General features: G+C 33.6%; 14 protein-coding genes, 2 long non-coding RNA genes, 1 other non-coding gene and 4 pseudogenes across 30 annotated transcripts; 14 read left to right on the forward strand and 7 right to left on the reverse strand.

Moving 5' to 3' along the window:
• Positions 1-313: 313 nt before the first annotated feature.
• LOC146924826 (aspartyl protease family protein 2-like) lies at positions 314-2,518 on the forward strand. Its single transcript, XM_085709774.1, has one exon. It carries the CDS (start codon positions 518-520, stop codon positions 2,186-2,188), a length of 1,671 nt encoding a protein of 556 aa, XP_085565900.1. The 5' UTR covers positions 314-517; the 3' UTR covers positions 2,189-2,518.
• Positions 2,519-4,600: 2,082 nt separating this feature from the next.
• Positions 4,601-6,863, forward strand: LOC146924827 (large ribosomal subunit protein eL20y-like). Its single transcript, XM_085709777.1, has 4 exons — positions 4,601-4,671; positions 4,777-4,892; positions 5,018-5,081; positions 6,284-6,863. Exons 1-4 carry the CDS (start codon positions 4,657-4,659, stop codon positions 6,623-6,625), a joined length of 537 nt encoding a protein of 178 aa, XP_085565903.1. The 5' UTR covers positions 4,601-4,656; the 3' UTR covers positions 6,626-6,863.
• Positions 6,864-9,133: 2,270 nt separating this feature from the next.
• LOC146924828 (F-box/kelch-repeat protein At3g06240-like) lies at positions 9,134-10,172 on the reverse strand (annotated as a pseudogene).
• Positions 10,173-11,421: 1,249 nt separating this feature from the next.
• Positions 11,422-12,923, reverse strand: LOC146924829 (F-box/kelch-repeat protein At3g06240-like; annotated as a pseudogene).
• An 82-nt stretch (positions 12,924-13,005) lies between these two features.
• LOC146924830 (uncharacterized) lies at positions 13,006-14,320 on the forward strand. Its single transcript, XM_085709776.1, has one exon. It carries the CDS (start codon positions 13,036-13,038, stop codon positions 14,053-14,055), a length of 1,020 nt encoding a protein of 339 aa, XP_085565902.1. The 5' UTR covers positions 13,006-13,035; the 3' UTR covers positions 14,056-14,320.
• Positions 14,321-17,796: 3,476 nt separating this feature from the next.
• On the forward strand, positions 17,797-25,438 carry LOC146924831 (ubiquitin C-terminal hydrolase 13-like). 3 transcript variants are annotated; one of them, XM_085709772.1, is made up of 15 exons: positions 17,797-17,913; positions 18,239-18,328; positions 19,067-19,217; positions 19,414-19,574; positions 20,475-20,644; positions 20,996-21,076; positions 21,181-21,300; positions 21,641-21,763; positions 22,403-22,444; positions 22,536-22,630; positions 22,722-22,830; positions 23,461-23,529; positions 23,610-23,720; positions 23,857-24,771; positions 25,320-25,438. In XM_085709772.1, the coding sequence occupies exons 2-14, from the start codon at positions 18,244-18,246 to the stop codon at positions 24,757-24,759; spliced, it is 2,220 nt and encodes a 739-aa protein (XP_085565898.1). In that variant the 5' UTR covers positions 17,797-17,913; positions 18,239-18,243; the 3' UTR covers positions 24,760-24,771; positions 25,320-25,438. The 3 variants fall into 3 exon arrangements, with proteins under 3 accessions (XP_085565898.1, XP_085565897.1, XP_085565899.1); XM_085709771.1 differs by lacking the exon at positions 25,320-25,438 and having other exon boundaries at positions 23,857-25,005; XM_085709773.1 differs by lacking the exon at positions 25,320-25,438 and having other exon boundaries at positions 19,070-19,217; positions 23,857-25,005.
• A 4,478-nt stretch (positions 25,439-29,916) lies between these two features.
• LOC146924832 (uncharacterized) lies at positions 29,917-35,208 on the reverse strand (annotated as a pseudogene).
• A 10,386-nt stretch (positions 35,209-45,594) lies between these two features.
• On the reverse strand, positions 45,595-46,239 carry LOC146924833 (large ribosomal subunit protein eL13z pseudogene; annotated as a pseudogene). The gene is made up of 2 exons (XR_015011204.1): positions 46,072-46,239; positions 45,595-45,940 (listed from the first exon to the last, which is right to left on the reverse strand). The product of XR_015011204.1 is annotated as a large ribosomal subunit protein eL13z pseudogene (transcript).
• A 32-nt stretch (positions 46,240-46,271) lies between these two features.
• LOC146924834 (uncharacterized) lies at positions 46,272-47,345 on the forward strand. The gene is made up of 3 exons (XM_085711896.1): positions 46,272-46,276; positions 46,332-47,022; positions 47,209-47,345. Exons 1-3 carry the CDS (start codon positions 46,272-46,274, stop codon positions 47,293-47,295), a joined length of 783 nt encoding a protein of 260 aa, XP_085568022.1. The 3' UTR covers positions 47,296-47,345.
• Positions 47,346-48,643: 1,298 nt separating this feature from the next.
• On the forward strand, positions 48,644-50,570 carry LOC146924835 (transcription elongation factor SPT6-like). 3 transcript variants are annotated; one of them, XM_085709778.1, is made up of 5 exons: positions 48,644-48,907; positions 48,991-49,116; positions 49,219-49,286; positions 49,493-49,606; positions 50,253-50,570. In XM_085709778.1, the coding sequence occupies exons 1-4, from the start codon at positions 48,893-48,895 to the stop codon at positions 49,521-49,523; spliced, it is 240 nt and encodes a 79-aa protein (XP_085565904.1). In that variant the 5' UTR covers positions 48,644-48,892; the 3' UTR covers positions 49,524-49,606; positions 50,253-50,570. The 3 variants fall into 3 exon arrangements, 2 of the variants coding, with proteins under 2 accessions (XP_085565904.1, XP_085565905.1); XM_085709779.1 differs by lacking the exon at positions 50,253-50,570 and adding an exon at positions 49,690-49,942; XR_015010273.1 differs by having other exon boundaries at positions 48,646-48,810; positions 49,219-49,606.
• Positions 50,571-50,636: 66 nt separating this feature from the next.
• On the forward strand, positions 50,637-52,358 carry LOC146924836 (uncharacterized). Of its 2 annotated transcripts, none has more exons than XR_015010274.1 (2): positions 50,637-51,082; positions 51,191-52,358. It is a non-coding gene; the product is annotated as an uncharacterized LOC146924836 (long non-coding RNA). The 2 variants fall into 2 exon arrangements; XR_015010275.1 differs by having other exon boundaries at positions 51,196-52,358.
• A 630-nt stretch (positions 52,359-52,988) lies between these two features.
• On the reverse strand, positions 52,989-56,746 carry LOC146924837 (uncharacterized). Of its 3 annotated transcripts, XR_015010276.1 has the most exons (10): positions 56,283-56,746; positions 56,059-56,149; positions 55,635-55,671; positions 55,404-55,441; positions 55,088-55,286; positions 54,448-54,989; positions 54,078-54,232; positions 53,922-53,993; positions 53,768-53,839; positions 52,989-53,660 (listed from the first exon to the last, which is right to left on the reverse strand). XR_015010276.1 is itself a non-coding variant. In XM_085709781.1 (5 exons), the coding sequence occupies exons 1-5, from the start codon at positions 54,534-54,536 to the stop codon at positions 53,588-53,590; spliced, it is 378 nt and encodes a 125-aa protein (XP_085565907.1). In that variant the 5' UTR covers positions 54,537-54,677; the 3' UTR covers positions 52,989-53,587. The 3 variants fall into 3 exon arrangements, 2 of the variants coding, with proteins under 2 accessions (XP_085565907.1, XP_085565906.1); XM_085709781.1 differs by lacking the exons at positions 55,088-55,286; positions 55,404-55,441; positions 55,635-55,671; positions 56,059-56,149; positions 56,283-56,746 and having other exon boundaries at positions 54,161-54,232; positions 54,448-54,677; XM_085709780.1 differs by lacking the exons at positions 55,088-55,286; positions 55,404-55,441; positions 55,635-55,671; positions 56,059-56,149; positions 56,283-56,746 and having other exon boundaries at positions 54,161-54,370; positions 54,448-54,677.
• Positions 56,747-63,593: 6,847 nt separating this feature from the next.
• LOC146924838 (DNA topoisomerase 6 subunit A-like) lies at positions 63,594-68,388 on the forward strand. Of its 2 annotated transcripts, none has more exons than XM_085709783.1 (2): positions 63,594-64,667; positions 68,172-68,388. In XM_085709783.1, exon 1 carries the CDS (start codon positions 63,681-63,683, stop codon positions 64,641-64,643), a length of 963 nt encoding a protein of 320 aa, XP_085565909.1. In that variant the 5' UTR covers positions 63,594-63,680; the 3' UTR covers positions 64,644-64,667; positions 68,172-68,388. The 2 variants fall into 2 exon arrangements, with proteins under 2 accessions (XP_085565909.1, XP_085565908.1); XM_085709782.1 differs by lacking the exon at positions 68,172-68,388 and adding an exon at positions 65,761-66,143.
• Positions 65,551-65,629, forward strand: LOC146924839 (small nucleolar RNA snoR64a). The gene has a single exon (XR_015013000.1). It is a non-coding gene; the product is annotated as a small nucleolar RNA snoR64a (small nucleolar RNA).
• Positions 68,389-68,680: 292 nt separating the features above from the next.
• Positions 68,681-71,499, reverse strand: LOC146924840 (myosin-G heavy chain-like protein). The gene is made up of 3 exons (XM_085709785.1): positions 71,254-71,499; positions 69,926-69,997; positions 68,681-69,008 (listed from the first exon to the last, which is right to left on the reverse strand). The coding sequence occupies exons 1-3, from the start codon at positions 71,435-71,437 to the stop codon at positions 68,713-68,715; spliced, it is 552 nt and encodes a 183-aa protein (XP_085565911.1). The 5' UTR covers positions 71,438-71,499; the 3' UTR covers positions 68,681-68,712.
• An 11,083-nt stretch (positions 71,500-82,582) lies between these two features.
• Positions 82,583-84,789, forward strand: LOC146924841 (GDSL esterase/lipase At4g10955-like). Its single transcript, XM_085709796.1, has 2 exons — positions 82,583-82,764; positions 83,670-84,789. Exons 1-2 carry the CDS (start codon positions 82,652-82,654, stop codon positions 84,700-84,702), a joined length of 1,146 nt encoding a protein of 381 aa, XP_085565922.1. The 5' UTR covers positions 82,583-82,651; the 3' UTR covers positions 84,703-84,789.
• Positions 84,790-84,940: 151 nt separating this feature from the next.
• Positions 84,941-95,106, forward strand: LOC146924842 (uncharacterized). 4 transcript variants are annotated; one of them, XM_085709794.1, is made up of 5 exons: positions 84,941-85,847; positions 92,494-92,643; positions 92,912-93,007; positions 93,299-93,732; positions 94,347-95,106. In XM_085709794.1, the coding sequence occupies exons 1-5, from the start codon at positions 85,781-85,783 to the stop codon at positions 94,929-94,931; spliced, it is 1,332 nt and encodes a 443-aa protein (XP_085565920.1). In that variant the 5' UTR covers positions 84,941-85,780; the 3' UTR covers positions 94,932-95,106. The 4 variants fall into 4 exon arrangements, with proteins under 4 accessions (XP_085565920.1, XP_085565918.1, XP_085565919.1 ...); XM_085709795.1 differs by lacking the exon at positions 84,941-85,847 and adding an exon at positions 89,362-89,672 and having other exon boundaries at positions 94,347-95,067; XM_085709792.1 differs by lacking the exons at positions 84,941-85,847; positions 92,912-93,007 and adding an exon at positions 89,267-89,672.
• Positions 95,107-97,325: 2,219 nt separating this feature from the next.
• On the forward strand, positions 97,326-100,735 carry LOC146924843 (protein FAR-RED IMPAIRED RESPONSE 1-like). 2 transcript variants are annotated; one of them, XM_085709791.1, is made up of 6 exons: positions 97,326-97,451; positions 98,379-99,811; positions 99,883-99,954; positions 100,056-100,151; positions 100,234-100,290; positions 100,380-100,735. In XM_085709791.1, the coding sequence occupies exons 1-6, from the start codon at positions 97,430-97,432 to the stop codon at positions 100,431-100,433; spliced, it is 1,734 nt and encodes a 577-aa protein (XP_085565917.1). In that variant the 5' UTR covers positions 97,326-97,429; the 3' UTR covers positions 100,434-100,735. The 2 variants fall into 2 exon arrangements, with proteins under 2 accessions (XP_085565917.1, XP_085565916.1); XM_085709790.1 differs by lacking the exon at positions 97,326-97,451 and having other exon boundaries at positions 97,480-99,811.
• Positions 100,736-101,172: 437 nt separating this feature from the next.
• LOC146924844 (uncharacterized) lies at positions 101,173-103,450 on the reverse strand. The gene is made up of 3 exons (XR_015010279.1): positions 102,857-103,450; positions 102,020-102,523; positions 101,173-101,888 (listed from the first exon to the last, which is right to left on the reverse strand). It is a non-coding gene; the product is annotated as an uncharacterized LOC146924844 (long non-coding RNA).
• A 283-nt stretch (positions 103,451-103,733) lies between these two features.
• Positions 103,734-105,682, forward strand: LOC146924845 (GDSL esterase/lipase At4g10955-like). Its single transcript, XM_085711898.1, has 2 exons — positions 103,734-103,810; positions 104,989-105,682. Exons 1-2 carry the CDS (start codon positions 103,734-103,736, stop codon positions 105,680-105,682), a joined length of 771 nt encoding a protein of 256 aa, XP_085568024.1.
• Positions 105,683-112,920: 7,238 nt separating this feature from the next.
• LOC146924846 (uncharacterized) lies at positions 112,921-117,437 on the forward strand. The gene is made up of 2 exons (XM_085709797.1): positions 112,921-114,173; positions 115,712-117,437. The coding sequence occupies exon 2, from the start codon at positions 115,856-115,858 to the stop codon at positions 116,948-116,950; it is 1,095 nt and encodes a 364-aa protein (XP_085565923.1). The 5' UTR covers positions 112,921-114,173; positions 115,712-115,855; the 3' UTR covers positions 116,951-117,437.
• The last annotated feature ends 2,411 nt before the right edge of the window (positions 117,438-119,848 follow it).

Consider the following 119,848-nt stretch of genomic DNA (forward strand, 5'->3'; position numbering starts at 1 on the left):
TTTGTACTTTTGCTCTTACTTTGACTTTTCAAGTTGCATTCTAGCCAGGTAACATTAAAAACCGTGACACACTACACATTCACAAACACAAATGGTTCAGGAAACTGACAGGAATCAAGACCATGTACTAAAGTTATAATTTTAATTTTTAATCATCTTATGACATTTTGCTACATTAAATAATATAAAGATAAAAACCTTTGTTATTAGTAATATTAATCAAAACCGCGTTTTTGTACTATGCTTTGACATTTGGTTACCAATTTCTCATTCATTTCTACCAATAAAATCATCATCCCACAACTCAAACTTCATTTTCATTATTCTTTCTTCCTTCTCTCACCATTTTTTTTGCTTCAAAACTTCATTTTTTTGTTGTTGCTTTCATCCTCTTAATTAAGCTCAAATTTAGATAAATATTTATTCTTTTCTTATTTGGGTCACAGATTTTTTCCATTAAATTTTATAAGGTGCTTGATTTTAGGATTTTCATTGGATCAAACAAAGTCATTAATCAATGGTTTTGAAGGTTTTTTCCTTTTTGATTCTACTTGTGATATGCTCTTTTGCTGTGGAAGCCATTAACCACAATCACAATAGTCTCAAGAAGAATGGATCTTCTCTTGCTGCAATAAAGTTTCCTCAACATCCAAGTTTCAATGTTGTTTCTTCTTCTGAAGACACTGATTGTAGTTTCTCAAATTCAGACAAATTTGGAACTACGATGAAATCAAGTGAGGAAAGTGATGATCAAGGTGAAAAAACTGAAGCTTTTATAGCTGAAAATCCACACAACCAATCTGTGAAGTTTCATTTGAAACACATCTCAATGAAGAATGAAATTGAGCCAAAAAAATCTGTGATTGATTACACAATAAGAGATTTAACAAGAATTCAAACTCTTCATACAAGAGTCATTGAAAAGAAGAATCAAAACACAATTTCAAGGCTGCAAAAATCAACAAAGAAACAATCAAATTCAAAGCAGTCCTACAAGGCAGCAGTTGCTCCGGTTGCGGCAGCTTCACCGGAATATTCAAGTCAGCTTGTGGCAACTTTGGAATCAGGAGTGAGTCTTGGCTCTGGTGAGTATTTCATGGATGTGTTTATAGGTACACCACCTAAGCATTATTCTTTGATACTTGATACTGGTAGTGATCTCAATTGGATTCAATGTGTTCCTTGCATTGCTTGTTTTGAACAAAGTGGTCCATATTATGATCCTAAAGAATCTAGTTCTTTTGAGAATATAACATGTCATGATCCTAGGTGTAAATTAGTTTCATCACCAGATCCACCTAAGCCTTGTAAAGATGAGAATCAAACTTGTCCTTATTTCTACTGGTATGGTGATAGTTCCAATACAACTGGTGATTTTGCTTTGGAAACTTTTACTGTTAATCTCACCACTCCTAATGGAAAATCAGAACTCAAACATGTGGAAAATGTTATGTTTGGTTGTGGTCATTGGAATAGAGGACTATTTCATGGTGCTGCTGGTTTGTTAGGATTAGGAAGAGGACCATTATCATTTGCTTCTCAGCTTCAATCTATCTTTGGTCATTCCTTTTCATATTGTCTTGTGGATAGAAATAGTGACACAAGTGTTAGTAGCAAGTTGATTTTTGGTGAGGATAAAGAACTTCTTAGCCACCCTAATTTGAATTTCACTTCTTTTCTTGGTGGTGAAGAGAATTCTGTTGATACATTTTACTATGTTGGGATAAAATCTATTATGGTTGATGGTGAGGTGTTGAAGATACCAGAAGAAACTTGGCATTTGTCAAAAGAAGGTGGTGGTGGTGCAATAATTGATTCTGGAACAACTTTAACTTATTTTGCTGAACCTGCTTATGAGATTATCAAAGAGGCTTTCATGAAAAAGATTAAGGGTTATGAACTTGTTGAGGGCTTTCCACCTCTTAAGCCATGTTATAATGTGTCAGGCATTGAAAAAATGGAGCTACCTGATTTTGGGATATTATTTTCTGATGGAGCAATGTGGGATTTTCCTGTGGAGAATTACTTTATACAGATTGAGCCTAATGTTGTTTGTTTGGCTATTTTGGGGACTCCTAAGTCTGCTCTTTCAATTATTGGGAACTATCAGCAGCAGAATTTTCATATACTTTATGATATGAAGAAATCAAGACTTGGTTATGCACCAATGAAGTGTTCTGATGTTTAACATTTTTTCAGGCTCGAACTTTGGACTGTCCGATTAATATCGAACGGCCAAAGATGTGCCGACTACATGCAATCCAAATGCATTTGAAAGGTGTATACTGTATATTCTCATAATTGTAAACATGGTGATTCAGAGGGTAGATTTTTGGTTTTTCATTAGATGGAAAGTTATATACATAGAAAATAAATAAGTTTAGGTTATATTTTTCAAGTGATAATAGAATTAGGCTTCAGGTAACTACTGAAAGTCTGAAATTGGGTTATGACCAAACAGAAGCTTGTTTTGTATACATTTTAACAGATTCAATTTTGAGTTTAATTGTTTATTCAATTACTGTTTATGCTGTTATGTTATTTCTCTTGCTGCAACATTTTACTTTCTCATGAACCATTTCATTTTGTACATTTTTTATTTCACACTTTGAAAATACTCCTCTTTTGAATTTTGATTAAATAAATGATCAAATAGTATAGTTTTGTTTTGAGGGAGATCAAATAGTATAGTTGTTTCCTAGATGTTGCATCAATGTATTATTCAATGGTCTTTTTCTGTTAGGCCACTCAAACTTTTTGAATATAAAAGTAATTTTGAATATAAAAGTAACAAATGCATGCCACCAAGGAATTGGTCAACTGAATTGTAAAGAGTTCTTATACCATACATTTTGCCATCTATGTCTATTGGCTTATGGAATTTTACATTTAACAGTTTTCTAACCTGATTAGTGATAATCCTTGATGTTTACTTGTTTTGTATGACTTTTATCTTTTGGTGGATTGGTATGTTTGCCAAAACATATACTAATATACTAATAAATAAAATGCAGTTTACCAACTACACTATTAATTAATTTCGTATGAGTGTGAACTATGAAAGCTAAGTTTTCCATTCAATTGGTCTTGTGTGTATAAGCTGGAAAACCTTTATTTGACTAATAGCATATGCATATTTTCCTCTTTCAAAGTCCATTCAAACTTGGGCATGATGAAGCAGAAATTATATTTTATTTGAGACCCATGTTTCACTTTGAGAATATTGACTTCCAGTTAAGTAAGCCATCAATTAGGTGAACATATATATTTCTTTTCTGCTGCCATGTGTTACTCCTAAACGTGTTTTTACAAATTTGTAAAGAGAGAAATTTTCTAACATTTTATAAAGAAAGTTCTTAAAAAAAACATTTTATAAAGAATAAAATAAAATGCAGCGACTAACTATATAGTTCATATTTCGTCAGGAAAAAAGAAAGCTATATAGTTCATCTCTCGAAAATAACTATATAGTCTTTTTGGTTGTGAAATAACTATATAGTCTATTTTTGGTGGTACCCCGGACCTTGCATATTTTATGCATTGTCCATACCAATTGAGCTAAGCTCACGACGAGGACAAATAACTATATAGTCTATAATAAGATTAAAATATCCTATCAAAATAAAATATGAAATTATAATAGTAGTTGGGAAAAATTAATTCTTGATTATTTCATTTTACTAAAGAATCCTTAGGCAAAATGCTCATTACAAACAAAAACAATGAATAGTTTCATTTTTTGATGATAAACAATGAATAGTTTCTCATTCCCTCAAAAAAAAAAAAATGAATAGTTTCTCATGATACTTTATAGAAGTATAGTATGATCAAATAATTTATTATTTTTAAAGTACTTTCTTAAAAAAAACTGTTTCTTAAAAATTGTACTACGAGCTTCTTGTCTCTCACGGAAGACTATGGTGTTGGGGTTTCTTAAAAACAGTTTCTTTCTGATGTTGTTTGTTTGTTGAATTGAACAAGCATCACATTGTTGTTTGTCACCAAGAATGAATTAGCTCCACGTCCTTCAACTCACAAGGGGATATCAAGCAAGGGGTTCACTTTGTGAGGAGCCTCATTAGATAGGTTGCTGGTTTTGCGCCTTATGAGATCAATTGTCTTGTTTTTCTTTGCTTCAATTTTTTATTTTTTTGAGTTTTTATTTTATTTATTTTCAAGAAGTTAAGTGGTTATAAATTCATTTAATAAGATGTATAAGTGAAGAATCTGAGGTTTCGACCCCTACATATTGCAACGTCATCATCAACTATGTTATGTTCATAAAGACATTTATCGAGTTTTTATACATGTGTGTGATTGATAAAAACTAAATTATTTTTTAATATGAAATTATTTATCTCTTGTAAAAAACAAAGAATTATTTATCTATTTGTTTACATAAACTTGTAAGTTTTTTAAAGAGTTAAATATGTTTTTCACTTCAATTGGGGGCCTAAAAAGATATACAGGGGGCCTAAAAAGGAATCTTCAAAATATCGTGTTTCACTTCAATTGGGCCGAACTGATTGGCCCAATAAAAGCCCACATCACATCAGGGTTTTACGTATAAACGATGATGCTTCTTCCTCATTCACCCTTTAGACAGCTACAACCAGCGGCGGCGGTTCTCAATCTGAATCTGTGTTTGTCGCAAAAATGGTTAACGCTAAGGTAAATCATACCAAGCACTACCACTAATCCTTTCATTTCCTTCCTTCCTTCATTTTTTTGTGTGTGTGTGAATCTTAACACGGTTATGAATTTTTGTTGAAACAGTTTCACCAGTACCAGGTTGTCGGAAGAGCTCTTCCCACCGAAAAGGATGAACATCCTAAGATTTATCGTATGAAGCTTTGGGCAACCAATGAGGTTCGTGCCAAATCCAAATTCTGGTAAGTCTATGTTTCATTATGAAATCGTAATGTTTTTCTTAATTTTCTATAAAGATTAACTATTTAATATGATTAATAATTGTGTTTTTAATAATGTTAATTATTAATCATATTAATTGTTGTAGGTATTTCTTAAGGAAGTTGAAGAAGGTTAAGAAAAGCAATGGACAAGTTTTGGCAATCAATGAGGTATGCACTTTGATTAATCATAGTTGTTAATTGAAATTTGATGGAAGGGTTGTAGTTAAACTAGATTTATACTTAGACTGTTAGACTTATAGCAAGCTTATTTGTACTTATCGATTCGTAGAATCACTTCTTTGGTATTTTGTGATTCTAAATAGAATAACTGATACGACATTTCAAAGATTTTAACTGATTTTGATTAGCATTACATAATATATCATATAAAAACAGATTTTATTTAGCATTTCATACACACTTCATTAAGTTGTGTAACAAACTGGCCCTTAAATCTAATGTTACGGTGAAATGGGAAAAATGATGTAAAATTCGATGAATTGAAAATATATCCATGCAAAGGGAGACTTGGCCTGTTTGTATTGACTTATCTTTGAGCTTATGCTAAGCAACTTATGCAAATAATTAAGCTTTTATGTATTATTGATCAGCTTGTCAAGGTAGATTATGAAAATAAAGCTTGTGATGATACAATTTTTGTTTTTGAGACCATATGAAGTAACATAAAAGCTTATTTACATAAGCAATTTTTTATAAGCTCAAAATAAGCCAATTCATTCGGGCCCTATGTTTGGTGCGGATTTGATTTTGGGAATTTTTATTACCGTCACTTTTTCAAAGAAGTTTTATTTTGGGACCTATGTTTTTCTGTTCTTTTTTATTTTGTATATAACATGTCTTCCCTAAACTGTGATTCATGTGAAAATGAAGTTTGATTTTCATATGTATGTTTTTATATTTATATGCCGCTGCTATAAAAGTTAAATACCATTTTGTGTTCAATTTTTATCAAGTAGTTAGTACTTTTGTTGGGGAAGGGAAGGTGTTCCTCCGATTGCAAGTAGAGCTTGTTCTGTTTGTGATTATTGCTGGGATAAAATCAAATTAGCTTTGTTAACTTGTTTTGAGAAGTCACTGGCGTAACATTCAAGTGTAAGCTGTTTTGATTTAAGACTGATTTGGAAAGGGTTTAAGCATGAAACCAGTGACTACTTTGATAGTTGAACTTGAAAATTATGCTCTTTTTTTTTTTTTTTTTTTTTCCATTGCATATTTTGTCATTTATTCTAGTAAAAGTAAGGCTAATTGAACTTGGAGTAGGATTTCCATGTGTTAGCTTTAGTTATTATTTTAACTTCAATTGCAGTTTGTTGGACATAGAGGTTTATCGTACCTTTTTTTGTTTGCAGATCTTTGAGAAAAATCCTACCAAGATTAAGAACTATGGAATTTGGTTGCGTTATCAGAGTCGTACTGGTTATCACAATATGTACAAGGAATACCGTGATACTACTCTAAACGGTGCTGTGGAGACAATGTACAACGAAATGGCATCTCGTCATAGGGTCAGGTTTCCTTGCATCCAGATCATTAAGACAGCCACCATCCCGGCTAATCTGTGCAAAAGGGAGAGCACTAAGCAGTTTCACAATTCCAAAATCAAGTTCCCTCTGGTGTACAAGAAGATTAGGCCACCAACTAGGAGCCTAAAAACAACCTACAAAGCCAAGAAGCCCAACCTGTTTATGTGATTCAGTGAATCACATTTCCCTAGTGGAGTTGCTTGATTTATCGGTTAGCACATTAAGAGCTTTTTGAAGATAATCTTGTTTTAAGAAACTTATTAGCATCAAGACATAGTTTGCGATTTTCCTAGTTTGTTATTTACTGAGGAGTTTGTTTTATCTTTGTTATGCAGTTATTTATTTTACTCTCTTTGATGTACTGTTATAAGCTCGGTTTTGAATTTAGCGATCACTTTGTTTCAAAGTAGGGTTTATAATTTTCTATTGTTTGTGCACTAATTGCTGCAAAAAAGGTAAATCCAGATGCTCGTACTGAATGAGCTAGGTTTTGCGATAGGGAATGAACAAAGCTGTGTTGGTAATTGTGTCCAGCCTTGTAGGTTGTTTATTTTGACTTCAGGCATTGCGCATTCGTTATAGTTTGGAGTTTCGACTATTGTTTTTCATGAACGTATTTTAAAATATCAGTTAGTTTTCTAAAGAATTTAATCAAGCAATGCATAGTGAGTGCTGGCAGTTTTCGATCGTATAAATGTACATATCAGTTACAATGCCGCCTAAAACATGTATGCATAGAGACAGTAATGTGCCCTAGCCTTGCTTGATTTGAAATTAGATTTTTTCAATGTCATAGTTTTACAATTTTTACAATATCAATTTTAGTTGTTAGTCCCTTGTCTCCTTTTCAATGCGATTGTGTTTTTAAATGTAACATTTATTTATTTTTGATTTAACTTTTAGCCCCCAATGGGTAGAAACATGCCGACTTGCAATACGGTCTTTATCTTTAATTTTTTTTTTATCGACACTATTATGAAGATATCTCAAAATTTGCATATTAACCAGTGGATATTAGACAGACACATTGTATGCATATTGTCCATCGTCATCCAAAAAAATGAAAATAAAAAGGTGAGTTAAAAAAAAGTAAGATAAATTCCCTAAAATAAAGATAGAGTTTGGATCCCACATTTGTCATTGTGGCGAGAATGTCACGTAACATTGCTCAACCACAACGTGACATGAACTTTATCATTTTAAAATAAAAAACTTTGTGAAAGGGAAAAAAAATAAAAAAGTTATGTCACACTGTAGTTGAACAATGTAGATGACATTTTTGCTACCATGTCACACAGGTGATATCCAATCCATGAAGAATGACTGACACACAGGTGATATCCAATTCATGAACAATGACACTATCATGCTAGATTAGATGTTGTATTAACTGTCCCCGTGAGCTTAACTTAATTGGTATGAACAATGCATAAAATATGCAAAGTCTGGGGTTTAAACCCCGGCCACCACCAAAAAGATGTTGTATTAACTAAAGTTATGTACTATTTTATTTTAAATATTTAAGATCTTTCATGTTCTATGATCAATTGGAAATATTGCTTGTCAGTGTTTATGAAAGAAGAAAAATGTTAAAATAAGGAGTTTGTTACTCTTTCAAAAAAACAAAAATAGAGACAAGAAGATTTTGTTACTTAGTTAAAAAAACAAAAATAGAGATAAAGACAGAGTTTGTGTTAAAATGTGTGGTGCATGGATCTTAATATTGTGTTGGCGGTCAATCCTTTCATCTAATTATAATCCCTCCTTCAAAAAAAAAATCTAATTATAATCCCTTTTGATTCATCCAACAAATTATAATCCTTTTTGATTCATTCGGATGTTCGCTTCTCATATTTTTTGTAACATAGTTTCGCGCCCGTGAGCAAGTTCGTTGGGTTGGTTGTACATGGGTCAGGTCTAATGCCTTCAATTTTTGTATATATTTTTTTATTTTTATTTAATATATTTCTCTTTTTTGCCCAAAAAACAAGGTATGGTGTATTTGAAATTCATTTTTTTTTCGGATATGGTTTGTATTTTATTTTGATTAGCTCTAAGTTTACCTTTTTTCTTCTTCTTTCATATATATCTTCTCTTCAATGTATTACGATATCTTAAGTTGTAGTTTGCAAAATCAATATGCAATTTCATAAGCTTCATTACTAAGCCATCAAACTAAAGAAAAATGTATAGCCTTCAGTGTTTATCAATATTTCAAGTTTCATATAGTTAACTGATTTGTAGCGTAAAAGTAAAAACCAAAGAACAAAATTAAGCACAATGGCATAATATTTCATGCAAAATGTATTGAAGTTCAAACAAACATATATAAGTTATTTTTATGCATCACTGAAGGCTATATTCAGTAAAAGGTAGAAAAGAAAACTTTCTTGCGGTTGAAATATAAAACAAATTAATTTGCAAATAGTTTGAACGTAAACCTTCAAAAAAATTAAACTGATACAGCGTAATTCATACCATCATATTCATACGACTTCTTACGATTAGCAAAAAAAAAAAAAAAAAATAACAAACCCATACGACTTCTTACTTTGTCTTATACTTAATAACAATTATAATATGTGCAATTAACAACCCACTTCAAATACTAGGTAAAATCAAATGCATGTAAAATCGTCATATATTATACATATTGGATGAAAACAAGAAAAACAATTAATTATTCATTCCTCCTATTGGAAGAAAGCCTTTTTTTGTACTTTCCTATATGAGAACCAAACCTCCATGCTTTAACACCAAGATCCTCCTCAATCATCTTAGTACTTAAATCAACCCAAGCTAGTTTGCCATCAGTTTTCTGAAAGATGGGGTACTCAATGAAAGGTATGTGTTCAACAGTAAAGACATTGGTCCATGATTCTCTAACACCGAGTTCACCTAAAATTGATATATAAAAATTATATGTCTCTAGATAAGTTGAGATCAATGCAATAGACTCATTTAAAAGCACCAAGCGTTTCGCTTCGTATTCAACACATCGAGGACTAACATCCAAGTATGAGGGTGTGGGTGTTGTAATCAACACCTCATTACTAAAGTCAAATGATACCAAACATTCTTCAAAATTATCTGAATCATCAGTTCTAGCCCACCAATGACACACTCCGTTCGTGTACAATCCGATACCTTGCTCGAACGTATACAAACAACAGTTTGGTATACAAACATCAAGCTTCCTCCAACAGTTTCTTCTTAAAGAATATATCTCCCAAAAGGTCTCATAAGATGATCTATCATTAGAATCTACAAATTGAATAACTTTATAGTCGTTTGTTACACAATCATAACCAAATCCTTGAAGAACATACCAATATGGGATCCGAGGAGGTAGGTTGGGAGGAATGACCTTGAATTCCCGAGTAGTTGGGTTCCATAGTACAAGAATGCCATTAATTCTTCTTTTGAGACAAAAAATTCCATTAATATTAACAGAACCCAAAATATAAATATGACGGTCATTCTTTTGAAATGGAGGTGGCCAATCAATTTTGACCTTATTTTTAAACCTCTCGCCAGAGAGCAAATAAAACTCACAAGGGATATGGTATTCATCTGTCGGTTCACCATGTAGGACGAGATATGTATCATCGTAATGATTATTAGATTTAGAGTTGGGCCAGTGAGAAAATGAGAGAGAAATGGAATGCAAAGCTAATGGCAAAGAGCAACCTACAAGTATCAGCAAGAATTTCATGTAAAGCATCAAGTAACATACAATATATATTATAATCCATACATGAATAGAAAAAGGGGAATTTTTTTTCATCACAGCTTGTATGTTAGTAAGCTAAAGCGACGTTTCAGAGAATCCAAGAATGATATAAGTTATTATAGGATAAATGCTTAAATGTAACTGAATTAACAGATTATTTTCTAACATTTTAATGAAGAAAAGGAAGCAATTATATTTATACTACTAAATAGATATACATAAACCTGCTACACTTCAGAATTCTGAGTATGTCTTAAGATTTCAAGATATTATAAGATGTTCCCTCATTCACATATTTTTCCTCATGTGTTGAATCCACAACTTGATAAAAGTCTATCAAGAATTTATCCAATCTATATACTCTGAATCTTCTTCCATGCTCTTATGGTCCATTGAAACAGAATCACACTTATCCATGAAAGAGAAGTCATTTGGTAAACCAGAAGAAGGACCAAATAGTCATATCAATACCATCTTGCTCTTGTGTGCACTTTGGAGTCTATTCTAAAGATTTTGCCACATATACGTCCCTCAAATCTATGCCGGCACGAGATATAGGCATATAAAATTATTCAACAGCAGCACAACATGAAATATCATTAGCAATATCAGTTGACTCAACATCAGTGATGTCCATATCCTCAAATTACTCTCTTTTGGCTTTTGAGTTCCATTCAAGGAAGCTTGCATTTTATAGTATGCAAACAAGACATAATTTGTATCCTAAAGTTTAAGGCAAACTATTTTTCAAAAGAAACTATAAACTCCTGCAAAATATTGCAACCACATACTCAATTGTTTAGCTGTCAGATTACTACACCACTAGGTAGCTGATGTGCAACTTCTGTAGCAGAAGCAATGTTTGCATTGTTGACTGAAGTGAGCAAAAGTGAACACAACTAAAATGTACATTAAAAGCTGTTTTGTAGAAGCAGAACAATTGAATAACAATGATTCTTATCAAAATAAAGGCACGTTCTTATCAAAATAAATACTAGCAGAATTCGGTCATTGGTCGCGAAAGAGCGTCTCCTAATGTCCAAAGCAAAATAAGCTCTCTAAATGGTTCTAATGATATGTGTGATCCAATGATGAAAGGAGTTGTTGGAATGGACAACATGATGAAACTCAGATTTTTCAAGTAGAATGTAATGAAATTTATAAGCTATTTCTGCATAATCGGTAAAAGAGCATTCATACAATTGAAATAGAAACCGGAACAGTTTACATATAGAAAAAGAGTAAACTTTGATTTTAAAAAAAAATAATAAAGAACAATTCATATTATCAAACAGTTTCTTAATTTGGCACACAGTTGATAGTAACTATGCTATGCGCATTTAACAAGCCACTCTACAAGGGAAAAATCTATTAGGCATAACTTGTGAGTGAAAACAGAAAACAAATCAATTCTTTATTCCTCCAATTGGAAGAATGCTTTCTTTATGGAGTACTATTTTACCATAAGAATGCCTTGTTATAACACCAATCTCCTCAATCATCTCGTTACTTAAATCAAACCAGGCTAGTTCACCGTCACTTTTCCTAAACAATATCTTGCCCTTCTTACCCGCTCCGATGGGATACTCAAGGCAAGGTAAAGGTCCAACAATGAAGAGTTAGTCCATGATTCTTTTATACCGAGTTCCCCCAAAATTGATATGTGAAATTTACATGCCCCGATATAATTTAAGATGAAAGCAATAGACCCATTTAATAGCACCAGTCGTCTCATGAGAAACCAACCAAAACTATCATCCACGTAAGAGGGTATGAGAGTTGTAATCACAGATTCATTGCTGAAGTTAAATGACACCAATTGAAAATGTTTTTCAGTTTTTACTCAACCAATGACACACACTATTCTTGTACACATCTGTATTGTCATAAGGGCGAGGCATATCGACGTCAATTTTCCTCCAAGAGTTACTATTTAAGCTATATATCTCCCAAAAACAAACAGGTTTTAACTCACGGGTTAGAAAATTCTGTAGGAGCCGAATCACCTTGTAGTCATCTTTAACACAATCATAACCAAATCGAGCGCCGCGATTATTGGCAACAACTTGCTTAATAGGGCTCAGAGGAATGGATTTGAACTCATGTGTAACTGGGTTCCAAAATGAAAGTGGGGTTCCATGGTTACAATAGAGACAAATAGTGCCATTAATACTAACGGAACCCAACATTTCAAAACGAGGTTCAGCATGCAGATATGCTAAGTATGCGTCTACAAATAATGAGTCATCATATGGTGGTAGGTCATCTTCTTGAAATGGAGGGTTTGGCCAATCTAATTTGACCATATTCTCACACCTTTCACCAGAAAGAGAATACAAAACATTTTTATAATCGTAAAAGCCAGCATTATCATCTGGCGTCGTTTGTATGAGTACAGATGCACCGTCGTAATAGGAATGATCCTTCAATAATAAATGGTTGCAGTACATAGTCATGAAATAAGAGTTATCAAACAAGAGGGACCATGATCGGGATACACATTCAAATCGCTTCAAAGATTTGAAAGGAAGTTTTGACAAAATAGAGAAGACAATATCATCAGGTACATGATTGCTAACCTGAACATGTGTAGCATTAAACCATTTCTCCATCTCCAACAACGATTTTGGATTGCAGCTGTAATCAATCAGCAAGGAACAAGGCTTCTGTTTGAAAGCTTCGCGAGCAAGTGATGTGATTCAGGGTTATTTTTGTCTGGACTCAATAATTTGCGGTTACTATTTTTAACTTTCAGATTAATAGTAATTTTTTTTAACTCAAAGGAAATTAATTAATTTTTTATAAAGTGAGTTCGGCAAAGAAATTAGGTCAAAAAGTGGAGAAGATGGAGCAAGGGTGGCGTTCTGTTGTGAAAGTTCGTCAACAACATGTTTCTCAACTTCGTACTTTCTTTCATTTGGAGCAGATCAGCGTTATGACCAATCTTCGTATCGTTGATGATGTTGAGAGAATCATATACGACGTTGATCAAGGTTTTTCTTTCTGTTTCGATATAACATCTTGTGCTTGGCGTTTTGCGAATCTTATAGGGGAAATAGTTCCTGTCAAGTCTAATTGGGCTATGATTCTTCCTCGAAGTGAAAGATACCTTTTTTCTGTTGAAATCGTCCCCATTTGCTGCGGGGATTTGATCTTTCTGCCTCCTAACGTTGCTGCTTCTATGGGTCCAAATATTGGTCCCATTGTCATATGCACTAGGGTTGCTAAAACATTTACTTTGCTTGATCCATTTACCTTGACCCACTGTTTCTTAAATGCTGATCAGTACTGGAAAGCACCATTCACACATTCATTCAATAGGACTCAGTTAGTCGAATATGTTGTTCTCGATATTGTCCTCCTCCAGGACAACAATGAGGAGGAGAAGGAGGTGGTGGAGGAGAAAAAGGAGAACAAGGATGCTGCTGCTGCTGCCGCCAAAAAATATCGTTTAGCTGATGCTGTGGTTGCTCGTGTGAAAGATACTGGAAATAATGACACAACTTTTCAATTCAGGACTCATCTCGGTCGTATCTTAAAACCCGGTGACCATGCTCTTGGTTATGACCTGTCTGGAGGAGTAGGAGAAGGAGGAGCTGACACCAACACCAATAACAACCTTCCTGCTGCCATTTTGATCAGCAAGATTAGTTATGCCGAAGAGAATGGTAGAGTTGTTGCTGTCAAGGATAAGTGGGAATCTGATTATCAACTCTTCTTCAATGATCTACAACAAGACCCTCAACTACTCTTCAAGATAACAGCACCCTACCGAAATCCAAACAACCACTACACATATGACGGGCCCTTCGTAGACCCCCCTATCAGACCTTTTGTTCCATTGGAGGACTTGCTTGACGGATGATCTAGCTAGTTACTAGCTTAAACAAAAATCACTTTTGTTGATGTTTTGTTTGTTCCAATAATAACAACAACAATCAAGGAAGATGCTTTTCATTTATTAGGTTTTTTCTATTTGCAGTTTCTGTTTCATGTTTATGTTTAGTAGACTAGAGTGGCCAAACTATATTAATGTGTGATATTTACACCTTCACCATGCTGCTGCAGAAAACTCTTCACTAGGCAGCTTGGCACCAATGTGATCATATATCTCTATTTTTGTTTCACAACTTGCAAAGGCTGCATTAAGTGATGATTTATCATGGAATCTGCAAACTCTTGCTTATGAGAAATCCAATATTAGTTTTTGACCTTAATCACGCAGTTAACAATTAAGCAAAGCACTTGTTCAAAAGAAAGATAAAAAAACTAAACAAAGCAACTAAGATACATTGGTTTGATTTTCTTGATTGCAAGTCTCCGTTTTATAAATCTAAAACAGTTTGTATAGTATTTTTTTTTTCTTTTCTGAATTCATCTGCGTGTTGGATTAAAATATTTTGTGGATTTGTTATATAATTATGGATAGTTTTAGTTTACTTAGAGAAAGCCATCTATATTGGACAACCCATCTATTAGGAGATTTCCAACTACATAGATAGTTGAAAATATATTGTGGCTGGTTGATATTTGGGGCTTACTCTTAATGGAAACTTTGCCAACTTGGTAAGCCAAGTTATCGAAAAAAACAGTATCCTTTCATTACATATGACACCATTGGAGTTTTTTTAAGATGATGTTGCTCAATCAGTCTCACGAAATAACCTTTGGTGGAAATCTTTATTGGAGTTTCTCTGTTTTTATGGTAAGCATTGAAGTTACTCTTGTAAATTTCCACTTATCTGTTTTGGACTCTTTATAAGTGTCTCGAGGATTGACCATTTTACACAATGAAAGTAAAAAAAGAGGGAAAATGCACATAATTGTAGCACGGAGCACCTATTCAATGAAAAATAAAGTGATTGGGGTTTCACGTCCTTTAACGTTTTCAAGGTATCATCATTGGTTACAAGGAAAAGTGCATGAACAATAAAGTGATTGAGTTATTTCTGCGGTAAAAAACAGACGTCATTTCACGTTTTTAAGGTATCATCATTGGTTTCACTCTTGTCAATTGAGGATTTATGTACAAATTAATCTTAATAAAGAAAAATAGGAATCAGATCTGTTCAATAGTTACATATATAGCTAAATATGCACCGAGAATATTCTATCCTAAATTGACGCCAACTGCGTATTTACAACTCTCCGTTCAAGCAATGTCAATCATTCCCTGCTTGCAAGATCTTGAAACCACTTTGTCTGAAGTCCTCCCTTAGTGAATACATTTGCGAATTGAAGTCCAAAAGACCAATACAGATGTTGGTTGTAGTTTATAAGGTCACTATCTAATTCCTCCTTGAAGAAAGGGTCAATTTATCTATATGTATTTGATTCTTTTTTTGAACAAGTATGTATTTGATTCTATCATGTTGTATTGGGTTACCTGCATTGCTAATGGAAGAAGTATTATCACAGACAGGTTAGCCTCATATGATATTTGCACTTTATTTTGAGGTCATGGACTGCACCTGATCTCTTGCAAGAAAATTGAAGGTGTTGCATGTTTTTGGGAAGATACTCATATGATCATCGTACTTTACTTTGAGGTCATGAAGTATTGAATGCCCTAAAAGACATGTTTCCCAAAAACATGCAACACCTTTAATTTTCTTACAAGAGATTTAATGCCCTAAAAGACATGTTTCCCTTCATTGTCAAAGTATTGAAATTTAAATGTCACCCGAGAGTGATTTAGAATATTGATTAATGTCATTGCAACTTCAATTTTCCCTTTGTTCAGAGAAACTTCAATTTTCCTTTGTGTGATGATTCTGGCCAGTCATTTACCCCTCATTTTTCCTTATTTTTCCTTGATGAATTGATGGTAATTTACCCCTCATGACATATACAATTCGATTTTGGACCCAACGAGATGTATATTACATCTTCACGAAGGAGATAAAGAAGTTCGAAGTTTTTAAGATGATAATTATAACTGATTGTAAGGAGAAAAAAACTATGAAGCCCGGGTACGGGTGCGGGTACGATACGATACGGGTACGCGAATACGTGATTTTTTTTTTTAAAATTTAGGATACGATACAATTATGATATGTTAACAAAAATTTTATAATAAAACTTAGGGGGCTGACTTACACCCACCTAAAAACACTAAGGTGCAAGTTAGCAACCTACACCTATTATTAAGGTGCAAGTTAGCAACCTTCACTAATTTACATCCACTTTCATCATTCCAAATATTGTTTCTTTAAAAGTTTGTCTTTATTACATGCTTTGTACCTTAAGTATGTCATTGTCTTTTTTGTTTCTTTTTTTAAGGATCTTTTTTAAGTTAGTTACAAAACTGTCATTCTATTTAAAATTAATTAGAATATAAACAAAAGGGTGTTTTAGTAAATTATAAGTGGGTGCAGCTTGCTAACTTGCACCGTAGTGTTTTTAGGTGGTGTAAGTTAACAGCCCCCTAAAACTTATATGTCATTTTATAAAAGTTTTCATTGAGTTTTTATAAGTATTGGTCTAGATGAGATATGTTTAATTAACATTTTTCTTATGTTGCGGTTTGGTTTGGTTTGGTTCGGTTGGTAAAATGAAAACCGCAAACCAAACCAAACCATGCGGTTGAGCAATAAAATGATCCGATTACATCCGAACTAAATGCGTTTTTTTGCGGTTTCAGTTTGCATTGGTTCGATTTGCGGTTTTTCTATTGGGTTGGTTCGGTTTTGAACACCCCTAATTCAATCTTCATTATTATATTACTAGCGAAAAGACGGACACTCATAGAAAAATATAATCTAATTTTTTTTTAATGACACCAATAACAATCTTTATTATAGAAAAAATTCTTTTTAAAAAAAAACTTAGACCAACAAAAAACATGAGATCTAAGTTAGCAAAAATACACATTTTCATTTAGACAAAAATACCCTTTATCATTATTGTAAATAAGTTTAAGTTAGAGGATAATTTAGTAAATTTCATTTATTTTATATTTACAAAAAGAAAAAACCATAAAACATTGAAACGGTTTCCTTATTTGCCGTAAACCATAAATAAGTTTTTGGATTACCTCATAATTTCTTTTTTGGGTAATAGATTACCTTGTAGTTATATTATAATAAGAAAATACACTTCTCAATATATAAAGGTTAAAAGCAACAATCAAACGTTACCAGCTTAATTTTTTTTGAAACATATCACCAGCTTAATTTATTTAAGGGAAATGTTGACCGGTGTCTTTAGGGTACTAGTTAAATGCTTATTTTATTTTGATAAGGAGTTAAGTGCTTATTTTAAGATTAAGTTTATTCTCATTAGTGTTGTCCTTTTTATTTTGGTTTTGTTTAATGTTTTTAATTGTCTCTTCGAGGCATAAATGTTCATAATAAAAGTGGGTCCGAGTTGTCTTATAAGTCCTAACTTAATTGTCAAAAATGCCGAAATTATTAGGCCGGACGTCATGACTGGGGTTCGAACTCCGGTACCTCCACTTTATGTATGTAAATTTATGATAGTTTTGTCGTCTCTTCTATGTACAAAAAAAAAAAAAAACTGGGTCCTAGTTGAAAATTACTAAAATAACCTCCAAGATATTAGTTTAAACAAATAAAGAATATGGTTAAATTTGTCAATTACAACTCTTGCATGGTTTCCCCTTTTCAACCCTGCTGCAGCACCCTATTGTCCAGTGGTCTACTCAAACACTGCACCATTTTCGCCACCCATTGATTCAAAACACAGCAGAGAACAAACAAAGGTACCATTTTTTTTTCTTCTTCTTCTTCTTCTTCTTCTACTTTTATTGTCACTCTATTAAGGAAGCAACTTTTGTTGATACACTGATATAGCCATTATCAGGTTTCATTAGCTTTTTTCAAAACTTTTCCCTTTTTCCATTTTATGTTAACAACAAAAAAGCTTCTACCTTTTTTACTTTCTTTTAACTTTTCATTGTAATCAAATGAAGAGTGTTGGTGTTTCATAGTTTGGGAATGTATATGTATGTTTGTTTTCAAAACTGTAATTGCATTTTGGTTCTGTGTTGGTTCTCTCTCATTTCAAAATGAATAATATCACCACAGGCTAGATGACAGATTCAGGTGTTGTGTTGGGTCTGTGTTGTGTTGGTACCTCTTTTGCAGCTCATAAGAGAAGAAAGACAACAGATTCAGGTATTCAATGTCATCATCTTTTACCCATTTGATTACTAGTAATGTCTTTTTTATTTTTATAAATAGTAGTAATGTCTTCTTTGCTATGTAAAATGATATGCTATGAAACTAGTAATGTCTTTTTTTATAAAGGAAAATGCTATTTATCTAGAAAAATAGCATCAAGAATTTTTCAAGACACATGTGGCAAGTTTTAATTGCATGATTTATTTGTCCACTTCCTATTTTTCAGCCACACCTCCTTGAATTGTGGCAAATAGTGCATTGTGATTGGTTGCTTTTTATTCTTGAAGAATTCTTGATGTTTTTTTTCTAGAGATATAGCATTGCTCTTTTATAAATAATAAATATATTTGTAGCGGTGTCGGTGTCCAATGTTTTTTGCATTTATTTAGTAGTGTCAACATGTCGGTGTCGTTCCCTCAAAAAAAAAAAACATGTCAGTGATGTGTCAGGTGTTCGTGTCGGAGTCCATGCTGCATAGGTAATATGTAACTCAAAGGGGTCCATAAGTCAATCTGGTAAACACGGATGAATGATTTACGATACGGTTATGTCGGCTTATTTTGGTATTCACGAACTCATGACATATACACCAATCATGTTCATGTACTTTTACATTGCTGGACTAAGCATCTGCGGGACTACTCTTATTTGTTTTACCTCTCCAAGTTTTCAGATAATTCAAGTCTTGATACTTACTTAATTGCTCTTTTTATTTATTTTTATGAACATTAGTAGGTCCTCAACCTGAAAATGCCACCATTGTGGATAGCCAGCCTGGCAAGGATCCTTCTCCATTTAAATTCACATGGAGAATTGAAAGATTTTCTTGGAGGAATGAGATAAAGATCTGTTCAGATGTATTTGATGTTGGGGGCTATAAATGGTATCCCCTGAATCTATTCATGATGTTTATCTTTCTATTTCAGTTGACGTGATATACAATATAATATTTTGGTTTTGTTTGACCCATGTAGATTCTATCTATTGGAGGAAGTGATTTTGTTGCAGTTGTTACATTAGTTCCTGTGTGTATTTATCATCTGTGATCCCTTCTAATGTTTTTTCTTTTATCTGATCAGGCATGTAATTATTTTCCCAGAAGGGGACAATGCGATGGACCATTTGTCCATGTATTTTGGCGTTGCAGATTCAGAAAATTTGCCCAACGGTTGGAGTATTTATGCACAGTTTAGCATGTCATTAGTTAATCAAATCAATGCTGAGGACTCTGTGACAAAAGGTACCCTATTCAGTATTCAGTTTGTTCCTTACCGTTGTTATAAAATGATCTACCATATGCATGCATGTTGAAATGAGCAATGCTGGAATTAAAAGCAAAGAATGTTGTAAAATTTTTGTTGCATTTGTTGAAAGAGAATTTTATACTTGTTGCACTGCCACTTTCTCCAAGAAGTCTGCATGATTGTGGTAGGTTGTTTTCTGATTAACCAATAATTTTTTAACCTCGCGGAAAAATGCTTTTGGTGTTGATATAAATTTCAGAATCTTGCTAAATTAGTTTCTTTCCACGTGCCTACCTCCCCATCTTCTCATTCAAATTTTACGTCATTGAACTTTTCTACTTGACTTGAAACTACCACTCGTACATTACTCTTTCCCTGATAAGATATATTTTTGGATCAAAATCTGAAAATAATTATAGTCTTTTTTTTTTTTTTTTTTTTTTTTAAATTGTCAATGTTGGTATTGTTAGTATTATATATGTTGGCAGTGGGGTTGAACCCTTAACCCCTTATCACTCCCTAGCCGACCTCCTTATCACTCCCTAGCCGCCAAGTCATCCTTATATTCTCAATCATATTACTTGTCTTCAATAGACTTTTGTTAGTATTGACATGTTGAATAAAAGAAGGGTCTAACTACCCAGTGGAAAAGTATCCTCTACCTTTACCGCGGGAAACTCACCATGACTTTTGGTAGTTTATGAGAGAAAAATGTGGGAGAGAAAGAAGAGATAACATGAGAGAGCAGCCACTTTTGTGTAGTCACCACCATGACTTCAATTCTCTTTTTTGAACTCTTTCCAATACCCGGAAGGCACCCCTTAAAAAAAAAGTGAAAATGCACATATTTTTGGGCAAAGCTGTGTTATTTTTGTAACTTTGTTTGTACTATGCAGACTTGCAGCACCGATTCAATGAACAAGAATGTGATTGGGGCGAGCCATTCTTCATACCTCTTGATGAATTATCTGATCCTTCAAGAGGGTATGTTGTGAATAATACTCTTGTAGTTGAAGTTGAGGTAACACGCAATGTGGATGAGAAAGACATCGCCGACCATGCAAGGGTAAGTAGATATTCTTACGTACTTTAGAGCCCAAAATAAATCAAGCCAGGAAGCGACCTATCATCTTTTGCAGCAAGTTTAACTTCCAAATAAGTTTAGAGCTCTAATTTATTTTATGATTGATATAAGAACGCGTGTCATATTCGACTATTGCAATCAATGACTGTTCCTGACCAAAAGTATTTCCTAAACCAATATTTAATTATTAATTTCTCATGAGATGTTCCTTATGAGTATTTCAAGACAATAAAACCAACCTATGTTTGCCACTAACTTTTAATTTCTGTTGTACTTTTTCTGTTGGTCTATTCTGTAAAATCTGCACTGGTTTTGTACAATGGGTTTATGCAGGAGAGGTTGAAGAAAGACCAGAAAGTACAAAAGCACAAAAATAAAGAAAACGCAGAGGCTCACCTCTACACTATTATAAAGGTGTTCTAAGCTTGCTTCCCTAGAAACTAGTAATGTTTGTTTCTTTAGATTCATCTTGTTAATTGCTCAATCAGATTGTATTTATGTTTATACTGATAACTTAGGTGGTACGAGATGAAGACCTTGCACAACAGATTGGAAAGGATATATATTTTGATCTTGTTGACCCTGACAAAGTGAGCAGTTTTCGTATTCCCAAGAATATGACATTTAAAGATTTCAAGGTATCATCATTAGTTAGGCAATTACCTTGTGAATAATTGCATTAACTTTTTGTACCATCTTCTCAAATATACACATAAAGAGTTATGGAAGTTGGGAAAGTTTTGTTTGTGAAGTGCCGATAGGAAAATCATTATTTTCGATGCATCCTCATAGAGAACAATTTTTTAAAAAAACTGTACTAAAATATTAAAAGCATGATGCTTTAGTTGGAAGAAGAAAAAAATTCCTCATATTAAATCCTTGTGGTTTTTACACTTTTGATTTTGTAATTTAAAATATATTTTATAATGTTTTTTTGTAAAGTTTGATTTTCTGTTTGATTGTTAATGTGATATGTAGAAATTGCTTGCTAGAGAGTTTGACATACCGGCTGGATTCCTGCGCTTTTGGTATTGGGCAAGGAGTCAAAACCATACATATCGTCCTATTCGGCCAATGAGACAAACAGAGGAAGCAAGAAGCGTAAGTTCATTTGCTATATGTTGACTCTGTTCATGACATTTTACACCAACAGTTAATTCTATGTGTTTGCTTTGTTTGTCTTTATCGTTATTTTTTCCATCCTTGGCTACCTTTAATTTTTTTTTTAATGACAAATGTTAGTAGTTAGTTTGTTATATTAATATTTACTCATTTGTTCGGGTTTGAATCCAGGACCCCCAGCTTCTTTTCACTTGGCTCAAACCCGTTGAGCCACCCAACCCCCTATCTTTGACTACCTTCTTTTTATTTCTTCAAATTGTATAATGTATACAGGGATGCATCTAATATGGGTCTCAAAAAAAGGGTCTAAATGTGGACCATACCATTTTTAGTAAATTTTTAATAAAACATTAGATCTCTTTCCTTTTTTTATATTATAAAATCAATTATATTACTAAAAACAGTAAGTGTTCATCTTTGCACCTTTTTTAATAGGTCTGTATCAATGCACAAATGTATATGCAATAAATGCAAGTGGTTTTTTGTATGATTATTTTGGATCGCATAGTTTTTTTTTCTTTCTCATATTAATTGGAGATTCATTTTCTGTGCAGCCCATCAATTTCTCTATGATCTGAAGTTTTTTCAATATTTTTCTCATTCTGATTCAAATTGCAGGTTGGACAAATTGTATTGTTTTTGGAAGTGAAGCGTGGACCGGTAACATTTAAATTGTGAAGTTGTATACTATTTTAATGTTATATAACATCATTCAAACATAGTCCTGTTGACAAACTACGTTATTATTTAGGATTTACACCCCATGGTACCAGTACCAGTCACCAAGAGAGAGCATGACATATTACTTTTTTTCAAGTTATATGATCCTGAAAAAGAAGAGCTGCGGTACTGAATAATTTTTTGTGCTGATTTTAATATTTGTTGGTGTACAAGGTGGACCTGAGTTGACATCAAATGTATTTTCCTTCTATGGCAGTTATGTTGGAAGGCTCTTTGTTAACTGTTATAGTAACCCGTCAGCAATTTTAGCAAGGTTAAATAAATTGGCTGGTTATGATCTTGATGAAGAGATTGAACTTTATGAGGTTAGTTTGTGTTGTCTGATTTAGCAAGTGTTTGCTTCTGCGGTAGGTTTTAGCCAGACGTGTTTTTTTTTTTAAGCTACCCTTTATAGCTTCTTGATTTTCACCGTAGAATGCAAGCTGGCTGGGCGTGCGACTGCGGTGGATAGATGTGGATCCAAACACGCTATTAATTTATATACACTGTCGGCGTAAAGATTTTTTTTTACGTTGTCAATCAATCATAATTGTCAGAGTATTAAAAATGTTTGACTTAAATTATTGTGATTTGCTGACATTCTAAAACTTACATTTTCTGACAATGTATAAAAATTAAACTCTTCATGATTTATCTGTTGTACAACATAAAAATTTCAAATTGTAGTGCATCCTTGCATGTGCAGAAGAAATATACTTTGTTATTTTGTTTGGGTCAAGCAGTCATGGTTTCAGTTGTTCAGTAACCAAGCTTGCGTGTGATTAATTGCAAATAAAGTGCATCATGGTCTATGGAAGTTAATCATTCTTGCATATGACTTACCAGAAGGGAAAGGGCTTTTTCTTTTGTCATCTTTAGGTGCTGGATCTTTTAATCTCTATGGGTGACTTTAATCATGTAGCGTTACTGAGTTAATTGTGTGTATTGTTGTGCAGGAAATTGAGTTTGAACCAAATGTTAAATGTGATCCTGTTGACAAGAAATTAACACTTACAGAAAGCAAGGTATAGCACATACCCAGTTGATGCTCACTAAGTTACTTTATCATTGATTTTCATATTGATTTGTTTTTCCATGAATGCAGTTGAACAATGGTGCTATTATATGCTTTCAGAAAGCTTCTGCAATGGATAACGAGAAACATTTCCGCTATCCCGATGTGCCTTCATACATGAAATATGTGCACAATTGCCAGGTATTTTCTTTTTGAGGTTTATTTAAAGGAAATTAGTTTTGTTTGATGTGATGCAAAAATGAAAGCTACTTATTTATTCTTATCCCTTTTCTAGGCTTCTCTTGAACTGAACTCAGTTTCTTGTTTCCTTGTTCAGGTTCCTATTTGTCTCTCAGACATAGAACCGAAAGATGAAGAATCTTTAGAGGAGCAAAACGAAAACCTTATAGTCGAAGAAACGATTGTTGATAAAAACATTGAAGCTCAACAGTCAAAAAGGGAAATAGAGACCACTCCTGATGAAGGTACCAGCAAATCCAACACTTCAAAATTAGTCAGCATAGACTCGGAAGAATTTGATGCTATGGTAGATGAGGATGTCATTGCTGCTATCGACAGAGTTTTATCAGAAGGGGTTACTCTTTCCTTAAAATCTCAACATTCTGTCCAAGGACAAGAATACTCAAAACGGGATCCCAATCTCCCTGAGCAACTTCTTCAGGAATTAAGGGATATTGCTTTTAAAGGAGACTTGGTTGAAAAATTGAAAGAAGGTCTCACTCCTAAAGTTAACTTCAACGCAATCAAGGAAAAAATTGACGCTAATGCTGATGCGTTTTCCTCTCTCCAATTAGAACATGTCGGTGCTGTTGTTAGCCTTCTCAACAACATTGTGAGGATGCTTGAAAAAATTGAAAATTTGAAAAAAGAGCGAGACTTAGCCAAGAAGAGCACTAACCAAGATAATGAAGCATTGAAGGAAACCAGACAGAAAATATTGAACTCAATGACTTCCTTCACAAACCACCAAACACAACTCAACTCTCTTGATGCTCAGATTGCAAAACTACAAGAAGACAGGGCCAAAATTGCTGAGATTCAAGATCAAGAGAAAGATAAGATTACATCTTTGAATAAAGATGTTAAGTCAATTTTCCAGCACCTCGTTGATGATCAAATCAAGTTGAAAAGTGTTGAAGATCAAATTCCGGAAACTCAATCTGAATTGGAAGGTTATGAGAAGCTCTTTCAAATCTTCAAGAAAATCCCTCCATTTTGATTTATGTATTTGGTTAGTCTTTTTTACCACAACATTTTTACTTCAATACCAATTTAGCTTATTAGAAAACGCATTTTCTACTGCGAATTTTCCTTCCTAATTTGAAGACTATTTCTTAGACTGTAAGGCTTCAATTATGTAGGCTAATCTTAGAATATGGTTCATGAATTTTGAAATCCATTATGCTTAATTGCATGACTAATTATTAATGTTAGTATCATGCAGTCTTTCTGCATTGTAGGACAACTCTGAATTGTTTTACACTTCCAAGTTTTCAGCTAATTTCTCTTTTCATTTACAATTACGATTCACATAGAGAATTGACAGATTTTCTCAGTTGAATCAACACATTTCTCGAATCAATGCATGATGTTCATTTTTCTATTTCAGTAGACATATATACAATATAGTAATATTTTGCTTTCGGTTGACCCCATATATATAGCTGGCTCTATCTTGTGCTTGAAGTGATTTTTTTTTTTTTTTTTTTTTGTTGTTAGTTCCTATGTGTATTTATCTGCGGTGATCCCTTTTGATGTTATTTTTTTCACTCTGATCAGTCGTGCATTGATTTTCCTAAATGGGAACAATGTGCACTGATTTTCTCCAAGTATTTGGATGTTGCAGATTCAGATAGTTTGCCCAATGGTTGGAGTAGATATGCACAGTTTAATTTGACAGTAGTTGATCAATGCCATAATAACTGTGAGAAAAGGTAGCCTGTTCAGTTTGTTCCTTAGAATTGTTACAAGTTGAATTACCATCCATGCATGTTGAAAAGATCAATGCTGGAATTAAAAGCAAAGAACAATTTAGATGTTTGTTGCATTTAATAAGAGAATTTTATACAATCTAATTTGCTCAGCCATTTTCTTGGAGAAGCCTGCATAATTGTGGCAAAATGTTTTCTGGTTACGATTAATTTCTACACCTCGTGAGAAAAAGCTTTGAAAATGTTTACTAAATTTTCCTTTTTTAGGAAAAATCTCTACTAAACTTTTCCTTTTTAGGAAAAATTTCTACTAAAACTTGAGACTACTGCTTGCACATACATTCTTTCCCTTATGATACACGATAAGATGGGATTGGTGATGTTAGCATTTGAGTGAGTTGAGATATCACCTATTGTAGAAAACAAGGTTGAACTCGACCTATATATGGTTTGAGCATGTGGAGGATACCTATAAATTTCATAGTAAGAAGAATACATTAGATTGAAGGCGCACATAACACAATTGCTAAATGCAAAAGAAGACCAAGAAAAACTTTAGTAGAAACTACTATTTCTTCTGTTTTTTGTTTTTATTTTATCTTTTGATGTTTAAGGACTTCAACTTTATTTTATTCTAAAATATTTGATGTTTTAGTATGTTTAATATTCTTTCCCCAAGTTTGTCCTTGATGAAAAACACATCATAAGATTACTAAAAAGAGTTATGACTTTTAACTTATCACATGTGAATTTAACCACGGTACAAGTACTGAAGTTCACTAAACTACCCAATGCCATATTTGCAACTATGCAAATATATAACCCACATGCTCAATATAAAAAGACAACATAGGCACAACTAATTAATTCCCACTTTAAATCCAAAATGGAAATTTTAATAATTAATCCCAATATAGTAAACAAAGAGCTATGGAGTAAAATTTTCCACGGTAGCCAAAATAAAAAATAAGGACATTTTAGTTCAAAAAATACAAATATTTTTATACTTTAATTACTCCTTAATACTTGTACCAATAGTTAAAACATAAAAAGATACAAAATGGAAAGAGTATCAAGTAAGACCTAGAAGTCAATGGTTTATATAAAAATATGATGTATGATATAGAATTATGACGTTGTTTTTATCAATTTAATTGACCCCATCTTATGGGATAACTATTGGTTGATGATGTTGTAGTTGTCTTGAATGAACTTATTAAACAAAACAAGGGTCCAACTAATGGGTGGAAATGGTTTCTCTACTTTTAGTTCCTAATGCATTTTATGAGAGACCCTTCAAAAAAATCAAGGCATGTATAATAAACAAAAGTATTTAATGCATTGAGAGCATATATCCATTTTCCAATTTTTACTAAAGTTTGTCCTAGAGTTCTCCCATTTGTAACAATTGTCCTACTGAAGCAGGGACGGATGCATGTTGGAGCTATATGGGACTATAGCTCCACATGCTTTTCCCTATTTTTTTTTTTAATAGATAAAACACATATAGCACACACGCACGGTAGCAACTGCAAGTGTTGACTGTTGAACGTGTTTTTTTAGCTATGAAAGTTGGGAAGAGTAACCTATGTAATAAAATGGGTAATCAGTGGCTAAGAGATATTCTATTAACAATTAACAATGATGTCATTTTATCTCATTTTCAACAAATGGATAGGTGATGATTTTCATTGTAATGTATTGTATCAAACAATAAGGTAATAATATTTGTGGATTAAAAAAAATAGTTTGTATTACTCCATCCGTCCCGTATTAACTGAGCCAAAAGCTCATTTCACATGTATTAAGAAAAATGTATAAATGAAGGAGAGAGAAAAATAGTTTTAAGTGCACTTATTAAATATTGGTGTATTTTCCACTATCATAAATGTAAAGTGGAATATACTCCCTCGGTCCCATATTATAAGCAACAAAAAAATCACACTTATTAAGAAAACTAAAACATACTCCCTCCGTTTCAAAATGAGTGTCGCTTTAGCCAATTGCACACAAATTAAGGAATGGAATAAAGTAGTCAAATGTCATAGCAATTTTACCAAATTGTCCTAATCAACTATTGGTTTGTTTTTCATTAAAGAAAAAATAATCCTTTGGAAGTAGTGTAACATAGTATTAATTGAAGGGTACAATTGAAAAGAAAAAGTTATTATTGCATTGGAAAATGAAAGCGACATTCATTTTGAAACAAATTTTTTTGGCTAAAACGACACTCATTTTGAAACGGAGGGAGTAGTAGTTTGTAACATAGTTTTTTTGTGTTATCTTTGAAATAAGTTTTATAGGAAGGTGTAAAAACAATTTTCATTGGTAGTTGATTATAGAGAAAACGAAAAAGAGAGCAAATTGAATGCACTTTGCATTTAATTTTTCCTTGGAAAAGATAATGTTTTGAAAAAACATAATTAAATATGATAAAAGTTGATCTTTTTTCTTATAATTTGGGACAAAAAAATGAGTTTTTTTTGCTTATAATTTAGGACGGAGGGAGTATTGAATTAGAATGATGAAAGTAATATTAATTAGAGTTATAAAGGGAAAAAAGAAATCAATATTGTATTGAAAAATGAAATGACTCAGTTATTTTGGGACTTTTTTTTTTGCAAATGGTTCAGTTATTATGGGACGGAGGGAGTATTATTTATTTGAAATTTTAGCTCCACATGCTCCTAAAGTCTGGATCCGTCCCTGTACTGAAGTCAGGCCCCCAACAATAATTTTTATTTTATTTTTATAATTTATATGCGTGGAACCTATTAAATGTAAGTAGTGTAAATGAGGTAAATTGTGGGATCCAAGAGCATCCCCTGCATTTACCATTATACGAAATGAAAGTAAAAAACAAGGAAAACTATGAACATAATTTTTCGAGCTATTTATGTAGACACGAGCACCTCCTATTCAATGAACAATAAAGTGATTGGGGTTTCACGTCCTTCACACTTCTTGTTCAATTGCTTCATCATCGAAGAGGGTATCTAATGAATGATATTCTTGTAGTTGAAGCTACATGCAACGTGGATGAGAAAAACACTCCTGAGCATTTAAGGGTAAGTAGATATTCGTATGTACTTTAAAGGTATCTTATAAACGTGTTCTAAGCTTGTTTCTCTAGAAATTTGTTTTGTTGTGTCTTTATAAACATATTGTTGTTAATTCCTCCTTGAGGAAGTGTCGATATCTATCATGTTGAAATGAGTTGCATGCAATTCTAATGATAGAAGTATTATCACACATATTAGCCTCATATGATCTTCTTACTTTACTTTGAGATCATTAAGCACGATATTCATCCATAACACCTCCTAGACCCTATGAGCCATATAGCTAGTTTTTTTTTCCTCTACACTTGATCTTGCGACTACATTCAGCTTTTACTCCTCCAAGAGATTTAATGCCCTATAAGACATTTTTCATAGAACAAGGTGGATATACCAATAGAACAAGGTGGATTGCTCTGAAGAAACTTGTGCAAAAACAGTTAAAACAGAAAACTGTGTAAGCTTGGGTTTATGAGATTTGAGAGAGAGAGAGAGAGAGAGAGAGAGAGAGAGAGAGAGAGAGAGAGAGAGAGAGAGAGAGAGAGAGAGAGAGAGAGAGCTTACTTGTGACTGAAGAAAAACTGAATATTTGATTATGAATGAGTCTTAACATTATTTACAAGCAATGAGAAGCTTATATATACAAAGAGATTTTGTAACAAACTTCTCTAACAAACTAAAACAAGCTTTCTAACTTGGTTAACAAGCTAACCAAAATTAGTTACCCAAAACTCTAGGGTTTATTTTCTAACTAAACTGAATTCACAATCTAATATGTTTCCTTTCATTGTCAAAGTATTGAAATTTGAATGTCATCCGACAGGGGGAACCAATGTGGATCCAAGGTGGAGTCATCAGCAGAATCTCAATTTGACATTCTTCTAGCCTACTTAAATGCCTTTAGTTTGCAAAATCAATATGAAATTTCATAAGTTCGATTACTAAGCCATCAAGCTTGAACACGTTTAGTGTATTGATCTGGAATGTAAAAGCAAAAACTAAACAAAATTAAGCATAATGGCGTAAATATTTGATGCAGAATGTGATGAAGTTCAAACAGGTTGTTCATTAAATCATCAAGTTTCAAAAATATAAGTTATTTCTAATTTTTTTTTATAAAAGAAAAAAGGTATTTCTATTTACTGAAGGTCATTAAGTAAACGGGTAAAAATCATTCTTACAATTGAAATATAACAAAATTAATTTGCAAATAGAAAGAGAGTAAACCATCAAATTAAAATTAATAAAGCATGTTTCATATCATATAGCTTCTTGCATTGTCATATCCTTGATAAATATGCGCAGTTGATAAGCCACTTTAATTACAAGGTAAAATCATAATCACCATAGTAATTAAGATACATATCACCCCCAATATAAAAACAACTAATTACTCATTCCACCAATTGGAAGAAAGCTTTTCTTGTACTTTCCTACATGACAACCAGATCCTTTTACTTTAACTCCAAGCTCCTCAATCATCTTAGTATTTAAATCAACCCAAGCTAGTTTATGATCATTTTTCTTAAAGAATACTATATTGCTCTTATTCCCAACTCCGAGGGGATGCTCAATAAAAGATAAACGCTCAGCAAAAAAGAGTTTGGTCCATGATTCTCTCATACCAAGTTCACCTAAAATATAAATGTGAAAAATAGTCGTCTCTAAATAAGTTGAGATCAATGCAATAGACTCATTTAAAAGCACCAAGCGTCTCTCTACATATTTAAAATAATGAGAGTTAGCATCCAAGTATAAGGGCATGGGTGTTGTAAACAACATCTCATTGATGAAATCAAATGACACCAAACATTCTTCAACATCATTTGAATCATCGGTTCTAGCCCACCAATGACACATCCCCTTCATGTTCACTCCAATACCTCGTGTTAGCGTATAGTAGTAACGATTTGGTATATTGATATCAAGCTTCCTCCAAGAGTTACTTCTTAGAGAATATATCTCCCAGAAGGTTTCATAAGATGACCTATCTTCATCTTCATATTTTCATCATCTTGGACTAAGGAAACTGAATCTACAAATTGAATCACTTTATAGTCATTTCATTTGCTACGTGATCATAACCAAATCCATGAAGATTATAACAAGGGATCCGATGAGGTGGTACAAGCTCAAGAGGGCTCTGAGGAATGATGTTGAATTCACGAGTAGTTGGGTTCCACAATACAAGTTGTTTTCCATGTCCTTGTTTGAGACAAAGAATGCCATTAATACTGACAGAACCCAAGATATAAATATTAGTATTGTTCTCTTGAAAAGGAGTTGGCCAGTCTATTTTGACCTTGTTTTCAAACCTATCGCCAGAAAGCCAATAAAACTCACAATGGTGTTCATCCATTGGCAGCTCATTATGATTTAGGACGAGATATGTATCATCGTAATGGTTACCACTAGACATCAAATTGTTAATGTATAAAGTCATGAAATAAGTGTTTTGAAATAAGAGTGCCCATGATTTGCATACACATGCGAATCGCCTCAAGGATTTGAGAGGCAATTTTGATAGAATAAAAAGTATGATATCATCAGGTATATAGCTTCTGACCTTTTTGTTTGTGGCATCAACTATCTCTGTTTCTCTCATCTTCGTTGCAGCAAATTGGTGTGAAAAAGATGTTTTGCGGTCCCGAATTTTTGTTCCTACCATCAAAGCCAAAACTGAAACAGTATTTCAATCGCAAATAACTGTTCCAGGCTTCCAACCATGTACTTATAGTAATAATAATTAGGAAAATGCTATTTATCTAGAAAAATAGCATCAAGAATTTTTCAAGACACACAACCCGAAATTTACTGAAGCTAGCAAACCCTAACGAATGTTATCGCGAATATCTGTTACGACGTATCTATAAAAACAAACAGTAATCTATTGAGAATTGTTTTCGGGAACGAGCAATTCTTCCATAGTCACAAACACAAATAAATAGTGTTTAGTCACACACACATAAAAATGTCATTTCTTGAAATACTAAATCATTTCATTATCAATTTCTTTTTCATTATTTAAAAAAATCTTGTAATGTGTGTGTGCCCAAATACTATACATTTGTGTTTGTGACTATAATAGAATTTCTCTTCGGGAACTCGCATTTTCCAAAAACAAAATAAGTATATGTCCTTTTTTTTTTCCTTCAAAAGTATATGTCCTTTGTTTTTTAGAATAAATCTTGTCCTTTTACTTTTAGATAAATTTCGATCTTTTCTAAAAAAAAAAATAGAAGCTGTTTGGAAGCAAAAATATCGCATAGACCCTACACCAAATCTTAGATGTAGAAGAGTAATAAGTGTAACGAATATCGAGGCCTAACTCATTCATACAAAATTAAGCTTGTGAGGTGAGGATTGCCCCCACTTATAAATACATTGTCAGACTATCACATATCCGATGTGGGACTCTTAACACCCCCTCACGACCAGCACTATTGGGTTTGGTTTGTTGACATAAATGGTGGGTGGTCCGATAGCGGAAACCTGATAGCAGGTGGCCCAATGGATCTTGGAGAGGCTCTCATACCATGTAACGAATATCGAGGCCTAACTCATCCATACAAAACCGGCTTGTGAGGTGAGGATTGCCCCCACTTATAAACACATTGTTAGGCCATCCCCTATCCGATGTGGGATTCTTAACACACCCCCTTACGACCAGGACTATTGGGCTTGGTTCGTGGACATAAATGGTGGGTGGCCCGATAGCGGAAACTGTTAGGCCATCCCCTATCTGATGTGGGATTCTTAACACTCCCCCTTACGACCAAGACTATTGGGCTTGGTTCGTGGACATAAATGGTGGGTGACCCGATAGCGGAAACTGTTAGGCCATCCCCTATCCGATGTGGGATTCTTAACACACCCCCTTACGACCAGGACTATTGGGCTTGGTTCGTGGACATAAATGGTGGGTGGCCCGATAGCGGAAACCTGATAGTAGTTTGCCCAATGGATCTTGGAGAGGCTCTGATACCATGTAACAAATATCGAGGCCTAACTTATCCATACAAAACCGACTTGTGAGGTGAGGATTGCCCTCACTTATAAACACATTGTCTAGCCATCACCTATCCGATGTGGGACTCTCAACAATAAGATATATTTATACAATCATTTTCTCATAAGTTCTGAAATTATTCTCATGCTTTCTTTGTGTTTTTACTCTCTCTATATATGTGTGTGTGTGTGTGTGTGTGTGTGTATTAGGGATACAAAATAGGTTGGTCCATCGTGTTGACCTGTTTAAATTAATCTGCCTTTTCTAACTAGGTAAGTTGAGATTTTAAACTCGTCATTAGGAGGGTGCCCGCACCACCTAACCTATTAAAAAACAAGCTGGTGACGAGGCTGGCTGGTTGGCTAACTGTGTTAAAATTAAAAAAAAAAACTATTTTTTCACTTATTATTTTTTTTGACGTTAAAGACAATTTCATTAACAAAAGTCTGCCAATAAATCAAATGTCAATACTGTAGAAATACAAGGCGGAGTTTCTTCGACCCATATGCAATCTAAATTCTTAAGAGCATATTTAGCTAAATAATGAGCAGCTTGGTTGGCTTCACGCCTAATATGCAAAAAATTTAAACTACGAAAACTACCCTTAAAACTAATACAATCTCGAATAATAGAGCCAACATAGTTGGAAGATTGTTGGTGAGCATTCAACGCTGAAACCACATTTAAAGCATCTGATTCTGCTAAAAGATTCAGAAAAGACATGTCTTTTACAAATTCCAAACCTTTCCGCATAGCTAAGGCTTCTGCAACCTCTGAATCTGGTAATGAAACTACTTGTCAAGAACTAGCACCAACAACAGCACCTTCATAATCTCTCACAACAACACCAATACCCCACTTATCACCCTCTATCGGACCCGCTGCGTCAACATTAAGCTTATAGAAAAGGAACATACCTGGAATCATGTGAATTAAATATCACACCTAAAGTGGAAGCAAACCATATCTGCTTTGACCAATGACACTCCATAAAGAGGTGTGAAATTGTCTCATTATGTTCCCCACAAAGAACACACAATGGATCGTTACTTATTCCTCTTTTAAACAGATCATTTTTTACTGGTAGTTTTTCATGTAGAATCCTCCAAACAAAGTGGATGTGTTTTGGAATACTTTTCATTTTCCATAATTTTTTCCACACTTGGTAATTAATGTCCTGCGTTGAGCTATGTGAGTCATCTGCTTCATGCCTTGCCTTTAAGAAATGGTATGAACTTTTCACAGAAAAAGTAGCTGACCGAGAAGCACCCCACACAAATTCATCTTGCAATTGAGAGAAAGAAATTGACAATTGAAGAATTTGTTGAGCCTCAAAAGGGAGAAAAATTTCATTAATTAAAAGAGCATTCCAACATCGAATATCATGGTGAATGAGATCTGAAACAAACATAATATCACAATTAGGGGGTTTAGGGGACCAAATCTTGTGTCCATTTTGATAAGGAAGTCAATTATCCTCCCATACATTAATTAGACGACCATTTCCTACTCTCCAAATACCAGCTTTCTCAATAACATTCACTCGTGCTTGCAAAATACTTCTCCATGTATAACTTGGGCAGTAACCAGTTGAAGCTTTCAAGAAATTGCTTATAGGAAAATACCTTGCTTTCAAACATTGTGAGATCAATAAGTCGTCGTTGTGCATAATACGCCAACCTTGTTTAGACAACACTGCAAGGTTAAACTCATGAAATGTTCAAAATCCTATCCCACCTTTCTTTTTTTCCTTACATAATGTCTCCCATTTAATCCAATGGATTTTACGTTCACCTTGTTTGCTACCCACCAGAACTTACTAATCATACTCTCAATATGCTCACATAAACCCATCGGAAGTAGAAAACAACTCATCACATACGTAGGAATAGCTTGAACCGCTGATTTGATCAAAACTTCTCTCCCAGCAGTTGATAGAAATTTTTCTTTCCAACCTTTCAGCTTCTTCTACACCCTATCTTGGACAAAATTGAAAATCTGTTTCTTAGACCTACCAACAAAATCAGGCATCCCTAGATACTTTGAATGACACTCAACAGCCTTAATTTGCATCCAACCTTGGAACAAAATTTTACGATCATCAGGTACATTTCGGCTAAAAGAGATTTCAGATTTGTCCAAATTAATAAGTTGACCAGAAGCAGATTGGTAAGTATTAAGAATTTCTTGAATGTTCTGAGAATCTTGAAAAGAATCCCTACAGAAAATGAGGCTATCATCTGAAAAAAAAAATGACTAATTTTTGGAGCTCCTCTAGCTATTTGAATTCCATGAAGGCCCTTTTCTGCTTGTGCCTTATTTAGAAGCCCAAAAAAAAACGTCAGCACATAAGATAAATAGGTAAGGAGATAAAGGGTCTCCTTGACGGAGACCTCATTGAGGATAAAATTTCTGACAATGTCTTCCTCTTGAAAGTAATTATTAAAAACTCTGGCAATGTCTTCCTCATCATCAAATTTTTCCCCATGACCGTCGCATATAGATTCCACCCAATTTCTAGATTTTCTTTGAGAAGCTTTTTGATGAAATTTTTTTGTATTTTTATCTCCATGCTTTAACCACAAAGGACGAGACCTCTGAGCCCACCAAATTTCTTCACTTTCCACCAAGTCATTCAATTTAGCCTCAACTCGTCGAATTTCTGACATCACCCCCTCATGCTGGGTTTGCTTATTAAGATCATCCAATTTCTTTTGAACAATTTTTATCTGATTGAACATCACCAAAACGATCCTTACTCCAGTTAGAAAGATCATTCACACATCGATTAATTTTTATCTGATTATTTTTTCACTTATTTGTATCTATAAGTGACAGTCAATTTTCCAATTTTCTACTCTATATAGTGGAGAAAAAAATTCATTTAATTTTATGACCTTTGTTTCTGGATTTTAGCCTCTTGTTTTCAATATTCAGTAAATTGATAACTTATGAAGTTTTTATTTTGGATATCTTATTGATTTATTATAGATATTTAATTGATGTAATTTATACGTTTGAATGATAATTTTCATATTTTTAGTGGAGTCATTAGTTATATATTTGAATTTACTTTAATTGGCTTTAATTTATATATTTTTACATTGTTTTTGTGAAATTTTTTATTCATAAATTTTTAAAAACATATTGACGGTCAATCCGCCGATCCACCATAAAACAAGGTGGGAAGAAATTTTCAACCATATATATGTAGTTGGTCCGCTATGCTCCACCCATTTTTAGATGAGTACAGGGTGGGGCGAGACGGAACAGGTTGCTCGTTTTTGTACAATAAAAAGAGAGAATGTTGTCCCAAAATAATTATACAAATATCAATTACTGATATAAAAATAGGTCCTTACTCCTTAGAGGGTGTTTCTTTTGTTATTTTTTTTGGTCAGGTAGCCTAGTGGCTAGAATTCACCTTATAAGGTGAATTAGTGGGGTGTCAGGGGTTCGAACCCCGGCCCCTGCAGTCAGGTAGCCTAGTGGCTAGAATTCACCTTATAAGGTTAATTAGTGGGGTGTCAGGGGTTCGAACCCCGGCCCCTGCATATAATAATGCATGTTCTACCAACTGAGTTATGCTCACTGGACTTAGAGGGTGTTTCTTTCACGGGCTCAAATTATTTTCAGGAATAAATTACATGAGTGTTAAAATTGGAATTTAATTCCTAGGTATTTTTTTTTAAATAGTGTTTGACACATATTTTGTTACTCCTAGGAAAATTGGTTGTAATAATATATGAGAATTATAGAAGTTATGGAAAGTTACTCCATTCTTAAAAACATCTATACCTAAGAATAATAATGTTTTATCAACCTTAAAACAAATATGTGTATAGTCATTCCCTAACTTTGTATTACCTAAAATATAATTCTTAGACTTGAAGCAAACACTCCCTTAATCAAATTAGGCAAGATTTGTTTTTTTAAATGAGATTTTTTTTCCCACCCTTTATTATTCTTAAAAATCTATCCTATAAAAGTGTTAATTAATAATTTATTATTTAATTTAACAATGGTTGTTTGACGCACAACACTTCATTCATTTATTTTTTGAGGGAACACGTCATTTATTTCTTTTTTTCATTGTCACCGAAAAAGTATGCTATGTTAATAATGACTGACGTGAAAATACTTGATCGGATTTAGTTCATTACATGAGTAATGAATTACAACGTGCACGATCACTATTATAAACAAAAATCAACATTTTAGATTCATTCATTAAACTATGTATATGGTCTATAATCAACCACTTATTTAAAATGTGTTAACCTTGATGTGAAAATAAACAATGTTGTGTTTCAAAAAATTAATGGTCAATTTTAGAAGACATTCATTAGTCATTTACTAAATATGATTAACCACGTATGCGAACTGCGTTAATCGTCTAATAAATAGTGTTGTGTGTCAAAATATCAGTGTTAAAATATGATACCATTATCCACTTACTAAACAAAATTAACCAAGTATTTCTCTCAACAAAAAAAAAAATTAACCAAGTATTTGAGTTATGTTAACCATGTAATTCACGCGGGAACAATATATGTTGTCCCGTATTTGAGTAAAAAAATGTCTCCCCGTGTGTGATATTATTACAAGACATTGCATCCAAGCTCTTCCTTCCTTAGGGTATAGTGCAAGCTCTAGGTGACTCCTTCCTTAGGGTATAGTTTCTTGTTTTCTTTTTCACTTGTGATCATGCAAAAAAAAAATGTTAATTTTTAGCTTTACTTTGAGTTGTGTCATATAATCTACAAGATATTGCAATTTTTTTTTGTTACACTACAAGATATTGTATAGTCATATATAAATTAAAATGTTGACATCCAGCATGTGTCTGAGAAATGCGATAAAAAATGATATCAGAGTCATACAACTTTAAATAAGTGGTATTATATATTTTTTTTAACATGCTAAAATGAATTATATATATTATCAAAAGTAAAAAAAGTCTTCCGGCACAAGAAGTGTTGAAGAAGACTTAAAAAGTTACATAGCTACTCACGTAACAGAAGCAAAAGCAAACAACCACAAGCAGAAGGAAACATTAAGTTACAACCGTCGGACAAAGAAGAGGATTAAGCCTCCAATAAGTGTAGTCAAATTTGAACATAGCATATGTCCACAATTGCTGATAAACAATTTATAATTTAAAGGGATCTTACAGCCTGTGGAAGCACATTTATTTAATCCACCTTCTGTTTCACTTGCTATGAGCCTTGGAAATATTGGAGAAAAGGCGGAATATGTTTGGAATAGAATTAAAACTGCTGTCTCAAGTCAGCATTGATGTGGACGAGACTCATGTGGAAGAGACTTACGTTATGCGATTGAAGTGAAAATGATACCTCAATATCGCGTTTGGATACTGGTTTACGGACAGAAAAATGGGTTCCTTATCTTTATGTGAACAAGAATGATCGGACCACTTACTTATATATCCACACCGATGGAACAAGAGAGAAGATCGCCGATGTGGAGAATATGGATCCTACAAAGGAAGAACAGAAACATATCGAGGCTCATGGCCTGAAATAATGCTGGTCAAGTGACGGTAATATGGAGCTTAAGCATGATATCTGCACTAACAAATTCACTAGCATGAAAATTAAATCTTTGAACACTGGTACTTTTCGATTATCCACGAGTCGCATTAGTAATAGAGAAGCGACAGATTATGTTTGGAATATACTTAAATGTGTGCCTCATCATATCATATAAGTAGTAAAGCTCAAATCAGGAACAACAGAAAAGTGACTTCAGGTATAAGAAACCTAAAAATTGAACAATTATTGTATCCTATAAGTAGTAAAGCTCAAATCAGCAACAACGGAAACATGACTTCAGGTATACAAACCCTAAAATTGAACAATTATTGTAGCCTACAAACTGAATAGTTATTTGCAGAAGCAGAACACCTAAAAATTGAACAATTATTATATCCTAAAAACTGAAAAGTCATTACGGAAGTAGAACATAATCATCTAACAGATTTATATGAAGCCTGCCACACAAGACATTTGAGCTTCAGCCCGAGACATTTGAAAATTCACCTGAAAGTACAGTAAACCAATAAAAATCCAAAGAAAACCATGAGAATTGGTACAGTAGCATTTGTGATATGTATATGAATTAATTATAAAATGAACAAGAACATCTCTTAAATGTAATGAAATACTTACATTTTAAGGCTGGTATAATTTGCTCCATTTATCGTAATAATACTTCACTTGAGATGCATCTCTTGTAGTCACGTATTCTCGTGCTATTCTAGTCCAACTGTTTCCCACATTATTATATCCTTCCACAAACAATCTGAAAATTTAACAGTATTAATCTCTACGATGTTTTAGACTCCTCTCGTGATGCCACAAAAGAGATAACAAATGCATGGACACAGATAACTATACACGAAACAACTTATCCTTATAGTGATTTATTTAGCAGTAATCCCTGCATTTTATTGTTTATGGACATTGGATTTTTTACTTTTAAGCTCTGTTTTATAGGTTAGTCATGAAACTTTGACCATCATTGTATGGTTCTAGTGTTCAAAAAACTAATAGGCTTTGTTAATTAGTATTGATTGTCTCAAATCATTAAGAGTCATCTCAGTCAAGTTTTACAAAAAGGAGAACACTTTGCAGTATTATGAACAATGAATTTGAGAGAGAAAGCTCACAAACAAGATAAAATGAATCATTGGTTTTCCTTACTTAATTGAATGAAAAGCACACAGATGTGAGTTGCATCATAAGTAAGTTGTATATAACATAGAGTATAATAGCTTGCAATACAAGCAACTACCTTTCTAACTACCTTTCTATAAGATTTACAATTCTTCTCCCTAATTTACCTAAATAACTAATTAACTATTTCGAATTGTTCTCACTGATATCCTTATTAGCATGCTCATCGACCTTGTTGATTCCTAACCGCAAAGAAATTTCTTTTTCTTTCTTCTCAAGTTCATCGTAGTTCTTGATTCCTAATAACATGAAAGTGATTTCATCATCATTGAGGTTTTCTTTTGGGCGAGGAGGATAATCTACCAACCCTGGGGGCAGAGGACCAGTCCATTTCTGTTCAGGCATGCATAACATGTATCGGACACGCTTCTCCGGTTCGCCATTAATCGCTGCCATCTTTCTAAGCTCTTGTCTGTCTTCTTCGGTGGATTGAGTTTTTGTTAACCCTAATTTCTTTTGTTTAGCGCGTGCGTTGTGAATGAATAATGAATGATTTCATCGTGAAAGCTTTCCTTTTATATTGTTTTTGTTGGTAATTGGGCTCAATATTTCACTGGCCCATATTTACCATCTCATACTTATTGGCGGTTGTTTGTTTCTATCTTTTACTCCTCATTAATAGGAACGGTAAATCACGTCGGTGCTTATCTTGTTTTGAGTTTGTTCCTTGATGCTAAGGACAGCGAAGCAAGTTGGTGCTTCTATTAAAAGTGTAAAAATTAATCACTATAACTTTTGAGGTACAGACAGATTACTAAGCACCGTAACTTTTGAGGGATATGGGAATATTGCTTCATGTCATTGCAACTTCAATTTTCTACTGTGTGATGATTGTGGCCAGTCATATCATAGGTAACTTAGTTAATGGGTTAATTAGTTCTTTAGTTAGGTCCACTATAACATTTTGTGTTTAGAGGATTAGTTTTGTCATTTAAAAAATTTTAACGATGCATATTGTTGTTCACTTGTATTTTACTCATATGCAATTTTTTTTACATCTATAATCTATAATCTATAATATATATAAAGAAAACTACCCCTTTCAGCACACGTTTGGATTGGACTTTTTTTCTTCCAAAAATACCCTTAATTTTTAATTTTAATTTAAAAATACAAATAACACATGTAACAAATAGATAATAATAAATTTAATTTAATGAGATAACTTACACACAATTCTTTATGAACTGTTCTTACTGTTAGCCAATTATAAAATAACACGTGGATTACTAATCCATGTCACTAATCGTCCCCATTAACCTTATTTTACCTCCGTTAACCACAAATCAAACTCAAAACTAGCACAAAACAAAAACTCATGTTACTTTTTTATCATATTTGTTCCACAAAAAAATTATTTCCATATTATTTTATTACTTCCTGAAAAAACAGTATTTCCATATTATTTTATTAATATAAGTTACTCTTCCTTAGCTTTTGATCAATTGTAACAAACGTGAGTCCTCGTGAGCTTAGCTCAGTTGGTAAGGACGATGCATAATATATGCAAGGTTTGGGGTTCAAACCTCGGCCACCACAAAAAAAAATTGTAACAAACGTGAGCAAAAAATAATGGTATAGATCGGACTTTAAATCCTCTAAAAAAAGATTAGTAACAAACGTGAGCAAAAAATAATGGTTAAAAATTGGACTTTAAATCCTCTAAAAAAAATATTAGTAACATACGTGAGCAAAAAATATTGTTAAAGATTGGACTTTAAATCCTCTAAAAAAAAGATTAGTAACAAACGTGAGCAAAAAATATTGTTAAAGATTGGACTTTAAATCCTTTAAAAAAAAGATTAGTAACAAACGTGAGCAAAAAATATTGTTAAAGATTTGACTTTAAATCCTCTTAAAAAATGATTAGTTACAAACGTGAGCAAAAAATAATGTTAAAGATTGGACTTTAAATCCTCTAAAAAAATAATGTTAAAGATTGGACTTTAAATCCTCTAAAAAAAATTAGTAACAAACGTGAGCAAAAAATAATAATGTTAAAGATTGGACTTTAAATACTCTAGAAAAAGATTAGTAACAAATGTGAGAAATATATAATGTTAAAGATTGAACTTTAAATCTTCTAAAAAAAAGATTAGTAACAAACGTGAACAAAAAATAATGTTAAAGATTGGACTTTAAATCCTCTAAAAAAAGATTAGGACTCAAAATAATTTAGAAAAAGATTTGTTAGCACTATATTAAATATTAATTATCAATCAGTTTCCAGGAAAAGAACATAATTTGTTGTCATTTGACGAGGTTGAAGGGGATACTCATAACTTATACCAACATGAATTCCTAAACTTATTTGCTCAAGGAAGTATCCCACCACATATTTTAAAGGTAAAAAAAGGTGCACCTTTGATGTTGTTGCGAAACATAGACCTTAGATATGACCTATGTAATGGAACATGATTGTTATGTCGCGGTTTATTTAAGAATATGTTGGATGTGAAAATACTAACAGGTAGAAATGCTAGAAAAATAACATTCTTGCCCAAGATTAAATTAAAAATAAATGTGAGTTCAGGACTTCCCTTTGTCCTTGGTAGAATACATTTTCCCGTTAGATTAAGTTTTGCTATTACCATAAATAAGTCACAAGGGCAGACCATTCTCAATGTCAATCTATCTTACACGGCATGTTTTTAGCCATGGTCAATTATATGTAGCTTTATCAAGAGAAATTTATCAAAATTCAACAAAAGTTCTAATTAAAGAAGGAAAAATAGAAGGGGAAGATGGAGACTTTACGAAAAATGTAGTTTTTAAAGATATTATTTTATCGTAATCATATCAATGTTTCTTTTACATAACATGTCATTTATGTTATGATGTTACTAATTACTATTAGAATAAACAATAAATGATCATTATTTAATCTTAATTTTATATGCAGGCAAACTAAAATATGTTTGGAAAAATTTGTGCATCCGATATTTACTTCTTAACAAATACCCATACGACATTTGTTAGCATTTTACTTAATTTAATAACATTTATCAATACTTTTTGTAAAGAAATTACTATTTGTCAATACTCCAATTTTTCAAATTTAACAAAAAAAATAGGGTTAATTAAGTAAATAGTCCCTATAAATATTCATAATTTTGTTTTTAGTCCCTACAAAATAAAATCACACTTTTTAGTCCCTATAAAATTTTCCATTAATATTTTTAGTCCCTATAAAATTTTCCATCATCATTTTTAGTCCCTATAAAATTCTTCCATCATCATTTTTAGTCCCTAAAATGCTTAAGGAAATTGTCACAGGGACTAAAAAGTGTGATTTTATTTTGTAGGGACTAAAAACAAAACTGTGAATATTTATAGGGACTAAAAACTTAATTAACCCAAAAAAATATAGAATAGGTCTGCGTGAACAGAAAAATAAATGGAAAGGACCCACTATTTTTACAGCATGAAATGAACCACGATGTCAACAAGCTACTAATGTGACTAACAAACAAACTTCACAATCTGCCACAAAATGATGGAAGAGAAAGTGCTTCCTTAGAGGAATTTGACAGCAGGGGATTCATACCCTACTAAATGTTATCGTATCATTTTTTTCTTTCAAAAAAAAAAATGTTATCGTATCAACTTTATTATCACACATTTGCTCCAAATTCTCCTATACTGACATCAACCAGAACCTCATGTCAACATATTCTGAAATATTTCATAGTAGTAATATTTTGTTTTATTACCGGAGTTTGAACCCCAAACCTTGCATATATTAATTATGCATTGTTCATGCCAACTAAGTTAAACTCACAAGGACATAGTAGTATTTTTTTACTAGTCTGATAAAACAATAAGAGAAACTCTGAAACATGATGAATAAATACTGAAGATGATTTTGATGTACTCAATCCCCCGTTTTATTTTCTTCGATTTTAACCGATCAATAAAAATGTGTTGTTGTAAAGTGTCTTGCGCTAATATTATTCTTATTATTTGGTTTAAATACATTGTAGACCCTATAAATATATTATTTTTTACTTTTGTAAATCTTAAAATTTAATTTTAGTCCTCTAATATGAGCTAGAAAAATGAATATTACGTGGACCAATTTAAATATTAAGTAAATTTTGAATGAAAAAAAAAAAAAAACAACCACAACCAAAAGAGAAAAATAGTATTTTTTTTTATCAAGTAATCTGATGGGTAGAATTCACCTTTTTCAAAGTGAATAAGTGGGGTGTCCGGGGTTCTGGGTTTGAACCCCGGCCGTGCATATAAGAAAAATAGTATATTTACTATGACTAAATCCAAAAAGAAAATTATGGAACATTAACTTTTATTATGCAGTTTAAATTCACAAATTAGTGAGTAAGTATGCAATCTGTGTAATAACTTTCATTTGCGACATATTATTTATTTATTTTTTTGACAAAAAGCCACATAAAATATGTGTAACTTTCATTTCCGTTTATTAACCATTGTTTAATATAGAAAAATGAATGTGACAATGTAACAAAAAAGTAGAAATTGGAAGGGATATTTGTTTTATTATTGGGAGTCTACTTGCAGGCTACTCTACTACTGGCAGTGCAATAGTACTTGATCATCATCTACCGCGTTTTTGCTTTTTATGGCAAAAACTCTTGATTCCTCTTATCTTTCTTAAAATGGAAAAGAAGAAGATGAAGAAGAAGAAAGGAGAAAAATGTATATTCATTCATTCCATCTCTTGTCTTTTATCAAACTCACTATTTTATTTTATAAACAAACTACTTGGTCACCAAGTTTTCTTCATTTTCTAAACACTTGCATAGAAATCCAACAATGCCGTCCCCTTTGGATATCCTTGGCATCATCTTGAAGATTATTTTCTATTGTGTAATAGCTGTCGGGAATGCTCTCGTGGTTTACTTCATAATCCATTCATGCGACACCTTCATCAAGTGGTGGCGTTCACCCTCACTGGCGTCAGTGGCACCTCAGCCAGTTAATGAGGTCGAGATGCTTCCAGTTTGAAGAAACCATCCAGCCAGGTAGCTAGCTACTTCTAGTTGGTTACAAAGAGGTATTGAGAATATTAGCCTAAATATATTTAAAAGTTTGTTTTTTAGATTTAGGTTTAGATTTAAAATAAGATGTTAAAGATAGAGATTAATTTTTATGCATTGACTAACGGTATAAAGTTTTTACATCTAATAATTTTTTTTTTTAGGAACTAACCTAAAAAGATGGTATGATAGTGTGTAATTTGATTGATGTATGTGTAAAAAAGTTTCAAGGTGTAATTGTATATAAATTAAATCCTTAAAATATCATTATGATTTAAATTTGAATATTTGTTAGAATATTTTTAGGATTTGTTGTTTGTTCCTTATTTTAAGAATAAAGATATGTTTTTTTAATTATAATTTAACTCTAGAGTCATGAATAAAATTTAAACCGGAGTTTTCATCAAAAAAATAAAATTTAAACAAGAGTTTTCTTCATGTTCAATATCCCCTCTCAAGTTGGAAGGTGTATGTTCAATATCCCCAACTTGACAATGAGATTGTAGAAAAGGGATTTTAGGTACTGCTTTTGTCAATGGGTCAGCTAGTTGATGTTTGGAGCTGATGTGAACAAACTTGAGGCAACCTATGTTAATATGTTTGGAATGTTTGTGACAAAATATCATGCTTGAATCAACAATAACTCAGATGTGAGGGTAGCAACAATTGCTTGCTTATTTGATTTCCAAGCTATCAATGAGTCACCAAGGAATATTCAATAACCGGTTGTGGATTTTATAGAAACTTGGCAGCTTCCCCAATCCGCGCTCACATAGGCAGTAACTTTAAGACTGGGAAGCTGGAAAAAGAATGGCTTAACAAGAGTACCTTTCAGGTACCGTAACACATGGTCCGAGGATGAGCCATGATGATGAGAGGCTCAAATATACTTAAATTGAGAGTATTATCTCGGAAAAATTAATTAAATGTAAAAATAATTTATTACAAGTTTCTGTACAAAGTACAAGTAAATTATTTAATTGATACATGATGGGTGAACTATTACTGCAAAAATAATTTAAATTTCAACAGCATTTTCTTCCGAAGAACCCAAAGCAAATTGAACAAAAGTTTGAAGTGCATGAAGTACATAAGATATCAGTTTTATACTCGCAAAACCCGAGCAACAAATTGTTCTTCTAAGTTCAAGCTAATACGTGAATGGATAGGATAATTCATATTAGTCGGAACAAAAATTAAGGTGAATAAAGTAAGCAATTGAACAGGCAAACATAACATAGCATTTGCAAAACCAACAAAGTTACAGTACACAGAATAATAGTAAAGCAAAGGGATCCATGATTTAAGACTTGGCATGTTCGTTCATAAGAAAACTAATTTGGAACAAAATTGTCATGAAACAACTATATGAATGGATTATAAACTCAGACTTCTCAAGGTCATCACTTCTTGTCTTCCTTTTCTGCCTCAGCAGCCCTCTTGAGCCTAGCACCCAAATGACGCTTGTTGGTGCGTTCAAGGCGAAGCTTGTAATAAGCTTTGAATGCCTTCATTTCATCTGTTACCTTAACAAGTTCAACAGTTGGCTTCTCGCTCACAATCGGCAAGTATGAGCCTTGGACTTGGGTGGCATTAGCAAGTTCCTCAGGTGTAGAGTCACCAGCCTGCAGAAAAATAAATAATTCAGATGACTGTCTGATTAATACTTCCTATTTCAACTCTAGCAGCAATGATGGTATCAAAGTTAAGGAAAATCATACATCAACTAAACACATCATTGAAGTTCTTATATTACCTTGGTCTTGCGTGCGTGCCTTGGGAAAACAACCAACTTGGCCTTGTATGTTTTCAGCCTCTGCACATTAGCTTGCAGACCCTCCAAAGAACGGTTTTTGCGGCAATGGTCAACAGAAATGCCAATGGTTGGAGCAAGCTTCTTGGGGATACCAGCAGCCTGCCATAAAAACAAAAGTAGGTCACTAATCAAGTCATAGTATGTAGTTTATGGATATATATTTGAAGACTATAAAATAAAAGTCTGGAGGTTTTCTAGAGTTCAAGTTTTATTCAGGCACAATTGAATTGTTACTACAATCAATTCAATGAAGATGGTGAAGAGGTGGAGGAGATTGAAGTCAAACCATCAGCTGTTGTTGTTGCAAAGTCCTCGGAAGAAATCCGTAACGATGGTAAGGTTGGTGAAGCCGAGGGTGGAAAGGAAGGTGTTGTTGAGATAAAATGGGGTATGAAATCTGAGGAGAGTTTGGAGAAAATTGACTCTCCGAAGGATTTGAATTATGGGAGTCGAAAGAACAATGGCGGTTCAAATGATGTGATTGAAACCGGGACTGCGAATAACACAAAAGATGAACCTTATAATTCAGTTGCAGAATTTTCTGCTGATTCAGTAAAGGAGGGTGATAATTCAGTTGCAGAAGTTTCTGATGATTTTGTTAAGGCTGTGACCTCTGTCTCTGAGATGCAAAGCGGAGGTACTGTGAATGATATACCAGAGAAATCATTGGGCTCTCCAGTTGCGGAAACTGATCTTGCTGTGAAGAGAAGTGAGGATAAAGTACAAGTCTTACCTGATGAGGTTGTTAGAATATCGAGTTTGAAGGAACCTGAGACCAGGGAATTTGACGGGAAAGTATCTTCATCAGTGTCTCAAAGTCCTATTCCTGAATCTACTAAGGGTGTAGAAAATGTTAAAGATTCCAATGCTGCAGAAAGCTCTGAAAATCAGGTTTTGCATCTCTCTCCCTGACATGCAAACGAGTGCACACACACTGACACACTATGTATATCTTAAATTTGTTGATATAATCCCGAGTTGTTAGTGAGTGTGATTTTCATTTGAAATATTAGTGTCTGAACTTTTGTGTTGATAACTAATTTTATAAGCTTTCTTTTCTGAATTATTTACATGCAGCCCCCGGTAGCTCCGCTTATGGTGCATAAGACGTCCTGGTTGAGTTGCTGTGGCCTGTTTGATGTTCTATCCGGCTCTAGCAGATAAATTCAGGTTAGGGATTTATATAGTTTAACCTGGAAAATTTTATATGTGATGTGTAGATGGTTATAAAGCAGATGGGCATGGTTCTTGGATTGGCACTTGCATTCATTCTTGGAATAGGATTGCACTTTGGAGCTAAACTATTTACAAAAGGGTTTTCTTAACTTCTTTCACCATATTCATTGCTACATATAGCCAAAGTTATTACCTTTAGCAATAAACTTTTCAAAATTTTGTGTTCATGTATCACTTTCATAATCATATAACCAAATAATCAGAATCATAACCGTTATCAACAATTTCAATTTCATTTACCATATTAATTCAAACCAAAATGAAATCAGAACATGTGTTTATGTAGATAAAAGGTACTTATACGGTTATACCTATAATTTGAGTCTCGGTCTTTTGATTTGAGGAGTTTTTTCCATTTTAATGGAGGAAATCAACATTTTGAAATGATACATTAGGTTTTCACATGCTAGCTGGTGGTCATAAAAGTTATTTCAGAGTGCATAACATTAATCCTAAGCTATGTGAGGTGAATGGTAGGTAGAATATATCCTGCAGTACTAATGCACTTTTGCTTAACATAATTAAACTGAGGAGCATAAGTTTAACATATTTCTGTTCTGTTGTGTTTAATGTAACTGGTCCATTTCTGTTGTACATTGTACTATAGATTCATTTCTGTTATACATTGTACTATAGATCCATTTTAAGTGCTTTGATATTCTTTTATTTGTTGTTTTGCTCTGTTTATTAGTTGTGCATTATTACTTTATAAGTTGTGCATTATATTTATGAAATCACGACATTTTAGAGATCGTCTAATAGTTGTAACTTTGTGTCCAAAATTAAAGTTTTTTATGCTATAGTGTATGAAATTGTCGAAAGGCAGGTTGGAAAGTAACATGTCAGTTTCTTAGTTCTGACATTATTACTTTATAAACATGTCTTAGCTTTTTTAGCGTGTTCATGTCCAAAAACCATATGATTGTTTACTATTTCAGTTGATTCTCATCCGTTGTAGTATAATTATCTCTCCTTTTTTGGACATGTGAAACCTCTCCTGATATTATTATTATTTGTGCTTGAAATGTGCAGCAAAAATCGATTGGTTTGCAATGATTGGAGATGACAATAACAGTCTCGAGCTTGCTCGACTCAAGTGGCGCACATTTACGACGTTTCAGCGCTGCGTAACACAGACGACACTGATGAAGCATTCGTGCCGCTGCTCAACTTCGCTATGGTTGACAACGGTATTTTCAGGTCCGGTTTTCCCAATTCTGCCAACTTCGGATTCATGAAATCGCTTCGTCTTCGTTTCATAATGTGAAAATTCAATTTCAACTTTCTATATTGTATTTTGTTTGGTGGAAGATATGTGTTTATGTTCGTTTTTGCGCAGTGGTTTGTGCCCTGAACCCTATCCTGTAGCTACTGCCGAGTTTTTGAATGTGGCATTAGGCTTTATCAATTGGGTATCGATGGCTGCAAGGTTTGGATTCACAAGTAAGATTCAATTTCCCAAAATAAAGAGCAGGAGCTACCAATTGACCAGGATGATATTGTCAGATTTTTGGAACTGCACCACATGCAAAAATTAGATGTCAGTATTATCTGATCCCTGAGATTTGCATATGTAGTTTACATTACCCTTATTTTCATAATATGGAGTTTTCTCTTTTTTAGATTCCTTTTATTGCCATGTATCGGAAGGAGGAGTGTTTAAGCTTATTGAAAGACCTAGAGCGATCTGAAGCCGGTGATGAAAATTGGGATAAGAACAACAAGACACCTATTTTAAAATGGCACAAGGTCTGTTATGATTTATTTTTGTGCCTTTTATTTTGTTAATATATTGTTTGATTCCTATAACATCTAAAAACTTTCCAATTTTATTGCATGTGCATTCTTTAGATACTTTGGGCTCTACATGACTTGGACAGGAAGTGGTTGCTTCTTCAGAAGTGGAAGAGTGCTCTCCAGTTATACTACAACAAACTGAAAATAGATGTTTTAAGAACTTTAGTTTGAATGCAGTTTTGGTGTTTGTTGTAGAGACCTCATAATCCTTTTAATTGCAGTTGTGAACAGTAGTTTAAAACCATGCTCAGAATTTTAGTTTGATTTGTCGCTAGCATGCAACACAAACTTACACTTGAAACTGTTTCTAAATATTGTATTTGTATAGGCATGATCGTTCGAAAGCTGTAGAGATATGAGTGAAGGATTTGAAAGCGTTTGCTACGTTTAATAAAGAATTGTTCAAGGAAATCGCACAGCTATTGACATTGGAGAATTTTAGGTACTTATTTAAGTTTAAATTCTTTTTTACATTTCCTATTTTCAGTTTGTAAGATGTAGCCATTGAGTTTGGGTTATTATTAGGGAAAATGAACAGTTGTCAAAGTATGGTGATACTAAGTCTGCGCGGGCAGTCATGTTGGTTGAGCTTAAAAAGCTCATTGAAGCCAATCCATTATTTCATGACAAATTGCAATTTCCTAACCTAAAAAACTCAATGTTAAGGACACTCATCAATCAAAGGTAATATTTTCTTATGGTTCAATTCTTCAACGGCAATGTGTTGTAACATTTGACTGTTGCTTTGTCTGAATGCATCGTTTCTATTAGTTGTTGATCTATGTTATAGTGCTAAGCTTTGCATTGAAGATATTCACTTTCTAGCAGGTGTTTAGGTTGTGTTCTATTGGCAATGAACTTATTTTCTTTTCTTTGAAAAAACATTATAGCTTGAATTGGTTTAAATTTAGTAGAGTTAAAGTTCTCTAATTGAGTAATTGAATGATGATTTTAGGAATCCCAATAGATTTAATGATTAAACTATGTCTATTACCTTTGAATACTATTCTTGATTCTAAATTGATGATTAAACTGATTTGCGCTGTTTGGGGACTGTTTTTGGATGAATTTTGACATGTTTCATGCAGGAAAATTGGGTCAAATCTGCAGAATTGTAGATGGCCTTGCTGTTTGTGAGTCAATTATGATGGTTTAGCAAATACATGTATGACAGGCTGCAACTACATTAGTATTTTGACGCCAGAGTTTGTGCTCCTTTGAGAAGAAACTGTTGCCATTCAGAGTAGTTGCCTTATGTCAGAGTTGTTCAGGTGTTTCGGGAATTTTTTAGTAGAAGTTTACTGTTCAATTCAGTATAGAATGGCAAGTTATTTCCCCAAGTTTTGTTTGGTCTAAGGTTTTGTTTCCCGGCAATAGTTGGTGCTATCGAGATTCTGTTTGTGTTATTTTTAGGGTCCCATTTAGAATGGACACATGCAATAGTTGTGCACAAAACACAACTTGTGCATTTACCTACAGCAGCAGGTTTTGGTGGGGTCCGGTGACCTGCTAAAAATAAATAATCAATAAAAGAAAACAAATTATATTGGGAAATATTGGTTTTATTGTTTTTCCTGTATACACCCCCCAAATCTTAAACATTGAGAGTAGTAATTCACACCTTGTAACACATCAGCAAAGTTAGTTTCTCACTTTCTTTTTTTATTTTTACGGTTTCCTTGTCATGTTCACACCTTGCATCCTCTTCTCCTTCATCATGTTCTTCATTTCTTCGTAGTTCCAGAAAATTTCATTCACCATCAACCAACCTACCGATCAACACTAACCTACCCATCAACAATATTGTTGAATATCAGTTCATTTTTCCATAGAAGTTTGGAGATTGCATCTTAGTTTGGTTTCTAGATCTGGATTCATTAAATCTCATTGTTGATTTATGAAGTCTTTAAACTTAAAGGTATGTACAAGACTTTCTTTATCATATTAAAGGATTTATAATGGTATATGCTTGCTGAATACTAGGACTCTCTTTCGTGTTTGCTGTTTTTAATACATTATGATACAGCTCAGTATACTCCTCAGTGGTAGCTCAGGAAGAAATATTGGTCTGGACAGACGCACGACCGTGCGGTATTTTGGCACGGTCGTGCGATAACTTACTGTAATTCTGGGGAAATAATGCCTAATTTCATGCGCACGGCCGTGCTTATGAATGGCCTGGTCAAATCAAATGCTTAAAGATTGTGTGTCACCAAACCATATTACATTAGTGTGTTCTCTGTACATGCAATCATGTTGGTTTGGTAAATGAGGGGAAACAATATATTGAAACAATGGAGGAAAAGTTTGGAATCAAACCAACACAAGAGCACTATGCTTGCATGATTGATATCCTTGGAAATCAGGGAAACTAAATGAAGCAGTGGAACTTGTGAATTCCATTCCATTTGAAGTTGATGGATCCGTTTGGGGGGCGTTTCTTGGTGCTGCAAGAATCCACAAAAATGTTGAAATTGGTGAAACAGTGCTTTTTCATATATTTTGCTTATGTATGCTTTTGTATCCAGAGCCAATGATACCTTTGGTGAGTTTCTATCTTTTCAAGATTGGTTTGGATAATTATAATTTCAAGAAGCATGAGCATCCTTGTCACATAGATGCAACATTATCTGGTGCTGATACAACAAATTCTGATGATTTAAGAGAAGAACATTATTTCTTTCCAACTCAAACTGGAGGTGAAGATTTGATAAGGAGGTATGATAGGTTGAGAGTCATTGGCAGGAATGCACAAAAAAGGGTTGATCAATTAGCTACCATTTTAGAAAAGCTACAATCTCTGATCGGTTGGAGGGATCCAAGAGCTACATTTATATTTTTGGTGTTGTGTTGTTTGTCTCCCTGTTACATATTTTGTTCCTCTTAAAGTTATCATCTTCCCTTGCATATTTATTTATCTAAGACATCCAAGATTTAGAAGCAATACACCTTGGAGAGCTGAGAACATCTTCAGGAGATTGCCCTCCAAGCAAGCTTTTATAATGTGATGACATGGCATGTTTAGATTGGGATATTAGTCTTTCTAGCGTTATTTAGCATTTTTATCTCTTTTTTTATTTGGATAGACAAATGTTCGTATATCAGTTCTTATGTCGGTATTTTTTTCCTTCGCGGGGATTTGAACTCCAATCCTTTGAACATCATCATTTTCTAAATATTCTTCTTTTTCTTGATTTCCTGATTATTTTTTTTTCACATATATAGAGTAAGGGTTTGCAACTTATATTTTTCAATCACCCTATGAAGCAAGATACTCCTTTGATTAGACATGTCTCAGTGTCGGATACATATGGTGTCCGACACGGCACTGATACGTATGATTACATTGAATTATGTCATTTTCTTGAATTATTGACATGTCCGTTTCGTGTTCGTGTATGAGTTTGTGTTTCATAGTATCACCATATTCTGAAAGCAACTCACATTCCAAAATTTCATATGGTTAAAGTCATTGATTCAGGATTGTACACAAAAAGTGCATGACATATTAACAAGTGTGCCTCATCAACAATAATACATATTTGTTGTAATTGTGAAACAAGTCTAAGATCCAGCCTCATGTGCACATTGAAACTATATTAATCATCTCTCAAAGTTCAAAGAAATTGGCTTCAAAAAATGCTTTTCAAAATCTGGAAAACTTCACCTTTTTGGCATATGATGCATGCATTTTATTTTAAAGATATGATTCATTTGCATTTCACTCTTGTATATAACTTCATCTCTCACATTTGAAAATATATGTGTATTTCCGTCTTTAATTTGCTGGCTCCATTTACTGAACAAAGTACAATTCTAAAAGGTTTATAGCTATAGTACGCTAGTTTCCATTTTCAATATAAAGTACGGGATATTTGAAGTTTCCATTGTGCTAGTTTTTTTTTTTTAATCGACAAATATTATTAATCCGAAACTCTCGCAAGACGCAAAGAGACGGTGACAATAAAATACAAAGATGCCGCATATAGGCGTTACATCACCCAAAGACAACCTATAGAAAATAGTTGATGACTAAAACCACCAAAACAAACAAGCACAACACCTCAAAGGCTTGAGCTATGGCTCTGAAATCCAATTTCAAACCACCAAAATTCAACCCCATAGCACCGCCTCCAACAGCCCAGCAAAATTGCCACAAAAGACCCCAGACCTACCTCACAAAACAGGCTATACAGCACAACAACTGGTGCTGGACTGTCATGACAGCAGCGCTGCCAGTGAACAGCCAGCACCGCTAGACCAAAAATCAACAAGAGGAGGCAGCAGCTCCTTAACGCGCTAAGCAATCCCGTGGACTCCAACTCCACTCATAAAACATACACTCCTTCTCCAATTAAAAACCCACTCCCCTCCTTGAAAATTAGGCCTCCACATCAGAGATTTGTTCCAAAAAAGGCTAAACTCACAGCAGAGAGAGACAACGACAGTTTACAAGCGACGTCACGTCCCCAGTTAAGTCATTGTTTTCAAGTCTCCTACATTTTATTTCAAACCAAGTAAATTAAAAAGGGAAAAGAAAATTCAGCAATTTTATGAAGAACTAACGCACAATAAACACTGAAGAGATATAAAAACAGCTTACAATGATGCTATGCTCTGAAGCTGACCAAGTTCTACAGGAATCATCTCAGAGAGTTGATTATGGGAAAGATCACTGCCACATAGAAGCAAATAGAATAATCAAGGAAATAAAACAAATATAGTTATAATTTTCATTAGAAAAATATGTAACTTACATTTCCATGATACTTTTGAGATTACCAAACTCTGCGGGAATAGGTCCTATTAAATTGTTTCTGCTCAGATTCCTAACAAAATGAGTACAAAAATTCGTAATTAGTGATACGAAACAGTAAAAATTCCAAGAAATAATAACTAAGCAGATAACTCACAGCTTCAAAAGATGTTCCAATCAAGGCTACTCTTCATGCATGATAGAATTACGAGTTCAAAAAAAATTCAAGGAGAAAATTACAGAGAAGTCATACTCTCCAAGCTATGAAAAGTAGCAGGTATTGTTCCATTCAGCTTATTCCCATGGACATTTCTAAGAGAGGAGAAAAATCGATCACATGAATGAATTGTTAACAACCTTATAACAAACTTACAGTTTAAGTTGGTAAGGCTTGTACACAAGCTAAAGTCACTGGGAATTGGCCCTTCAAGATTGTTGTTAGCAACATTTCTGCGAGAAGGATAGATGACTCCTGAAAACTACAACAAATACCAATAAAAATGAAAGTTCAAAGAAACAATACTTACAAGTCAAGTAAAGAAGTAAGCTTTCCAAGCTCGTGAGGGATATGTCCACTTAGGAGTCTGTCTTGTGTGAAACCACCAATGGTAGGCATTGAAAATCAAAACATCTCCATTCCACTTGTACCGAGATGTAATGGAGTCAAGTTTTAAAATTCTTCCCTTTTCTTTATCACGAATTGTATCCACTAGGTACTCTCATCTTTCACCCATATTATTGAAACTTCATACTCCTATAGCACATAATTCAAAAATGTGTATACAAAACTCCTACAATACACTTTAGAGGAGGGAAGGAATGTGAAACTCACCAAGAAGGAGAAAAATGAAGTAAATGACCGTCAACCACATATTGTGTATCAAAGAAAAAATTTATTTCAACACACTTGACCAGATAACACCATAACCAAGTTACTTAAAATACCATCACTTTAGGAATTGTACAGAAGAAAAAAAAAATGCAGCCTTATGCCAAGCTTAAACATGTAGCATGAGCCCTTACAATGCAATGCAGCCTTACATAGCAGATTTAAAAATGTATAGAAACCCTGTGAAGACAAATTTCATCAAAACATGAATATATAACCTCACTATACCACTCCGATTCTTAAACTTTAGACATATTTGAAAACGTACAAAGACGTACAAGACATAACAGTTGTGGCAGTAGGAATCCAAGCACATGACAGATGCAGCAGTGCCCCCAAACTTAAAACCTTTGCTGCCAAGGACACATGACAGCAGCAGCAGTAACATCGAAACAATACAAAGGACACTCACTATTTTCACCCATCTTTTCATTAGTATTATCACTCTCATCCTTTTCACCCATCTTGTTCATATCCCTAATTTTACACCATTACAACAATATCAGCTTTACATCAGAGAAAAAAGAGTTCTAAAAGAATGAATTAATCAAACTCAAACTTCTTGTGAACCAAATGGAAACCTCCTTAGCATACCTGAAAATTGACTTGGATTACAAACCTCCTTAGCATACCTGAAAATTGACTTGGATTACAACATAAAACTTTGCTTTTATTGGAATTCTAGTTAACATTGTTCCAAATGCAATTATAACTTCTAACAATTTTATTGGCACTTCACCTAATCTAAATCAAATGGTATGAACAAAAATGAAATAAAAACTGAATTGAATCAACACAACTAAATTGAAGCAAAATTAGACTTACACTTGTTGTGATTGTAAGGTCCTCTTGAACACTTCACCTGAGATTTAAACAAAAAATATAGAGTTATGAAATTAGATAAAAAAATAATAATAACAAGAACCATAATTATATCAATGCAGAAGATTCCAAATCCCTAATGTATGAGATTACAATAAACAAATTATAAAAATAAATTGAGATATTCAAGCATACAAATATACAAATCTAAACATTTAGTATAGTGTTTTGAGTGGAAAAAAAATGCTTATAGTACAAAACTTATCATACAAGTACTTATGTTTAATCTATTCCACTAAAAAAAGAAAAGTCAAATTGTTTTCATATAAGCTATAAGCTGTTTTCACAAACTATTTTGGAGTACATGAAACTCAACCCATCAACTATAGGAAAAAAAAAAGGATTCAAAGACTAATTTGACACTTACCTTTGCTGCCCAAAAGGATGTTCAGACTACCACCGATCTAAATTGAACACTTCTTGCAGCAGAAACACAAATAGAAGTAATTATGGATAACCTAAGTAAAACATAGAATGGGTATCAGATATGATAAAAAGGAAAAAAAATCATTTAAGATTGAAAATTAACCATCTGAGGTTCAAATTCAGATTCAGAAATTCATAAAATTGAAAATGAAGAAATAGCATTACATGAAGGTTTAAGGATGGAAAAATGGAGAACCTAAGCGGTGAGAAGGGTGCGAGGCTTTAAGCTTGCAGAGACAGAAGGAGAGAGGAGCTGGTATTGTGAATCTTCGAGAGACTTTGTTGATTATACGCCACTTGCCGGAGATGAGAGAAAGGGGAATCAATGGGGTTGCGGGTATCGCCATCACGACGCGATAGAGAGAGCCGGGGGGGAGAGAGAGACAAAGAGAGGGAATCGGTGGTGCTGAGAGAGAGTTTGAGGTTTGAATCATTGAAGATGGAGGCTTGAGCAATCGAGCGTATGAGAGAAGGTCGTTTGAGTTTTCAGGAAAGAGGGAAATGAATTGTGAAAAAAAAGAATGGGAGGGAGAGAAAGAAGAGAGAAAATGGCTTTTGAGGAGAGGGAGTAGGTATGCTGTGTTATGTTGATTTGGGAGAACAAAGTAAAAAAATGGGAGGGAGAGAATGAAAAAAAAGGGCGCCTTTGATAAATTTTGGGAAGAGGGAAACGAAAATGTGAAAATTATAGGGGGGAAATTTTGGAGCCATGTTAGAGTGTTAAGATCATATTTTGGAGCCTTCTCTTTTAATAAAATTTAAATTTAATTTAAAAATTAAATAAATTTGATATGTTAGAAACAAAAACGTGGGAAGGGAAAAATAAGGAGGGAGATAAAATTAGATAATTTTGGGAGAAGAAGGAAAGTGAAATAATACCGTCAAAAAAAGTGGTTAAAAAGGAATTGAGTTTTTTAATTATTTTGAGCGAAAATTCAATTCATTACCTTATCGGTTGTCGGACAAGTGTAGATTCGAATGACAAGATTCTTCGGCCTAAACTACTTTAAAGATGTAACAACGACTGATCAAACTCACAACTCTTAACCTAATTAAAAGAATCTTGTCGTGAAAGTACTTAGACAAATGTTCAATGACTAATCAAACTTTTTACCGACTAATCAACCTTACAACTCTAACCCTAATGACAAGATTCTCCGACTTAAACGACTTAAAAAGATGTCATAACAACTGATAAACTCAAAATTCTTACCTAACTAAAAGAATCTTGCAATGAAAGTACTTAGATGAATGATTGATGACTAATCAAACTCTTTACTGACTAACCAAACTTACAACTCTCACCCTAATGACAATAATCTTCAACCTAAACTACTTCCCATATGTCAAGACGACTCATCAAACTCACAACTCTTACCCTAACTGAAATAATCATGCAGTCAAAGTACATGGGTGAATGTTCAATGACTAATTAAATTTTTCGCTGATTAACCGAGCTTACAAATCTCACCCTAATGAAGAGAATTTTCGACCTAAATTATTTCCAAGGTGTCAAGATGACTCATCAAACTCACAACTCTTACCCTAACTGAAAGAATCCTGTAGTCAAAGTACTTGGATGAATGTTCAATGACTAATCCAATTTTTCACCGACTAACCAAGCTTACAACTTTCACCCTAATGACAACTCTCACCCTAATGACAAGATTATTCGAACTAAACTACTTCCAAGATTTCAGAACGACTGATCAAACTCAAAATTCTTACCCTAACTAAAAGAATCTTGGAGTCAAAGTACTTGGATGAACGTTCACTGACTAATAAAACTCTTGTTATCGACTAACCAAGCTTACAACTTTCACCTTAATGACAACTCTCACCCTAATGACAAGATTATTCGACCTGAACCACTTCCAAGATGTCAGAACGACCGATCAAACTCACAACTCTTACCCTAACTGAAAGAATCTTGCAGTCAAAGTGCTTGGATGAATGTTCAACAACTAATCAAATTTTTCACCAACTAATCAAGCTTATAACTATCACCCTAATGACAAAATTCTTCGACCTAAACTTGGATCAATGTTCAACGACTAATCAAATTCTTTATCAACTAATAAAGCTTAAAACTCTAACCCTAATGACAAGATTCTTCGACCTAAACTACTTCCAAGATTTCAGAACGAATCAACAAACTCACAACTCTTACCCTGACTGAAAGAATCTTGCAGTGAAAGTACTTGGATGAATGTCACAACGACTAATCAAACACGCAACTCTTACCCTAACAACATGAATCTTATACGAAAAGTACATGGATAAATGTTATAACGACTTATCAAACTCACAACTCTTACCCTAACTGAAAGAATCTTGGAGTCAAAGTACCTGGATGAACGTTCAATGACTAACCGAGCTTACAACTAGGACCCTAATGACAACTCTAACCCTTATGACAATATTCTTCCACCTAAACTACTTCCAAGATTTCAAAACGACTAATCAAACTCAAAATTCTTGCCCTAACTGAAAGAATCTTTGAGTCAAAGTATCTGGATGAACGTTCAATGACTAATCAAACTATCTATTGACTAACCAAGCTTACAAATCTAACCCCAATGACAACTATAACCCTAATATCAAGTTTCTTTGACCTCAACTAGATGAAGAGGTCACAACGACTAATCAAACCCACACAACTTACCCTAACAACAAGAATCTTATACGGAAGGTACTTGGATAAGTTTTAATTGATTAATCATGATATTCACTACGTGGATTGTATTTAATTTTTTTTTTCGTTATTATTATAAAACTAATTTATAAATTCAATATAGATAATAAATTACATTTTATTTTTTAAACACATTGAAATGAAAATAACATAATAATAAGTTTATATATCCTTTTAGGTCTTAGAAGGTCATTTTGAACGGTCGGATTGATTGTACTTGTTGCTGTTCAGGTGATAGGCACGTTTAGGTCCCCGTAGTAAATTAGTTACTGAGTTGACTAGTTATTGAGGGGATAGTTCGTCCGATCGACTTACCTCCGGGAACTCGATCTGAGAAATTCAAGTTTATATATCCTTTTAGGTCTTAGAAGGTCATTTTGAACGGTCGGATTGATTGTACCTATTGTTGTTCAGGTGATAGGCATATTTAGGTCCCCGGAGTAAACTAGTTACTAAGTTGACTAGTTTCTGAGGGGATAGTTCGTCCGATCAAGCTTGTAACTCTAACCCTATTGGCAACTCTATCCTTAATGACAAGATTCTTCGACCTAAACTACTTCTAAGATTTCAGAACGACTGATCAAACTCACAACTCTTGCCCTAACTGAAAGAATCTTGGAGTCAAAGTACTTAGATGAATGTTCAATGACTAATCAAACTCTTTAATGACTGATCAAGAGGTCACAACGACTATGTGGATTGTACTTAAACTTTTTTATCGTTATTATTATAATTAGCGTGTATTACATCATAAATCTACTTTAATAATATCATTTTCTAATGCCAAAACTAATTTATAAATTCAATATAGATAACAAATTACAACTATTTTTTAAACACATTGAAATGAAAATAACATAATACTACGTTATTTAAATAAACCGAAGAATAAAAATACAAAAATAAATTCTTAAAAATACAAAAACTCAAACTTGCTAATGAATAAATGCTTTGCGTATTTTAATGTCCATTTACCTTGACCCATTCAACAATAATGTACAGACTTTGGTCACCAAAATAAGCAAAACTTGAAATTTTATATTTATTCAATAATTAATCTATATAGTCATTAATATACATCACACACACTATTTATTAAATAAACCTAAGAGGTTATATTTTGTTTATAACAGTGACTAAACTGTCTATTATTACCAATTTATTCATATTCTAAATTTTCGAAAAAAAATCCAATTATTGTATAAATATGATTTCAAATGATTTATTCACACAGAAAAAAATTAGAATTGGGCCTGGTTGAAAAAAATTATTATATTAATAAATTTGTTCAGGACCGTTAAACTTTCAATATAAATTATTAATATAATACTTTCAATAAATATAATACTTGCTGGAATCTGATTTATTAATATAATACTTTCAATACGATTTATTAATATAATACTTTCAATAAATTTGTATTCATTTTTATTCTAAACCGTTAAACTTAATAATTGGGTTAATTCATATAATTAGAACGTTAACACACAAAAAAACAACAATTAACACAGATTACAAACTTATTATATCATTACTATAATAACGTTCTAGTAAATAATTTTTACTAACGTTATTCAAACTTAATACAAACTTAATAACGTTATTCAATAATTTTTTGTGTGTTAATTCATAAATTAATTTCATGTCCATTGAGAACAACAATTGGGCCTGGTTTTGTTCACTTGCTGGAAAATTGATAAGCCCAATACAAACACATACCAAAAAAACCATTAAAAAACTCACATTTATTCAATCCATGGGACCCGCGTGTAAAAAAGCAGCAGGTCATCCATCACACAATTGGAACAGATCTGGACCGTTGGAGTATTATATTAATATATCAATGGCTCACAATGGTTGTCAAGCTTATATGCACAAGTTGTGTTTTGTGCACAAAAAGATGAATTTGAGCATTCTAAACTGGGCCTATTTTTAGAGCATGTGTTTTTTGTGGATGGGGATGGAATAAAGTGTCACATTTTTCTACATCATTTTACAAGTTATGAGTGTATTTTTTGCAAAATTAATGAATTAGTTTGGTGAGCATCATGCTGTCAGTACCCCCACTAAAAAAAGCAATGTAGTATAGGAGTCAATTGAAATACAAGTTCCACTATGCTTGCATTTGACAGGTATAGTAATGCAACGTGTTCATTTCTCTATGAAACATGCAATAATTGATGAATCACAATGACGGATCTCTTTCTATTTGTTTTGGCAACATATATTTTTCTTCTTTTTGCAATCTAGAAATTTGGTCATATGTTTCTTTGGTTTGGTTCTGGCATATGATAGTCAATGGAAGTATTTAGTTGTTATTGTTATTGTGTTTTCTTACTATGGAATTTAAATTTCTAATTTGATTTAATTGTTACATTTATTATATAAAATATTTTTAAACAGTATGGTGTAGAAAATGTATTCCACTTTCAAACTATAGTGGTTGAGTTCTGAAGTTTATTCTTCCAAAACTAATCATGTTGTTGGTTATATGTTTGGAAGATAGTTTTGATTTTTACTATTTGGTTATTGTTATTTTGTATTTTCCAATCACCGTTCACCTACAATTGAGTAAATTGTTGAATGCAAGCAAGTTAAATACATCAAAGTGGATTTTTCAAATCATTATATATTTTTTTCTTTCCTTCTAGACTAAGGTATAGTCATGCTAAACCATTTAATCTCTTAAGTTGTGATCCTATAATTTACGTTTGTTATTCATATATTTTAGGCGATTAACTCACTCCTGGGCTGTGTATAGTTGCTGATCAGAATATAAGACAGAAAGATCTCAATTGCTTTTATTTGTGTTGACAATGATTGTATAATAGAAGTCTATTCCAAAATCTTAGAATCTAATTTTCATTGTCCTAATGCAATAAAAACTAACAAGAGCTTTAATGGGGTTTCAGGGGAAGTTCTTATGGTGCGAGTAAATGTGTTCTAGAAGTTAGGTTGAGTTAGTTTTGCAAAAGATGATGATTGTACAAAGGGAACAAAAGAAAGTCCCTCAAATTATATCATAATATATTTGTTTGTTGCTTATGCATATGTACTTTGTAGTAGTTTGAAATTTCTTTACAATTTATATATATAACTATAAGACATATTTGCTTGGCTAAATATTTCACTATATTTCTAAACATAGATAATAATGACTATTGTGCTGTGTTTTTTTTTTCTTTCTCAACATTCGTGCCTTATATGTAAGTAATATAGTTTTCATTAGGGAACATTTATGTATATGAATTGAGTATTTATCTTTGATCTTATTCTTCAATTTTTGAGAAGATTGATAATATAACTTTCTTTCAATTTTCCGTGAGCAACTATATCTGATTTCATCACTCTTATGCAGCACCAGTAAAAAAGGTTAAGCTAATAGGCATTGATGTCTGAAGAATTCCATTTTGCTTTCTATTTTCTAATCCATTTGAAAGGTTTAGTAGAGCCCTGTTTTCTAATAGGCATTGATGTCCTAATGCAATAAAAACTAATAAGGAATTTTTTTTATCTAAATAATGAATCTTTTTAAATTCTTTTGTGATACACCGAACAATTAAACTCGCGTGGTTAATGAGTGGCAACAAATGACGAATTGTTCAAATGAATTTGAGTTCGATTCATGGGTGAATTTTTTTTTGTCCCGACTTTCACTAGAAAAAAATATTGGTCAGACTTTTATCTACCTTCCGATTGAACTCCAAATTATCCGACCTCCTTTCCCTTAAAAACCAGAGGTTAACACAAAACAAAAATGTTTGGCGATGTTTTTAAATAGACCTGTGGGTCACACATCATTGGTAACAACTGCTTTATGGAACAAATAATTAAAAGAGCAGAATTTTATATATCTTCTAGATTGGGTAAGTTGAACTTCTTCTTTAAATTCTCTATTTTGGATTTCTTTCAATCTTCTTTAAATTAATATATTGTTTTTGGCGTGTCCATCAACTTTGTTCTTCGTGTGCATTGAATTTCATTAAGGTCTTAGCTTAGCTTTATAATATTGTTGTATTTGGTAAGTTTCAAGTTTCACAATTGCACAATTTAAAGAGCAATTGTATTTGGTAGCTTTCTAATGAATTGTGATACTCAATTCATTAGCTTGAGTATCTGGCAAGGAACCAATGAAGTATCTAAGGATGACTTTAGAGGATGTGGAGACACACAAGACATAAAATTGCAAAGTAACAACTGCTGGCAGGGGGAATGCTGAGGAATCTTTGGGTGGTGAATGGTCTGAATTCGTCAGAGACCGCGACTTACAAGAGGATGACAAGTTGATCTTTGATTTAGAAGATCCACCAACCAAAATGTATGTGAGACACATCCGCGGTCAGTAAACAATGAAAGGTAGCGCTTACTTTTGGGATTGAAGATGATGGAGCCGTTTTGGAAATTTAACTTTGTAGACCTATCTAGGATTTGGTATGTTATGAATCATGGCTTTTTATATTTATGTTATGGATCAGTTCACTTTTAAGCGTTAACAAATGTGTTTGCCAACAAAATTATCCGAAAAAAAGCAAAATCCATCCCGTGCGAAACACGGGTTGATAACTAGTTTATTGTGAGAAAATAAAAGTTAAAAGTTTGAGTTAGACTTTACTGAATTAGACTATACTCCCCTCCTGTCCTTATTAGTATAAGAAACAAATATATATATATATATATATATATATATATATATATATATATATATATATATATATATATATAAAACATAAAAACTACTAATTTTTTTATAAATATATTTTTATAGAAAATTGTGAAACATTAATCCTATCAATTGGTAGACAATTCACCATTCACCACACAGAAACCGAAACCAAAGCACCAAAGCAAGTGAATTCACAAACAAACGCATGGCCAGCATCAAAATCTTCGATTTCTCCGACAAGGCCAACATCGATTTCGATTACTCCGACGAGTGTCCGTTTCGCCCCGCCAAAGACATGTCATTGTCCATCGATGACCTAACCCTAGGCACGACACCCTATACCATCGCCGACATCGTCCGTACCTACAATTTCAAGTCCTCCGAAGAGGATCGAGTTCTCAAAGGAGCCCTCGATTGCCCCATCGAGTTGAAAGACAAGGAAATCAAACCCGATTCCGACATCATCGCCATCCTCAGAAGGTCCGAAACCCTAAGGTCCGAAACCCTAACCGGGCAACTCCCTCCCTTGTCCCACTCCGGGAAAAGGCCTCATCCTCTCACCTCCTTGTATACGCTGGTGAATGGGAATGTGAAGTATGTTGAGGGTGGGCATACGATAGATTGTTCAATAGGTTGTTGTATGCTTATTCCCAAAACTGCTGGGAAAATGGAGACGGATGCACTCTTCATTCTCTTGGTGCCCGATTCTGAAGTTGTCACGGAATTGGCTTTCTATAAGTTTCCTCAACGCTTTCAGTGCATTGTTGTCTCCGCGGAGGGCCCGCATGATTTATTGACGAGGATGGAGAGTGAATTGAACTTGCCTGTTTTAGGCTTGTTCTGTCCTGATCCACACTCTTTGAAGATGTTGGCCTTTTATGCCACTTGTTTGAAAAATTTTAAGTGGCTGGGGATTAGGCCAACGGATATTATGGCTAAACATTCTGGCCGTCTTAGCTTCTCCATGACTACGAAGGATGTCAACACCGTTAAAGATGTGTTAAAGGATGCTGTTTTCAAAACTCGTCTAGAATGGCGTCAAGAATTGCAAAATTTGGTCAAGAATAAGCGAATGATTGGCATCGAGGCGCTGGCCTTGTGCGGGCTAAGATCGTATTTGACAGGTGTATTTTTGCCAATGAAACTGCAGCTGGAAGATTGGATTTGACGCTGGTTGCCATTTGCTAATATGGTAAGTTTTTTTTTTTTTGTTTTTTTTTTTTTAATTTAAGGTCATGCATATTAGTGTTCTGATATTGGATGTGTTAGCAAGAGTGATTTAGATGATGTTATTTAGAGTTGCAACTGCTCTATATCACAAGTTTTACTGTCATTAACAAGCCAGACCCTTTCACAATCTTTGATTTTTATGTATCTATAACACTACTGTTTTTCCATTTGCTTTTTGAGATCGACAATATGCTGCTGTTGTCATTCTATTTTCTGTTTCTAGTTAGTTTTCTCCTAACTTGACCTAAGCTAGCTTGACATCAGACACTTTTCATGTTCTAAACTTTTAGTCGCATATCTTCGTAATGCCGGATCGGTTATTTAAGTCAACTCCAAAGAAAGAGATGATGCCTTCGACGAAGTGGGGAAATTGAAAGGGAACTTTTGGGTGATTGATACCTCACATCTTCTTACTGCTTTTGTTTCTTTTCTTACTAGTATGAATTGTCGGAAAATAAAGTTTTTTGCCTCGGAAATGATTTGCGGTGTTTTTTTGTTTACATTTTGTTAGATGTTCAATTAACTTTTCTAGGGAGTGTAATGACCAGAAATGGTGAGAGGTGTTTGTTTGATATTCTGATTACTTATAATTGCCAAAAGCCTTAATGGTGGTTCAGTTTCTAATGATATACTAAATAACAAGTGTTGAAAAAAACCTCTGGCTAACTAATGCCATATACATTTTTCCTTAATGTTTTACTGTGATATAATTTGCTATGATGATAAAGAGTTTTACTGTGATATAATTTGCTACTTCTAAGCAGTATTGTTGTTTGTTCATTATTTCATTCAATCATTTGTTTTATGTCTATAATATATGTTATCAATCTCAATTGGCCAAACGATGACTCTATCAAATCATTGAGAACTCTAACATCAATTTGAGTGCTATGAATCTTTTATTTGAATAGGAAGACCTGATGCCTCATTCAAACTTTAATGTTGTTCACCTTTTTTTTTTCTATGTTTTTCTCCTAATTGTTTCAACGTGTTTAATTTAGTTAACAATTGTATGAGATAACTGACTCAATTGTTTCTTGTGTAAATTTGGACAGAATTTGGGTTCTCAATGACAAAGATGGCAGATTCTGTTCTTCATTCCATCTATGGTACTTCAATCAAAATAAAACATTTCCTTCTCATCCTGCAACTATCAAGGAAAATGTGGACTTCGTTCACTTAGTTACTTTGGCTTTTTATTTTTAGTTGTCTTTTGCGGTCTTTTATAATTTGGTTGTGGAGGCTTTTGATTCGAAACGTTGTAATCAAGATTCAAGACCTATTTCTGGATTCCATTCACATGTCATTTTGACATTTCTTTCCTACTTTTTGCATTTGTGTGTTTAAGATTAGTGGGAGCTTTTCTTCAACCCTTGTAATAATAATCAAAACCACTTCAAGTTCATTTGAATAAATATGTATATTTTTCTAACCAAAATTGGTACTACTAACCTTATCTAGGTGTAAATTTAGATGTCTAGTTGATTTGAAGTTAATCAGGACATTTATGTGTCTCAGCCAACCGGTATTATCCATCCATCATTTCCTCTTACTTTTGAAAGCCGAAAAATACCTTATATATGGTCTAAACTGACCTCCGGGCCTAGTTTCAGCTCTATGCGACATACTCGCCAACTATGGAGGAATAATCCGGACATTTAAAGTCAGACACTTGCTCTTCACCTACACTGCAGAGCAATGCTTTGGGATATTAGGAAAAATCAAGAGCCATTAAAGCCAGTACCGATAGCCGAGTTAGACGGGCATTCTGGACCAGTAACTCGTTTGCACATGGATTCATACAAAATAGTTACCGGTGGACCTGATGATGCTTATGTAAATGTATGGGAAGTTGAGACTGGTGTACAAACAAATTCCTTTCTTTGTTTTGACGAGGAAGACATTGGTGGTTCTTTCTGTGATGACATGGTTGTAGATGGCTGTAGAATTGTCACTGCTAGTAATTATAATGATGATTGGGGTGTTTTTAGCTTTAGGGACTTCGATAAGGCTACAATTCCTGTTACTAAACTAGAAAATGAACCATCTTCAAAATTTTGGGGTTCTCAGTCTGATAGTGATAGTGACAGTGATGAATGACATGTGAATAATCTTGATGGATCCCAAAATGGTATATAGATCAACTTATTTCTTTCACTTGGTTTATAGGAGTATGTTGGAATTGGTGGCTAAGCCAGTTAACTGGGAAGGACTTGTTTTTCATTGCATCACATATTGAAAGGTATGCGGTAATATTATCAAAGTGTCAAGTTGTTACGAGCTGGAAGGTGTTGTGTAAAATTTGAATTGGAAGGGTCTGACTGATGGTGCGGCTATCTAAAGCATTGCAGCATGTGTTGATTTCAGATTTGTGAAATTAGCAACAAGGGATATACAAAAAATTGGATTGTGTCTCAGTGTTATCTATGTGGAGTGTCATGAGACTATCGTTTATAGATGGTTGATTCAACTATGATATTTAGAGGTCTTGTATTCTGGCGCAACACATTGGTGTCTTTCTCAGCAGGGTGCTGCTGATACTATTGGCACAACATTTGACTATTGGATTATTTCTCTTTATGGAGGGTGTGACTTTGAGCCAATAGTTTTCTGACTTTGATGAATGAAATTCACGGGAATTTGAAGTGGCTAGCTTTTCCTTTTATGAGTATGGTTCGTTTTGTTTTTTCTGCTCAATTTCTCTGCATAACTGTAGATTGCTGGTGTGTGGGCTTAGTTTTATTTGCAAGGTGGTTGAGTCTTCAATACTGATAGTTTTCTGGAGTGTTGTAGCGTCCTGGAGAAGAATTGAAAGATCGGCGTGGATCGCATAGAATGAGGAATTATTTCATATCATGGTGGAGTTTGATAAGGGGGGTCTGAGGTGTTTTTAGTGACAGGAACTGGCATTTTAGTCAATCAAACTCATAGCTTATCTCTTAGCAATGTGGTTCTACTCGTGCATAATGTTGAAACTACCTTTAATTTGCTCTATTGTTATCTATGGTGGCTTGTTGCGTATGTATGATAAGGCAGTTGGGACTGTAATGGTTTCCAGTCTCAAAGTTACTGCCTATGTGAGCGCGGATTGGGGAAGCTGCCAAGTTTCTATAAAATCCCATTGATAGCTTGGAAATCAAATAAGCAAGCAATTGTTGCTACCCTCACATCTGAGTTATTGTTGATTCAAGCATGATATTTTGCCAAAAACATTCCAAACATATCAATATTGGTTGTCATTTTATCTGGGAGTGTGTTCGTTCTGGTTTCCTCAAATTTGTTCATATCAGCTTCAATATTTTGCTTACTCAAAAAAAAAAAAAATTGAGATATGTGCTTGAATTGTATTGTGCTATGCTTTAATTGATTCTATTTCATCTTTTTCTTCTATTATACACACACACACACCACATACATGTATATGGACTGACCCCTTTTATGTGTCGAATTTTTTATGTTTTCACAGATGACTCTCTCATAAAGGGTGCAAGGAGCAGTTTATTAGAGATTCGCTAAGCTAAGGTCTTATTTATTAGTTTGTGCTTAGATAAGTTGGACTTTAATATTGACTTTTTTTAAAAGGATTAGTGGATAAATGTATGACATTGGTTACTTTGACATTACATGATATATTATTATTTCATGGATTAATGGATTACTGTACAATCAGTAGTTTCCATCTACATAGCTTTATGTCTCATCTCCCTTAAATTTTATACCAAAAGGAGATAAATCTTTCTTTTCTCTTCTACCTAGTCATGCCATACTAGAAATGCAATTTTTCAACACCCCCCTTTAATATTATTTTAGCTGAAGAGTAAGTTATGTGGTGATGGAAGAAAAAGTGCTTCCTTAGAGGAATTTGATCACCTGTTGACTAAAGCACTAAACTAAATGCAAAAAGGAATATGTCAAGAAAAAAAATAATAGACAGGCCTTGGTAGTAAATGGGGTAATTAAGTGATATGCAAAGACTTCTATTTAAGTATCAGTAAATATATTATGACTCAAGGTAAAAGCTGTACATAACCAGTTAATATAGCTATTCCTAGTATTATAAGAGGTGGAAGAAGTACAAATGCTCCTATAGTTGCGAAAAAAGTTGAATCATTCCTTTGAGACACTTCATTTAGATAACTCTGTCTCTTGATATTTCTCCTTTGTGATGTTGTTAAGAACTTTGCACTCACTTTCTTCAAGTTTTTACCTAAGGGAAGGCTGAAATCATCATCCCTTTCTCCAACCAACTGCGCAAGCTGTTCGCGAATTGTAAGTCTCTGAGAGCTGCCATCACTTTCATAACCTAGAAGCCAGAAATGCTCTCATAGTTGTTATCCAAAATCAAAGAAAGAAGTTAAACCAAATCTAAGAAATAGGTTACGGAGACATTGCTATAAAAAAAATTTCCCTTTCAGATGAATCTTTGAGACATACATGCATATCAGTAGGGATTTGATTTAGAGTAGAAACTGTGTCACACAATATTTTATCTCAACCACGCGATATCAAATTAAGAGCCGAGATTGAAAACTGTGTATAACCGCATACTTTTCCCATTGGACGGAATCCAAATCCATATCAGTAGTGACACATTAACATAGAGATCAGGGTATGGGAGAAATAGGAAATTGATCATTTGATATGAACAATGTGTCTATATTTCTCTTCATAGACATTAATTTTGGACATATAACACATAAAAGTTCCATGTGAAGGTAATGTAAAGTTTTGACACCAGAAAATTCATTCTCTCTAGTGTATAGTATCATACCATGTTGAGTATGGTTCGTAGGCACAAAAGAGGGGCAAGGCCCAAATGTGTGTTAGGTTCAACTGTTTGTTCTGGAGGGCAACTGGGGTGCAGGTCTGATAGCCCGCGCGGTACAGTTTAGAGATCAGGGCATGGGAGAAATAGGAAATTGATTACTCGATATGAAAAATGTGTCTACATTTCTTTTCATAGACATTATTTTTGGACAGATCCTTTCAAAAAAATTATTTTTGGACAGATAATACATAAAAGTTTCTTTCTTATATCACTTGAATTTTCAATGATATGGCACATCAACACAACCACTTCGCACCACATGATTTCAAAGATACTACGTTTGTTATGAAAATTTTTCCTTTAGAGATTTGCAAAACCATTGAACAATTGGTTTTTCTCTACTAAACATATTCATTGATTTTGATTTAAAGAGAAGAAGTGAACTTGCATACCAGTGACTGATGAGCTTGTAGATGTAAATTGCTCCAAAAGATCCAGTTGTGCACGAGAAGAAGATAAAGATCCTAACAATAAAAGTCATCAAAAACAATTCAGTCATTTCTCCTATAGTGACATGAACTAGAACCTCATATCAACATATTCTGAAATATTTCGTAGTAGTAATATTTTTTACTAGTCTGATAAAACAATAAAAGAAACTTTGAAACATGATGAATAGATACTGACGCTGATTTTGATGTACTCAATCCTCCGTTTTATTTTCTTCGACTTTTAACCAATCAAATAGAATGCATTAAAAGTGTGTTGCCAACATTATTCTTATTATTTGGTTTAAATACATTCTAGACACTATAAATATATTATTTTTTGCTTTTGTAAATCTTAACTATTAATTTTAGTCCTTTAATATAAGCTAGATAAGGACTAAAATAAATATTAGATGGACCAATTTCGATATTAAATAAATTTTGAGTGACTAAAGAAACAGCCAGGACCAAAGAGAAAACTAGTATATTTACTATTACTATGACTAAAAGCAAAAGGAAAATAACCAAACTAAAAACAAAAATTGGTAAAAATGAAAGGAATGGAAATATATTTAAATCCTTACTCCGTTGTCCATTATAAGCAAAATTTGATTTTTTAGATTCATTAAATTAATGATGTATACGGTCGTATACATCATTAATTAAATGTACCTAAAAAGGCAAAATTTGCTTATAATTGACAACCGAAGCAGTATTATATAATCCTTTCAATGTGAATCTAAAGTAAAGTGACTTATATTTAAATATATTAATTTTTTTTTGAGAGATTTAAATATATTAATATAAAGGTAACTTAAACAATAAATTTAACTTAAAATCAATTTTAAAATAAAAAACTAGAATTTTTAACTTTAAAGCTAGAATCGATGTTAAAATAATTAATTTTACTCGAAAATAATTTAAAATCCCTACCATCAATTTTAACTCCCAAACAATGAAACCAGACATACAATTAGCCCACAAATTATAAATTTCCCATAAATTTACTGGAAATTATTCAAATTTAATTTAAAAAAGCTATGATATATTTTTCTCCTTTTTTGGAGAGAAGATATATTTCTCCCCTTGTGGAGAGAAATGAGCCAGGTGTCAAGTTATAGAATAGAACAATGAAATAAAAAAATATTATTAACATACAACTGACACAATCTAAGAAAGAACAATTATATTCTGTGATTCAATAGTTTGTATGGAATTCATGCTTTGGGCCATACTAATGTTTGAATTCAATTTAATAAAAAAAGTGGGATAGGAACTGTTGGTATACATACCAATTGAAGAATCATCCTCAGAAACTCCGGTTTCAGTCCCTTGTGATTGAGCACATGTTTTGCTTAAAGAAGAAGCATGGTTGAATTTGATGAGGTTGTTATGTTTTTGTGTGAGAAAGGAAGGGCTTGGATGAAGAGAAGAAGTGGTGGTTAGATTGATGGTGGCCATGGAACTTTGCTTCATGAGAACTCAAACTCAAAACTAGTAATAGTGAGTTTGATAATTGGCATTGAAAAAATTGGTTTGGGAATTGCATTTTCCATTTTGGTTTTATATGAATTAGACAAAGGCGGTACCTCACTACCACAAATATTAATTTAATTACCGACTTTGTGTATGTGTGATCAAGGATTCTATTTCTAGTTCTATGTAGGACCAACCTTGAACTTGTGTCTCAAAATTCTAGTAGTAAAATTGACTTGAGCTTTTTCGCTGGATTTTTTAGAGTTACTATCCCCACCCCATTTGATGCACCCACCCCCACACTCATTTTAATACACATATTTATCATAAATAATTTTACATAATCATCCCAATCATATCTCATTTTATAATGATCGGATGAATGCCTAAAAAAAAAAAAAAATTGGGATAAGAGAATAAAAAGTTTAGATGATATCCGAAAACGTTTTTTTTTTATTTTTTTACTTGTATTAAATATGATAATGTTATATTTCTAACCTTATTTTCTTAAAAATGTTTTGTGGTAAGTTGAAACATTTAGTCAAGAATCAAGATAATAGAGAATGATGATATATATGATAAAATGTAGTGAGAGACACTTTTTATTCAAGACATGTAAACTATTATTATATTTATACTGTCCGGTGTTTATAATTTTTAGAATAAATTGGGTTCTCTTAATGCATAAAAGTACAAATTGAATCCCTTAAAAAAATAACTACAAATTGAATAGCTAAATAAAAAGGAAAATGGTTTAACTTATACGCACTGCAGATATAAGTTTTTTACACATCCTTCTAATCATATTTCACTATGATATTTTCTGATATTGCCCCTCCTTAACATATACAAAAGAATAAAATAACAAATTGATCTTTTTGTCAAAAAAAATAAAATAATAAATTGATCTTATAATGTGATTAAATGGGATCGGATCGGTGTGTAAGATAATTTTCCAGTGTATATCAATGGATTATTTTTTAGAAAAAGGTCGATAGAGTAGAAAAGGTTTAAGGTATATTGTTTAAAAAGAAGAAGAAAAAGGTGTAAGTTGAGTGCATCATTATTATGAATGAACATCGACCGTTAAGCATCAGAAGAACAAAAATGAAAAAGGTATGTTGAATTTTTTTGGTTCATTGATTAAGCAAAGGGACTGAATAGGATGAAAAAAAAGACTACTTTTTAAGTTTATTTGATCTATAATACAAAACCCCACTCTAATATGCCAATTTGATAAATCAAAAATTGAAATTTGATTTTGATAAACCCATACATGAGTTAAGCGTGTTATCGCGGTTAAAGAAAAAAAATGAGGGAGATGGGAAGGAAACAGCGTAAAGGGGATACATGATTAGGTGTGAAGGGTGCAAGGTATTATCATAAACTTCAATTAAATGCAACCATATACATAAGTATGGGGATTTTAAGATCATAAGTGGTTACTTCAAAAAAAAAAAAGATAATAAGTGGTAAAGAAAAAAGAAAAAAAAAGATCATAAGTGGTAAAGGTGAGAGATTAAAATTGCTCAATTAAGATAGTTCGGGGCTAAAATTGCACAAATAAAATTTGGGGGTCAAAATCGCACAATTAAGAAAATTGGGGGGTCAAAACTGCATTTAAGCATTTGATTTAACATTGTTTTGATCTATCGCAAATTTACAATTCTCACGTCTCACTGTATTTATACTAGGGGTGTTCAAATTCAAACTGATCTAAATTAAACCGCACAAAACTGAATATTCTTGGATTTGTTTGGATGTCATTTTGTAAAAACGGCTCGGATTGAATCGGATTTTGGATTGATTTTTTACACCAAACCAAACTGAACCGCATACTTATATTTTAATACATATTTCTATTTTTTACAAGTATAATATGAAGGTGAGAAAAACACAAGAAGGGGGGGTTGAATTGTGTTTTGAAAAATTCTTCGTTTCTCCTAAAACTGAACACACTGATCAGAAGCTAAGTGAAACAGCTTCTGAAGTGATAATCAGAAACTGAACGCAGCGGAATAAAACAGAGAGAGAAGAAGAAAGACACAAAGCAATTATACTGGTTCCTTCCATAATCCGGAAGTAGTCCAGTCCCCCTTTGTTGGGTATTTGTGTTGGCTGCATTATTGCTAAAACAAATATCCTCGTTCTGTAAGTTGGAACTAATGTTCTAACATGTGGATATGCATCTCTGTAAGATGCTAGATAAATGTGCTGGATGATGATTCAACATGTCCATTTTGCAGTTGTGTTACTTTTCTTCATGGTCGTGGATTGAAGAAATGTATATGTGGTATCTCTCTACCTTGTTTGTATGGCCTCAGTTTGTTTTATCAACAAATAAATCCAAAGGGGGAGATTGTTGGGTATTTGAGTATTGTCTTTATTGTTACTAAAACAAATATCCATGTTTGTGATGTTGGATGCGAAGTCCAACATGTTTTAGGCATTTCTGTAAGACGTTGGATACAATGTTCCAACATCCTGGCACGGTTCAGTGTGCCTGGTTTTATGCCTATTTGTACGCGCGTCTGTTCTTATTAAGGAAACCTCGTTTTCATATCTTAGTGGCTAAGCAACGCGCATATCTGTACAGAATCAGATCATATGTGATTTCTTAAGGAATTGATGAAATGACTTAGGAAAGTATTTTTAATGTGACTTTTAATAAGCCTATTTTATAGGAGTTTCTATATCCGTCCATATTGCTTAATGAAGAAGTCACTGATCCGATATGAAGCATGATTGAAGGAATGACACGCCATTGCTTCAGTATAAATACAAGACTACAAGACCTAATTCATTCACCGAAGCCGCTGCACTAAAAATGTAGACTTTTAGGGTTTTGAGTCTTTGTGAGTTCTACTCTTGTATCATGTTGATGCAAGTTTAGTTCTGATCTATTGTGAGCCTTTCGTGTATCATCTTGATGCATGTTTAGGACTGTGCTTTGAGTTGTAATAATGTGCACTACTCCGAAGCTTTTAAGCAAGGAGCTAGGTAGATTGTGTACTACACCGAAGTTGTGAAACAAGGTGTTAGTTGTTGTGCTTTGAACGTCTAATTTGATTGAGTCTGTAATACTGAGAATCACAGAGGCTGTGATCTGTTGTAAGGGAGTGAGATGGGATCTCAGATCTAGGAGTTCCTATGTTGAAGTCTAGACGGGTAGGTCCTAGGTCATATAGTGCAAACGTGGTTTGCTGAGAGCTATTGAATATGGACTACACTAGTGGATTTCCTTCCTGGCTTGGTAGCCCCCAGATGTAGGTGAGTTGTGCCGAACTGGGTTAACAATCCTTCTGTGCCTTTTACATTCTTGTCTTTTATTTTGCTGTTCGTTTATGTTTACTTTTAACACGATGTTGGAACATTAAACGGAACATCTGCTTTCTGCGCATCTGGAATTAAAACAGCTTCTAACTGTCGCGCTAAAATTAAACATCTGTTATATTTGTCTTGATCTGTCTGTTTTCTGCTAGCTCGATGTTAAAACATCTTACTCTACATTATGTTCATATCTGATGTTGAAACATCGTGTAAAACATGAGAAAGCTAGCCTGCCAGAATTATCACCCTTGCACTTCCAAGGAGATTTCACTAAGAGTAATATCTGATTACAATTGCTCAAGCACACCTACAAGAGACTTCCTTTGCTCAAGCACACTTTGCAAGAGTCTTCCTTTGCTCAAGAACACAATCAAGAGACTTCCCTGCTCAAGCACAACTTCAAGAGACTTCTAACTAAACAAAATTACACAAAAAATTATTTAAGGTTGAACACTTGATATACAATCAGAGGTGCTCACAATACAAATCAGATAAAGACTCAATAACTTAAGAATTTCTAAGATATGACCTTGAGACACAGAAATTCTAAGTGAATGCAGAACAATCTCAGCAGAGGTTTGACACTTGTAAAAATGTAGTGAGTCTTTCTTTCAGCGTTCTTGCATTACCAAAACTCTAAGTCTTCACTCCTTTATATAAAGGTGTGAAAGAGACGTTGTGAAATTGCCAGCACATCAAAGAGTCGTTGTTGAAGCTTGATCTTTCACCAATGATCTTTTGCCTGATTTGGTTGTTGTCCTATGAAGAACTAATTTGAAATCCATTCCCATTGTGAAGGAACATCTTTGCAGGCATAGCTGTTATTCTGGAGCTGTTTTCTTGTCCTGTAGCGTAGACACAAAACAGAGTAGTGGATAAGGTGGTTGTACAGTTCGTACAAAGTACAATGTCAACGCTTTTTGAAGATAAGGTTCCAATGCCTTCAAATCTTCACCAAAATGACCGTTGCAACCATCCACTAGTCTTCTGCAGTGTTTTCGAATCCAATAGACAGCTTTTGAAGTGTTGATCTTTGAATCTTCAGCTTGTGGTGATAATCAGCTTCTGATGAGCTTCAGCTTCTGATGAAGTCACTTCTGAACTATCTGCTTCTGATGAGTATCCGCTTCTGAAGGTTTTCAGCTTCTGATGACTTTCAGCTTCTGATGACCTTCAGCTTCTGATGACGTCATCATTCTTCAGGAGCACTTATGACTTCAGATGCACTTCTTCACAGATGCTTTCAAGCTTCCTTTTCTTTAGTTCATAGCTCTCTTTTTGTTCTTCAGAACCTTTATATGATGTAAATATTTGACTATGGTCCTGTATACTTGAACAAATATTAGCTAGTCCAATTTACAATTTTTAATACCTTGTTATCATCAAAACTCTTTAAGGTTCATTGTTAAACACATTTTGCTCCAACATAATATATTATATTAAGCTATTATTTTTTTCTTTTTAACTGTTTTAATACTACATATGAGTTTAATTTAATCATTTTTGTTACTATTTAATATGTTTCAAAGATAATCAATGATTGTTTATTTTGTACTATTTTTTTTTTGAAAAAGAAATGAAATATATTAATTCAAAAGATCATTAAAATACACCTCAGAAATTTGGGTTGGCACCTCCTCTATCCATATGCTATTAGGAACAGAGTGGGCAACTTGGGCCATACTATGGGCCGCTACATTACAATCTCTAGGGATAAAATTGAATTGACATATGTCAAAGCTATATTGGAGCCTTTGGATTTCTTTTATAATACTTCCAAGATACGTTCTATCTTCAGTGTTATCATCCTTTAGATGCCGAAACACCTTTTCATTGTTACTTCTGGGTAACCATAAAAACCTGTCAACAGCCAAGAATTGTTGTTGTTTTCTTCAATTTTAGCATTAATATGGTTAGAGGAATAATTCACAATAGTGCAGTTAATGGTTTTACGCCAAAATAACGCAATTCCACCACCTCTTCCTACTCTATTTGGAGCAAAACAATAATCATAACCCAACATATAACGAAATTCTTCTATTTTATTTATGTGGACTAGAGTCTCACTAAGGAAAATAGCATCCGGATTATAATACCGGACTAGGAATTTTAATTTTGGAACTGCGCTCAGGTTTCCAAGGCCTCGGCAGTTCCATGATACAAAACTCATGGCTCCCGGCAGACCTGCTGAGCAGGTTCTGCCGATACATTATCATCCTCATACACAGGATTATTATTAACAAAGACATTAGTAGATCCTATACTAGATTTAGGATCTCCGAAACAAAATTCTCCAGCTCTATCCCAATAGAAAGTGTCAGCAGCTAGAGTTATATGACCTTCAGCAATTCTTTTTCTTTTCTTTAGGTCACCCCCCTCATCAGCTACATCTTCTTTTTGAACTTGGTTATCCACACTGGGTCCAGTCAGCATCATCTTCTCATTATCTTTCAGATTGGGGACCACACCAGAAACTAAATTATTTCCCATAATGCTAGAGTTAACAACATTTAAGTTATGAATTGCCATCATTGCACCATTATTTGAAAACTGCTCAGCAATAGGGTCAACATTAACTTTCTCATTAATGCCTGAAGAAGTCGTTTCTGTATTCACTCCTGCCGCAAAAATTAGTGCTTTGACTGGTGGAAGAGCTTTGACCACCGTCTGCAGCCGTGCCGAAATCCTGCACCACCACTATCGGTTTCAGTATCCATTTGTTATTAGTCACTGATCTACCTTATCGTTGTTCTGCTTTGATTTCATTGCTCCAACCTCTGATGCCATCATCAGTTTCAGATTCATATCTCTTTATGCAGGTTCTGTATGTATGCCCTATTATCCCACACAAGAAACAGAAAATGCCCAGCTTCTCATACTTAAACTTGGCAGTAACCCACGCACCATCCTCAAGTCTCACCTGTAATTCTTTTTTCAATGGCTGATCAACATCAATGCACACTTTTAGCTTCATAAACCTGCTATGAACCGTATTTTTAGCATCATATTCCTTAAACTCACCTAAGTAAGCACCAAATCCCATTCCTACCTTTTCCTGCATAAAGACAACAGGTAAGCCATGGATCTGAACACACATATCCAGCTTGTTAACTATGACCTGCTTTGGTACCTCACCAGGTGATATCTTTTGGACAACAATGTTTGCGTTGTCATATAGCCAGGGACCTTTTTTTAGCACATTCTCCACATCAAGTGGATGAGCAAACTGAAACAGAAATTTGTTGTCTTCCACCGGAATGACAGCCAAACCTTTCCCGGGTGTCCACATAGTTCCTAGGCGTGACTGCAGATATTTTGCCTTGATCTGTTTGTCCGTCATGAACCGGCCAATCAGACAATGTTCTAGTATCTGGACATTTGATGCACCTGCACCCATTTTGAGTGTCATGCCTTCATCTCCAATTGTGAGTCCTTCGATATTGAGATTGGAAGCCATAGCGGAAATGCACAGGTTTAGAACAAAGATTTGTGTAATAAGAAGGGAAATTTTATGAAGCATGAAATTTAGAGAGAGGGACTTTAGTTTACACTTTTTGGAATACAAACACTCACACACAGTAGTCACTGCCATATAAAGGCTAAGATACGCGCCTAGGATAGAGAACAATAAAGGGGTATTTGATAATCAACAAGAATATTAAGTCATGAAATCCTATAATAACAACAATCTGCCACTAGTCAACGAATCTCAACATTAACAGATCTCATTCACAATGAAAGGGAAATAAAAGCTCATATAGATATCATAATAAACACAAGACCACAACAGGGCAAAAGACACAAATAAGGCCAAAAACGATCAGATTAAGACTAACCACATCGACAATCAAAACTCTCACAAAGAGGTAGCCTTAGAAGAAGATAGCGACACCTTAGGAGAGAAAGCACCATTAAATTACACTGTTGTTATTATTAATCTTTAAGGAGTAACAACAATAAATATTGTTGTGAAAATCGGTCGACTACTTTTTTTTTTTTTTGAAAGAAAGACGCTTATAGCATTTCATTAATAATAACGTTTTCAATACAACGAGGGATATGATAATGAATAGTGGGACTAGCTAAAAATGTGGCAGCCCCTGCTAGAATATGAGCCACCTCATTTGTTTGTTGTCTGCTGAACTCTACCTTGGAGTTTGTAAAGTGAGAAGTGAACAATCGTCGGCATTCCAATAAAATATAACTAGTCTCCATGACATCTACCCGGTTCTGATTAAAAGCATCCGTAATGGTTTTGGAGTCGGAACAAAAATCCACCGTCAAAGAACATGTCGCTTAACCATTCTATTGCTTTATACAAAGCCAAAGCTTCTCCCATTGCCACTGGACACTTTGGAGAAATAGGAATTGATTGAGCCAAAATAAAAGTGCCCTCCTCATCTCGAATACATATACCTATGTCAGTCTTGTTGAATTGATCAGAGAAGGCTGCATCAACGTTACATTTCATTCTACCTCGCGACGGTGGCTGCCAACGAGATTGTCCAGTTCTGGTACTACCCACACCTGCTGCTACGTCTGTGGGAATAGCAGAATTCCTTCCCTGCTCCAAGCTAACTGTCATACCAGTACTGTTATTAGCAGAAGTTGCTGCCTGCGGGTTCCTCACAGCTGGGGAGTAGTTGTTAGCTATCTGCCAATCATTTGGTATTACTTATTACTTATATTCCACCATGTCATTGCAGGATATATTGTGCTATTCTTTGAGGTAACTCATCACTATATATAGTATTTACTAAAATAATAAATTAGCAAATAGCAGCAAAGTTGGAAGAAAAGGAACGGCTGCGTGAGAGAGTATGACACGGAAATGTTTCAACTTCCCTTCCTAATTAACCGGTCAACTCCAATTTCCACTCTACTTGTTACAAAATTTATTGATATATCAATTTTGTAAATTGATATATCAATTTATTCGTTACACAGTCAGCAAAGTATAAATAACATCAAGCCGGGAGGAAACTTACGATTCCGATCTTCTTCTCCGTGACTATCCTCTTATTGTTATTGGTTTTGATTGTGACTTGAGTCGTTATGGAGTATCAATAGCTTTTGAGTATTTAGCTTTAATAAAATTAGTTTTGCTTATCTTTGTTGTGGAGTTACATATTGTTGGAAAATTGAATTGAGACACAGTAAGAATAATAATAAGAAGGGGATATTGCACTCACCTCCCTTAAGGTTTCATTGAATATCACAAACACCCCCTCTAGTTTTAAACTCAACACTCACCTCCCTTAATTAATTTTCCAATTGACATAAACCCCCCTCTTTTGTTAACGTCGTTTTACTCTGTTAAAAAAAACGTTACTCACCTTGGCTCTCTACATATAAGACATGTTGTGATTTACATTTGTGATTACAAACGAGAGTTTAATTAGTTACCCTGATTACAAACCAAGGAGTAACTATACGACAAAATTAAACGTTACTCCTTTCCTGCAATTTCTTCATTTGGTATAACAAATCAAATATTTTCTACCATTTCATTATGACGAGGTGTTTTCCATGGTTTCATTACTTAATTAATTGATTTGATGCTTATCTAAAGCCTAACATATAAGTATTAATATCACCGAAACAATTGGAATTTTGGAAAGAAGCATGCAGGGTGGGAGTGATAAAAATTGATGTGACAAAAAGCCCATTGGAAACTTGCTATATCGATGAGTTAAATATGCTAAGTTCATTAAAAATGGAAGTTGAGGGAATAAGGTTGGAAATTGGCACCGAGTGGTTTCTTCGCTCTTCTCTGCAAATCAATTTGGGAGTTTCTTGATTTTTCAATCCCTAATTCTCATCATTAATCCTAGAGGGAAAATCACATAACCTGGAAATATTTAACGTTACTAACTGTGTTAACCCCGAAGGGAGGTGGATGTTGAGTTTAAAACTAGAGGGGGTGTTTGTGATATTCAATGAAACTTGAAGGGAGGTTAGTGCAATTTCCCCTAATAAGAATATTCAAATAAGATGAGAATTTTTTTTGTTTTGACCATAGTTTTAAAAACTAAACTAGACCGGCTAGTTGAACCGATCCAATCGAAAAACGGACGGGACCAGTATGACACTCACTTTGCCATTTGCACCAAGATTCTCTTTTGAAATTTAATGCTTCTACTTATTTATATATAATAATCACAATCTTGATTGAGATGACAATTTATTTTTTAAGAATCCAAAATTTTTTTTTTTTTTTAAGAAATGGTTTGGTATTACAATATTATCATCGCATGTCATCATACTATTTTTTCATTAAAAAGAACAATAGTATCAAAAAGAACAATACTATCAAAAAAATAACAATACTATCAAAAAATAACTATACACTAAAAAAATATTGTTATAAACATTTTACCTTAAGGTGTGACTTGATAAAAGACACCACCAAAGGGTGGCTTGTAACATAACCCTTTGGTGGTGTCTTTTATCAAGTAACACTTTAAGGTGTGATTTTCACTTTTTAGTTATAACTTTGATAAAAGACATCTTCCTAAAAGTAAGTTGGTGTCTTTTCGCAAATGCTCATAGAGTAACTTGATAAAAGACACCTTCATAAAAGGTGTCTTCTATCATAACCCTTATTTAAATATGTATTATATCTCATAAATAATATATGTAGCTAAATTCAAGGGAATTCGTCAAGAAGTTTCTACTTATATTGTAAAAAATGTGCTTTTATTTATGTAAAATAAATTATAATAGACCGAGTCATATAGTTGAGTTTTTCAATTCAATCTGATTCAGTCGTGCGGTTCGATCAATGATTCAATCCAGTACCCTTACTGAGTTGATCACCGATCTAGTTTTTAAAACTATGGTTTTGACGCAAATAAGATGAGGATGTTAGTGTCTGAAAAAATTTGATATTTGCTTTTTTTTTTTTTTTGGTAAAAAATAGAAAGTAAATATGTTTATAACAGTTTTCCGAAATGTGGGGGTGAAGCGTGAACTCATATTTATGACATATTCATAGTAGTATATTATCTTTCATAAAAATACTAGTATATTATAGGAAAATAATAACCCTTTACCCTTAAAATATAAGTTAAGAAATAAAAGATAGAAACATTTTATTGAAAAATGTGTATTTTATATTTTAGAAATTTAAAATCCTATATTTTCAACATAAAGTATATGTTTAAATTCCATTTTAAACTTCTTAACTTGTGTTCTTAGAACACACGACTTGTGTTCTTAGAACATAGTTATAACCTTAAATTTATTTCTAGACACAAATTCTCGCTTCACTATTGTATTACGCTCTTCATATGGATTCCCATATATTCATAGAACTCATGAATTTTAAACATTAAAGAGTGTGAAAAAGTGTGGGACAATTTTACCCAAGAAAAAGAAGGTGTTGGACCAAATAAATGTGTTCCAACTACCAATCACATCTCATCTCATACACGAATCAAGAATCTAATCCTCGTAATTTTACTTCATATATGTATGAATTTTTTATTTTTTTAAAAAGGTCAATAAATTAATAATTTCATTGAGAAATAAATTAAAAAGAAAGTTAACGTATATTATCAACAAAAAAATAATAATAATAAGGTGTACGTTAAGTGCATCATTATTATGAATGAACACTGACCGTTACTTAAGCATCAGAAAAATGAAAAAGCTAATTTGAACTTTTTTGGTTCATCCATTGATTAAGTAAAGGGCCATACCATACACATACCGAATAGGATAGGATGCAAAGCCATCTCATCACCAACTTGCTTTCACACTTGAAAGTCATTACCTTCCAATAAAAGGATCATAACATCACACGTACAATGCAAATACAACAACATAACTAAGAAACCAACAAACAACAACAACTGTGTTGTGTTCTTTGCTAATGTGTTCATGGCAAACCGTGTTGTTCCAAATCCACGTGAAGCTCATCCTGATGCTTTTCATGTCTCTGGTCCTAGAAATGTGACTTCCCTTAATTGGAGAGACCTTATAAGCTCTAGTTGGTAAGTCTATGTACCCTCATGTATCCATTTCGATTCTCATATATCATTAATTTAGTAACATGTTTGTTTTCAATTCTCATATATCATTTGTAGTTTGTGTGATTTTTGGTGTTTTGTCTTTGTTTATTTGTTGATCAATTTTGAAGATGTCAGCACAATGAGTTGGACCATATTTGTTGATCACTTTTGTCAGATGAGTATGTAAAGTTTTTGAATTTTAAGGATTCCATGTTTGGTAATAAATTGGAGATTGGTTACTTGGATTTGAGAGATCTAATTGATTGAATTGTGCCGTCAATCAGGGACTGCCTTTATAATCTTCATTCTGATGTCTAGTTTCTTAACTACCTTAGTATTTAATAATTTGGAATGGTATTTTAGGACTCTAATTTTCAGAATTTCCATAACTTTTATGATGATAATTAAATCTGTAGAACTAGGGTTTATGAATGAGCTTAACTTGTTCAACCTGAGTTTTGCCAGGGTCATGATAAAGAAAAGTGCTTACAGATTTGAATTTTACCATTCGAATTTTTTAAATAACTTCAATAGCTTGAATTACCGGCCCATGGATATTTAACTATACAAATTTTGTTGTAGGTGTATTAAGTATTAATCTGATCTGAATTCTCTCTCATAAAAAATCATGCATTCCATGCGGTTTGTAAGTCGAAACTATTGGATCAGACACTCACATCAAAATATGAGTCATCTAATCTTTGTTTAATAATTTTGATTTATTACCATAGTGAATGCATGAATTTGTGACTTCAGAGAATTCACATTAACTTTGCAAAACTCCTTTAACATTAATTTGTCAAATTTGATGGAAAGGAACACAAGTTTTAGTGATTTTTACAGTTTTTAATTGCTCATGCTGATAGTAATTTATTTTGTTAATACAGGAAGGATCCAAAGTACAAGCGAACTGTCATTGCCTGTTTTATACAGGCAGTGTACTTGCTTGAACTTGATAGACATGAGAAAAGAACACCGGACAATGCCCTAGCTCCGAATTGGTGGATTCCCTTCAAATACAAGCTCACAAAAACATTAATTGACGAACGAGATAAATCCATTTTTGGTGCAATACTTGAATGGGATCAGTCCGCAGCACTGGCTGACTTAGTACTAATTAGACCAAGCGGTGCCCCTAGAGCTGTTTTAGTACTCCGAGGAACATTACTCAGAAGTCCTACAATGCGAAGAGACATCGAAGATGACCTCCGTTTCGTTGCTTGGGAAAGCTTGAAAGGGTCTGTCAGGTTTAAAGTGACTTTGGAGACTCTAAAATCAATTTGTGAAAGCTATGGAAGTAGCAATGTATGCATTGCTGGGCATTCCTTAGGGGCTGGTTTTGCTCTTCAAGTAGGAAAAGAACTAGCCAAACAAGGAATCTACGTGGAGGCACATTTATTCAATCCACCTTCTGTTTCACTGGCGATGAGTCTAAAAAATATAGGAGAAAAGGCTGAATATGTTTGGAGTAGAGTTAAATCCGTGCTTCCTTATGGTAAGGAAGCTAAAGTTAGCAACGATGTGGATAAGACCTCGGTTGTCCTATCTAAAAGTTGGATGTCTCGGTTACCCCGTTCCGGTTCTGGTTTGAAGGATGCTAGTGTTGTTGGCATTACTAAATGGATTCCTCATTTGTATGTTAACAATAGTGACTATATATGTTGTTATTACAATGACACTAATGGAACAGCAGAGAAAGTGGTTGATAAGGATAATGTTGGTGGACAAATTGCAGCAAAATTGTTTGTTGTGTCCAAGGAAAAACAAAAATTTCTTGAGGCTCATGGATTGGAACAATGGTGGTCAAGTGATGCAGAACTTCAACAGGTTATTCATAACAGCAAACTCATAAGTAGACAACTTTCATCTTTATACACTTCTACTCCTTCCAAAATTGTAACAATTGTTAAGGCATTGTAATAAATGAATTGCATTGCATTGGATACATTGCAAAATGTCTCATTTTTCAAACTTAATAATGCAGCCTGTACTTGGTTTATATTCAAACCTTATCATCTTACAATAGCCAATGAATAAGATGTACACGTGCGTCAAAGAATAGTGCTTAAAGCACCTGCTGTTTTTTTTTTCTTTCTAAAGTTCTATTTGAACAGATGATTATCCTTCTTCTCTTTGCTTTAGTTTTTGCACCTTATTTTCATATATTTACATATTTGTGTTTGAATGTGTGGAGTGGATATGAGTCCAAATTCGGATTCAAGGTATGAAGAAAGATTACTTTGAACATACAATATAAGTCAGATTAAACCATCAATATTTAAAGTAGAAGGTACAATAACTTCATAATGACATGATGCAATTAGAATTTTCATTTTCTAAAAAAAGAAATGGCTAGTGACTAATAACACTTGCAACTTTTGGATTTCTAAAAATGAAAAGGGAAAAACAAGTTTCATTTGGAATCTACAACTTATCTTTTAATGAATAAAACATAAAGTTGCATGCTAGTGCTATTAAAAATAACAAGACTAGTAATTAATTTGAAGATAAAGGTGTTACTAGTGTGAAATAAATAAAACAAAAGCTAAATCTAAAGCTTCATGTGGAAGAAAATAAAGTGTAAAAAACATGACATAGATTGCTTTTACTTCTTTCTAGGCAAGTATATTGTCCACATCCACAGCACTGAATGGGAACAAAAAGTCCATGCTGCAGTGGAATGTGACAGTGAGAATCAAGAGCCCCACATAACTCATTTTGCTTTTCAAGTCTTTAAAAAATTGAAAAAAGGAATCAATCTCTTTAACCTGTGCATTAATATACAGGATAGGATTTGCAAACTATTGCTATTGTAGTTTCAAGTTTAACTTTGCGTTGTCTTCAAGGAAAGCATAACTATATTCTAATTCCATCTCTTATATCAGAAAGAGACAAATGAGTGTGACTGTGCATGTTTAACCTTAACTTCTGCAGCTTTTGATTATCCATCTGAATCGGTTTTCAGCTTATATAACCAAAACAAAGTTTTGCAATAGAAATGGCATCTACAGAATCACGTCCATTGATGTCTTTTGATCATGTCCAGGCTTCTGTCACTGAGTTCGGTATGTTTTTCAGTATATATTAAACTAAGATCTTTATTTTCTAGTTTCTTAAGACAGAAACAGTTGGTTTCAGAAACCAACTATTGATTAGTAGAAACAAATAATGTTTTGGATTGTATTGGTACTTAGTAGGCAGAAGAATGCACACAAAAAATGATCATAGATTTTTTTCTTAATTTCTTTTAGAGAATTTGAAGTTTAATCTCCATATATTCAAATGTACTTTGTACGGATACTTGATTCATACAAACGCTTCAATAGTTTGCAATCACATTAAAAACACATAGAGGCATTTTTATGAATTATGCTTAAAAATTTTGTAGTCTATTGGACATTATATTTTCTTCCTTCCATATAAACTCATGTTGTCACTATATTTTTGCCATAAGCTAGGGGATTTAACCACAGTTACTACCAACCCCTGCACTTAGCAATACTAAATGGCGATTGGGAATCCACAAAGGCTTTCCTTGATAACATCCAAGCACATTGACAGCAAAGATTACAATACTTGGTAGGACTGCACTTCATGTTGCAGCGGTAGGAGCTCAATGGAAACTTGTTGAGAAATTGGTGCAATATATGTGTTGCGAATTCGATGAAAAACTCACACCAATAACAACTTGATGTGTGGAGCAAGGGATAATTAAGCAACCAAAATCAAAGTGTATGGAACAATTATAATCACAAGCCAAAAGTAGAAAACAACAGCGAGAGAAAAGGAAGAGAGAACACAAAGAATTTGTTGACCCAGTTCGGTCCAAATTGACCTAGTATGGGGGAGAGAGCAGCCCTCCGTTCCACTATATGATGAGTAACGTTACAAAAGAGATATCAATGGGTTACAAGAATAAGTCTCCTGCCTAATTCTACCCAAATCCCAGCCTCTTCCCGTAACCAAGAGACTCAATCCTAATAGTGTTTCCCAAGGTGAATCAACCCTCAAAACCTAGTGTTTGTTCCAAAGAGAACAACTCTATACAAACCCTAGTTTTGTTGTTGCCTTTCTAAACCCTTGTTTCAGCCCCCTCTATCTCAAGGTTTACACTGATACAATGTCTATATTTATAGTAAAAGAATCCTCAATAAAACTAGAACAAATCTAGGCCCGAAAATACGTTTCTGTTTTATTTTCTGCTGTCAAAATCGGCCACCGTGCTTACCAAATCGGCCACCGATTTTTACAGAACCAACAGACAAAAAAACACCAGAATTTCAATTTCTTCAATTTTGAGGCACTTTCACAACAATCTCCACCTTGACTCTAAATTGATGATGCCAAACCATCAACCACCTTGATGCTCTTTCCCTTGCTTCCCACTACACCAAGTAGCTCCACAAGTTTACACCCTTATCCCTTCAGCCATCGGAATGTCTTCCGCCTTCTCGAAGGTACTTGCAGTCTAACTACGCTAGGAATTTTAGGTAGTTCCACAAGCCTTTACCTCAACCTCTTCAGCCATCCGAACGTCTTCCGTCTTCTCGAAGAGTCCTTGCAGTCCAACTACACTAGGAGTTTTAGGTAGTTCCACAAGCATTCACCATGACATCTTCAACACAGGACATCTCCCGCTTCCTTGAAGGTATTCTTGCATCCAATCACCCTTGGCCTTCTTTTAGGGTAATCCCGCAAGCCGTGCTATACATTCTTCAACCTTATCAAGAAATCCCTTGCTCACTATAGAGCATAGCACCCAAGGTCCTCCATAGTCGTACCATTACCGATGTGTTCAACTGCACCTCAAGCTGAGCGTACTCTACCTCAACTAGCAAATGCGTACATCCCACTATGTCTTCAACCTTGAAACTCCACCTCAATAGGTAGATCATGAGTATTGTTGCCTCCGCCTCTCCAGACTGATCATGAGTATTCTTACCACCGCCTCTCCAGGCTGATGTTGAGTGTTTAACGTCTCTCCAGACGAACACCGCTCTACTAGGCATCAATACCAAGGTGACCAACATCACCTTCATCCTCCAAACAACACCACACCATCAGAGCACCTGCATCCTCATAACCCTCAGTGACAATTTGTGCGGAGTTACCATTAATCTCCGGACAATCCTTCATGAAGTGACCCATCTTGTGACAGTTAAAGCATTCAGACTTTGACTTCTTACTACTCTTTCTCCGGTTACCTCTACCTCCGCCATTCTCTCTTGAGACACTTAAGCCTTCACCATTTTCATTAATTCTCATGTCCTTGGACTTGGTCAACTCCTTGGTTCTCAAAGCCGCTTGAACTTCTTCCAAGGTAACAGTGCCTTCTTTGCCATAGAGCATGGTATCTTTGAACGATTCATAAGATTTCGGTAGAGCACACAACAAGAATATAGTTTTATCTTCATCCTCAAGTTGCACCTCAATATTCTCCAAGTCATCAAGGATTTTGTTGAACTCTGTAAGTTGCTCCATGATGGCCTTTGACTCCACCATCTTGAATGAGTAGAGTTGTTGCTTTAGGAATTGCCGATGAGCCAAAGACTTTGTCATATACAAAGATTCCAACTTTGCCCACATCGATGCCGCGGTTGGTTCCTTTGCTACTTCTCTCAAAACTTTATCCCCGAGGCACAAGACAATGGCACTCCTGGCCTTGTCCACCATCTCGGTCTTCTCCGCTCGTGACATGGTGACCGGTAACGAACCTTCACCCTTCAAAGCTTTCTCACACTTTTGCTATATTAACACCGCTTCCATTTTTACCTTCCATAACCCAAAATCGTTATCTCCGGTAAACTTCTCAATATCCCACTTCGAACCCATGGTACTTGATTATCCTTTGACCCTTGCCCCACGGTGGGCGCCAATTGTTGCGAATTCGATGAAAAACTCACACCAATAACAACTTGATGTGTGGAGCAAGGGATAATTAAGCAACCAAAATCAAAGTGTATGGAACAATTATAATCACAAGCCAAAAGTAGAAAACAACAGCGAGAAAAAAGGAAGAGAGAACACAAAGAATTTGTTGACCCAGTTCGGTCCAAATTGACCTAGTCTGGGGGAGAGAGCAGCCCTCCGTTCCACTATATGATGAGTAACGTTACAAAAGAGATATCAATGGGTTACAAGAATAAGTCTCCCGCCTAATTCTACCCAAATCCCAGCCTCTTCCCGTAACCAAGAGACTCAATCCTAATAGTGTTTCCCAAGGTGAATCAACCCTCAAAACCTAGTGTTTGTTCCAAAGAGAACAACTCTATCTAAACCCTAGTTTTGTTGTTGCCTTTCTAAACCCTTGTTTCAGCCCCCTCTATCTCAAGGTTTACACTGATACAATGTCTATATTTATAGTAAAAGAATCCTCAATAAAACTAGAACAAATCTAGGCCCGAAAATACGTTTCTGTTTTATTTTCTGCTGTCAAAATCGGCCACCGTGCTTACCAAATCGGCCACCGATTTTTACAGAACCAATGGACAAAAAAACAGAGTCCAAAATCGGCCACCGTGCTCTGAAAATCGGCCACCGATTTTCTGCTACTAGAATTCCAATTTCTTCAATTTTGAGGCACTTTCACAACAATATGCCTGTAAATATGCTATCGGAATTGGATTTGATGGGTTGTACTTGCCTTCACTATGTTGCAATGGGCGAAAGTGTAGATTCTGCTAAGGCGTTGGTGGCTAAATATCCTTCTCTTACACAAGTTACTGATTTTAAAGGATTCACACCACTAATCTCTAGTGTTACCTCTACAAGATGTAAAGACATGGTTTGGTATCTTGTTTTGAGTACTACTGATGAGAGACCTGGCTGTCCATTCTCTGGTCCCTTGGCTAGTCAACTTGTTACTTTGCTTACTACCGCCGGATTTCATGGTAATTAAAGTTATGATCTTTAAGCTATCCTTATATCTAATCCTAGCATACAATGCAAACCTAATTGGAAAACCCTAAACCTAATCTATTTGGCGGCAACTTTTCAAATCTAAATGGTGAGAGGGACACGCATCATCATTAAGTGCGTGGTTACAAGAGGTACTCCCAACCAATTCCCTGCCAAACTCTATTAAATGTGTATTATTTCCCATGCGTCCCTTTTCCTCTTCCTGCAACTACCAAAAACTTAATTCTATGCATAGTAGTAAATGACAAAAACTTAATTCTATGCAGTTTTCCATAAGGAATTCTTGCGTTGAACTACCAATGGTATTCTATAAAATTATGACTCCATCTTTGTTTATTTGTCAAGAATAAAATTTCAACTTTGTCATTCTATATCTCATTCGTACAATTCTCAATACACTCTCCATTGTTATTGTCTTTTTCAATTCATTTTCTAGATTGTCTCATGAGTCATGACTCACATCTACTCCCTCCGTTTCAAAATGAGTGTCGCTTTAGCCAAAAAAATTTGTTTCAAAATGAATGTCACTTTCAGTTTCCAATGCAATAATAACTTTTTCTTTTCAATTGTACCCTCCAATTAATACTCAGCACATTACTTCCAAAGTATTACTTTTAAAACTAACCAATAGTTAATAAGGATAATTTGGTAAAATAACCATTCTCTTTCTTTTAATCATTGCATTTCTTAACATGTGTGTAAACACCTAAAGCGACACTCATTTTGAAACGGAGGGAGTATTTCTTATTCTTTTTCATTTGTTATTATCTAAAAAGAATTGGTACAAAGTCCAAATTGGTATATCTCTTAAGGAAGGAGGTTGATGCGGTTTTAGCAAATGATGACAGTTAGGTCCTGGTGATTGCCTAAATTCTAGCCCGCTGCGACCTGTTGGAATAACCATAATTGAAGCTTTCAACATTTCTAAAGTTCCCTTTTAAGCTTTCTGTTCTAAACGCGTTTGAATTCGGGAACGTAGAATAAAAAATTTCGCTCATATAATTATTGATTCTTATTTAGAGTCTGAAATTTGTTGGATGTAATTTTTGTGTCCTAAATCTAATTATGCTCAAGTGTTGAATGAGAAGAACTTCGTTGTTAAATCTTTTACATAAGCTATATCAATGGTGTTTTTACTATTTTTTATTTTTTTTTTGGTTTCAAACTTTGAACAAGTTATGAGATACTTTTGGGTTTGATTTGTAGAAAGGAAGATGAATGGAAAGTTGATTTTTGATGTTTGATATACTTAAAGGATATATACTGAGTTGTGGTTCTTCTTTTTTATGCTTGAAGGATATTGTTCTTGCTACTAAATTGAAAGAAAAAAAGTTCATTTTTTTTAATGGGTTTTTCTTTTCAAGCATATTAATGTGTTTTTTCTATCATTTACATTTTTCTTGATCCATTTATGCCGTAAATTTTAAAATGTCATGAATGATAGTTACTTTTTAGGTTTGATGTACTTTTGCTAGCATAATATACTGATAATGATAAAAAGATAGTAATAACAAGTCTTCTCATATGCTACAATATCATCACTTATTTGCTTGGTTGAATATAACATGTGGCTTTTGCTATTGATTTTTTAAAGGGTTAAATTCAATTGCTCAATAATCATTTCAAATTCACTTTTCAGAATTGTGATGCTTTATTTTTGTTATCTAGGGGTCAAATAAACATTGATCTATTGTTGCAAGGAAGATGAGCATTAGTTCAATTCTTGAAAGTGGAAACTCTATGCAAAGGAAAGCTTAAAAAATTCTCTATGTGGGCCTTTTTGGCAGAAGACATTTTTATGAAGCGTCTTAAGAAAAACAAGTTGTACATATTTGAGAAAAAGTACGAGTAAACAATTTGATTATTTCTTCTAATTCATGTTAAATGCAGTTTTATCTTGATTCTAATAATAAAAGGGAATTTTCATAAAATAAAAAAAAGAAGAGAACTTTTGTGCTTTGAGTACTCTACATTAAGTGAGTCTATTTTGTTATCGTAAAATAGCCTCTTTTCTCAGTTTATGAATTTCGCAAATGTTTGTTGTTTTGAAAAATGTAATTCAAAACTGAAGTTAGCACCAGCTGCTTAAAAAATGGAATGCAATGAATACTTGATGTTCGAGGACTCATTCGTATTATTATTGCTCTTCGAGGAAAATTTAATAATGATATGCACGCATTTATTAGTTTTGAAATTGCTTTTGTTATATAGCTAGCCTAATTCAATTCACCAACATTGATAAAGTCCTTTTTTTTGAAATAAAAGAAATTGGTATTAATGCAAAACGAAATAATTACAACCACTTATTTTTTGGGTGTATCTCTCCAAATTGCATATTTCATTTATTTTTAAAAATGGAGAGGATCTTTACCTTTGAAAAAGATGGGTATTCCTCCATCCAAACCTTAGTGGGTTCGTGTAAAGCAAAATGATCCAAGTCATGGGCTCCTTTGCCATCCTTAATCTTATTCTATACTTCCATTACACTCCTGAACAAATCTTAGAGCATTTAAATAGAATATACAAAAGAAATTGATAATATCTTTAATTTGATCTAAAATCGACTCAAAATGATGACATTGAAATCATAAGTTGTAATTGTCTACTACATTTACGATGTATATGACCCGTGCGGTAGCACGGGTGGAAAGTCTAGTTGTTAAATAGTGTGATAGACACTAGGTTACCAAAGTATCCAAAGTTTCAAACATTTATGTACCTGTTTCTTTCTTCTTAAGATTATTGTGCTGCTATAGTACCGGTTTATATCCTTTCTTAATGTTCCATACACAGATATCACCATGTATCTTCTTCAGCGCTACCCTAACTTGGCAACAATTTCTGATTCAAATGGAAGCATTATACTTAATGTTCTGTCAAAATTGCCATCACACTTTCAAAGTGGACACAAGCTTGGATTTTGGAAAAGATGCATTTACCACTGTAAGTACATTTTCTTTAGGTGTACTTTTCTGGTACAATGTTTGATTGTAAGACTTTTATGCTACGAAACACTAATACTGACACTGGATAGGACACCGGTAGTGACACATATGCTATGGTAGTCTATTTACAATATTGAAGAGATTTAATGTAACATGTGTATCATTGTCGTGTCAGTATAAGATACTAAACATGCCTTCAATCTGAAGTATTGGTGCTATGTAGCTCTATTTCCTTAACGAAAAATAACATTCTTAAACTATATCAGGCGTTCCTGTAGAACTCGAGCATTTACCACCTAATCAGTCAAGCCATCACCAGTCTTATTTTGGAAATACAATATGGAATGCCCTTCAAACTCTTGGTATGTTATCCTTGTAGGGAAGTTAATCCCCATATATTCTCTAAATGTATCATTCTCTATGAATTTCTGACACAAACACGTACATTAGATACGACACTGATAAGTAGACACTGATGATAATTTGAAATAATGAAGTGATTGAATGTAACCACGTGTGTCGGTGTGGTGTTGGTGTCTCACACCAGACACACCTTCAATCTTAAGGGTAGGTGCTGCATAATTCATTCTCTTAATCTTAACTTATGTTTCTTAGTTTATTTAAATTAATAAAATAGACAATTTCTTTTGCAGTTCCTAGCATAAAGCTAGTTAGAGATACAAAGTTGAGACATGTATATGCTGTGAGATTGGTAGAGTTTGTTTCCTCACAAGCTTCAAACCTGAATAACTGTCAATTCTGGCAATCTTTTGTGAGTGCGGACATTATTTTCCGTGCAACATCATCTGGCATTGTTGAAATTTTAAGGATCTGTTTTAGGTTTTTCCCTGATTTGGTTTGGACTCACATACCAAATGAAGGGTATGTGGCCCAAATTGCCATCAAGAATAGGCAAAAAAAAGTTTTTAGTCTTCTATGCAAGATGCCAATAATTTTCAAGCTTTTAGTCTTGGCATTAGATGAATCACAGAACACTACATCACATCTGGCCGCAAGGTTTGCTTCTCAAGTAGAGTCAGTTTCAGGTGCAGCATTTCAAATGCAAAGAGAATTACCGTGGTTTAAGGTTTGTTTAACTCAATCTCATGAGTACATTCTTAGTCATTTTTAGTTTAAATTCCAGAAAGAAAAATATAGCATATCCTTCAACTTAATTTAAAGTTTCAAACAGGTCATTTATCATTTTTTTGTTCGAATTAGTACTTTCTTTTTAAAAATGATTACACTGTTAAATTTTTATTCTTAGTCCACTTATGTTACACATTTGTACATATACTATAATGAGTATTTCACCTCTTAGGACCACAATTAGACCCTCATTGACAACAAGGTCACAATCTTAGATATAAACGAAAAAAATGACATGTTAAAGTTGATGGATCAGATGTTGTGACATTCATTATGATGTAATTTAGATGTCATCTTGAAGAATTGAAAATGTAATTTACATTTTTCAATGGCTAAGAAAGACTTCTGGTAACAAACATACACGAATAAATTTTGATCTAACATTGTTGACGTTTTAAAATACAAATTAGACGTGAAAAAATGACCAACTTGACACGAAAAAGACATAGGATCTGTTTGAAACTTTAAATAAGTTAAAGGACTCTGGTGTAGTTTTGCCAGAATTCTATATAAACTATAAAGTTATTGATAACATAGCTATATCACCAACAGGAAGTAGAGAAATTGGATCACCCTCTCATTAAAGAAGTTAAAGACCAAGAAGGTAAAACAGCTTGGCAAGTGTTCAAAGAAGAGCATAAAGCATTGCTTGAAGAAGGAAAAAACTGGATGAAGGATACATCAAACTCTTGTATGTTAGCAGCAACTCTTATTGCGACAATCGCCTTTGCGGCCGCAATAACTGTACCTGGAGGTAACAACCAGGACAAAGGAATACCAATATTCTTGTCAGATAACACATTCATGGTATTTGTTGTGTCAGATGCACTAGCCTTATTTTCCTCAATGGCTTCTCTTCTGATGTTTCTAGCAATCCTAAATGCACGATACACCGAAGAAGATTTTGTCATGGCATTGCCTGAGAGATTAATATTAGGTATGGCTTCTTTGTTCTTTGCTGTGGTGACTACAATGGTAGCATTTGGTGCAGCTCTGTCTATATTGCTAAAGGAGAGACTTGAATGGGCTCCAATTCCTATTGTTCTTATGGCATGTGTTCCAATTGCTCTATTTGCAAAGATTCAACTTCCTTTGTTCATAGAAATGATCATATCAACATATGGATCTCAATTTTGACATGTAAATAATAGATGCATATATGATATAAACAAATGAAGGTGTTTTAGAAAATTAAACAATTTTCATGTACAATCTTCACTCTATGACAACATACCTAAACCTATATTCAAATTTCTCTATCTTAATGCTATCATTCCATCCGATAGCATAGTGAAATTATTATTTGGAGAAACCTTTTACCTGCTCAAGCTTTATATCATACTGTAGGTCTGCTGGTTCTATAGTTGTATGGAGAGTCAAACTTCAATGTTACTTTTTTGTTTTTTGAACCTCCAGCCTCGGCTATTAAAAATCTGCAAAAAAGTATCAATCTGGTCCTCAAAAATAGTTTCCATGGAGACTAAAATCTCCCTATAAAATATTCTAAAAATGGCAAATTTTACTAATATTTGAGATTCTTGATAACTAAATTTGTATTTCTTTTTTAATTCTCAAGGACCAAATATGTGTCTGTGTTTTTTCTCCTTGTGGAAGGGTATTCAAACAATTTCATATTTCCTGAAGTTGAACAGTTCCATATGTGACACAGCAAACTAATGGCCATGCCTGAGACAAATATATATATGTTCGTTGCACTATACAGCTTATCAGGTATTGAGACCATTTTTCATGTTCTCATAGTAAGTGATAACTGAAAGCAATTATAAATGGCTGGTACAAAAATTTGTAACTGCTAATATTAACAGCATCGGCGATGGTTGTGAGCAGTTTGGTTTGGATCAATTTTGAGATAAAAAGTCATCCGATCTAAAGATGAAAATTATAAACGGTTTGGTTGGGATGACACCTTTAAAAAAACGATCTAATCTAATTTAATATGGTTTAAATTGGAATGAATTCCAGTTATCCAATTCACAATTATAACAAATTATATTAGTACTAAAATTATGAAGCTATTGTGTACCAATCAGTGCAACCCACAACAAAATACATTACACCCTTAGTTAAGCTCGCAAATTACAAGTAAAACTGACTACTTTGATGTAAAACTAACAGAGCCACAATTCAAGGGTGCTAAAAGACTATCACAAATAATACAACTTGTTCACTAAACAACCAAGGACTCGATTTAAACTAATATAGAGATAACAAAAACCAACCAGCTGCAATTTACTAATTCTCATGACACCAAAAGTTAGCTTCCTGGCACCAACACTACAAAATTGTTAGATTAGTTCTGGCAACACTTTCTTTTCACTTTTATCTTTAACACTTACTCTTTTATAGGTTGTACTTTATGTGTCAGGTTAAGTAAACTTGTCACATTGCACATCCACCCTACATCAAAGTCAGTTTATTAAGAACTAATTTGTTATGAAATTTAAATCATCTTAAGGACAAGATTATTAGTAACTATAATTGTACAAGGAGTAATTACCGTCAAATTAGTCTTTAAAATATCTAAGTTTTTTAGACAAATTATTATCAGTGTGGTGTGACATTAAAGCGAGAATGGCGTTGAAGGGTTGGATATATCATATTCTAATAATAAAATTTAACATTCTTTCAAAAAACAATAAAAGTTAACATATAAATTATTTCGATGGACACTTCACAATTAGATGGATGTATTTGTCAATTTAAAAAAATTAAGGACTATTTTCACCGATCAATAAAATTTCAATGATCAATTTGTCCACTCACCCCTTAAATTCGTTTAAAACAATCTCTCCTAAAAAAAAATCTTTTAAGAAAAATACTTTTGCCAGTAATTTTGTAAATATCACATATTTTGATAAAAACTTAGACAAATAAACCAATAATTTAGTCTTTAAACTATCAATGTTTATTTAATTAGGTTCATAAACTTTTTTTTTTTTGGTAGCAATTAGGTCCATAAACTATATAGATTTAATAGGTAGATCTTAAATTATATGAAATTCATCAATTTATTCCTACTATTAATATTTTAGAATTTTCCTTTTTTAATATATGTGAATTGTGTTTGGGGGTTCACGATACATCAAAACTTGTTTACCAAGGTACTCACGGATCACTTATGAGCACATCTTTATGAGATATGAGTTAATTTCTTATCAAATGAATCAATTATCATAGATAAAATATTAGAACTAAATTGATAAAATTTTATATACTTTGGTTTAGAAATTACATTGACAAATTATTATATATACTATAAGACTTTAAAGACTATTTCTTATATTTTCACCACAAAAAAAAAAAGAAAAATGCTGTTTCTCCCGACACTTCTCAACCCGACACATTCACGAGAGTGACATGGCTTTTTTTTTTAAAATATTAAAACAATTAATTAATAAAATAAAAACAAAATTTCTTCAAAAAAAAAAAAATAAAAACAAAACAAAATAAGTTGTCCCCATCCACCGCTAATTAACTAGAAATTAGCAACCTGCACTAAACCAAATCTAGGCAAATTCTGCAAGAGACCCACATCGATTGAACGGCGGTTATCGACTCTTTTTTCAACGGCAAGGCTTTGATTGAAACAGCAAAATTCCAGAAGTCAAGTTGTAATGGAAACAGTGCAAAAATCAAGTAAGTTAACTACCTTAAATTGGGTTATCACCCATCCCTCATCAACTGATCAAACTACCTTTATATGATAAATCAATTTTGATTTTGATTTTTGATATTGAAACTGATTTGGATTAGCCTAGATTTGTATTGAATGCTTATTGTGATGTTGTTATCATTTATATTTTTTAGTCAATTAACATAAGTTTTTTTAATTTATTGCATTAGTGGAAGAAGTATTTGTATCTTCTGATGAAGAGGAAATTAGAGAGGGAAATAATAATTTTGATGATAGTTTAGAAGAAGATATTGTTCATGAAGATGAAAAACCTCAGGTTGGAACTATATTTAGCTCTAAAGATGAACTTTTTGAGTATTACAAGAGTTATGCACAATCTATGGGTTTTGGAGTTACTAAACTTAGTAACAAAAATACAGATGATGGGAAAAAATACTTTACTCTAGCATGTAGTCGTGGATCAAAGTATGTGAGTAAGGCGAAGAAGCTTTTGAACCCAAATCCTTTAACAAAAACCAAGTGCAAGGCTAGATTGAATGCATGTATTTCTTTAGATGGAACTGTTACTATTACAAAACTTTTTCTTGAGCATAATCATGATCTAATCCCTGACAAAGCACGCTATTTTAGAAGTAGTAAGTTTTTGGATCCTCGTTTGAAAAGGAGGTTAGAACTCAATGATCAAGCTGGAATAAATGTAAGCAGAAATTTTCGATCAATAGTTGTTGAAGCAAATGGTTATGAGAATATGACATTTGGTGAAAAGGACTGTAGAAATTATATAGATAAAGTGAGGAGACTACGACTTGGGGCTGGAGATGCTGAGGCTATTCAAAATTATTTCGTTAAAATGCAAAAGCAAAATAGTCAGTTCTATTATGTAATAGACATTGATGATAAAAGTCGCTTACGAAATGTTTTTTGGGCAGATGCGAGATGTAGGGCTGCATATGAATATTTTGGTGAAGTCGTAACATTTGACACTACTTACTTAACAAATAAGTATGACATGCCTTTTGCCCCATTTGTTGGAGTAAACCATCATGGCCAATCTGTGTTGTTGGGCTGTGCTTTATTGTCGAAGGAGGATACTAAGTCCTTTACTTGGTTATTCCAAACATGGTTAGAGTGCATGCATGGACGTGCTCCAAATGCCATAATTACCGATCAAGACAGATCCATGAAAAATGCAATTGCGGCTGTTTTCCCAAAAGCTCGTCATCGATGGTGTTTGTGGCATATAATGAAAAAGGTTCCAGAAAAGCTAAGTAGATACTCCGATTACGAGTCTATGAAAACACTTTTGCATGATGCTGTATATGATTCTTTGAGTAAGAGTGATTTCATGGAAAAGTGGGAAAGAATGATTGAAGATTTTGAACTTCATGATAATGAATGGTTGAAGGGGTTATTTGATGAAAGAAATCGTTGGGTTCCTGCATATGTGAGAGACACGTTTTGGGCGGGAATGTCAACGACTCAAAGAAGTGAAAGTATGAACTCGTTTTTTGATGGATATGTAAATTCAAAGACAGCATTGAAGCAATTTGTTGAACAATATGACAATGCATTGAGAGATAAAGTTGAAAAGGAAAACAAGGCTGATTTTGGTTCATTTAATACAGTGATAGCTTGTATAAGTCATTTTGGCTTTGAGTTGCAATTCCAGAAAGCATTCACCAATGCAAAATTCAAAGAATTTCAAGTGGAGGTTGCTTCTATGATTTACTGTCATACTTGCTTTGAGAGATTGGAAGGATCAAATTCTATATATTCTGTTATAGAGAGCAAGAAAAACTTTGACATAATTAAAGATATAGTGTTTGAGGTATCCTTCAATGAGAAAGACTTTGAGTTACGTTGTATGTGTTGTTTGTTTCAATTCAAAGGTATTTTATGTAGGCACATCCTTTGTGTTCTAAAGTTAACAGGAAAAACAGAGTCATTGCCATCCTCTTATATTTTCTCTCAGTGGAGGAAGGATATAAGACGAAGACATACCCTTGTTAAATGTGGTTTTGATCATTTAGTTGGAAATGCTAAATTGCAAAGAGTTGATAAAGCATGTGCTGACTTTTATGAAGTTGCTTCTGAGGTGATTAATACCGATGATGATTTGTTTAAAATGAGGAATTGGATCAAGGAAGTAAAAAATGAGTTTTCCTCTAAAGAAGCATCCCCTGGCATTGTGGAAGATGGTTCAGTTCAAAATCAAGTGATTAAAATTCTTGACCCTATACCGACTCGAAGTAAAGGGCGTCCTCCTTCAAAAAGGAAGTCTTCTAAAGTTGATCAAATTGTGAAGAAGATTTCAAAAAAGAAGACCCAAAAAAGAAGTCAACAGAGTGGAACTCAACAAGAGGTAATTTTAAGATTTGTGTACATCTAAAGTAATAATTTTGAATATATCTAATATTCAATATTTAATGGCAGGGCCTGTGTGCATCTAAAGTACAAGAGAGTGTTCAAGTAGTTGATGTAGTTGGCACACAAGAGAGTGTTCAAGTAAGTTAACTTAATTTCTTTTTATTTCTCAACTTTAGTTCTAAATGATCAATGAGACACTACATACTTATTGTCTATGTTTAATACATATATGTTTTTAGGGGGAACAAATTAGTTTTGGGAGGAATGGACATGGTGGTGTAAATAATTTAGCTCCCTTCAATCCAAATTCAATACTTATGAGTGAAGTAAATCAGGTGCAAGCATAAAATCTAGTGCTCTTTAGTTTTCTGTAACATTAATATTGTGGATCTAACAAGTATTTTCCATGTTATTTAGGTTCCATTTTATTCTCAATTCATGAATCATGGTGTTTCCTATTTTGAATTGTTACAGGTACTATATTTTATTATAGTCACTGTTATTTTTAAAATTAAATATTTCGATACAAATTCATTACTTATGTTAGTTTTTTCTTTTTGTAGGCACAACACAATGTGAATGATCCGTTGCTGTCATCAATAACACGTGAATCATAAAAACATGTAGCTATGATTGACCATTTTGATACCAGTTAGAAGAAGAGGATTGCTTTTGAACTATTAGCTTTATGCCTTTAGCATAGGATTGTTTTTGATATTTTATACCAGTTGCTTCAAATATGTATAAAATTTAAGAATTGGAGTGGTATAGTGAGGTTATATTCTTGTTTCAGTGAAATTTGTCTTCACAATGTTTTTGCACTTTTTAAAATCTGCTATGTAAGGCTACATTGTATGGATTCACATTGTTTCTAAAACATTATTCAGAGCTTGGTATGAGAGACAGACTTATTACTGCCCTTCTTGGTTTTCTGCTATTGGGCAAGTATGACCCACTTTGGTCACTTCACATCAAGATTCACTTATATTTTTAATCTCAGTTATGTGGATGAAATAATCACTACAGGTGATACCTCCCTTTTATACAAAATCGGATATCTGAACTGCACTCTGAGTTTGTTTTTAAAATTGAAATACTTATTGTTACTTGCTTAGTATTCAAATAAAGAGACTGCTTAATGGATCTCTTCTGTCATCACAAACTAACAAATCTAAAATCAATAGTGGGTGCATGGCTATGTGCCATTACAACCCAGCCAGACATCGGTTTGTAGTGAAAAAATTATGTCATGCCTCTCGAGAATCATAGAAAGGCATAAATAACCTGCTATGGTATACCAGAATCGGCTACTGCAATATTGACAGTGGAAAAAAGTTGTAAAATTGTTCTATGTAGTTTTTTTTTTAATCGGAAAAATTTATTAAGCGCCAACCTGCAAGACGCAAGGAATGGACGATAAAAAGGAACCAAAAAGGTGCCGCATATAGACGGAACACCCAAGCCCTATACAATAGTACAAAACACCATGGCCCCAAAATTGTGACAGTAACAATATATGAGCCTGTAATCCGGTATAAATGACACCAAAATACAAAGCCATAGCTAAAACTAGCCACAAGCAGTCCCTCTACAATAACTGAAAATGTTCCCTAAGGCATCCTAAAACAGCAGCCTACCCATAAAAGAAAAAACCAAAACAGAAGGCCTAGCTTTCCTTCTCAGCTGCTGCACAACCGGCATCAAAAAACCCCAGCATCCACACCAGAACAGCACCGCAACAGCTTAACAAACTTGCAAGGTTTAGGAGTTTCACTAGAAGCAGAGTCTTTCAACGCTTCAGCATATTTGATCAAATTAGATTTCTCTTTGCTATACGAATCTGAGAAATAAATTTCAAATCTACAGTGACACTTTTCCTTCGGCTGAAACTCTTTAAGCTTCCAACATCAGAATTTCTCCTATCACATTAGGAAATGCTAATCACAAAAAGATCATTGAATAAAACAGTTCATCAATCACTTCAGACCCGTCTCTCTGGCCAAATCAGTCACAATATTCTCTTCATCTTTCACATTATCTTCATCAACTGGCTGAGAACAAATATCTAAAGCCTGCAAGAACCAAATTCAATAAGTAGAAGTTTTATAGCAACCACATATTTTCAATAAAATGCACTGATACTTATGCCTGCATACATTTAATTTTTATGCATCTGTACTTTTTATGAAATTATGAAACGCACCTTCACGCTTGTTTCAACTACAGCAGTATCCGAGACCCTTGAGTGCTCTCTAGTTCTTTTCAGGTCTTCCTGGCATGATAAGCCAGCATTACAAATTGTATAATTTTCCATACCATGAGTTTGTTTGTAAATTAATATAAATAATTTTCAACAGTGGCATAAAATATATTAGCTGCCTGAGGATTGCACAACAATGCAATTCATTCATAGAGGAATTACTCATCTTTGCTCAAAAAAAAAAAAAAAATCACTCATCAGCTGCTGCCAAAGCCTCTATAGTTGTGTCTTTGGACTCTTATGTCACTCAACACCGTAGCCTAGACTTACTCCTTCTGCCCATGAGGTTATTGCAGATGCTTACTTCTCCATTTGTTTTGGCTCTACCTCTAACTCTAATCTTCCCATTCATAAAGGTATAATGTGCCTACTTATAACCCTTCTACTAACTATCTCTACCTTGTTTGATTGTCTAAGACGGTCACTTTCTTCCCTTATAGCATCTGCCTGCATTCAAAATAAAAGGCTGAAATTGAGTTTGACAAAGTTAATCAAAAAAAAAAAACACAGGGACCTCTAAAAAACAATCTTCTAGCTAAGTCAGAATTAACTTTGGTGACAGAATTTTATAATGTTTTTCTTCTTCTGTTAAGCTTCATACTTAATTTTCTTCTTCAAAAATTTAACTTTGGGGATAGAATTTCATAATGTTTTTCAGCACAAACATGAATTGAATTCGACAGAACACATCCAAAAACATTGACTAAAATCAGAAAGAGAACGACCAAAAATCAATTTAATTTACAAAGAAAATTAATTGAATTCGATAGAGAAAATTACCATGGATATAGCCACCGGAGAATTCACCTTCATACAACACGCCAGAAGGCCATAGTATTTTCCCAAATCCGTTTCTCATCCCCTGTCTCCACTCACCATCATATACACATCCATCTGACCATAGGTACTTACCCTGGCCTTCAGGAACATTGCCGAGAAGGGATCCAGAATATGACTCGCCATTAGGAAGAGAGAGTTCCCCTAATCTAAAACCAGCAATTTCAGTGGAATGACCAGCTTCGCCGTTTGTCAATATAGACCCAATTTCCATATAAAATCGCTGTAGGAAGCAAAGGAACGGCGACGGCGAAAACGGCAAAGGAACGAAAACCGCGAAATACAGCAATTGAACGGCGACAACCAAACACGGCAAAGGAACGACGATGGCGTAATAACAAGGGAACGACGAGACGAAACACACACAAAAAGGAGTCGGGAGAAACAGGATGAGAGGATGAGGGTGTGGTGGTCGCGGAATAGAGGATCACAGGTTTTTGAATTGGGGAAGATTTGATTATTGTCCTCATGTGTTTACACGTAATCAACATGTCACTCGGGACACTCTCGGGAAGGAAATTTTCGGGAGAAATAGCAACGCTGAAAAAAAAAATACTATTTATTGTAGAGACTCTCAAAAAAAAAATCATAGAGTGAGAGTTTAGGTATTAAATTAATCTAATCCGATACCTTCGACGTTGTACACTACGATCAAATGATACAACGGCGATAGCTCACGTTGAACTATATAATCTCAATGTTATTTCAACAAATAAAGAAACATTATTATTACCGGCCGTTTGAGTTCGTTGCATAGGAAATTGGAAGGAACCTTTGTTACATACATTGATGGCAAACCAAGTTGTTGTTCCGCCCTTAGATGGGAAAAAAATCATCTGATCCTCGCAGTTTGATCACAACCCTTAATTGGTGGAGGGACTTCATTGACTGTACCTGGTCAGTATCCATTTCATTTCATAGATTAATTAATATTGTCACTCTTTCACTTTTTTATTTGACGACGATATGATGATGCATGATCTTAGAAGTGAAGAATTTGTTACTGTTATTACTAGTTGCATTGCATGCATATAATTTCTTGTTGAAGTTTTTTAGGATGTTGCCATTATGGGGTGTTACAAATTTGTATATATAAGAGTGAATACCTAATTTGGTTCTGCCAATTTTCACGTGGCCCAATTTAGTCTGCACAAAAAATAATACCAAACTAGTCTCTACTAGTTTATCTATTATAATGAGCGACTAATATATAGTTTGTCCTCGTATAAATATGTTAGGGACTACTTTAGGTATTATTTCTTGTAAAGGACTAAATTTGGTTGCAAGAAACTTGTGAGGACCAAATTGAATCTCTACTCTTTTTATAAAGTTGAAAACTTTATCAAATAGGTTTGCATGCTTCTGAGAGAAGGAACCAGCAACAATAAATGGAAAAGACTGTTACTGATTTTTGTCTTGTTTTAGAACATGTTTGGATATCCACAATTGCTGATGGGAAAAGTAGTAAAAGGATCTTACACTGAGTTTTTAAGCAATAGCTTCTCTGTGAGTTGAAATTAGCTTCTGTATCTCAGATTTTTAAAAAGCTCTCGCGATTGACATCTTTATAAATATATGTTATAAATTTTATAAAGACCTTTTCGCAACTGAATATTCATAAACTTATTTTAATCTATATAGCACCAACACTTCATTGAATGTGTGTTCGATGTTCAACACTAACGCACGTGGTTATATTCAATTATTTTCATTTTCTCAAATTATGTCTGATGTCCATGTGTTAGTGTCGTGTCTAGTGTCTTTGTGCGTGCTTCATAGGTTTTAATTCAGAAGCTTCTCTTAGCTAGAAGCTAAATCGAGTCGTAGATGCCTTGTATATAACTACTCAGTTGCCTTATGCTGTCAATCAGAGACCGTCTTTATAAATTCCATGTTAAATTAATGGCTTTTTTATAATATGGCAAGCAAACTCAAGAATACCATGTTGACAAGAACAATAGAGCACTCTATTTTTCATTTCTTATCTTAAATCTGGTGCTAAAGCGCCACCGGTTTCGGTGGTATTTACATTCTTCTTTTTGTGCAAGTTGTTGATAATATTTTGTTGAAAACAGGAAGGACACAAATTATAATCGAAGAGCCATTGCAAGCCTTATACAAGCAGTGTACTTCCTTGAACTTGATAGACAGAAGAACAGAACAAAAGAAAATTCTCTAGCTCCAGATTTTTGGATTCCCATCAAGTATAAACCGACACAAATATTGATTGATGAAAGAGATGGATCCATTTTCGGTGCAATATTTGAATGGGATCGGTCTGCAGCATTGTCTGAGTTCAAACCATTCAAACCAATCGGTGCTCCGAGAGCTGTTTTAGCCCTCAGAGGAACACTGATCAGATTCCCTACTATGCGAAGAGATTTTGAAGACGATTTCCGCTTTGTTGTTTGGGAAAGCTTGAAGGATTCTGTGAGGTTTAAAGTAGCTATGGATGCAGTAAAATCAGTTTACAATACATATGGAAGCAGAAATGTATGCATTGCAGGGCATTCTTTAGGTGCTGGGTTTGGTCTTCAAGTGGGAAAAGAATTGGCAAAGGAAAGGATTAATGTGGAAACGCATTTATTTAATCCACCTTCTGTTTCACTTTCTCTGAATAGGGGAAATATTGGAGAAAAGGCGAAATATGTTTGGAATAGAATTAAAACTGTGTTTCCTTCGAGTAGTGAAACTCATGTCAGCAACGATGTGGACGAGACTTATGTGGACAAGACTTACATTATACGATTGAAGAGAATGATACTGTAATATCCCGCTGAATTTATAATAAATTGTTGTATCAATTACATGTCAAAACATAAATAATTGTTAAAGGGGTTAGTTATTTATTAAGAAATGAGACATTAGTCTATAAATATCTCGCTCATTATTCCAATGAACTCGAAGAATTTAATGGTTACGTATTAACGGAGGATAATTATGTCTTTTCACTTAAAGGGCATTATGGTCTTTTGGTACTCAAGATTTTTTTTTAAGAAAGAATTTGGACCATTTCTCTCATTTTTCTCCAAGTTTCTAAACACTTCCAAAGCATTCTTCTCTTCTCCTTCCCTATCAAAATTTTCGGTCATCATCTCCATAACCTTGCCACCCTAAATTCTTCAACTTCTTCAAAGAAACATCAAGCTTAAGCATCAAGTAAGCAAGTGGTGTTGTAATCAAGAAGTAAGTTTGAAATTCTTTCCCCCTCTATGTTTGGTCTTAACCGCCCATTCCCTCCATGACTTTTCCAAATCTTCAATCTCACTTTAATCTCATGAGAATTCATTTGTAAGAATGATTTTGAGGCACACATGAAGGATTAATCACAAGGTAAATGACATAATCATTTTTTCATGGAAATTTATTCAATTCAAGTTGGTGTATGTTGTATGTGTTTTTGAAGATAGATATGTGTAGTTATGGTTTTAGGAACATGGTATGAAGAATGATAATAAGCTAGGAGCATTGGTGTGAGAATTTAGGACTTAAAGTGTGTAAGTTGTTTCTATAAACTATTACAAGTGATTATTGAGCATAACATGATGGAATTTCAGAAATGGGTTAGGAGATATGTATTCATGTTTGCTTTGATTCTGGAAAATTGGAATAGAAATTGAATTGTTTAGAGGGCATAAGCTGTCAGTTAAGCTGTTTTGAGCAAAATTGCCTTAAATGACTAAGTTGTGGTTTAAGCTGCTGTACAAGTGATTCATAGGGCTGATTATTCACGTTGGAACTGTTGTGTCAAAGGCTGGATCGAAATTTTATGATAAAAGTCATAAGTCGCGAGTTAAACCATTTGGATAATAGCTTAAATTGCAATTCAAGTTGTGTCAGGTATTACCTTGCGATGAACAGTTTAGGAGAGATATGTAGAATTGGTATATAAGCAATGAAAAAAAAATAAGGTGTTCTAATCATGGTAAAGGTGCTTAAATGGTAATTAAGCTGTTTTGGAAGTGCTTAAAGAGCCAAACGGTGAACTTCGGGTGCAAGGACTGGAATGGAAATTTTTGTATATGCTGGTTGATGAAGTAAGAGTATGTCACAAATGAGTTGAGCTGTTTTAGAAAGAGTAACACCTATAAGCCAAGACATAAGCTATTTTAGAAAGATGGATTATGGAGTTTTGGAGCTAGCAAAAGCTGAAAATTTTGGATAAGCTGCTTGCAATTTCGGGACTAATGCCAAGGTGAGTTCCTTTAGCTTAGAACCCACCTTTGGGGATCAACTATGATTATGTTTGATTATTTAGATAATATGAATAATTTAGACCATTTCTATGATTACTAGCCGATTGTCCAAGCATGACTATCATGCCATATGATTGGTATATTTGAAACATAATAAATGTGAGATAGTAGAATGATTAATTCTGAGTTAGGTATCATTATTTGTTTATTCTAAAATCTCAAATATGTTAATAAGTATGTTATGCTAGTATAAATGTTGGAGGGAAAATTCTATCAACGCGAATGATTTATATAATTATAGTAATGATTTGAAAGAAAATTGAAATGAGGAGAAAAATTGAAATGAGTAACATGCTCATAGAAAAAGAAAGAAAGAAAGAAAGAAAAAAAAAATGAGAATATTAAGAAAAACTCCGTTTGCTGCAACGAAGAGATAATGCAGCCTATGAACAAATTGTTCATAGTATTTTAAAACTGATATTCCGTTCGCCACAACGAAGAGATAATGTGGTATATTTCCGTTCGCCACAACGAAGAGATAATGTGGTATATTTCCGTTCGCCACAACGAAGAGATAATGTGGTATATTTCCGTTTGCCACAACGAAGAGATAATGTGGTATATTCCGTTCGCCACAACGAAGAGATAATGTGGTATATTTCCGTTCGCCACAACGAAGAGATAATGTGGTATATTCCGTTCGCCACAACGAAGAGATAATGTGGTATATTTCCGTTCGCCACAACGAAGAGATAATGTGGTATATTTCCGTTTGCCACAACGAAGAGATAATGTGGTATATTCCGTTCGCCACAACGAAGAGATAATGTGGTATATTTCCGTTCGCCACAACGAAGAGATAATGTGGTATATTCCGTTCGCCACAACGAAGAGATAATGTGGTATATTCCCGTTCGCCACAACGAAGAGATAATGTGGTTTATGTACAAATAGTGGAAAGAGATAAAAGATGAAATAATTTATATTGAGTTGTATAAATGAGAAAATAATTTATATATTTTATTGATAGTAAATTCACATCATGAGATGCGAGGATAAAGTATACGAAAAGTGTATCAATAGGAAAAATTATGTTTGGAATGAATTAGCTACGAAGCAATATTTTATGGAAATTTTACAAATCGTTGGAAATGAGGAATTTTAGTTATGGAACTCCGGCTTAGTTAGCCGAAACTAGTTGTTATCGGAAAAGAATCAGAGACATACTCAATTAAGTATGTCAAGGTATAAGTTATACCAGAATACGATAGATCGGATATATGTTTATGATTAGTATGTTTATGATTAAAGTTATGAGTATGATTATATTTATTATATGATCAAAATAGTATTGCAAACAGCGATTTTAGTTATCCCTTGATCACTTAGTTATGCATAATGAAATTGTATAAACCCAAAATGGGTTGAGGTTAGAAACAGATGGCGATCATAGGTTCCCCGAGGTTGCCTACAACCTAGGATAGATGGAACTCACTGAGACATCTTGTCTCATCCAAATCCCTTTTATTTATTTCAGATATACGAGTTATTATACGACAGGATAATACTTGATGAAGGAGCAGAAGTAGCTGGACCATATAAAGTACACATCAGTGGTACTATTTCTGAGTTAACAGGTGAGAAGTTCTATGAATTGTTCAGAGAATTTTTATTTATTGTAATGTTAATGTACCCGATGCCGAGTTTAACACTCATGCTAGATATCCTAGGTAATTTTCTAGTAGGGGTGTTTCAATTTGGTATCAGAGCAGGTCGATTCAGATCGTGCCTTGGGTCATTAGAATTCAATAAGATGTAGTGTGGCTATTGGGTTCCAGATATTTATTCCAAATGTCATGTCTGGCTGAGCCTGATCAACTCAGACTAATATATGACAGTAGAACAAATGTCTGAGAGCTGAATAGGACCTTGATGAATGAATCGTACGAAGAAGGAAAGGCATGATGTGAAGTTTATACTGAATTCTCTTAAGGAAGTATTCAACACCAACGGTGACTAGTACCTGTGCAGTTTAAATTGATCAGTCAGAAAGAATCAGTTCGTAAGAGACGTATGTTGGAATTTAAGGTTGAAAGTTGGAGAAATTATTTGTGCTTATTAGCAAGTAAATCCCTGAATTTCGAGGACGAAATTTCTTTAAGGGGGGTAGATTGTAATATCCCGCTGAATTTATAATAAATTGTTGTATCAATTACATGTCAAAACATAAATAATTGTTAAAGGGGTTAGTTATTTATTAAGAAATGAGACATTAGTCTATAAATATCTCGCTCATTATTCCAATGAACTCGAAGAATTTAATGGTTACGTATTAACGGAGGATAATTATGTCTTTTCACTTAAAGGGCATTATGGTCTTTTGGTACTCAAGATTTTTTTTTAAGAAAGAATTTGGACCATTTCTCTCATTTTTCTCCAAGTTTCTAAACACTTCCAAAGCATTCTTCTCTTCTCCTTCCCTATCAAAATTTTCGGTCATCATCTCCATAACCTTGCCACCCTAAATTCTTCAACTTCTTCAAAGAAACATCAAGCTTAAGCATCAAGTAAGCAAGTGGTGTTGTAATCAAGAAGTAAGTTTGAAATTCTTTCCCCCTCTATGTTTGGTCTTAACCGCCCATTCCCTCCATGACTTTTCCAAATCTTCAATCTCACTTTAATCTCATGAGAATTCATTTGTAAGAATGATTTTGAGGCACACATGAAGGATTAATCACAAGGTAAATGACATAATCATTTTTTCATGGAAATTTATTCAATTCAAGTTGGTGTATGTTGTATGTGTTTTTGAAGATAGATATGTGTAGTTATGGTTTTAGGAACATGGTATGAAGAATGATAATAAGCTAGGAGCATTGGTGTGAGAATTTAGGACTTAAAGTGTGTAAGTTGTTTCTATAAACTATTACAAGTGATTATTGAGCATAACATGATGGAATTTCAGAAATGGGTTAGGAGATATGTATTCATGTTTGCTTTGATTCTGGAAAATTGGAATAGAAATTGAATTGTTTAGAGGGCATAAGCTGTCAGTTAAGCTGTTTTGAGCAAAATTGCCTTAAATGACTAAGTTGTGGTTTAAGCTGCTGTACAAGTGATTCATAGGGCTGATTATTCACGTTGGAACTGTTGTGTCAAAGGCTGGATCGAAATTTTATGATAAAAGTCATAAGTCGCGAGTTAAACCATTTGGATAATAGCTTAAATTGCAATTCAAGTTGTGTCAGGTATTACCTTGCGATGAACAGTTTAGGAGAGATATGTAGAATTGGTATATAAGCAATGAAAAAAAAATAAGGTGTTCTAATCATGGTAAAGGTGCTTAAATGGTAATTAAGCTGTTTTGGAAGTGCTTAAAGAGCCAAACGGTGAACTTCGGGTGCAAGGACTGGAATGGAAATTTTTGTATATGCTGGTTGATGAAGTAAGAGTATGTCACAAATGAGTTGAGCTGTTTTAGAAAGAGTAACACCTATAAGCCAAGACATAAGCTATTTTAGAAAGATGGATTATGGAGTTTTGGAGCTAGCAAAAGCTGAAAATTTTGGATAAGCTGCTTGCAATTTCGGGACTAATGCCAAGGTGAGTTCCTTTAGCTTAGAACCCACCTTTGGGGATCAACTATGATTATGTTTGATTATTTAGATAATATGAATAATTTAGACCATTTCTATGATTACTAGCCGATTGTCCAAGCATGACTATCATGCCATATGATTGGTATATTTGAAACATAATAAATGTGAGATAGTAGAATGATTAATTCTGAGTTAGGTATCATTATTTGTTTATTCTAAAATCTCAAATATGTTAATAAGTATGTTATGCTAGTATAAATGTTGGAGGGAAAATTCTATCAACGCGAATGATTTATATAATTATAGTAATGATTTGAAAGAAAATTGAAATGAGGAGAAAAATTGAAATGAGTAACATGCTCATAGAAAAAGAAAGAAAGAAAGAAAGAAAAAAAAAATGAGAATATTAAGAAAAACTCCGTTTGCTGCAACGAAGAGATAATGCAGCCTATGAACAAATTGTTCATAGTATTTTAAAACTGATATTCCGTTCGCCACAACGAAGAGATAATGTGGTATATTTCCGTTCGCCACAACGAAGAGATAATGTGGTATATTTCCGTTCGCCACAACGAAGAGATAATGTGGTATATTCCGTTCGCCACAACGAAGAGATAATGTGGTATATTTCCGTTCGCCACAACGAAGAGATAATGTGGTATATTCCGTTCGCCACAACGAAGAGATAATGTGGTATATTTCCGTTCGCCACAACGAAGAGATAATGTGGTATATTCCGTTCGCCACAACGAAGAGATAATGTGGTATATTCCCGTTCGCCACAACGAAGAGATAATGTGGTTTATGTACAAATAGTGGAAAGAGATAAAAGATGAAATAATTTATATTGAGTTGTATAAATGAGAAAATAATTTATATATTTTATTGATAGTAAATTCACATCATGAGATGCGAGGATAAAGTATACGAGAAGTGTATCAATAGGAAAAATTATGTTTGGAATGAATTAGCTACGAAGCAATATTTTATGGAAATTTTACAAATCGTTGGAAATGAGGAATTTTAGTTATGGAACTCCGGCTTAGTTAGCCGAAACTAGTTGTTATCGGAAAAGAATCAGAGACATACTCAATTAAGTATGTCAAGGTATAAGTTATACCAGAATACGATAGATCGGATATATGTTTATGATTAGTATGTTTATGATTAAAGTTATGAGTATGATTATATTTATTATATGATCAAAATAGTATTGCAAACAGCGATTTTAGTTATCCCTTGATCACTTAGTTATGCATAATGAAATTGTATAAACCCAAAATGGGTTGAGGTTAGAAACAGATGGCGATCATAGGTTCCCCGAGGTTGCCTACAACCTAGGATAGATGGAACTCACTGAGACATCTTGTCTCATCCAAATCCCTTTTATTTATTTCAGATATACGAGTTATTATACGACAGGATAATACTTGATGAAGGAGCAGAAGTAGCTGGACCATATAAAGTACACATCAGTGGTACTATTTCTGAGTTAACAGGTGAGAAGTTCTATGAATTGTTCAGAGAATTTTTATTTATTGTAATGTTAATGTACCCGATGCCGAGTTTAACACTCATGCTAGATATCCTAGGTAATTTTCTAGTAGGGGTGTTTCAATTTGGTATCAGAGCAGGTCGATTCAGATCGTGCCTTGGGTCATTAGAATTCAATAAGATGTAGTGTGGCTATTGGGTTCCAGATATTTATTCCAAATGTCATGTCTGGCTGAGCCTGATCAACTCAGACTAATATATGACAGTAGAACAAATGTCTGAGAGCTGAATAGGACCTTGATGAATGAATCGTACGAAGAAGGAAAGGCATGATGTGAAGTTTATACTGAATTCTCTTAAGGAAGTATTCAACACCAACGGTGACTAGTACCTGTGCAGTTTAAATTGATCAGTCAGAAAGAATCAGTTCGTAAGAGACGTATGTTGGAATTTAAGGTTGAAAGTTGGAGAAATTATTTGTGCTTATTAGCAAGTAAATCCCTGAATTTCGAGGACGAAATTTCTTTAAGGGGGGTAGATTGTAATATCCCGCTGAATTTATAATAAATTGTTGTATCAATTACATGTCAAAACATAAATAATTGTTAAAGGGGTTAGTTATTTATTAAGAAATGAGACATTAGTCTATAAATATCTCGCTCATTATTCCAATGAACTCGAAGAATTTAATGGTTACGTATTAACGGAGGATAATTATGTCTTTTCACTTAAAGGGCATTATGGTCTTTTGGTACTCAAGATTTTTTTTTAAGAAAGAATTTGGACCATTTCTCTCATTTTTCTCCAAGTTTCTAAACACTTCCAAAGCATTCTTCTCTTCTCCTTCCCTATCAAAATTTTCGGTCATCATCTCCATAACCTTGCCACCCTAAATTCTTCAACTTCTTCAAAGAAACATCAAGCTTAAGCATCAAGTAAGCAAGTGGTGTTGTAATCAAGAAGTAAGTTTGAAATTCTTTCCCCCTCTATGTTTGGTCTTAACCGCCCATTCCCTCCATGACTTTTCCAAATCTTCAATCTCACTTTAATCTCATGAGAATTCATTTGTAAGAATGATTTTGAGGCACACATGAAGGATTAATCACAAGGTAAATGACATAATCATTTTTTCATGGAAATTTATTCAATTCAAGTTGGTGTATGTTGTATGTGTTTTTGAAGATAGATATGTGTAGTTATGGTTTTAGGAACATGGTATGAAGAATGATAATAAGCTAGGAGCATTGGTGTGAGAATTTAGGACTTAAAGTGTGTAAGTTGTTTCTATAAACTATTACAAGTGATTATTGAGCATAACATGATGGAATTTCAGAAATGGGTTAGGAGATATGTATTCATGTTTGCTTTGATTCTGGAAAATTGGAATAGAAATTGAATTGTTTAGAGGGCATAAGCTGTCAGTTAAGCTGTTTTGAGCAAAATTGCCTTAAATGACTAAGTTGTGGTTTAAGCTGCTGTACAAGTGATTCATAGGGCTGATTATTCACGTTGGAACTGTTGTGTCAAAGGCTGGATCGAAATTTTATGATAAAAGTCATAAGTCGCGAGTTAAACCATTTGGATAATAGCTTAAATTGCAATTCAAGTTGTGTCAGGTATTACCTTGCGATGAACAGTTTAGGAGAGATATGTAGAATTGGTATATAAGCAATGAAAAAAAAATAAGGTGTTCTAATCATGGTAAAGGTGCTTAAATGGTAATTAAGCTGTTTTGGAAGTGCTTAAAGAGCCAAACGGTGAACTTCGGGTGCAAGGACTGGAATGGAAATTTTTGTATATGCTGGTTGATGAAGTAAGAGTATGTCACAAATGAGTTGAGCTGTTTTAGAAAGAGTAACACCTATAAGCCAAGACATAAGCTATTTTAGAAAGATGGATTATGGAGTTTTGGAGCTAGCAAAAGCTGAAAATTTTGGATAAGCTGCTTGCAATTTCGGGACTAATGCCAAGGTGAGTTCCTTTAGCTTAGAACCCACCTTTGGGGATCAACTATGATTATGTTTGATTATTTAGATAATATGAATAATTTAGACCATTTCTATGATTACTAGCCGATTGTCCAAGCATGACTATCATGCCATATGATTGGTATATTTGAAACATAATAAATGTGAGATAGTAGAATGATTAATTCTGAGTTAGGTATCATTATTTGTTTATTCTAAAATCTCAAATATGTTAATAAGTATGTTATGCTAGTATAAATGTTGGAGGGAAAATTCTATCAACGCGAATGATTTATATAATTATAGTAATGATTTGAAAGAAAATTGAAATGAGGAGAAAAATTGAAATGAGTAACATGCTCATAGAAAAAGAAAGAAAGAAAGAAAGAAAAAAAAAATGAGAATATTAAGAAAAACTCCGTTTGCTGCAACGAAGAGATAATGCAGCCTATGAACAAATTGTTCATAGTATTTTAAAACTGATATTCCGTTCGCCACAACGAAGAGATAATGTGGTATATTTCCGTTCGCCACAACGAAGAGATAATGTGGTATATTTCCGTTCGCCACAACGAAGAGATAATGTGGTATATTTCCGTTTGCCACAACGAAGAGATAATGTGGTATATTCCGTTCGCCACAACGAAGAGATAATGTGGTATATTTCCGTTCGCCACAACGAAGAGATAATGTGGTATATTCCGTTCGCCACAACGAAGAGATAATGTGGTATATTTCCGTTCGCCACAACGAAGAGATAATGTGGTATATTTCCGTTTGCCACAACGAAGAGATAATGTGGTATATTCCGTTCGCCACAACGAAGAGATAATGTGGTATATTTCCGTTCGCCACAACGAAGAGATAATGTGGTATATTCCGTTCGCCACAACGAAGAGATAATGTGGTATATTCCCGTTCGCCACAACGAAGAGATAATGTGGTTTATGTACAAATAGTGGAAAGAGATAAAAGATGAAATAATTTATATTGAGTTGTATAAATGAGAAAATAATTTATATATTTTATTGATAGTAAATTCACATCATGAGATGCGAGGATAAAGTATACGAGAAGTGTATCAATAGGAAAAATTATGTTTGGAATGAATTAGCTACGAAGCAATATTTTATGGAAATTTTACAAATCGTTGGAAATGAGGAATTTTAGTTATGGAACTCCGGCTTAGTTAGCCGAAACTAGTTGTTATCGGAAAAGAATCAGAGACATACTCAATTAAGTATGTCAAGGTATAAGTTATACCAGAATACGATAGATCGGATATATGTTTATGATTAGTATGTTTATGATTAAAGTTATGAGTATGATTATATTTATTATATGATCAAAATAGTATTGCAAACAGCGATTTTAGTTATCCCTTGATCACTTAGTTATGCATAATGAAATTGTATAAACCCAAAATGGGTTGAGGTTAGAAACAGATGGCGATCATAGGTTCCCCGAGGTTGCCTACAACCTAGGATAGATGGAACTCACTGAGACATCTTGTCTCATCCAAATCCCTTTTATTTATTTCAGATATACGAGTTATTATACGACAGGATAATACTTGATGAAGGAGCAGAAGTAGCTGGACCATATAAAGTACACATCAGTGGTACTATTTCTGAGTTAACAGGTGAGAAGTTCTATGAATTGTTCAGAGAATTTTTATTTATTGTAATGTTAATGTACCCGATGCCGAGTTTAACACTCATGCTAGATATCCTAGGTAATTTTCTAGTAGGGGTGTTTCAGATACCTCGATTATCACGCTTGGTGGATGCTGGTTTTGGAAAAGGAAAATGGATTCCGCATCTTTATGTTAACAGCAATGACTGGATCAGTTACTTTTATGTCCATTCCAATGGAACAAGAGAAAATATGGGTGAAGTTGAGAGTATGGATCCTACAAATCAGCAAAATGAAGCCAGGTTGTTTGTTGTCTCAAAGGAAAACCAGAAATTTCTCGAGGCTCATAGCATGAAACAATGGTGGTCAAGTGACGGAAACATACAGCTTAGGCATGATATCCGCAATAGCAAACTCGTAAGCATGCAACTTAAATCTTTGAATAGTAGTACACCTTCTCAGGTCATACTTTTCTATTATCCATGGTATATTTCATTAGCCACGAGTCGCGTAAATATTAGAGATGCGACAGATTATCTTTGGAGTATACTTAAATGTGTGCCTCATATAAGTGGTAAAGCTCAAATCAGCGATGGTGGAGAAGTGACTTCAGGTATAGGTTTGATGAGTTGGATACCCCAATTATCTGGCTTGAAGGATACCGATGATTGGGTGCGCAACAAGAATGGTGGCACAGAAGAGAAAATGGCTAGAAAGGATAATATGGATCCTGAAGAGGGTAAAATTTCTGCAACTCATGGCGAACAATGGTGTCCAAGTGACACAAAACTTCACCAAGCTCTCCATGATAGCAAACTACACATAAGAAGGAAAGTTAGATCGTTATACACCGTTGCACCTTGGGAAGTAACAAAAAGATTAAATCCTTTTATTTCACTTCCCATTTGTCGCAATAGTATTGGAAAAAAAGAAGAATTTGTATGGAAATGGAATAGTATTAAATCCATACTTCTTTCAAGTAGAGAAACTCACATGAAAAATGACAATCACGACAAGATATCAAGTGTACCGTTAAAGAGTTGGATGCCTTCACTATCAGGCTTCAAGGATGTTGGTTTTTCTGTGGTCAGAAAGGCTTCTCCTATGTTTAATCTACGTTTTGTTTCGTCAGCCATACGTCGTTGAAATAATGGTGAAAAGGAAAAATTTGTTTCAAGTAATGAAACTCAAGACAGCAATGATTCAGAACAGACTTCAATGCTGAAGGATACTTGCTACTTTTGGGGTGGGAAAATTTGTTCCCTATTTGTATGCGCATCCACAATGGTAGTTCCTTAAAGTGGTGGCATAGGAGAGAAAATGGTTGACAAGGAGAACAAGGGTCCTTTGCAATAACACAGGAAAAAGCCTTAACAATTCCATCAAAATACTAAAATAAAAGTACATTAAAAAAGGATACATAACATTAGCAAAAAAAAAAAAAAATCCCATGATGGTTAAATTCAGGAGTTGTAATCATCCTTAGTCTTTATTTATGGAAATTAATATTAGTGTCGTGATTAGCAGGGATGATTGCACTTTGAAGAAATTGTGGTGATTATTTTATGGATCAATTTTTTATGTATCTTTATGTTAGAACTTCAATGAAATTATTGTAGTTATTTTATTTTCACTCATAACAAACTATTAAACAAGACTCTTTCTAGTCTCACCCCATATAATTCTAGTTACACCCAAATATATTTAAAATTTTACAATAATACCAAAATTGTCCTCTTTATGTAAATTTCTAAAAACCCTTCTTTCATTATCATTCTAAACCCTCACCCCTTTTTCACCCACAAACCACTATGGATATGCAATCAATACCTACTAAAATCGCCAATTAAATCAACATCTCTTCCATTGATACGTACTCGATTCATACAAGTAAGTGAATTTCATAAATTTCTTCGAGTTTCTATTTATCGTTTGCTCTATGATTTATTTGATGTTGTTAATTTTACCATGGATGTTTATCGTTATTGTTAATTTCATGTTTGTCTGTCGATTTGTTTGATTTAATTTTACGTAGAAGGGTAACGTAATTTAAGTTTACATAGGTCTCACGTGAATTTAGTTTACTTACATATTCTAAAGAGGAACAACATACACGTAAACTCAGTTTACATGAACTTAAGTAAACTCAGTTTACATAAACTGTGTAAACTACGTTAGTTTACTTAACTTATGTAAACTCAGTTTACATAGTGTATGTAAACTCAGCTTACATAAACTACGTAAACTGTGTAAACTCTTATTGTAAACTCAGTTCATAGTGTATATAAACTCACTTTACATAAACTACGTAAACTTAGTTTACATAAACTGTGTAAACTCAGTTTTCGTAGTGTATTTAAACTCAGTTTACATAAACTACGTAAATTGAGTTTACATAAACTAAGTAAACTCAGTTTACATAAACTGTGTAAAATCAGTTTACGTTAGTTTACTTAACTTATGTTAACTCAGTTTACTTAGTGTATGTAAACTCAGTTTACATAAAATAGTTTATTTTAATTAAAGGGTATATTAGTAATTTTGGGGTGTAACTTGGATTATTTGGGGTGTGAGTAGTATCTGTCATTAAATAATTATCTCATATTTTCTGCATTTTATTTTCTTCTACTTTCTATCATCTTTCTTGTTCTCATAAACCAAACAAAGTGTCAAGAGACAAAGCTTTACTTTTGAAATAAATAAGAAAGAGGTGTGGTTGGATAGGGATCTAACTCCTCTAAAGTGAGTAATTCACTTTGGAAGGTAAAATGAATTATATCATCCGTTAATTAAGAAATCAAGGGTAAATATTGTAAATACACAATAATAAACCATGAGTTGTTAAAATAACTTTTATCAAACTCAATTGGGTTGGTCTATTGGTATTGGCTTGGGACTTGGGAGTGTGCTCCTCCGTTCGATTCTCCCTAGTGTCAATTTTAGGTGGGCTAATTTAGCTTCTTCAAAAAAAAAATAACTTTTATCACATTTACATTTTATTCACTTTAGAAGATTCAAATTCAATTAGATAGAGAAAGGAGGACAGAACTGTATATGGGAAGTAGCGGAAGGAGAAAGCTTATTCAACAAGCTTAATCATATGGCAACACCGTTCGTTTAACTAAGAGTGTGTTTGTTATAGCTTCAAAACAAAGATTTTATTTTCAAGAAATTTAGAGATTGTTTTCTAGAGACTTTTGAAAAAATTTGAATTTAATTTTTGTTTGTTTACTATCATAAAAAGATAATTCTAAGATTTAAAAATTATACACTTGATTTCCTTGTTTTTTGAAGCAAAAAATAGATTTTAAAAAAGCTACTAAGGACCAATTTTCATTTTGAGGTTAAATTTTTTTTTTTAACAAGATAGATTTTTTGAAGATCTATAACAAACACTATAAAAATAATAAAAATGTTTTTAGTAAAAAATATAATGTTTTTGGAAAGAATTGGAAAAGAAACGGACCCTAAAATGAAGTAGCAAGTCAAAAAAGTTGTGGTTTGAATGCTTTAAAGAAAAACAAATTACTCAGAGATAATAAGAGGAGCAACTCTTGCTTGCACGCGAATATAAATGAAAAATACTTGAACACACCAACATAAATAAAAAAATAAATAAAAAAGAATGTAAACACATCATTCAATTATTTTTTTTTTTAATTTTTTTAATTTATGTGCATGCCTTTTTTATTTGTGTTCAAATAAGTATCTCCCCGTAATAATAGGTGCCAAGTTTCTTTTTGACTGATCAATGGTAAGGGAAGATTGTTTTTATGAATGGAATGGATGGGTATATTTTTTTTTGGATATTGTAGTAGTTGTAGTAAAGTTGTTTGAGTTTGACTAGTCAAAAGGATAAAATTAAGGGAAAATACTTGGGTGACATTATGTCACCGTGACATTAAATCTGGGCCACACAAAGATGTTGTGTTGTGTGGCCCAGATGTGTTGTATGTGTTGTGCGGCCCAGATGTTGTGTGACAATGTGTGTTGTGTGGCCCAAATTTAATGTCACGGTGACATAATGTCACCCAAATGCTTCCC

Source organism: Medicago sativa, chromosome 5 (assembly GCF_051527215.1).
Source record: "Medicago sativa cultivar Bolivia chromosome 5, Bolivia_mono, whole genome shotgun sequence".
Taxonomy (NCBI): domain Eukaryota; kingdom Viridiplantae; phylum Streptophyta; class Magnoliopsida; order Fabales; family Fabaceae; genus Medicago; species Medicago sativa.

Bases quoted from the DNA above. Each gene is read 5' to 3' on its own strand.
- LOC146924826 (XM_085709774.1), top strand. From the start codon at position 518: ATGGTTTTGAAGGTTTTTTCCTTTTTGATTCTACTTGTGATATGCTCT.
- LOC146924827 (XM_085709777.1), top strand. The intron at 4,893-5,017 runs GTAAGTCTATGT...TAATTGTTGTAG, and splicing joins CGTGCCAAATCCAAATTCTG to GTATTTCTTAAGGAAGTTGA. The intron at 5,082-6,283 runs GTATGCACTTTG...TTTTGTTTGCAG, and splicing joins AAGTTTTGGCAATCAATGAG to ATCTTTGAGAAAAATCCTAC.
- LOC146924830 (XM_085709776.1), top strand. From the start codon at position 13,036: ATGGAGCAAGGGTGGCGTTCTGTTGTGAAAGTTCGTCAACAACATGTT.
- LOC146924831 (XM_085709772.1), top strand. From the start codon at position 18,244: ATGACAGATTCAGGTGTTGTGTTGGGTCTGTGTTGTGTTGGTACCTCT. The intron at 18,329-19,066 runs GTATTCAATGTC...TATGAACATTAG, and splicing joins AAGAAAGACAACAGATTCAG to TAGGTCCTCAACCTGAAAAT. The intron at 23,530-23,609 runs GTATAGCACATA...CCATGAATGCAG, and splicing joins TAACACTTACAGAAAGCAAG to TTGAACAATGGTGCTATTAT.
- LOC146924834 (XM_085711896.1), top strand. The intron at 47,023-47,208 runs GTTTTGCATCTC...ATTTACATGCAG, and splicing joins CAGAAAGCTCTGAAAATCAG to CCCCCGGTAGCTCCGCTTAT.
- LOC146924835 (XM_085709778.1), top strand. The intron at 49,117-49,218 runs GTCTGTTATGAT...TGCATTCTTTAG, and splicing joins CTATTTTAAAATGGCACAAG to ATACTTTGGGCTCTACATGA. The intron at 49,287-49,492 runs GTTATACTACAA...GTATTTGTATAG, and splicing joins AAGTGGAAGAGTGCTCTCCA to GCATGATCGTTCGAAAGCTG.
- LOC146924837 (XM_085709780.1), bottom strand. From the start codon at position 54,536: ATGCCTACCATTGGTGGTTTCACACAAGACAGACTCCTAAGTGGACAT. The intron at 53,994-54,160 runs GTAATTTTCTCC...TCATTTTGTTAG, and splicing joins TTGGAGAGTATGACTTCTCT to GAATCTGAGCAGAAACAATT. The intron at 53,661-53,767 runs GTAAGCTGTTTT...AATAAAATGTAG, and splicing joins CTTCAGAGCATAGCATCATT to GAGACTTGAAAACAATGACT.
- LOC146924838 (XM_085709783.1), top strand. From the start codon at position 63,681: ATGGCCAGCATCAAAATCTTCGATTTCTCCGACAAGGCCAACATCGAT.
- LOC146924840 (XM_085709785.1), bottom strand. From the start codon at position 71,437: ATGAAGCAAAGTTCCATGGCCACCATCAATCTAACCACCACTTCTTCT. The intron at 69,998-71,253 runs GTATGTATACCA...TTTTATTGTTAG, and splicing joins TGAGGATGATTCTTCAATTG to GATCTTTATCTTCTTCTCGT. The intron at 69,009-69,925 runs GTATGCAAGTTC...TCTGGCTTCTAG, and splicing joins TACAAGCTCATCAGTCACTG to GTTATGAAAGTGATGGCAGC.
- LOC146924841 (XM_085709796.1), top strand. From the start codon at position 82,652: ATGGCAAACCGTGTTGTTCCAAATCCACGTGAAGCTCATCCTGATGCT. The intron at 82,765-83,669 runs GTAAGTCTATGT...TTGTTAATACAG, and splicing joins GACCTTATAAGCTCTAGTTG to GAAGGATCCAAAGTACAAGC.
- LOC146924842 (XM_085709792.1), top strand. From the start codon at position 89,267: ATGGACAAAAAAACAGAGTCCAAAATCGGCCACCGTGCTCTGAAAATC. The intron at 92,644-93,298 runs GTAAGTACATTT...TTTCTTTTGCAG, and splicing joins GAAAAGATGCATTTACCACT to TTCCTAGCATAAAGCTAGTT. The intron at 93,733-94,346 runs GTTTGTTTAACT...TATCACCAACAG, and splicing joins GAGAATTACCGTGGTTTAAG to GAAGTAGAGAAATTGGATCA.
- LOC146924843 (XM_085709790.1), top strand. From the start codon at position 97,829: ATGGGTTTTGGAGTTACTAAACTTAGTAACAAAAATACAGATGATGGG. The intron at 99,812-99,882 runs GTAATTTTAAGA...ATTTAATGGCAG, and splicing joins AGAGTGGAACTCAACAAGAG to GGCCTGTGTGCATCTAAAGT. The intron at 99,955-100,055 runs GTAAGTTAACTT...ATATGTTTTTAG, and splicing joins GCACACAAGAGAGTGTTCAA to GGGGAACAAATTAGTTTTGG.
- LOC146924845 (XM_085711898.1), top strand. From the start codon at position 103,734: ATGGGAAAAAAATCATCTGATCCTCGCAGTTTGATCACAACCCTTAAT. The intron at 103,811-104,988 runs GTCAGTATCCAT...TGTTGAAAACAG, and splicing joins GACTTCATTGACTGTACCTG to GAAGGACACAAATTATAATC.
- LOC146924846 (XM_085709797.1), top strand. From the start codon at position 115,856: ATGTTAATGTACCCGATGCCGAGTTTAACACTCATGCTAGATATCCTA.